This window comes from Dufourea novaeangliae, unplaced genomic scaffold, assembly GCF_001272555.1.
Source record: "Dufourea novaeangliae isolate 0120121106 unplaced genomic scaffold, ASM127255v1 scaffold76, whole genome shotgun sequence".
In the NCBI taxonomy this organism is placed as follows: Eukaryota; Metazoa; Arthropoda; class Insecta; order Hymenoptera; family Halictidae; genus Dufourea; species Dufourea novaeangliae.
Window position 1 is genome coordinate 1,091,781 of NW_015373950.1, and position 136,692 is coordinate 1,228,472.

Genomic DNA, 136,692 nt, shown 5'->3' on the forward strand with positions numbered 1-136,692 from the left:
ATCATAGCCGACAGAAGACGCAACTTAGTCGTGACTCATAGACTTACTTATTACTATACAATACACATGTTTGAATGTGTTAAATGTCAAGATTTTAGTAGGTAGATCGCAACAAATTTTTAAGAAAAATAGTTGATTATATATATAAAAAAGTTGACCACTCCTGATTTATAGGAATTTGTAAAAAAATAATAGAAACTTTGCATTTTTGTAAAAATCGATTAATGTTCACTCGTCAGACACATCTTCATTCCTCAAAACATCGAGGTATGATGAACGAAGTGACCAAGTTATCCTTATGTGAATGTTAGAGACAATAGGGATTACAGATTTTTAAATACATACTACCTTATTTAAACACATGTCATAGGTAAATCAGATTCTAATTAAGGATTCTTAGGGGTTTAGGAACGTAAAGTAACCGAGAATAAAATAATTAAAACAAGTGGTCGAAATTATCGATTTTTCCCGATCAGATGGATTTAATGGTCAAACTTGGCCGTTTTAACACGTTGACTGCCACAGTGAAAAAGGCCGTACGTAACCAGACACACTTTATTTCGTTCCTTGATTTTTCTTACACTGTGCGTACTTTAGCTTTCACTCTTAATTCTTCCAATCAAAATAAAAATGCTTTACAGCTGTCAGTACACACAGCAGCTGATAGATAAGTATCTATTTTAAAAGGTCCTTTTTGAAGCTACTAGCCAAACTATATTATCGAAGCTCCCGTCTGCGTTCTGTGTGAACAAAACATATTTTTAACGAACATTTATTAGTTTATTTCATAATAACTGTTCATTAAAAAGTAGGTTTTGATACAGTTTTTGATTTGCAAATCTACTTCCAATTCCCCGGAAAATTGTAGCCGAACGCTTTTCTGACCAACTGTAGAAGATAAGTCGACGGTTAATCCCAAAATTCGCTGCCAAATCAACGATTTTGCGAATTTTACTAAATGGCATTTTATTCCTGAAAGGATAATACTTCCGAAAAATACAATACAGTAGACTCACGTAAAATAACGGTAGGAACGCCCCAGCTTACACGCATTAACCACGCACGTATGCGCACCCCGCAATCGGTCTCAATCTGTAACCAAAGTTCTGATCCAATTGGTGGCTCGAATCGAACTGCCATGAGATCCAGCGTACCCATTGGCTCGCGTTAAAGTAACATTTCCCGGAAGAACCCGCCTCGGGAGCCCCGCTCCGCTACTTTAACACGAGTCTACTGTAAAAATAAAATCGATTTTTCGACTGTCTAGTCCCCTTAACCCTCGTACAACGATTGCAGGGTCATTTTGACCAATCTGTAGTTGTTGCTCTATTCTTTGTAATTCTGTGTAAATGTAACATGTAAACTTGAAAATATACATAAAAATTTATTTTAATAAGTCCTTTTTGAAATTCACGTATAATGAAAATTCTACTCTGGTTCAAATTGACCCTGCATTCGTCTGCCGCGTCAATCACAGACCATTCGCCTTCCGATGGTTAAACCGTATTCCTTCCGTAGAAAGAAAGGACGACAGGTAGAGGAAGGATCCCCCCCCCCCGGTTGGAATAATTGTTCCCCGGCAAAATATTTCTGCGGTTCCGCGCGTGTAATGCGTGTGTAGCTATTAATATGCATAAGCGTCCATCGGTCTCTTTCTTCCATGGCTCCGCAAATGGTCCAGCAATACCGGGGCCGGGTGTATGTACTCGGCGTGCGCGTTATCCTTTCCTAGGATCGCACACACTTGTCCCGGCCCCGACCGAAGTGAAGTTCCCTTGTATGTATACAGGGTGTCCCAAAATAGCTTTGACTCTCGGAAATGAGGGGTTCCTGGGATGATTTGAAACAACTTTTTCCTTAGCAAAAATATTATCCGAGGCTTTGTTAACGAGATATTAACGAAAAACCCCCGACCAATCAGACCGCGAGTCTGTCAGTCGAGTACCCGCAGTAGCGTTCGATACCAATCGCAGCGCGTAGCGAACGCTACCGCGGAAGCTCGGCCGGCAGACTCGCGCTCTGATTGGTCCGGGTTTTTCGTTAATATCTCGTTAACCAAGACTCGGAGAACATTTTTGCTAAGGAAAAAATTGTTTCAAATCACCCCAGGAATCCTTCATTTCCGGGAGTCGAAGATATTTTGCGACACCCTGTATATGCACCACGGACTGACGGTGGCCGGGCGGATGGGAGAATAGGTAGGTGTACGCAATGCAAAGCAACGAAACGGAACAGCAGATCTTATAGCTCCGTTACAACCGGCTACGCTGACCGTTCCCAACGAATACAAGGCGGCCCCCGACCGGCCTGCCGGCCGCGCACCACACCCGCTCTGGGTATTTCGAACGGAATGATCGAGAGATAAACTCGTTCGCTCGGCGCTTAAACGAATACGCCCCGGCGTAACGAGTCTCGGGTTTCCACGGTGTACAGGTAAACTATCGCGTTAGATCCCCTTGAATTTGAATTTTATTCAACTGGACACACTTTGTATTTTGTCCCCACCGCCCCTCCCCGTATCACCCTACCCGTATCACCCCTTCCTACCAGCAGGACCAGTTCTATTCGAACCCCTCTGTGGAAACCGCGTGCTGCTCCAATTATATTTTCTTTGTTGGCTCGCTGATCGTTCGGACCACGTTTATGACGCATCGAACGAGAAATGCTTTTGTTTCGAATTGGAAAAGGTTTCGGTTAGCGAGTTTGTTTGGTGGGAAAACGAATAAGTAGATATTGCAGATATTATGCATTTATTGGGGGGTGTCCCGTTGTTGGACCCTAGGACGATATTTGTGATTTTTTTGGGAGCGCATGACACTGTCAGGACGATTAAATATACATACAGAATATACATATAATAAATAATATAAAGGAATTAGAAAAAAAAATTTTGTTCTGTTTTAACACGATCTAGTTTAAATTAATATTGTCCACCCAAATTCTAAGAAACTGTTTTAGATGAAAGATCTTCAATGGAGGTCTTGAATTCGGTAGTAAATTATGTAATCCTTTTGTCAAACGTGATCCTAATGAGGAACGAACTGGGAAGTTCGACTATTATCTGAAATTCATGACATCGTGAAGTGAATGATTTTTAATTGATGAACATGTAGTCATTAAATACAATCGAAACACGTACACAAGAATTAATGACTGAATTCGTTCTTAAAACGAGTGAAACGTCACCACAGAAGACTAGTGCTAATTTTGTTCAAGAGATCACAGAAAGAATTTCACCAATGGAGCAAAAAGACGATGACCAAGATATTTTTTTTTCTTTTCTAGTGATGATTTACTTCATAAAATATAGTTTTATATACATGTGCAATCTTTATAAAATAAAAAGCACAAGCACGTCAAAATGATAAGATTCTAACATGTATTTTCATATGGTTTATTGTATTATTTCTGCTGATTTTTTAGGTCTGGAACCAATCTTCTACTTTTCCATAGATACGGTATATTTTTCTACAGGAATTATTTTACACGCATTCTTCCGCAACGCATCTATCGCGTGCAAACAGAATTGGGTGTATTTGAAATGTTATGGAATATTTCGGAAATATTGTTTTTTTCTGTTCTTTTTGAGACGTCTTAACCTCTCATCAGGCCTGATTTATTTTCTTTTAATATATCACCTACTGGCTGGTATTTAATTGGTTTTAATGGATACACCGATCAACATCCAAGGAACTATTATTAAACAGGTAAATCATAATAGCAAATTACATTAATGAAAAATGACAAGAACTCTAATAGAATAACATAACAATTTCTTCGTTAATCTTGATCTAAGGGTAAATTAATAGGTTTCTTATCTACAAGCACTGAAATTTCAAAGTCTACTAATAAGCGATTGGTAAGTAAAATGTTAACACCTTGACTGCAACGTTACCTAAATATGGGTGACACATACATTGTATAGTGAGCTGGATTATTTAATTATTGTTATAATATTTTGCTTGAAATTAATATTGCAGTATAATTTAAAACAAGACTAACAGCATCTGTTATCTAAACGCATATATTTTCGACGACTTATTACTTATAAAACGAAATCAAGTGTGTCTAGTTACGTACGACCTTTTTCACTGTGGCAGTCAACGTGTTGAGGAACAAATTTTTTTCTGGAATTCCTTTATTCGAGATAATAAGGAAGCAGAGAATTATATTGGATTTAATATTGAAGGTTTAAATGAATGAATAAAATTTCTATATTGGAACCATCAGATGAATTAATAAAATGTGTACTATAATGTACAAAAGATCCCGGTGGGAATAAAACGTAAAATAACTTCAGAACAAACATTAAAATTGTTGTACATTACAATGTGCACTGGGTCTGAGAAAATTAAATAAACATCACAGCAGCACGTTCTTTCCATTTGAAGAACAGAAATCAAAGCATAAACGTTATTTTGAACTGTATGCTCACGTTGCTCACCCTTTGACTGCGAACTACGCTTTAGACGTTCTTCATTCGTTGTAACAAGAGGTTTGGAAACGACCATTTACGAATTTCCCGTTGCCTTTTTAATCTTCTGCGGTAACTACAGTTGTTGCGTTTTATAAAATTTATACAAATGACTGGATGTTCTTTAAATTCTTAACAAAGAACATTGTACGAAGCCAACAGGCTAAAAGGATCTTTGTACGATGTGCTTTCTTTATTCGATGGGATCGCCGGCGACCTCACAGTGTCGTTGTAGAGTTAAGGTGGCTCACGCAAATTTTTAAGAATTATAAATTTAGTTGAAAATTTAACAGAACATTCTCAAAAGCTTCGACTTTCCATTGCTACCAAAAAATCGTAAGGTCAACAATAATTCAATAAAATTATTGAAATAGAAAGGTTATAAAAATTTCTTTTTATTGTACTACGACCTTATGGAACTGTAGTTAATACCGATAAGTTAATCACTTCTTATTTAGTTAAAAGAAATTACATTTTCATAAAAAATTAGGTGGTTATAGATTCTTTTTAGAAGATTATGATGGCACGGAAAAAAGCTATGTTAACGCTCAAATAAATCTAAAAAATAAGATCAAAGTATGCAAATTTAGGTTTCAATGCGTTTTGGTAGTACATCTCTTCTACGCATGATTGCTATGAGCTTCAACGTTACTTGTTATCCTTTCCTTTGTTCGACGAACTTTCCAATTGTTTCTTAAAAATTGAAAAAGAATAAAAACTTTTTGTTTTTGTCCACTTATTTGTAAATTTTATTTCCATTTCAGTATTTGGAAGTAGTTTAAAATATTAATCATTCAAATTAAATTGGTAAAATAATATCTGCAATATTACCATAATAATATCTGCAATAAGTGCAATAGCAAATATAGAATTATAGAAATTAATATTACGGAATTTAGTAAAGAACAAGAATTATTTCCGAGCCATGTTATTAGTAAAATTCTACAACGTCTAAAATATGGAGCCCCAGCTTGATACGACACCACACGTGTGAGCTACCTTAAAGAATCAGTATAGTTAAATATTCAGTAAACTTCAATAAGATTTTCATTTTATTTTGTACCTAATAATAGCCTTGGTAGAGCGAACATATTTCTGTAAATTAATCCATAAAAATCTATATTGGTAACAATATTCTCAGTCCACTCCTAAGTAATATGACTTTCACATTACATATGATAGGTGACAATGAAATGGTTTTTTTTGTTGGTAATCAATGAACAATGTATCAATTTTGGGACAAATTCCTCAGAAGATGTGAACCTACTGAAAAACGTCTTTATCCATTTTTCGGGGCTCCGATGCACGGATATTATATTCGAGGGCAGGAAATTTTGTGTATCATCTTTGGCATTGACTTGTATTAATAATTTCTCCGCGCGCCTGAAATATGTTTGTTCACAGTTTGTTTGTAATTGGCTTGTTTCTTTGAGCAACGAAAGTTTAGTGAGCAGCGTACCGTGCGAAATATGTAAGTTACTGCAAAAGTTTCTGATCTTTTCTAATGCATAACTTTGTATTCTGTGTTACGCTGTAATTTTTAACCGAGTTTCATACATTCTGTAGAAACGAATCGATATTTAAGAATGTTCGATTTTTTGGTTTGCCACTGAATGCAGAAGTTTGGACAAAATTTCTCGAAACATAAGATACAAGAAGTAAAGAATATAAAAACAATGTTTAGACAATATCAAATAAATGTGGAAACGGGGTTCAAAATGTAATTTGTAGTTAGAGAAATATTTATGAACGTTAATTTTAAGTTTCTTTGTACCGAAGAATTTTTAGTCTGTAAAATTTGAAATCGAATTTTAAAGAATGTATAACCCGAAGAGCGTTAGATGTACAATTTTGATAATAAGATAATCAGCTTTGGTTGAGATTCAATATTTTCACTCTTGTGTTAGATTAAAATGGCGTACAATGTTGAAGAACAATTAGGAATCAAGAAATTTCGTGTCTTTGATTTTTCTGGGGGAATAAATGTTCAGTTCGGAAAAAAAGGTGAATTACTCATTCATCTAGTACCTATTGAGAAATAAGAAGAGAAAGTAGACTAACAAGCGTAACTATTGTTTATGGGAAGTTATGGGAACTGACGTCGTATATTATCTTCTCCTCAAGTTTCAGCATAGTGTGCAAACTATACAATTTAATTAATGGATAATGTTTTGTAGTAGAACTCTCATTATTACGGTATTCCGTTTCAATGTTTTAATATTCTTAGGGAACATTTATATAAACATTTCTCAAGGACTGTAAAATTAATAATAATATCTGCCATAATTGCAATAGCAAATATAGAATTATAGAAATTAATATTACAGACTTTAGTAAAGAACAAGAATCATTTCCGAGCCATATTATTAGTAAAATTCTACAACGTCTAAAATAAACGTCATATCTTTGTGTTTAATATTAAATCAAATGTACCAACGCGTAACGAATTTTGTAGATAAAAGGTGGCTTCGTACCGCATCGAATACATTCATTGAAATTGCGAGATAACTTTACCCGATGACACAAAAATATTGCGTCGAACGCAATCCTGTTGGTTATTTAAAAAAATATATGTGTGTGTAAGTGAAGGTTTCCGAGCCAGGTGACATTTAATTAAGTAAATGACAACGATGCAACAGAGCATTAGTGAAATCCTATTGAACTTGTCATGCTCAGTGACACAGTGCGCAAAACGTAACGACTGGTGTTGTGCGAATCAAGTTTATCAGTCTATTACCGTGTATACGGTACGCCATAATCGAGGCCACATTATTCGCATAAACTACATACATTATTTTTTACTTAGAACGTTTGCCAGTAGGAATTAAGAAACATATTATAATAGTCAATGAATGAGAGTAATCTTGAACATTTAATGTCTTATGATTCTATATCGAGGTACATTCGACATAAAATCCTATACTTTATTTTGTAAAAATTAATTCTTAATATTGTTTTTTATTATCCTTTTATTTTGATTACATGTGTCTATATGGTTTTACTTGAACTTTAAATTATTGAAATAGAAAGAAACGAACCGGATTATAATATTAGAAATTATTCTATTTTAGACTTAACTATTGTTGGTAATTTCATTTTGTAAAAATGCAATATAAATAAATAATCAAATTTGAACGTCGCCATGTAGGTATATTTTTAGCGAGTGTAATGTGGAATAGAATTTCAATTTATAATATATAAAAGTCAATTTTTCTATAATAGTTAAATGTATCAAATAACACTGCATTTTTATGATGTTCTATGAATTTTTTCAACATCGTATCAGCATCTCCAGTTCATTAATTTTTTAACTTTGAAATTTATTATATTATATTCATTATTTTTAAAAATGATCAAATTTCTCATTATCTTCCCCTTTCGACCGTTTCATCCATTTTAGTAACGTTCTTCGAACACCCGTATTTCATTAATTTTTTAACATTCAAATATCATGGTATATGTATGTTCATTATTTTAAAATTTCTTGTTAATTTCTTTTCGCCGTTAACACGCGCGAGAGCAAAAATGTATCACGAAGAAAGACGAAAGTCGAGCTTATGTGTATAAAAATAGATGCATCTAATAAAATTTTAATATGTGTTAGAAATCGGTGATACATCACATTGCACTCAGGATATTACGCGCATTAAATTATTTTACCGTCCATTTCTTTAGATTTCAAACACGGATCTTCGAATAAGTCTCTTTATTCTACTAAAAATAACGTAAACCATTATTTTAAATAATTCTTATATTTAAGTAAATATTTATTTCCCACGTTTATAATAAATATTACTAAATATAAAATACACGTAAACAGGGGCGAACTGGGGTAAAACCCTAAGAATGAAGTTTCATGAGTTTGACATTAATAAAATAAGAATGAAAATTGAATCTATTAAAAGAATCTCTTCGCCAAAAGATAACTTGAATCTAAATATTTATTTTGTAAAATTTATTTTGTAATTTATTTTGTCTAAATAATTTTAGTTTAAATTTAACAGTATTTTGGGCACGTCGAAAACACAATTAGTGGGACTCCTAATTGACACGAATTCCAACGCCAAACTATCACGAAACTAGCAAGGAAAGTGGAGAAAAAAAAGATCAACGTAATATGTATCTAAATATTCAATAAGTTAACAACTTCGAAGTCGAAATCTCTCATAAATTTAATGTGGATCAAAGGCAACGGTGAGATTAAAATTTAAGGAAGTTGAAATGAAAAATTTCGTTCGTATAAATTTTTACGGATCTATCTTCCGCTGATTATTGTTTCTCCTACAAACGAAATAAGTATTTCTGTATTAAGCGACAATGTAAGAATTTCATTAATTGCGACCATTCAACAATCTCTAATTTTCGACTTTTGACAATCCACCGGGGGAAATATATGTTTTGTAAAATCGTACGTGTTTTAACTGAAAAAGTTTATTCACTGGAAAATACGTGTTTACATTGAACAAAAAGAAATATTTCAGAGTAAAAGAAAACAGGACAATATGGAATTTTCTTTGTCCACCTTTTTTTTATAACAGATGTACATACTCTCGAAGTGTATTCTTTGAACGAAACATGTACCATACAGTATACTATTATATGTACTCGAATTTCAATCTCACGTTGTTATTGAATTCTCAATTTGATCCGGCATTGAAGTTCAAATATTGATTATGCTTTTCACTACAAACAATTGATAAAATAATTTGACATGGATGGTTAATGTACGTACATATGTTATAATGAAATTAACAATATACAAACATATATTTTTCATTCAGTGTCATATTTGCTACACTTCAATTTGAAGGGTAATAAAGTATTAGCTTTTGAACAGTGTGACGTTCAGATTTACGTTCATATACCAATCGGAATGACTTTCCAAACAAACTATGAAAGCTTTTATACGCTCTAAATCATCCTGTATTTAAAGATGTATTCATGTTAAAATTATTATGAAACATTCTTCAACAGATTCTATCAAGTGCCCAGACAATTATGTACGATGGCATGAATAACCAGCGAACTAATTGTGTCTAATTTCGAAACAAATATTTTCAATCGAAATAAGATCTGTGTGAATTGACACACTCTTGCCAACGAGATATAAGCCTCTTGATATGGTTTTATTTATTCATTTATTAAACTGTAGTAGTACACATAAACAGTTTATACATAAACAGATTTACAGACGATTCATTATATTGCGTCTACTATTCCTATAGTATTGCTAATAGTATTAAAAGTAAAAATACTGGACAAGAAATGTATGAAACAAAAAAAACGAGTAGCATCGAAGATTCTGTGTTTAACAATTTTAAGATGGCTGAAAAAAAAAAAAATTAAATTAAATTTTATACTGTTTTCAGTTTTCCATATATCGGTAGGAAGAACTTTTCGAAAAAATAATTTTATGAAGGTAAGCTTCGGATGGAAAGAGAGCGTTCTCCCTTAAAGTCTAGTACCATCCAAATACGGGAAAATTCTTAAGCCGCGTCCTCACTGATGCAACAACGAGGAGCTGTTTGCTGATGGTCCATGTTTCTTGAAAAAGTCGCCACTTGTTGCCCAATGTTTCCCCAGGTTTCTCCGTGTCTCTGTTGCTGGCAACAAATGTAGCCTTAAAACCGAAACAAAACCTAACCGTTCCTCAGATTATGTTTCTTCAGTGTGGACAAAATGTTTCTATAAGTTGGTCTTTCTTGGAAATGTTTTGGAACATGTAGTAATAAAAGACGTCAAAAAGATTCTCGTTGTTGCTTCAGTGTGGATATAGCTTTAAATTGGTGCCGGAAACAATCGAGCAAATTTACAGAAAAATCGACGTGTATCACTTTCCGTACATCCCTTGTAACTGCGCCATTCTGGCTTTTAAACAGTTAATGAGATTTAATAATTATTTTCCAAGGATCTACTCATTCAAGAAGTAATATTATTTTATTATAAAAATTACAATTTCCACGTTAAATTAATTATAAGTACTTTTTTTTTACCCGTTACTCGATATTCAAAACTATTTATCGAGATAATGAATTCATCCATTTCTGTTTATGGCTAAGCTTCATCCCTTGTTAGATATTGTTGCGTGTCATTATCATTCGAATAAAATTCTTCCGAATTCCAACCACAAACAACGAAATCTCTAATCTCCACAGCACAACAGACCACTACAACACAGAGAATGAATTCCCCTGAAATCTATCCTGTACATCCACGAAACTATCAATTTCCATAAATGTCCACGATCAGAAGTTTCTTCCAACCCCCAAACGTGTGTCGCCATAATTTGCTTGTTATTCCAATAAAATTCTTCCCAACTCTAGCCACAAACAACGAAATCTCTGATCTCCACACCACAACAAACCACTACAACAGAGAAAATGAATTCCCCTGAAATCTTTCCTGTACATCCACGAAACTATCAATTTCCATAAACGTCCACGATCAGAAGTTTCTTTCAACCCCCAAAAATGTGTCGCCCTAATTTGTTTGTTATACATCGCCTATCCGTGCAGAGAACAGATTAATAAAGGAGGTCTCGCGACCCAACGAGGAATCGTTGACATCGGCATTCTTCTCATTGTCAGTTTCGGTTTGGGACCCGTACTTATCGATTAGCCAACCCTCCCCTCAGCCCGTCGTCCCTTTCCACGATTGTTCCGCTCTTGTCTCCGGTGTCGCATTGGTGCGCGCCCTAGAAACGTGGGCCACGCTGGTATGCGAGGCACGGTAATTACGAGGAAACGAGAAGGACTCTGTGTAGGCGCATCCAACAAACGAAGTCCGTCCCACCGACACGAAAACGCGGAGGATCCGCAAGGACGCGCGATTCGCTACGAGACAACGATTTTTCGGAGGGGGATTGACAAGGGGTGGGGAGAGGGGGGGGGGAATGAACGGTGGCGGCAGACCCTACACCGTTGTGCTGGATCGCGGCAATTTTTCTCGTGCCACGGGAACGGTGATATGGTATTTATCCGTGTCTCGTTGACGAGAATCCCCCCGCGTCGAAGCGATCCCATTTTTTTTTCTCTCCTCCTTTCTTCTTCTACGGTCAATACATCTCACTTTTCGTCTCTTCTTGCGTAACGTTCACGCGTGCTTTCGCCGCGAATTTCGTAATTTTTCGACTGGTTCCCTGGGCATCCCCTTGGCCCGTGGAAATCGCGGGAAGTTTAAATCCAGTCGCGGGAAATTTACCAGACCTGCGGATGTTAGGTAATTTATAGCCTGTTCGACTCTGAGAAATATAGGGTACAGTAAAAGAAGCGTTACCGTTTTGGTTTTAAATGAAGTTTTAAATTACACTATATAAATATACAGGGTGTAACGAAAATGCTGGAGGACCCGGAAATGGGAGATTCGTGAGGCGATTTGGAACAAGTTTTTCTTTAGCAAGAATATTATCCGTGGCTTTGTTAACGAGATATCAACGAAAAACCCCGACCAATCAGAGCGCGAGTCTACCAGCCGAGTTCCCGCGGGAACGTTGGTTACCAATCGTAGCGCGTAGCCAACGTTACCGCGGGAACTCGGAGGTAGACTTGCGCTCTAATTGGTCGGGGTTTTTCGTTGATATCTCGTTAACAAAGCCTCGGATAATATTTTTGCTAAGGAAAAACTTGTTCCAAATCGCCTCACGAATGTCTCATTTCCGGGTTTTCCAACATTTTTGTTACACCCTGTATATATTTTTTTGTTGATAGTTTGTTCGATTTTTGCGGTTGTGCGTGAAAGGCAATCTCGGCCAAATGGCCATCTCTGGCTGCTGTACAAATGGCCGTTCTTTCGACAATATTTTTCGTGCCATAAGTTATGGTAACCTTGATTCACTCAGGGGTAACTTTGTCCCAGAGTCAGAAAATGGTTATTTCCGATTTTGCAACTCTTTTGCGGGTATTTTTATGTGGAACACCTTTTCACGTAGGAATCAATTGCAAAATCGATCATTTTCTAGCATTGGGACAAAGTTATACTGACCGATTGTGAGTCAATGTTACCACAAGTTATAGTAATATGTTTTTACCACGATAACTCGTTGTCAAATGAAAACTGACAATCTGTAGAACACAAGATAAAACTTTCAACAGATACAACGAGTTTTCGATTCTATTCCTAAACCCAAATAGGATACTTTAGGGAAGAAAGAAATTCTTACTTTGGTTGTTGTTTTTATGAATTACTTTATGAAATATGATTTTGCATGGTAATCCCTAGAGTCTATTAATTACCAAGGAGACAGAATTCAATCTAATCGGTTTTGTGCAAAGATTTCTTCGACAGATGCTCGATATACGTACATGTTTGACGTTTTTCTTGGTTTAGTTAGTGCTATCGATTGGACTAAGCTACTGAATGTACTGCTGATACCTATAATTAAGGGTTACAGGAAAAATTCTTATGTGATGAGTCTGGATACGGATACTTTACCTGCCTACTTAATCTAGATATATAAAAAAAGTCTCTATAAAACGAAAGATATAATATATTTGTTTTTGTTTGGTATAATTGTATGATGCATTGGATTATGCTAGCGAATGTACTGCTGACATGACTAAACGTTACAGGTAATTTCATTTTTGTGTTTAGGAACAAGTTAAGCCGTGAACACTTCATTTGTCTACTTAATCTAGTTATATACCGGTTCTTTTGCAAATTATAGGACACGGCACATTATTCACTCTTTGGTGTTTTCTTGTTTTCACTGGATACAGTTACAAATTTCGCTACTGACATAAGTAAGAGTTGCAAGAAATTTAATTCTCAAGGAAAAAGACAAGCAAAATAGGCACTTCATTTGTCTACTTATTAGACCTACTTACATTAAGATTTATTTACATGAACATACGTCTGATATGTCATATTATTCGTTTTTTCTATGTATTTATTTCAACTGGCATACCTTTTGTGTTCGCAAATTAGAGACTGAATGATGTAATTATAAATTTAATACGCAGATGATCACGAAGACATGTACATCATTGTAGAAAAATTGAAACAGATAAAAACAAATTTATAAGTTAATATTCGAGGAAACAATTTATTAATTGTGGATTTAAAAGAATAATTATTTTATTAGATAAGGAATCAACATTACTGGTGATTGATTTCTAGGATATTTTTGTTCCTGATTGGATAATACATAGTATTGAATGCATTACTTAAATGACAGAGTGAGCGAAATAAAGTTGCAGCAAATTTAATTAAGAAGCAAGCCGTGGATACTTTAGTTTCATTGAATTAACCTACTTTTGTGACAAACCCATTTAAAAATATACATTATTCCATATTATTCGTCTTGTGGTCCATCACACTTTTTGATTGGATAAAATTACTGAATGTGCCACTGAGATGACTAAGAGTTATCTTATTTATTTTCCCAGCATCCAGAGTTATGCGAATCTGGTAAGCCATGTGGCCCCCGTTCTCGAGAGCCATACATTAATGTGGTTTGTTAATCGACGTTTTTTTTCGTTGAAAGCAAAAATTTGTTACTCATTATCACGGCTGTTCGAGTGGTTTCAAACGATGGAAATGACGATATTTATAAATTTTTGACTAACCGAAGAATCTGCTAAAAATAATGGCACGTAATAGTCTGGTTCTATATAAATCGTTTTATAAATGTTTCATCGTTTTATAAATATATTTTATTAAATTTTCTTAACTAAACAATTTTGCTATTAGCATTATTTTGTTAGAAGTTCTCTGGATAGCTCTGAAACTCTCATAAATTTCCACAGTTATTTAGTTATGTTACGATTAATTCAGACTTAAAATTTCTAATTGAACTCTCAAATATTGTTCATGATATTCATGACAAAAATAAATTACAGAAGTTTGGATGCATTTTCGAATGATCTACTTTTCATGAAAACAAAATCATCCGAATTGTCTGATCACATAGTGCAATTTAATCTTAAAGGTCAAGTTAAAATGGTCGTACGACTAATTTTGAGAAATGAGCCCCTTGATTTATCTCCACTTTATCACAGCTTGTCAGGTTCGTAATGAGCCTTAATAGATAACTATACCGAATAAGTACCATTGAAATTGTTTAATCTGTTCAAATTAGCCTTAAATCACAATTTATTTAAAATACAGAATACTCGAGTGTATTACACTAGATATCCATAATACATATTAATCGGGATATACTGTACGATACTGAAAACTTCGAAATCATAGAAAATGACACGTCAAACAAAAGGATCGATCACCTAGAAAAATAGATTTTGTATTTACCTCTGTAAAGTCCATGTTTTTTGGTTATTAATTTGAATTATATTCACGTATTATCACGCATCTGAAAAAATAACAAATTAAACGTCAAACTTTTTTCCACTCTATGTAATCTAGCTCGACTACTCGTAATTTTGGAAACTGTGTTAAAATTAAGTTCAGCCGAATTTATTAGTCCCGCAAATATGTATCTCTTTTAATAATAACTTCACCGGGCACAGCAGGCGGTACAAAAGTTGGTACACGCGGTGAATTCGCTACACCGTGAACACGAGAAATACGCAGAGCACTTCAGTTCTTTCTTCTTCGCGAATGTTTGAAGTTACACGCGACTTGAAAACATTGTTAAAAGTGCCCTCGACGTTTCAAAAACACGAACGCCGGCGAACAAGGTAGTACCGCTTAATTGACCCCGTACCAACATGGTTCCAATTGACATTTCTGAAAGAAAAACAGAACGAACCCATAGAACCGTAAAATTTTTTTTCGCTACAATTTCCTAGTCGTTCGGCTCCGTTTCGTATCTTCCGGTACAGATATGAGTAACCTTGTCATGTCATCGTCATATGGCGTCCCATTACTCCGCCTCCGCGATGCGTCATCGGGTGCTCGACACGACAAACTTTAGGCATTATGGCCGAGATCAATTACAAGAAACGGACAAATTGAACGGTGTGAAGACTCGAACACTGGTTCGACACCGAGCACAAGAACGACTATTCATGGGGACGGTTAGGGGTCTATTTAAAATTTGAACGCACAGAATTAACGACGTTCTTGTTTTAATTACTGATGGGTCCCTATCCCCCGAAATACCTTCAGCATCTGTTCTATCTTGTTATGTTCATTACGGCTCCATTCACAGCCAGCCGAGGCGCCAGTCCGTGGAAACAGTCAGGGGTCACGACAAAACTCCGTGGATAACGATTATAATAACTACGGTAAAGGTCCGCAATTATAAACAGAAAAGAGCGGTTCGAAATCGATAACGAGCCTGAAATGAAAAATGACAAGCCGTGCGCGACGCGTCGGTTCGCCATCCACCGCCCACGCGTTAATACGTGTCCGCATATCTCGATGTTTCTGTCGCGGAAAAAAGAGCGCAACGAGACCGTCCGTTAATAAAGCAGAAAAAACGAGCAATAAGAAGAACTGAGGAGGTGGTGGAGAAAAAAAAAACGAGAACAAGGAAAGAACGAGTACACATTCTGCCGTCTATCGAATCCCAGCTTCGTCGTTCCCTCCAACGGGCGTACATTGTATATATACACACGCGGTGTTCCATCGATCTACGATGGCTGTGTGGCCCCGAAGAATGCGGCGACCGTATCGTTTCTGGTTCTAACGAGCGGATTATTCGTCACACGTTCCATCTTATTATCCCTTCTTCGTGGGGGTAGACTCGCGGGCACCGGACCGCCGGGCCGCGCCGAGCCGTGCCGAGCCGCGCCGCCGCTGCTCGGTGTGTGAGTCATTTCTTTAAACTCGTTAACTCGTTACAAGCCGGCAGCTTCGGCGAGAGAGGTCCCCCTCGCGCGCCTTCTGTCCGTGTGCAAACGGGGCCGGTCGATCATCGTACAGAGAAGAGAGAGAGAGATAGAGTGAGAGTGAGAGAGAGCGAGAGGGGGAAAGAGAGGCTGTGGGGAGAGAGAGCGAGAGAGAGAGAGAAAAAAAGAAAGAAAGAACGAGCGAGCGTGCACAGTGTACGGCGCGGAAAGGTGCAAATAATAATAATGCCAATAACTAAGGGCCAGAGCGTGCCGCAATCGAGAAGTCAAGAGTATAGGCGACGGGGGGATGAGGGGCGGAGGGGGTAGAAGCCGGGATTGGGTCGAAGGGTTTGAGCCTCGCCGCTCCCGAAGGCTCATATAATCGGTCGGGCTCGCCTCCGCGCTCGGCTCTGCCCGTCGTCCCCGCCGATGACGAAGACGGAAGAGCTAGAACGCGGCGGTGGCCGCGCACGTTCGTCGAACAAGGACGAGAGACCATCCACACGGGTGGAACGGGCCAATGGTGAAGGAGCGAACGAGGAAGAAGGACAAGGATACTGAACGGCAGCGGGAGGGAGAAAGAAGAGGAGAGAGACACGCCCTGCTGCAGGTCGATAACGGAACCAACGCATCCTCTCCGTGGCCGCTCTCTCCGGTAGCTCTTCTTGCTCTCCCGCGACCACCTTCCCTCCACTGGTGCTTCTTCCTTCCACCGATGCTGCTGCTAACCCTCAGCTATACTCTTCACTGACTCACCCTCTCTCTCTGCCCCCCTGTTCGCTCCTCTTACCCCTCTGTCCCTTTTCTTTCCAACGATCCTTCTCTCTCCTCTTCTATCACGCATAGTCACGTACCACACCCGCCATTCTATCCGTGCTGCCGACTGAGCGGACTTTTGCCCACCGTACATACCTACCTACTCCATTCGCGAGGAGGGCAACCCTTATGTACATGTAGTACACTTTTACTGGACTCTCCTTTTCTCTCTGTCCCGCGAACGGCATACGTTCTGCTTTAGCCTGAGCCCTCTCCTGGTGTCTCTTCAGCGTATCCCTTTTCCTCTACTCTACATCCTTCTCGGTCGCTCTGGCACTCCGGGGGCAACCTTCTTCGAGGATACGATGTGCCGTGGATCGCATTATCACGCGCGCATCTAACCTCCGAGAAGGCTACGCCTGTCGGCATAGCGTGCCAACCAAGCGAACGGAGTGGACGACCGTTTCCCGAGCAAAGTGAACCCAAATAGTATATATCCCTAGACGTATATATAAACTTGCCCCGACATACCGTGTGTGTTTCTCTTTACCTGTATTATTACATGTACCTACGCGTGCATACTATGTACCATATTGTATGTCCTTACGCACTAATATATGTATGTATATGGGGTCCCATAGAAACCGCTTCTTCGCGCGTATACACACGAGTTCATTCGTGTCCCCCACATGTGTACACCGGTTACACACACGCACACGGACACATGTATACATGTATACGTACGCACGACCCGTCGAAAGATACGTATCATCGGATCGAACGACGGTAGCCAGGGGGAACCGGAGCAGGCAAGTCCCAACGCTTCTCCCTTCTTGTCGCCCAACCCCGTCGTCGTTCCTTTTCTTTCGTTCTTTCTTTCTTCTTTTTCTTTTTTTTTTTGTCGCAACGTCAACCCAACGAGGCAAAAACACCGAGGGATACACCCCGAAGACGACGGTCGGGATTCTTGTTTTCGTCGGCCTCGAACGCTCGCTCCTCTCGGCTGTACACGCCGTTCCTCTTTCTCTGTCCTCTTGGCCGCTTCTCGCCCAGGCCGGATTGCTCCGTTTACTGCACTTCCAGGACGACCATAAGAAAAGCCCTGGTAAGAAACGCAACGGCGGAATCCTCGGCTTTCTCCCTCATTCCCTCTCCCGGGGATCTCTTTGTCCGACTTACCGTAACTCGATCGACCCGACCGCGATTTAGTATTAGGATAGGAGACCACCGAAAGGCGGATCAATCAAAGCCATTCTACCGGCAAGAAGATTTAATTGGCCTTATTGAACGGATGAATAGACGTTTATGGGGGAAGCGTATCACACGTATCACCATATCGGTAGGTTTCAATACCGGAGTCAGGTTCCATTGCGGATTAGGTATACGTATAGGATGGCTCCGAAGTTTGGCGCGCGGTTCTCACCCCCCCCACCCCCTGGATCGGTACAACTAGAAATTGTATGTATTACTTCTTTGTCTTTGTCATGTTTAAATTAACCATTGGAAGACGGATGGTTTTGACGCCGTGGGTCCATTTGGACCTCAGTGTTTTTACAGAATTTTTGCACGTGTTTAAATAGAAAACATAGAGGAAAACCTAATAATTCGAATTTGAACAGTTACTACCCTCCTCGAGATAGAGGGTTGAAAGTTGGTATAAACTGTTTTATCTTGACAAGCTATCGAATGGTTCAACGCTCGTTCAAATCGGTCTAAGAGCACTTGTGACCCCCTTATCCTACAACACCCTTTCTTTGTGAATTGACTTTCTTTTTGTTTGAATTAATAGAAACAATTACCAACTTAAATTAGTTGTCGGAAGCTGTTCAGCTGGAAGTTCTTGAAAACTCCGGTCAAAATCACCCCGATCATCGTCGTCCGAGGATCAAGGACAATTCCCTCAAGTTTCTTTAAATCGAAATGTATCCTCCCATCGGGGTTTAGTGTCCACGAATAAACTCCACTCGAAAGTTCATTGATTCTGTGAAACGGATGTGGGTCCGTTTGGACCTCAATGTTTTTACAGATTATTTACACGTCATTAAATAAGGAAAATAGAGGAAAACCTGATAATCCGAATTTTTACATTTACTACCCTCCTGGTCGAGATAGAAGATTGAAACTTGGTACAAATTGTTTTTTTTTATAAACTATCGAACGATCCGACGCCCGTTCAAATCGTTTTAAACCTCATTTGTACCTCATCTCCTCAACTTAACATGTCCCTCGGTGTTAAATTGACACAATAGTAACAAATCATTATGACGAAGAGATAAATAGTTAAATTTGCAATTTTTTTCAAATAAAAGTCATGTAGCCACAGTTAAATTTACCTACATATGACAGAATAACATCATTCCTTAGAAGAAAAATCTGTCAAATTGACACAAGGAACGGATGAAGGTTAAGAGCACTTTCGACCCTCTTCTCCTGCAATATCCTTTCTTTGTGAATTGGTTTTCTTTTTATTTGAATTAATACAAACAATTACCAACTTAAATTAGTTGTCGGAAGCTGTTCAGCTGGAAGTTCTTGAAAACTCCGGTCAAAATCACCCCGATCATCGTCGTTCGAGGCTCAATGACAATTCCCTCAAGCTTCTTGATATCGAAACGTATCCTCCCCTCGGGGTTTACTGTCCACGAATAAACTCCACTCGAAAGTTCATTGATTCCGTGAAACAGTTATTAGTGTGGCATTGTTCGCAGAACAAATCACATTTCTCCGTGCACGCGTTCGATATTAGAGGATCCGCAAATTGTTAGCGGTCGCTGGGGAACAGGTTTTGAGCCCCTTTTGACGTGTAATCGAATTCAATATATCTCGTTTCGGTCGAAAGAGGAACGTTCGCGTGAACAATAGGGTACACGATTCGAGCAACCGAACGCGTTGCACCGGTTCTCTCTCGGTTCAGCCGTAGCTATTCGTCGGATTCTTCGACGGGAATAAAAGGGAAGTGAAAGAAGGACACGGACGGGGGATTAGTTTCCGAAGTTTTCATTCACAGACATCTACCGGGCCGTGCTTCGGCGGAAAATATGGAATCGTAGCTCTGTTACGATCCATCGAGCGTAATTTCGTTCCACGCAAAGTAAAAGTTCCGTTTTTTTTTGTTTTTTTTTTTTTCGTTTTTTATTTTCGCGCGAAACGCGATCGCAGTAGACACGCCTGTCCCGGCGCGCGGGATGATAAAGCACCGCGTTAGTTTATATTGCAAAAGTGTTCGCTTTCTGTATAGGTTTATACATATATTCGTTGGACGCGTTTAATTAATTTTTCCTCGCACGAAACACCCCGTTTTCACCGAAATATTATTACCCTGATTAACGAAGCATTATACATACGGTGGCCGGTCAAATTATTGGATCCACCTGCATAAATTAACGATTTAACGACTTTAAATATATTGTTTTACAATCGATATACAGTTGGTCGCAAAAATATTTCGTACACCAGTATAATTTTCACTCCTATATTTGTTTTTTTTTATTCATGTATTTATTTTCGACTTCTATAGTTTCTTTTACTCATTTATTTTGACTGCTATATATTAGTTTTATTCATAGAGTAAATTAACCAGTAACTGACGACACATCAGTGAATGACCGTTAGGCAAGAAAGGTAAATTATAAATTTAATAATTATTAAATGTTTACAAATGGAGTTTAGTTGCACTTTTAATATCCCATATTCTTAGTTTAGCGTATTAAGCAAACATTAATAAGTACAATTCTTATTAAATATATTTTAGAAATGTAGCAGTTATTTACTCGGCTTTCACACGTTTTGTATTTTATAAATAATTTTTTGAAAATTACAATAAGAATGAGTAATTATTTTTATAAAAATTTCAAAAGAAATTGTAATTTTAACAGCTGTTTGTTGTTATAAATAAATAAGTCATTCACTGGTTGGTTTGTCCTACATTTATTGTGACATATAATTTTCAATTCTCACTTCTTCATCGGTCGGAATTTTCGGATGGTTTTCTTGAAGCTTAGAATCAATCCTCTTTTCCTCTCGATATCTTTTAACAATGTTTGACACGATACTCATGGCTCGTGGTTACCTTTAAAAGTCTTGCTATTTCCCGTACTGATTTTTTCTTCTCGTAGTGAAGCAGCACTATCCTGGAAAGATGTATTCTTATTTTTGCGACTGATTTGGAATAAGTCATTATTATGTTACAAACTCAACATTATGTTTACTGTCTTTCCCGAGCGTTTGGGAAGTAGGAGTAACAAGAAATTCTTTACGCATAACAAGGGTCCGAATATTTTTATAACCGACTGTATATATAGAATAAATTAAATGTAATTACACATGAGCTAAGTCTGACCCTGCTTTTCTGCTTGCTTAATCTTCACGTTTGTATCCTTTTGCTTGATATTATTTCAAATATTTCAAATAATTTGTTCTTAACAAATGGGAAATACACAAAAAGTAGACGTAAAATTTAAATACATTCGATATTAAAAGCAAATATTTACAAACATGGGATGCCTATTGAAATACAATCTTCATTTCGGGTCGTATAAATCCAAGTCGAACAGCATGGTTAATTCGTTTTATGCATTTTTAGTGGACAATTATCAATTAAATATTACCCACGAGTATAAACCTTAATATCATAATTTTATTTCTACGCGAACCCAAAAAGAAATATACCTTTCGTGCTGTAGCTTTAACAAGTCAGTCACCCCACTGTACATCATCGAGACCTACTTCTTTCAAACCGTCATAATAATACTGTCATATACGATCGCATCGATTGTCACGATACCCGCATGTGGGTGACACGGCCTACGAGCGGACATTAAAAAAAAAGGACTAATTTACAAGATGAAATATTGGATAAAGCAAATTTAATTGCATTCGGTACACACCATGAAAATCTTGTGTACCAAGAGCACATCTGCACCTCGTGAAAATAGAAGCTTAATATAGCCAGAATATAGTAAGTTTTCGTAAGTGCCCCCTTCCCACTTTTAAATTAAAACTACTCGCGAAAGTTCCCGAGAGATTACATGAAAGATTTATATTCTTTCCATCGGGTTCCCGTTTTAGACGACTGAAAGTGAATTTCAGAGAGTACCACTGGCCCGATCTCTCTTTCTCTCTTTGTCCTTGCCTCACGTTCGCATTTTACCGTAATTAAGTCACCGATTTGCCCCGAATTCAGGGCACACACCGGTGTCCTACCATGCCGCGGCCATGTTCTTATACTGAACATATGTGACGCACGTGAAGTTGCACACACATATACACGAACCCAGGCAAGTTGTGTAAACGTTATGTGTACACATGAGACGTTGGAGGCAGTAATAATGATGTAAGTAAATTTTTAATAAATTGACGTTCACATCATAGGAAGATGGCTCAAACTTTATTGTATTATGTGCATAAACTGCTCTATGTCTATTAGTCTCAATAAAATGATTCCTCGATGAATGCGACACGAGCAACGGCATTGTTCCCACCACTGGGGGGTCCCCCTCTGGAATCAATCAAAACAGAGTAAATAGAAGCTAAGCAGAGACTCGGTTTCGGGTAAAAAACAATTATATGAGGGGCTTAAAACCTCTGCTTCTTGACATGAATGCTCTGAAGTTTACTCGAATATGTCGCATTCATCGAGACATTACTGTAATGACTCAACAGGAGGTGTTGTGAAGATCATCTGAGTACGAGTTGATATTGATCTATGTCGATATAATTATAACGATACTCAATTATTCTCTTATGATACAGTTGAAGATCATACTCAGCATTAGGGATGGGTTCCTCGAAACGTCGAAACATCGAAACCCCATCGAAGAATGTTTCGAGTTTCGAAAATTCGAAACTTTGCACTTCTTTCGTGATTCGAAATTTTCAAGACCTAGGTCAGAAAAAATATAAAATCGATGAATAAATCTCGAATATTCGGTGCGAGATGCTTCGTGAATGCTCGATGTTCAGTTTTTGGTTTTCGGGATAGAAAATATAAGTAGGTTGGCGATCGATCGTGATCGTAGAAGTGTAGGTCAAGACTGTCAACAGCATGTGTTTGGTGGGAGCTTGACGCAGTGTTTTCAGAATTTCAATTACGTATTATAATATTATTTAATGGAAGTAAAAAGTAGGAACTGCTAAACTATCGATTCGAAGAAATTCGAGTTTTGAGAATTTTAACATTTCGTTTCAATCCACCCCTACTCATACGAGTATACTAGCCTGTTCCCCAAGGCTTTGTTCGCGTGGATTTCAGGATTTGGCAAAATTATTTCATAAAAAAATTTTAAATTTAATTGTAAAGATGGAAAGTAAAAAATAAAAAACAGATATATATTGTATTATTAAATTTATCCTCGTTTAGTCACCTTTTCACCCACTGGAGATGGAATTTCAACAAATCCGGAAATTACTTACCAGGCATTTGAATAAGTAGCGGTTTAAAGGAAAAAGTACTGGGATATCTCATCGCGACTTAGAGATAGTGAAGATTCCCTGAAAATATATTTCACCCCTTTTCACTCTTTTAGTGGTTGAATTTCGAAAACTCCTTCCTTAATGGATACGTACGTCCTAAGTGAAAGCGATCCCTACAATTTCATGTTCGTAGGTTAAACGGTAGGAGCTGGCTGTTGATGAGTCAGCTAGTCAGTCAGGACTTTTTTTTTTACACAGTCCCTGCCCAAAAAATTAAGGCGACCCATAATTTTAGAAATTTTTCATGGTAATCGTAGAATTGAAAGGCCAGAACGTAATTTAATAATAATTTTTATTAGTTACTAAAGTACGTACATATATGTATATTACATAAATACACATTAATAATTTATACATCAATGTATGTAATGTCTAATTATTTTTTACTTTTGCCAGGCAATCTCCCGACATGAATCTCGTTGAAAACGCCTGGAGTTTATTTAAAACCCTTGTACACGAATCACTTGTTACCACAATGGACGATTTAAAAAAAATTCTGGATATTTCGAAATTATCCCAAAATAATGGACATCATAAAACAATGCATAAGGAGTATGGCGGAAAGGGTGCATGCGCTGATAACAGCAAAGTAAGAAACACATGTTCTTAATATGTATGTGTGCAATATATATGTAGGTACGTACTTAAGTAGTTAATAAAAATGATTATTAAAATACGTTCTGGCCCTTTAATTCTACGATTGCCAGAAAAAACTTGGAAAATTATAGATGGCCCTAATTTTTTGTCCAGGGACTGTATAAAAGAAGAAGTCCTAACTGACTGACTGACTGAGTCATCAACGCTCAGAAATTTAGAAATTTAGAAATTTTAGAGATAGCTTCTCCTTATAATGTAGGTACCCTCGGGAGCAAATTCGGCTTCCACTAAGGGAAAAAGTGGCGTAAGAGTAAAGGCCTCCTACCATTTGGTATCGGGAACTATTGAAATGTATCCCAATTTAACATTCGGTTTAACAATTATTTCAGTACTTGAAATAAATCTACCAAGTTTTTTCCCCTAGTGGAAGCCGAGTTTGCTCGTGGGTGTACGTATCCACTAGGAACGGATTTTTCGAAATTCAACCCCTAAAGGGGTGAAAAGTGGCAAAACGTATTTTCTGGAAATCTTTACTATCTGTTAGTCCCGTTGCGATATCCCAGTGCTTTTTACTTTAAAACGCTAGGTATAGATGAATTCACTAGAGGTTTTGCAAGATATTTTCTAATCCTCTAAGTATTCCAGAAGCATACTTACTGACTAACACAATTACTCCATCCAACGGCTAACATAGTCACGTAGCGTATATGCCAAGGATGCGCGTCCTCCAGATACATAAGTCAAGATTCCGTGCACAATGGAAGAACCTCACTGTTGCCAAACGTGGGGGGGGGGGGGCATTACGTCAACGGTTCCTGGATACGTTTAAAATATTTCGATCGCATGGTTTTATTCGTCGATGCAGAGGAATATATTTTAAGAGCGCCCAGGGAGAGAATGTTTTCCGTGTTTATACCTGGTGCTCGGTTCGTTTAACATCGGGGCGAACGTTCAATAATTGGCGGACGAAAGAATTGCGTGTATAGCTGGCAATTTTTTATCCTTTTTTTTTATTTTTATTCTTTTTTTCGGCGAATGCCACGCCACCATCGAGGTATGGTATTCTTCGCGATTGAAAATGTTCGTCCGGAATCGTTATTGTTCGGCCGCGCGATCCAAGCGATTCCCTTGCATTCGATACACGTGCATACACGGCGGCGGGGCTCGGATGGTTCGGCGGAAAAACAAAAAAAAAAGAAAAATAAAATAAACGTAATATACAATAAACGATGGATGGGCTGATTTTCCACCGTGAATTCATCTATGACTTCAGCGAAACTACCATTGACAATTAGCGAGAGGACTGATCGACGATCAAATTCTGCTACCCCCTTTTTTTCGTCCCTCGTAGAATAGCGAACACCGTGGCGCAACGAACAACGTATCGTGTTCGATCTATAGACGTATAATGTTGTTGCAACACCATGAAAAGTCGCACTGCATTCCAGTGGATCCTTGTGACTTATCTATCTGAAGATAGTTCAGTCGAAAGGGTTCTCAAGAGAGTTTGTTTGAAACCAATTGACAGGAGCGTCTCCGATAGATTCTTTTGGTGAGCAGACGTGTCTTGAATCTATTATATAATTAAGTTGTACAAAGTTCTGTATAACAAATAGTTCCTGTGTTGGGTTATAATTTGGGAATAAATAAATAAAATGTCGTTTGACGGGACACCCCAACGTAGAAATATCTACAGTGGATGATCAAATTATTGTGAATAGATGGAGAAATGACACATTTTGTGTTTTCGTTGTTATTATGAGTTCAAATGTACCCTTTCTTTTTTCTTAACATTAGATACAAAATCTAACTAAATTTGCAACAGTATTTTGTTTAACCAATGTACAGCAAGATGCACACTTGAAACAAGCTACCAATTTGTGCTACCGTTGATAAATCGTAAATATGACTTGTTACTTCCGATTTATATGTTTGTTTTCGTTGATTGTTATTTATTCTAACACTGTTAAATTGCATTGTGTAACAAAAAAATATTAAAATACATATATATACTTTGAAAAATTATAAAAGACGTAAAATTGTTGCCATACGTTACTAAAAATATAACAATATATTTTGTCATAAAGAAAGTATCATTATAAGGGCATTTTCAATTCCATTCTTCATCAAAATTCAAAAGGAGTAGCAATTTCGAAGTGTTCATAATAAATTAATCACCCACGGTATTTAGACCGCGCAATTTCAATGTCTCCTGTAGTCAAACCATGTCAAAGACTGTCTTTTTCTAACGACGCATGGTACGGTGAAGAAATCGTCGTTGCCTGGAAAACAGAAAAGTACAGAGAACAAAAAGGAATGAATGTCAGACGAAGACAGAAAGGTGACCCAGAGTATGCTACCTTTTCCTAATATTTGACGGCCTTTCAGCCAAATGCGCAGTCTACTTATTATACCCCTGTGGTCTTATCCCGTCGTTATTTTCTCTGCTTCGCTGTGTTGCTGGCGCACATTCCAAAAGTGATGAATTCGAAAAAAAAAAAAAAAAAAACAAACAAACAAAGAAGTAACAAGAACGCGGAAGAAAGTACCGTCGATAATTCTTTTCCAAACGCTTTACAACACCGGCTGTACGCTCCCCTCGTCCAGGGTAATTACATGAAAACCGTTTCGAACGTAACACCGTTAATGCGATCAAGCGAAATTGAAAAATAACGTTCACCCGTCTCGATCCGTTTATTTCGCCTTCACAATCAAACGGGTAAACACGCTGGGGCTAACAACTGCCCTGAGTGGAGAGAGACAGAGAGAAAGGGAGCGAGAAGTTTCACCGGGTTCGCCGAAGGCTCATGCAACAGATAATAGCGCGTTGCAAATAAATCTAAGGGAGTGGGCCGGTCGTTGTTGTGCTGTGTCCGATCTTTTCAGTTGTATACGATTCTACACGGATCACTGGTCTCGGAGGTCCCCGAGACGCGTTGTTCCGGAATATATATGGGTGGTCGATAGACACGACAGCGACGGCGGCGGCAGTTGGGTGGCTACCTGGACGGCGACGTTTTGCGGCCAGGTATCTACACCCTATGAGCAGAAAGAAACGGGAGAGGGGAGGGGAAGAATGGGGCAAAAAAAAAAAGTGGTCGTCGCTGCGTGGCAGTTGGTATCTGCTTGTGGCGTCGGGCAGTCTACCCCTAGCATTGTTGCGGCTTGTCATCGAGGGGGTGCGAGCAAGGGGGACGCAAGAACGAGAGGTTTAAGGGGGATGGGGGGGGTGGCAGAGCGACCGGTGAACATTGGAAAGTAAGTAGGGTAGGTGGGCTGAGGCAAAAGGTACCTCAAAAAGGTAGAGGAAGGCGGGAGGGAGGGGCCAACGAGAGAAGGGAAACTCGACGGAGTAAATATGCGACAAGTTAGCATCCGCGTATAAATCTAGCGGCGCTCACGGTGACAGGTCACGCAGCGCCCCCGGTGCCTTCTAGTTTAGATCGGAGCCAGCTCCCGCGGTCCCATTTACCCACCTCATTGAAGGCATACGCGCGTGTTCTCGCGGCGGAGGGGGTGAAATGGCAACGTGCGGGCACGTCCACGAGATCCCGTAGTTTTATGCGGTCCCGCGAATGCCGATCCGGCGGGATAATCGTGAAAACCGTCATTCTACGGGATGGAGGGGAGGCGGGCGACGATGGCTATAGGGCACGAGCCTGGACTGGAGACGGAGGCGACGTTTTCTATGTTCCGGTTGATCCTTTTGTAGTCCGTTTCCAAAGGAGCACACGTCCAACCGACGGCGGGGCAGAAGAAAAAGAAACGTGGTTGCTCGTAAATCTAGCGCACAATTAAGAATTAAAGGAACTGTTACTCGGAGTCGAAGTTAGTTCGGTATGTGGGAGGAGGGGGGGGGGAACACTTGGATAAGGGATGCCCAAATGTCAGGATAGGGATCGCGTGCAGACACGTGGGTATTCGCATTGTTGTTCCCTCGTCCGTGGTTGCTGGTTCTCTGTGTATATGTGTAGTTGGCCACGGGTAGCGTGTAACGGCTGGAAAATGGAGGAGAGAAGAAGAAAAAGGGGGGGGGGGGGGAGGATGGAAAGAGGGCAACGACAGCGACAGGGACGACGGACGGCGTACGCTTAACGAGTGCCAGTACAGAGGGGGGCGGGGTAAAGGGTGAGGGATCCGGCGAGGTAGTGTTGGTTGATACAGTGGGACGTTGCGAGGGGGTCTGGGGGCGGTTAGGTGGCCCCTGGATTGTATATGTATATGCGCGAGGTAGCAGAGGCACAGGTAACGGCGCAGGTGGCGCGACCGGGGCGAGTCCGCGCTAAGTTCTCTCTGCAAACATGGCAGTCGTCACGCAAGTCACAAAACCCCGACAACGATATCGTACACTTTCGAACTCACTCTCCCTCTCTCTCTCTCTCTCTCTTTCTCTTTTGCTCGCTAACAAATACTAGGAAAACCACCGAGCAGTCGAATTGCCATTACACGCAATGGGAAACGGACCTATCGTTCCGTCGCCGCCACCCGATAAAAGCAAACGGAGAGGATCTAACGCTTCTCCAGGGTATACGGCGTGTACATACGGTACACCGTTGGCAACCCACGGTCGCAGATATGTTAAAGTTTTTGCCGGAGAACCCGACGACCACGACGTTGACCGATCGTAAAAAGCGATTTTACTGGCACGACACACACACACACGAAGAGTGAGGGAAAGAAAAACCTACAAAAAAGATTGGAACCAGATCTCGAGGCCTGGCGGTGCAACGATACGAGCAGAGGCGTAGCCCCGTGTGGCACGATCGCCGTGCTCGGCGAATGTGTGGCGCAAAATTGATTCCATTATCGATCGACAGAGCAATATAGCGAACCAGGGAAAGATTACTGGCATTTCGTTATCGTTTCCACGGGAATAGGATATATGTACAAAGGGTAGGGGGGGGGGGAGGAATCGTAGGTATGCCAGTATGTAAATTATCGTGCACGTTGGATACAGGCCAATGTCCTGGACGGTTTCGCGCCATTGGGATCGGGGGCGATCCTCAAGGCCGTCAATTGCTCAGCTTTAGTCCTCAATGGTGTTTCGCAAGAACGACCTATATAACGAACTTGACGCGACGCGTGGCGCCCACCCTTCCCCTCCCCTTCTTTGATCTCTCACGGTGAAAGGTGCTCTCTCGCAGATCTCGAGGACGCTCGACCGTTTTATCGTTAGTTCCCTTTCTCCTGAATTGCCGTCGTGCGGCGGCGGTGTGCAAAACCTTGTGTGTTGGTGATCGACCCGCCTCGGCCGCGGGGCCCTCTCTTGCCCCACGATACGGAACGGAAATTGGCGCGGCCGTGTGATACCGCAAAGATCGGCCGAGCGAACACGCCTCGTAGACCTGAATATTTCTATCTTTCTCTACCTCCCTCTCTATCTGCTCAGCTTGCCCGGGCTAGGATCCGATCACGTGGCCGGGTAAGTATGGTGTGTAAGTAATTACAGCTGTACTTACATTCCGCCAGGTAACCGAGAAAACTGGTTTCCGTGTGGACTGCTGCCCACTCGAGGGAGGCGGGGAGCTAGCTAGATTACCAGCGGCGCACCGCGGAAATCATATTTTAGGAAATATCTATGCGATACAAGATGCTTGGATCTCGATGCGACACCTGGTCCGGAGCTTGTGTAAAACGGGGGTATATACAGGCGGAGATTTCTATCGGCAGTTACGACAACTATGCGCCCCGAAACTTTACGGGGCAAACTTTAACCGGCTGGTTTTATTCTCCACGCTTTGACTGCTACATACATACATACATACATACATACATACATACGTGAAATAAAAGTATGTACGTACAGTCTGTTTCACAAGAGCGTTGGAACGATATCTGGAAAAATAATTGATATTCGTTCTAAAATTCATAAACTGACTTATAGTACATCTAGAACACTACGATTTAATTATCTAATATAATTCGTAATCTCCTTCGTGTTCAAGTATAGCTCCTGTATGCTTTTGCTCAAGTTTCGTGCGTAGGTACCCCTCAAGGAATGTCCTGTATGTTTGTTTAATTTGGCGGTATAGCTGCTTTAAAGTAAGTATGCCTGTCACGAAGCTTGAGCTCGATGATGCTCCAGAAATTTTCAATCGATTTAGCGTGTACTGATTGTGAAGGCTAGTTTAGGATTCTCCGGCTCCGATTTTTTGGATCATTGACTTCTTGTAACACCCAAGATGAATTATCTTGACCAAATCACTCTCTGGTAGACTAATAGACCTTTTTTTTTTTTAAGAAAAATAAAATATTTTTTACAAAATTTTTAAATGGTTTTTGTCCTCTCTATCACTTGTCATACGCGTCTTCCCTCTCTTTTCAAGATTATCAACATACTTTGCAGCCCTATACCGTTTCACTCAATTCCTCACGAACTCGTTCGACTTTTTCCTGTAACGAACCGCTGTCGTTAAGAAGATCAATTTTGGTCCTTTAGGATTTGTGCAAAAAAACACTGCATTCGAACCGTTTAACGTAAGCCGCACTTATTTTGAAATTCGAGTGTTTACAATGACAGACGAAGCCGAACTGACAGATCTTTAAAAGGTCATGCTCAGTCAGGAGACCGAAAAAAGAGTGTTCTTTGGGAATTTTTTTCTCAAAAACTATAAGGCCTTTTTCAAAAACTGTGTTTGTGTTTCAAAAATTGCAGTTTCTAGATTATAAGATAATTTTTTTATTTAAAAATATTTGTTAGTAAATAAATGGTAAGCGATCTCCAAGGATGTCTCTTCACAAAAAGTGGTCTGTCGTGATCACAGTAACTTCGTAACGGTTCATTTGAAATTAAACATTCAGTAAGATTTATGTAATGGAAGAAACAATCTTGTCCTTGAACGTAGGGTTTTTCGAAATATTGATTAGGAACAAAATGGCGGACATTTTCCTGAAAAAGTACGATTTTCACCTAAAAATCACTCTTTGATCAATTAAAAAAAAAAGTATGGAACGAAAAAAAAATCCTTCGTTCAAGGACAAGTTTTCCTGTTTTAAAAAAAAAGCGCAAAAGGTTTCATGTAAATCGACACAGTAGTTTTCGAGAAATATTGATCACCGATTTGAAAAATGTAGTTTCGAGAAAAACGCGTTTAAAAAGTTTCAAGTCAAGCTTACACTTATATAAAATGTTCATTTTTCAACGCCTATAACTCTGTCATTTTTAATTGGATTACCTTGAAATTTACGCAGACTATTCTCTCGATGATGTACTTAAAGAAAATGTAGAAAGTGAAAAATCGATTTTTCGAAAATTTCTGCCATGACCCCTTAATAAAGCGTCATAGTGTTTCAGATGTACTATAAACCTGTTATCGAATGTTTGAAAAGTATCAATTCTTTTTCTAGATATCGTTCCAACGCTCTTGTGAAACAGACTGTATATTAGTTGGATACAGCGTGTATATCTTTCTTCAGCCTGTTATCGTTCTATAAACGGCGGCGTGTTTAAAGTTTCGAGAACGGAAAACTTTCCGGGTAGTTGGTATCGAACGGAAGCAATTTGTGTATTCGCAAGAGAACGAACCTTCGATGTTATGTATACCCACATTGGCGATCCTCCTGCTGTCTTCGTTTTTGTCGACGACCAGATCGACGATTTTCATTCCCCTTCTCCCTCCCCCCCCTTATTCCAGTTTCTCCATCGAAAGAAACAGATTTTCCAAATAGAAACATCGTTCGTCTCTGTGATACGTGCAGGTGGTGGTGGTGTAGGCGCATTAATAATGTAAGTGTGCAGATGGTGTGCAGTGAGTGCGCGGTGGCGCTGACTAGGATCAATGTTCCGTTCGCGATCTATATAGTATATGGAGTACAGTGTATGTAACGACAACCGGCTGTATGAGAAACAACACCGTTACACAGGCTATTTCCACGGAATATATTTGCAAATATTTTGATCACGGAATAGAATGTGTGCACACGTGGAAACCGAGCAAAGTTACCGCAGCTCTGATTCAGATTGCGTATTCAGTGAATTTGTTTTAAGTGTAATTCGCGGAAAATATAGATTGATGGTCGGTAAAAGAAAAATCGTGAAATCGATATTTGTTTGTTTTTTTTTTTTTTAAATCCCGCAAACTAGAAATAAACTAATACCCGTGTTATTGCTAATTGTATCTGTAGACAAAGTGAATCGCATACTTTTCTCTGTTTTTATCGTGACGACATAGTTTTAAAGGTTCTTCGAAGCGATAATATTAATATTGGAAACAATTTCGATTGGTTCACCGAGAAGAAATATGATAACGGTGGACAAGCTTTGTGGCGTACCCTGTAGATTTTGCAATTATTGTTATGTAATTGCGTTAACACTAGCGCTACCGACGATAAACGATATGTATTTCTAACAGGTTAATAAACATGAGAAACTTTTGAAAATATACAAATTTCTAAAGCAATTTCTTGTAACATTTTGAATTGTCATTATAAAACTGTACTAACCGGTCAGTTCGAGTGTTTTGGTCTAGTGGTAAATTTGGAAACAACAATTTTAATCGATTCTCCAAACAGAAATGTAATAACAACGGTGGATAAGCTTTGTGGCGTACCCTGTATAGTTTAAAATTATTATTATTAGATAGCGGATTTATATGCAAAATCACATTTTAGAAAGTTGTTCATAAAGACAAAAACAAAAGTATAAATTTCTTTCTTTAAGTATCTTATTAGGCTCAAAAGAAAATAGAAAACTCGTTGCATCTGACGAAAGTTTCGCCCTTCATTGTATTTCACAGAGACCTATAGGCTATAAATGCATAAAATCTAGAGTCTAATTATTATGTAATTGCATTAAGACTAGTACTACCGACGATAAACGATATGTATTTCAAACAGATTAATAAACATGAGAAACTTTTGAAAATATACGAATTTCAATATCAATTTCTTCACTTTCATATTGCAATGAAAGTTGTAAAAGATCTGGGAAATTGCATTGTTGTAACATTTTGAATCATTATTATAAAAGTGTGCTAACCGGTCAGTTTGAGTGCTTTGGTCTAGTAGTAAATTCGGAAGCAACAATTATGATCGATTCTTCAAGGAGAAATGTAATAACAATGGTGGACAAGCTTTTGTGGTGTAACATGCGTATTTGTCAATCGATTGTTCACATTGTAATTTCTAAGCGAATTCGAGGATATGAGTGTAAATCAGGTACACGATTCGCAAGGTGTATAATAATAACGTATTTTATAAATTTATTCACATGATTTAAATAAATCAAGTATACAGTTAAGTTCGCGACGCATGCGCGGAATCGCGTGTGCGTGGATTGCACACGGTGGTGTCGCGGGCGCATGACTCTCTGTGTTCCGTTCTTTTTTTTCGTTTCTCACTCTTAATTACCAACTTTTTTTTTTTTTCTTGCTCTTCTTTCGTATCATTCCGGTTCTTACGCGACGAATAATTATCTTACATGAGGCGACGTCTCGAGATATACATATTTACATATCGTACAATATTCCGTTGGACATATAAAATTACAAAAAGGTCACTCTACCTAGTCGAGAATTCAAAAATCGAAGCTAAAACTCTCTAAGCAGCGCGAACGGCCGTTCACACGTCCGAATCAACGTGTATTCGCCGTTGCTTTCTGTTTCGTATCATAGATAATATATAATATGTACAATGTGCATACGTACACGTACGCTGACAACGCGTACACAGCTTGCGCAGCCCTATTTACATATTGCGTTTATTCCATTCTTTATTTCTTTTTTTTTTTTTTCGTATAATAAATATGTACACACGCGCGCGTGGGGGAAATAGATCGGCGTTTCGAGACGATTTCCCGGCGATTCCGTGCGAAAAGAGACGGCTTGTTTATACTTAATTGTTCGGTGGAAAAGTCGTCAAGCGAATTGGGAGAGAAAAAAAGAGAGAGAGAGAGAGAGAGAGAGAGAGAGGGGGAATAGAAGAGTCCCAGTCGAACTAGGTACTCGCGAGACACCATTCAGAAATTCACATAGTACAGTTTCTGCGCGCGCAATCTGTTCCCGAAGAGAAACAGATGGAGCGAGAGAGAAGGGTGGAGGTTGAGGTTCTGATATCCAGGAAACAAGAGAAAGATGAAAGACAACGGAAAGAAAGGGAAGAGGGTTAGAATCATAGAGAGAGAACACGAGGGAGAGGGCGGAAAAAAAAGGAAATGGCAGGAGTGGAAAAGTGGACAATCACGCTTTTACCGATGAAACAAAGCGAGAGTGAACGTATTTCCACGGGGAAGAAAAAGGAACGTCACGACAAACAAATATTTCCATAGTGGTTCGTGGGTAGGTGCCTCGCCTAATCGAGGTGTTTCATCGTGGAAATACCGTTCCATCAAACGGAAAAGCTGTATAACATGGCGAAAGCTCGATAATCTCGAAGAGGTATATACCGAACAACTCGAAATCCCCTGTGTCTACCTCGTAACCTTCGATACTCGACACACGAAATATGCAATCGAAAATATATATATCGTTCATTTATCAACTATCCAAGGTTATCGGAGTGATCATGTACAGGAGGAAGAAGCCTGAAAATATTTGCGATCGCGAAGTATACAGTGGGGAAAATTGCCGAATTTGAACCACTATTGTAATTTGTCATGTGCAAGCAATTTGCGCTGTATGATAGACAATGTGTGTTGGTTATATAGTAACAAGCTAGTTAATGAAATCACCACTATTATACACGTATTTTCTGTCATACAGCGCAATTTGCTTATATGTAACAAGTTACAGTAGTGATCCAACCTAGACGATGATACAAATTCATCAACCTTTACCTAAATGTATATAGGATGGACCACGAAACGTGAATTATCTAACATTATTCTACTGTCATAAATAGAACTATTTTTGTAAGGTAACTATTTATAAGATTATTGTACGTCATAAATATCTAAGCAATCGTTTCTTAACCGTTCACATGTGTATTGAAGCTGATGGGCACTACTTTGAACATCGTTTTAAGTAACATTAATGATATTTTCTTAATATTTGGTTTAGAAAAAAAAAAATGATTTCTTATGATGCTTCCCAAATTCATCTTACCTAGATACTGTTAAAAGACGGACGTAAAAAAATGACAGGTTTATCTATAAAAAAAAACTGAAGGTCTTCTTGAAAACCCTGGATAAAAAAGGGTGGACGCAAAATTCGGTACAATCATCTTAAAGCTTTCCTTGAATCATGTTATACTAGCCAAACAATTTTCGATCCAACAGCTAGTAGTAGAACAGACCTGGTCATTTCTGAAATGATATCATTTGAAATCTTATTTCAAACAACATGTTATTTTATTTCATAATTATTTCCTTGCCTGTGATCACGTCTGAAATAACATTATTTGAAATATCACTTCAAATAACATGTTATTTTATTTTTTAATCGTTTGAAATAATTCTTAGAAATAATTGTGAAATTGTTCTTCAAAATTATATCATGTGACTAGGTCGGAGTTTGGTTTATCGATATTTTTCTGAAGAGTAACACCCCTCTTCCAACTTCCACGCCAGTGGAACGATTATTTTCTTTCGCGACAATATTAGACGCACGCTGATTCTGCTTAAATCAAATTGCTGTAAAGATTTCTTAAAATAAAATCGTTTCGTTCCATATTATTCTGCGTATTATTTCTTTCGTCAAATTTGAAATACAAAAATAACAAAATAATACATTATTTGAACTTGCTATTATTTCAAACGAACCGATAATATTTTTATTTTCCTAACAGTATCGAAAGTAAAGTTCCGAACGAAATTACTTCGAATAGGTATTTCTTATTTTCATTTCAAATAAAGCTTGCCCAGGTCTGCAGTAGAATAATCTAAGCCGACCCACGTCTCGTGGTCCACCCAGTACAATACCAATCCGTCCCCCTCGGTTCGCGCGCACGGACCGCGAAAAGCGAGAGAAAAGCTGTTTCTATTTTTCGTTTTGTCGATCGAGAAGTGTATCACAAGCAGAGGAGAAGAAGACAATTCGCGCGGAGCTAGACGAGATACGCCTGGCCGGACGATGGCGGCGGCGGCGGCGGCGGTGGTTGTTGCTGTCTCCAGGCGGTTCGCTCCAATGTCGAATAATCCGAGTCGATGGACGAGTATATGTGCTCGGACAGCGGTCTCCTGTGATCCTCGCTGCTGCCGCTGCACACGGTCGTGTTCGCGGCGATGAGATTGCTACCTGGTACAGTGACCGCATCCCGGTAGGCGTGATTGACGGTCAGCCTGGGCTGCGGGGACGACGGCGGCGGTTGATGTTGCGGCATCGAGACCGTGCCGCAGGAATAGGCGGGCGGCGGCGCGTGTTGTAACATCAACGCGGTCGTTGGCGACGAGTCTTTGAAGAAAGACCTTTGTCTCTCCTGCGCCCGTAGGGTCGACATCGTTGTTTTCTCACTGCCAACGCCGTCCAGCGTGTACGTATTAATGTTCCGTTTGTAAACGAGCGGCGAGGATTTGCTCTCCATCGATATGTCACCCATATTCGCGGGCGGTATCGCGTACCGAAGACGTTCCCAGAACCTCTTCTCCCCCCACGTGAGTATCGCCGCGGCTGTACGTAAATACGGCCGCAGTTCAGGATCCCGTTCCACGATCTCCGGACACGCCTGACCAGCCTGGATGACGATCAATTGGGTAGCACGACCGCGAAGTGCCTCGTGTAACGCCGCGCGGAACTCGAAACGGGACCATTCCGTTTGCAAGAAATTACGGGTCAGAACGATTAACACGCGCCTAGAAGCGTCGACCGCCTCGAGAACGACCGGCGCCGGAGCGGAAGCACGCAGTACACAGGGCAGATCACGATGATGCAGACACAATCTCAGTCCCGCGGCGCCGTGTTCGAGCTCCACCGCCAACGAGTGGAGCACGAAATTCTCGTCGCCGGGGCTGTAACAAACGTAACAATCGTATAGACGTTCGCGATCGCCGTCGCAGCACGCGGTCATCGGCGCCGCCGAGGGGATCGTTGTTGTACCGGTCGATTTTCCTGGTTTCGTGCGCAAGAAACGTAATCCGTACTTCGAGTACGCCCAGGCGCCGACCGGTTCACGGAATATAAACACTAAGACTATGATCACCAACAATACCAGAACCGCGGACAACGTGGCAGCGACTAACGGTAAATAATCGGAAACCATGATGCTCTCTATTACGCCACCTTGCGAAAAGTAATCGGAACAGACGGTCTCGTTGACGTTCAAACGACGCCTATAGGCTGATCTCGCGTCACCCCCGTAATAACACCAAACGTCGCTCGCATCGATGACTTTGTGCGCGTTGTCCGAGACCCACGAAGACAATTCCTGAAGGAATTTACAACGACAGGACCATGGATTGCTACCCAACGAAAGCTCGACGAGACGAGCGTTTAGAGTGACCTGCCACACCGGGAACGTTACCAGTCGGTTGCCGCTCAATCGCAATATCTCCAGGGAACGTAACGGCAAGAACGTTAGGTTACCGATAAATCCTATCACATTATTCTGCAGATAAAGCTCGCGCAGATGCGAAAGTCGCTCGAACTCGAAACCCTTTAACTCTCGTATCCTATTGTCCTCTAGATGAAGAATCTGTAGATTGTTCAAACCGTTGAACGTACGGTTTTGTATAGACTCGATGCCGCTCGCGTTCACGTAAAGCACACGCATATTTTTCCGTCCGATGAACACATGATTTTGCAACTCGCGTAACACGTTACCGTCCAGATAGACCTCGGTCGCGTCCATCGGTATACGCCGTGGTATCTCCTCCACACCCATCCCGGAACAATCCACCGCGTTCGTGTTCCATGTACGATCGTTGTAGCACTTGCAGCCGGCCGGGCAGGTCATCTCGCAGTCGCACGCGTCGAAATCACAGCAATGACATAGGGCGAAACAATGGGCCTCGTAACGGCATAGAAATTGTTCCGATCTGGCCGTTGACGCGGGTATTATGGCAACACCACGTGGACCGGATGTACGACACATCACATTGTCCAGATCCATGATCCGGGGATATTCTCTGGTCGACGTTTGATTGTTGATCGCCGGCAGCCAGTCCATCGAACAGTTGCAGTTGAACGGATTCCCGCCGATGTAAAACTCCGGCAAAGGTCGATCCTCCGGGACTTTGGTCAGTAGCAACGAGGTCAATTCCATGGTCTCGATCAGATTCGCGTACATATCGACCCTGGTCAAGTTCACCTTATCGGCGAAGGTGTTTGGTCGTACGACGCTGATGTAATTGTTGTTTATGAAGAGCAACTCAACGCTGTCCGGGACGGACAACGGCGACAGCTCTGTGATCCGATTGTGACTGGCGTCCAAGGTTTTCACTTTCGAATCACGAATCTCGTAGTAGTTGCCGAGATTCTCAATGAAATTCCCATGTATGTCCAACCATTTCAAGTTACCAGGTATGAAAGCGTAATCGAACCACTCGATATGATTCTCGGACAGATTCAGCAACAGCAGGCTTGCTATGCTGGTGAAGACACCGTTTATGTTCGACAGAAAGTTCCCGTCCAATCGTATCGCTTCGAGCCGTACGTTCCGTTCGAACGCGTGCATCTCGACGTGTTGGACCTTGTTCCTGGCGAGATTCAAGATCTGCAGATTCGGCAGATCCCAGAGCATACCGCGCGACAGATTACCGATATCGTTGCCGATCAATCGCAGGCCGGTTAACTGATGAAGATTACGGAACGAGCCATTGTGAAAATCGTTGATCCGGTTCTCGCCGAGGTCGAGGGTTTTCAAGAAAGTGAGGTCGCGTAACGCGTCGGGCACCGCCGTGAGCTCGTTACCGCTCAGATCCAGTTCCTTCAAATCGGAACAGTTGCGAAACGCGAGCGGGTCGATGCTCGCGATAGTGTTGCCGGACAACGTCAGCCGGTTTAGTACGAACAGACCGTTGAATAGTTGCGCTCCCACGGTGTGAAGCTTGTTCTCGGACAGCTCGAGGGTGTGTAGATTGTAGAGCGGCAAAAAGGCGTTGCTCTCGATCCGATCGATCGAGTTATTCCGTAGATCGAGAATCTGCAGGAAGAATAGATCCTTGAACATACGGGCGTCGATGTGCGTCAACAGATTGTACGATAGGTCTAGTACGATCAGACGTATCAGACCGAGAAACGTGGTCTCGTCCACTTGGTCGCTGCCCAGCCGATTGCCGGCCAGATTCAGCACGAGCAGCTGCTCCAGCCGAGTGAATATACCCTTCGGCAGGTCGCGGAGGCCGTTGTACGCCAGGTGTATTTCTCGAAGGTCCCGCGTGCTGGCGAACAACCCTTCGGGCAACGAGTCCAAGGAATTATAACTCGCGTTGAAGGTACGAAGCACGGTCAGCCCGGTGAGCGCGTCACTGGCAATTTCCTCGATCGCGTTCCGTTGCAGGTGCAGCTCGTGTAACTGTCGCAGTCCAACCAGCGGGCTGTTCTCCGGCAACCGTGTCAGTTCGTTCCGCGACAAGTCCAAAATCCGTATATCGGCCCGACACGATTCACCGTCGTTGTTCTGGTCGTGCGTCGGTAGATCCCGACGATTCAATCCGATATCGTTCGTGTCGTGGAAACGGTTCCCGGTCAGATTCAACGTCTGAAGATTATCTAGCCCGCACAGAAGATTCACTGGAAGCGCTTGCAGGTTGCTCTCGACGATCTCCAAGGTGTGCAGTTCCCGTAAACCGAGAAACGAGCTCGGCGCGAACTCGAGAACACGGCCGGCAGCCCACGCGGAATTGAACGTCTGGATGGTCAGTCGTTTCAACTCCAGTAACGGTTGAAAAGCGCCGTCCGGCACACGCAATACTTTGCAACCGTGCACGTGTAACTCGTGCAAACTGGACAACCGTTGCCAGCTTTGCGCGTTGAAGCTGCTCTCGAAATGATGGACGTCGCTGCACCGTATCCGTAACTTGAGGGCACCGTCGAGGGACGGTACGAGGCTGGTGATCGCGCCGGGATCCAATACTCGGAGGGTGCAGTCCGCGGAACGGGTCTCGTTACCACCCTCGGACAACCACTTGCAAGAGGCTCCGGCCGATTCCGAGAGTATGGTCGATGCGAGGCAGAGAAAAGCCGCGTTCACCAGCGTCATAAAAATATACTTCGCTGTCATCTTGGGATCGTCGCAGGAGGGGGATGGTTACGCGGCTCTTTGGCGCTTCTTCTTTCTTTTTTTTCGGGAGGTGTTAGGCTTCGCAATCTCGTAGCACTTTTGGGATACAGGGATACTATTTCGCACCCTCGCTCACCCCTTCCTCACGGACACACTCGTCGCACAGCGATGCCACACGCACGCACATACACACGCGAACGAGTGCGAGCGCGCGCGCGCTCATGCACCTCCTATCACGTAAGTACGGACCGGCCCATTTCTCTTGCCCTTTATTCGTAGTTGCCTGGTGGCGAGCCACCCTGCTCTACGTTCCTCCACCGTGTCTCACTCGCGATCTTTCCGATTGACTGCCCCCCGCACCGTCCGTAACCGCTTCTCGCCCTTCGGATCCCTTTTTTTCACGTCGCTTCGCACGGTTCTACATATACGTCCCTTACGTGATGCACTCTGTTACACCGTTCCAATCCAGAGAGGGGGGGGTAAGTAACACCCGTCGCGGCAAGTAGTACGAGCACGCTTTAACGAAGCGACAGAACGAAAACAGTCCCGTGCAAACCCCGTATTCGCGAAGCGACCGTGCACCACCGTACACACTCGCCTCGCATCAAGCACTAGCACTGATCCAGCAGACCGCTGAGCGCGCATCATACCGCAGAAGAAGCCGGCCGGAATAAGAGCAGAACGCGGAGCGTTACGTTAAGTCCATATGCCCGGCTGGTATGTGCACCGGTTCTCGCCCGGTGCTCTTTGCCGATTGGTGCACTTTTTCCCTACTTCGACCACATCAATATGCATACCAGACCGTTACAAAGCATTCTGATCGATAGAAATTTTCAGGTGTGAAGCGGCCCCCAGGCGTTGTTCGACTGTAATCAGACGTTATTATGTATTTAAGTTAATCCGATTTTGTGTATATTATAGTACAATATGATTTTTTAGAGATTATTATGACGTTTCGAAATAACCAATTTAATAGAAAAATTGAGGTACATCGGAAATCCCGTGTGTTTATACGTCACTGTGATATTATTTCCTGGAAAGTTATATGACGGTTTATGGTTTCTAGACTTTATATTGTGTTACGAAATAAAGAAATTTGTCGTAATTTACCAATTTTTTTAATAACTATAAGGAATATATTATATGTTTAGTGTATTGCTACACATGAACGTTTAAATAGAACTATATGTTGGAATGCATAGATTTTGGTGTAAATTAAGTCACTGCATCGGTCACCTTTTCGAATCTCAATTTTATCGTAATTAACAAGACATAAAGCAAAAACAAATTTCTGTAAAAGAATTTGGACGCGTCTACGCCGTGTGTGCCATCTGGGGAGTATATTTAAAATGTGAAGTTACGCAGCGTCGCTACTGTCCTTATAGAGTTGCAATTGGTGGAAGCCGAGGCTAGGCGACCAGTTCAATTCCAGCAGAAGCGTACGTTGCGTGCATTTGTAACGCGTTGCTTGCGAGAAATCTGTTCGAGGCCTGTTTTTTTTCGTGGAGCATACGTAAATAATTGTTGCACTTGTTTGTATCGGATTACAAAGATGAAGGTAGTACATGTGACCTGTATTCTTTTGGCTACAATAATCTGCAGCATTGCGAGTAGCGTTGGTAAGTAAATATATTCTCCGTTCGTTGTGTTGCTTTCGTCGTCGAATCTGTTAACGTTTCGTGTCGTAAGGACGTCTGACGTGTATGAAATATTTTCTTGTAAGACTTTTTTGAGGTAGCTTATAAGGCTTTTTCTCACACGTGAAAAATAATGGTATGCGTCATACGATGCGGGAAAGTATACGGAACGATATGATAGTTTTCTTTTGTTATGCAGTGACCACGACCATTTGTATTGCATTACACGAGGCAGTCCTTTTCTGTACCGCTTAACGCCTCTAGAAATACATATGTACATTATTTATTTAGTATTTTTATGAATTTTGATAGTATGTTTCGGCTTTTCCATTAGTTACAACGACCTTCAGTACTTTTGTATACTGTTTTACTATTATTGATTTTCCGTGAGTTTCTTGTTCTACAATTACGTTCACAGTAAGATATCTTATAGTTCAGGCAGAAGTATATATGGATGGCTTTAGTCTGCTATAACTTATAGCATTCGGTGTTTTAAACATATGGGTAAATTTAACAATAAGCAATATTACAGAATGATTCCTACTTAAACATTATTATTACTACATTATTATAACTTTATTGCTTCATACCAAGACATATCATTATATATCATTTTTTCATAAATAATAATTATATGGAACACAGGAACTTCAGTAATCTAAAAATTCTAATTTTGTTGAAACTGCATTTTGTAAGGGATCTCATTAGAAGTATCATGTAATTTTTTTCTTTTGTCAGGTTGAAAACACTTTAAATATTAATGTGTTTTCCTATTTTCCTGTATATCTTAAAAACTATAGTAAATATAAAAAATTGTTAGAGTGAAAATAAATGGCTTGTTATGCCTTATAAAATTATGCAATGAGATTGTTCAAAATATGTTTAAATAAATAAACAAATTTTAAAAAAGTTAAATTTTTTGGAAAATTATGTATTGAAGAAGATATCCATGTTTAGTCATTTTAGTCTTTCACAAAGATCATGCGTGTACTATTTTGAAAATACTAATTACCTCTATTAATGATCAATGAAATATTCAATTGTTTGTACAGCTACTCCAATACAAGGAGAGAATAAATCTACCATCCATCAGACAGTGGATGTAACTACTGTACCTCCTCTTCAATCTACAACTATCATAAATCTTGCTGCATCTTCTAATGCTCCTATACCCACTGTTAATACTACAACAGCAGTTAATGTTACCAAAGTAGATACTCATACAACTGCTCCTATTGATGTTGCTAATAAAACTACTGCCAGTAGTAAGATTGAGACAACTACTATTTCCACAACGGTACCAACAACCATAGTAACAACAGCAACAACACCAAAGAAACCGTCAACAACAACTCTGAAACCTACAACTAACAATGTAACTTCATCCACTACCACAAGCAGCGGAACTACTGTTGCACCACCATCTGTTACAACAACAATTCCAGTATCGACGAAAACTCCATCCTATAAGGGACGACATTTTGATGGCCTCAGTTTCTTAGGTAGGCACTGTACATTGACGTTTATATGTTTATTATTTACATTCATATGCATGTAGTTGTTTGCAAAGATAGATTTCTGTTTGAAAGTTATTTGTATAGAATTCTGTTTAGAAGAAATCCATTTACAATTACATTATGCAATTTTCATTTTTTCATAGGTGGAATCATTTTGACCGTATGCTTGATGGCAATTGGTGTAATTTCATGGAAATTCTTTAGAACAATGAGCGAAGGAAACTACCGTACCCTATGATGCTGAGGAGAAAGTCGTCGCAAAGAGTACCATTTTTTGGCAACTTAAACGCAGTTATTCGAACTGAAAATTAAAAATTTTACTATAATATTGCGTATTTTTATAACGCACTTAAGTGTCGCGTGATTTAAGTGCTCTTAGTAATGTGATGTGCAAAAAAGCGAGTTCCGTTTCTTTGTACCCAATTACAAAGACGAGTTACATGTATAACAGTATTGTCTCTCTACAGATTCGCACGCGCATTGTGATAGCAAATGCGATTGCGAGAACGAAAAAGTAATAAATGTGAAAGACCGGAATAGAATGAGAAAGTAGAGAACCTAAGGGCGCGAGAGAGAAAGGTGAGAAAACCTGAATGTTACCATGCGCAAGCGTAGCTAGCGCACGAAGAGATTGACGACCAATCAAAAACACACATTCCATAAAAAAAAAATCAATTCTAAGACACGATGATCTAAATGTTATTTTCCAATAGATTTCGTACAATATAATTTTTGTTTTATTTCATTTACGAATATATATATATACGTATATGTATGTCGTATATAAAAACCAATGATTACATTCTAGTATAAGAATATCAAAATGTACACAGATATAAAGGTTCCTATGTGTATATTCATAGTAGAGGAAAATATTAAAAAGAAAAACTAAAAAATTAATTGGCGTGTTAAGGGTTCTTGGAAATATATAGGGGTATCGCTGGTTGGAGGGGTTTGAAGTAATTGGAATGTTCTAGTTGTATACTATCGTCGTCGGGGATATGATATTTGGTTTTTATTGTCTGGCGATAACGACGCTGCTCCGTGCCGTTCGTAGGAACATGACGTTCGTGTGTATAAAGTATAGTCGCTCCGGTGAACGACTTTATCTTATAATATCGTTGTTTCGAAATTTTCATACGACTCAACAGTGAGATGAAACTTCTGAATCTCGATCTCTGTACCTGTCGGAACACGTAGCTGTCTAATGATTGATAGCAAATTGGAAACTATGTTTTTAAGCATACGGAAATGCGAATATATTGTTTAAAATATTTATCTAGAATGAATAATCGAATAACGTAATTTCATTTGCACTATTGTTTTTTTTCCTGTTTGTTTCTTGAAATAATCACTTCAGAATCAAATTGATTTTCAATATGTTGTTGGTGATAAATATTTTCCGTTAACAAGAAAGAAAAGAGATTACCAACGCGATTACGGATGCGCCGTGATCGTTGCTGATGAAACTGGCTCCTAAAACACCGTCTGTGGATTCCAACGCATTCATGATACGTTCAATGTCCTTCGGTAAATAGTTCAAACACTTACGCGTGCAATGATAGTTCTCCCACAATAGCTTTCCTACAAAATTTCATAAACCATCACTGGAAAATTCTGTATGGGAGATAAAAGACCAATGGCTTTTAGGGGGTGGATGCGCGCGGAACTTCGGAACAGGAAACCTTGGAAACATATTTAAAACGAGAGACACGATTTAATATTACAAAACAAGAAAAAAAAAAAAAAGATACATATGTACCAGATAAAAATGCCTAAATAATATATCATATTTACGTTGGATGTAATATTTTAAGAAGCTATGTAAATTACATGCTTGTACGAATTATGTAACATTAATACTATGCAATGAACAAAAACGAAAAAAATGACAAAACCAGGTTGTGCAACATTTCCCAACTGTTTTAACATCCTACCAAGCTTCTTCCATCGTCTTGTTTTGATCGTTTCTGTCATCTCGGATATTATCTTATCTCCGTTGTCAATATTCGCGGTCAAGGTCATCGTCTCTTCGGGAAACAGACGTTCCATCATCGAACTGCCTTCCGGATCTGTACGCCATCGCGAGGTCGTGTTTCTGATAATAGTGATCTCTGTCTGTCTTGTCGCGTCTGAACGATACTTCAATGACTTTTCAATCGCGAATGTGGGACGCGTGATAAGAATCATTTCGGTGTCGAACGTTTCCCAGTCGTATTCGTCGACGGTCAGAGATCGTGAGTCGAAGCTGATTATCTTGTCCTCCTCGCCGACGATGGAAATCAACGAATCGACGACACAATGGTTGCGAGATCCTGAGGCCAGTTTCTTCGCCAAGTGACACGCCAGCGTTTTCTCGAGAATGTTCGCCGTCTGCATTTTCGTAATTGCCTCGAGAAACGTGTATAACGCAACGACCAGGGCGGAGCTGCTCCCGAGACCAGATCTTTCCGGCACAGTGGAAACGATCACGATTTCAAATCCCGGAACATGCACTGTCGACAACGCTTATTTATTTCATTTGTTTACCAAAATTATTATTTCGATACACTAAACACCAATGTGAAATGTGTACATGTTGTTTTTGGTGTTATCGTATTGCGTACACGGATGTCCTATTTTAAACATTTTATAGTAACCCATTCTATCAGTCACATCTCGAAAGCACTTTTGAAACATTATTTTGCGTGTTCGTCAACAGTTTGAAAATGTAGTGTTTTTTTTTTATTATCGGGAAATAGGATCTTAAGAAATAAAATCTCGGCCTCAGAGCTTTACGTAAACGGTGCACATATTTTTATTTATTTTCATTGCAGATGGACTATTTACTTGTAGATATTCTTTGTAAAAAAAGGAAAGCCCAAACCAGACCTGGGCAAATTTGATTCGAAATGAAAATAAGAAATAACTATTTGAAATAATTTATTTTGTAATTTTATTTTCAATACTGTTATTTGAAAATAAAAATACTATAGATTCATTTGAAATAATAGTAATTTCAAATAATTAATTATTTTGTTATTTTTGTATTTAAAATTTGACAAAAGAAATAGTACGTAAAATAATATGTAACAAAAAGATTTTATTTTAAGAAACCTTTATATGCAGTGGTTTGCTTTAAACAGAACCCGTTCTTGAAAAAACTCATCCGTGATAGATTTTTGCTTGGATCCATCTAATATTGTTGCGAAAGGAAATAATCGTTTCACTGGTGCGGAAGATAGAAGAGGGGCGTTATTCTGCAGAAGAATGTCAATAAACTAAACTCAAATGTAGTCACCTGATATAATGTCGAAGAACAATTTCACAATTATATCTAAGAATTATTTCAAATGATTAGAAAATAAAATAACATATTATTTAAAATGACATTTCAAATAATGTCATTTCAGACGTGATTGCAGGCATGGAAATAATTATGAAATAAAATAACATGTTACTTGAAATAATATTTTAAATGGTATTATTTCAAAAGTGCCCAGGACTGACCGAAACGTACAAATACAATGACCAAGTGTTGCAGTGTGAGATTATAACATGCACGGTATGCTTTGCATACTTTCTCACACGAATCCCTTGTGGTCTTTTCATACATATTGCTCGAGTATTCTGCGTAATCTATAATTATAATTGTATACGAATTCATCATTCGCCGCGTGCCTCGCTCTGTGTATTGTGGCGTGACGTGAAATGTTTATCGGTTTGTTTTGCTTAACGTGTTATTACGTTTCCGCGTGCTTATACCGATAACTACGTATCATATGAATTACGGCAAAAATAATTTAAACATGGACAATACCAATCGTTAAATATACCTTGTTCTTTTTAGCTCATTGATGTTCTTCTGAAATTCCACATAATTGGTAATTATTAGCAATTATTCGGAACCGTTAATACTAACTGGATGAGTTATATACCTCTCTTCGCCTTGAAACATTGCACCGTTGCCTTCATGTACCGAATGCACCACGAGTCCTCCACGGATATTCGGAGATTTTCATCGTTCGCGTAAAATCTGAACACATCCTTCTTGGTGGATTGATTCGAGGTCGTTTTAACGTGACACCATTTGTTGTTCCGGCTCCGTTTCCCAACTATCAATGTGACAAGTTGTACGGCCTGTTTTATTTCAACAGAAGATAAACGAAGACAAACGTGCGCGCGTCCCTGCATACGTTTTCGTTACTTTTTATGTGCTACGGTCGTGGAAAGTGCGTGTTCAATGATTATGGGGACAGGAGGAGGATTTACGATAAACACTGTACACCAATGGTTTCTATCGTTCTGGCCATTGGCTGACCAAGCACCCAGCTATAGTCATTGGAGTATCGTGATTGCTGGGGAACACATTGGTATAACTACGGTGACTGTATATTATTTAACATTAGAACTACGGACGATCAATACTATCTGTTTCTATTAGAGATACATTAATTAACTACCCAGTCAGGCAAACCTGCAAAGCCAAATTTTGTTCAACGCCTGTTATAAGGTTATGGCTACAAGTTTGATGCAAGATTTGCTATAAACAATTTACGCGCACACTGGCAGCAACATAGGCAACAAATTGGCATCAACATATGCAGCAAATTGGCTTGCGCAAACCTTGTACCGGTTTTGCCCTCAATTTGACATACGTCATGTTGCAAGATTTTTTGCCAACTTGCTTTACCATTTTGTCAGCTCGCATTGTCTGCAAAGCCCAAGTCAAACGCGGAAACAGATGGCTATAGTTTTTTAGACAACTTTTGTCATTTATTGCTGACAATTTGCGCGAAACTTGTACATAACTGATTATCAGGGTAATTAATTATAACAAGTTAAGTCATTTCTTCGATTACTTATTGCACTGAAGAATCAGTCAAAATATTAGAAAATGCAGTGTTATTGCTGACAAGTTTTACAGAAAATTTCTAAGCAGTCATTTCGACTTTTTTTGATAGTTCTAGCGTTAAACCGAAAATTACTAAAATGTCTTCCGATGTCTATTGGAGTCAAGAGAGTGTCAATCAGATATACCCAAAATGGGCAATCTTTTGGTGACAACAAAGTTCATTGGTAAGAACCCTCTATAAGTAATACGAGTCGTTGACGATCCAACTAAATTCCTATTTTTCCGACTTTCCCACGAATTTTTATTTTCCCTGAAAAAAAGTGTTAAACATTTCTGTTCACAAACGGTTGTATAATCTAGCAGAGACTTCGATAAATATACCGGAATCTTTACAGATTTTGTTGAAAGCCTGAAACAGTAAAAAAGAATTAGGTTTGGACATAAACGACTCAATTTGCCTATAGAGTCTGAAAAAATATACTTCCTTACAGAGGATTAATTAAGGATATAGTTGTTGCATCGATTTAAATCCTCGTAATATTTACAGAATTTTTCAAATGATTTTCAGTTGCACGACTTTTACAGTTAGGGTGTATCAGACGAATTTGCACGTACCATGGACAACGATTTACTTTCCACCAGATTGGTACACTTTCCGGCTATAGTGAGACAACCAGGAGCGTATACAGCGCAGGTAGGGAATGCACCGTAATTTTTAATGAATTCCTGCTCGGCGAAAGTCAGTAGATCACCGACACTGGGTACCTTTTGTATCTCGTCCGTTGCCTCATCTTCGAGATACGGTTTCACCAGTTTGTAATAATCCCTCAGGAATCGCGTTTGACGAACCTTCGGGACGGATTTTAAAACGAGACCCACCGTTATAAAGTGGTTGCGTGATCTGTTAAAATTCGTTACAGACGATTCTCGCGAGAATCTTTCCCGGAACAATGCGACGCGTGATTTCTCACGGAGCAACACGCTCGGGCCCGAAGTGGGTGCACCGACGGTGGAAACGGAAGTTTTATTCTGATTTTTCTATCTCGAGAAACAATGGGACCTCTTACTTTATTGTTCGATAAATTGCCCACCGTGGAAGCGGCACACGCTGCACGGATATTACGGGATTTATTGTTCATACTGGAGGAAAAAAAAAACTCATCTGACCGAGGGATCCGTGTGTTCGAGTAAACGGACTGTTTAATTTGACACTTCCGTGACGTTTGGCCGAGACGGAAAAACAAAACGAGCCGAAAAGCTGCTCGCACTCGATCTTTCAGTTTTCCTTTCTTCGTTTGTCCGGCCGATTTAAATATGAAACGAGACGTGATATTGTATCTTGTAATTGATATACAGGGTGGTGAAAAAAAGAGACTTCCAAACTTTAAGAGTAGATTGTATTCGTCAAATGAAAGAAAAAAGTTGTGATGAACGTATGTCGAAAAATTAACCATTTAATTACAGACTCGTTTTAGAAATGAATAATCCGATGATAACTACTTTGTTAACACTTTTAATGACCAACTGAATGGTATTTCTTGTCACCGTTTATGGAAATAGTGTGTCGGTTACTGTGAATTGAAGGTATTCGAACGCTAGAACCTCTAATATTCTCTACTAGGTTGTAATAGTGAGACAAAAAATTCAGACTCGTCTCTGAGGTGAGTGGGCTGTAGTTAAGTTGTTCGCTTTAAGAGGTTACGTACCTTTGTGCTGTACAATAAGAGGGAAAAGTAGAAACTTTTTTGTATGTATGCAGAATTATTGTTTATTAAAATCTTATTATATGTTGTTTCCTTGGTAATTTCTGAAAAATCGATCTATATCAACAGACGAAAATGGCTGCCATTTAATTATAACCAGTTTCATCAAAACACCATCTACGGTATCAGATGTATCTTTGTGGTCTTTTATCTGAAAAAAGTTCTTTAAATTTTATATTAATGTAGATAAAAGAAACTAGTACTTACCGAAGCCGATTTTGAAAATATCAATATTTTACAAAATGGCGGCTGTTTGAAATTTAACTTGTAGTTTCCGACATAAATTTTCAAATTCTCTTGTTACTAAAAAAAAAGAAAAAAAATGCAGGAATGAAAAATTCACTTTGTCAAGTACTAGATTTTAGGCTTAAAAAAATTACTACGAAGTTTGATCTCAATTGGTCTATTAGTCTTTTAAATATTTCTGGTACCGATTTTGAAAACTTCATTTCGAGTAAAATGCTTTTAAATGGCAGGCATTTTTTTGTATTAATAGATATATAGTTCATTTTTTCAGAAATTACTAAGGAAATAACATACATATAATAAGATGTATATGTTGAACTTTTAATAAACAATAAGTCTGCATATACAAAAAAATGTTTTAATTTTTCCTCGTATTTAACAGCTCAAAGGTATGTAACCCCTTCACTGAAATGAAAAATTGTTCATAGCTTTGAAAACAATCATTTATTGACCCATGTTTATCAGGATTTTTTTTCTCTGTTTGGCGAGTACCATCTACTTTTAAAGTTTTAATACTGTTTTCCTTATCACCCTCTATTGTTTGTTATTCGTGTCCGTAAAAATCAAACCAAGTCAGCTTTTTTCCATGTCACGAGTTATCGCGACGAAATGTTATATTTGCGCATCGAATTGTTGTGTAAACGTGCAAGAGATAAGGCAAGGGAAACGTTAACACAGCGAAATAATCGGCATATGAAAGCTGTGCACTTTTTACGAAGGTTGGATCGTATTTATATTTAATAACGTAACTTTCACGCCACTTTGACTGATGTAATTACCATGTTCTTTTGTTGTTATTTATAGGTATACGAAATATTGTAGAGAAGTTTTTTTTATACGCAGATATAAATAAAATGAAGTGTTCAAGTTCATATTGTTTATCGATTACACTCTTACGTTTTATATTTATACTTTGAACGTTATTTATATTATATATGTTTTGTTACTTTTATTGACGTACATGGTATTAGTTTATTAATATATTAATTATGGTATTAGTATATTAATTATATGTATCTGGTTTGGATAAATAATTCCTTAAGCAATAAATATTTCCTGAAGTATTTGTATACAAAACCAGTGTTAAATATTTATCTTTTGACGATAACAATAATAACTGTAAATGTGTCCAGTACAGTTTGAATGCAAAAGAAGACGATTCTATTCTTTATTTCGAATATTAAATCATTCTCGACTAGGGTACGAATAAGTTTGTATTAGGTCGGTGCATAAAGAATGTCATTTTTCCAAAGTTCGAATTTCCGGGGGAGAATTTTCATGTGCATCAACCCTAATACATTAGGATCACTTCTCTCTGTAATAGGGGTGGTCTATTTAAATAAGGCCACCTACATATATCTTCCACTTGTGGTAGTACAAACAAATATTTTATATGCAACTTGTATGGTATCAAAGAATCAATATGTTGCAAGTATATTTTTAGTTCAAGGTCATTTGTTTGAGTTCTCAAGGTCATTAATTCAAGGAGTCAGAATTTTCGAGGTATAATAATTGCATGCAATAAAATTTAAATATTTCCATTGGTTGGAAGTGGACATCAGTTTGAAAAAGGGCAATACACTGCGTGTTTCTAGGGGACGTGAAACGGCGTTTGCTGGTTGGCGGGTGTGTTCATTTTCGAAAATTAACTGCCAGCGTACGGGCGCCAGGACTGGAAACATAAAACTGTTCGAAAACAGCAATATCCTTTTAACCAAGCGATGCTTGTGTTCATGGCGATAGTATAACGGTAATTGCTGGGCTATCGACACGGAACAACCATACGCGGCATGTGGTTATCCGTGCAGTACGATAATAAGTCGTATGTCACGAACGTTTACGTAATTATCACAGCGCGCGGTTTTGAGCTCGCCTGACGATACGAGAATTATGCGAACTGTATCGAAATTAATCTGAGAACAAAAAAAACATTGCTTATATACAAAGAAAACGATGAATTGATATTTCCTTTCTTCTTAATGTAATACCCATATGGTCACTATAGCGAGGCAAGAGATAATGATTGAACAAAAGACTGTTACGAAGACTAGTCTTTTTTCATTATTTTGTAGTGTTATTATTTGAGTTTTCACTGTATTGTTTAACACTATAACCACCAACGATAAACGTATATCTACTTCTATCTGATCATCAAATATTTGAAAATACTCATTTTTATCAATCAACTAATTTCTTTATTTTTACACTGCAATAAAAGTTGTAAAAGATCTCGAAAAATGTATTATTGTGTCAGTTTAATCGTCGTTATAAAAGTGTACTAATCGGTTTTTTTGACTGAATTGGTAGTTCGAGGGTTGATAGTGTACAATGTACGTAATAGTGAGTAACCTACTGTCCTCAATACAGTCTCGTATGTGGACGAGTATATGATCGTGTATCAAGCAAATAAATTACACCTTTAATGGGACTCATGTCATTTATTTTTCAACAAATTTCAATAAAACCAATTTTCGGTGTTTTTTTCTGAAGTTTCTGCAGTATAAAGTATGTCAGAGAGTCTTCATTCAGGGCACTGTCAATTATGTTTCGTCGTTCCTTTTATACCCAATTGCAAACATAAATAGCACTGTATAAGACTTCTAACTTGAGTAACTTAGTTCATTATATGTAAAATACATAATTCATATGTTTTTATAGGTTTCGTGATATTCATTTCTGAACAAATTTCAATAAACTCTAACCTTGGTGCTTTTCTTTTTAATTTACGGGATTATAAACCCAGATAAGACATGAGGCCCAATGACGCCTTGAGGACGGCTTAAAATAGCCGTCAAATGGGCGTCTTCAAGGTGTCATGTGTCATCTGGAAAGTACCTATATCGGTCTGAAAGGCTTCGTTAGATCATTGTTAATTATGTTTCATCGTTTCTTCTACACCCAATTACGAACATAAATAGTATTCTATAAAACTGACTAACACTAGAACTATCGATAATCAACGTGCACCTATCCAAATCAAATCGATAAGAATGATAGTTTCACGGAACTATAAAAATTCAAAAACACTTAATTACCTCATTGACATATTGTAATAAAATTACCGGCAACAATCTGGTGAAATGCACAGGTATAACATTTCAATTATTTTTTTTTACAAAAATTTAGTTTAAACGTCATTTCAACTGTTTTCGTCGTTCCAGTCAGCGCCAGATCGGCGGGGGGAGGGGCAGCAGGGCCTGCTACCCCGGGGTAAGCCTTCAGTTTATGTAAAAAGAATAATTGAATCATATTTTGTATACTATTTCCCTTTTTCAATAATTAGAAATCTTAGTAAATGGAGAAATAAATTGGACCACAGTTATTAAATTATAACGAAGCATTGTTCGTTACAAACAAGCCTCCGTTACTATTTAATATTATTTAGAATAAATGTCAATTTTGGAAGATTTATGTACTTTATTGTATGTTTTATTACACAAATTTTTCGCCGCCCCTCCTCCCCCTGCGCTTTTCAATTTTGGTTTGATATCCCAGGGCCCCAAAAAATCTTAATCCGAGCCTGGTTCCAGTGTAAATGGAGAAATAAATTGGACCACAGTTATTAAATTATAACGAAGCATTGTTCGTTACAAACAAGCCTTTGTTACTATTTAATATTATTTAGAATAAATGTCAGTTTTTGAAGATTTATGTACTTTATTATATGTTTTATTACACAAATTTTTCGCCGCCCCTCCTCCCCCCTCCGCTTTTCAATTTTGGTTTGATATCCCAGGGCCCCAAAGAATCTTAATCCGAGCCTGGTTCCAGTGTTAATCGAGTAACATAATCCGTAATAAATAGTCCACAAATTACATTGCTCGACAAAACATAAGAATATTCTCCCCCCCATTTTTTTTTTCAAAATTTGTCCATCAGACAGTTGGCCGCTGTCATAATCCAGCATCTGAAATCCCGTATTTTCCGCGGCGTAAAAACGTGACGGTGAACTAAACGCACGGGACGATCGACAGCTGGAACGGTAACCAACGGTGTGGCACAGAGCCGTGATATTCGATTCGGTTGAAAATCCCAGGAGCGAATTCCAGGGTACTGTATTTGGCGCGCGTGGTCCGTCACGAGAAGAGCCCGCTGCTGCTCCCGACTGTTGGGTAGTTTAACTCTCGCCCAGGGGCGGGTCCCTGCCCTTCGTCAATAAGAGCCACACGCTCCCTCATATCCATTTATTTCGTCTATCCGTTCCTCAACTTCGACGTCGCCTCTTGCCGGCATCCATTGCTACTACCACGCTTCGTCCTCATTTACGTTCATCTCCCGTACACTCTCCTCAATCTTCCCTATCCTCCCCTGGCCCCTTCCCACCACCATCCATCCCGTATAATCAGTCGTCTCCCTATCCGTTTCTCTCCCTTACACCGTCCTCATTTCCTTCCTCTCCAACTAAATCACATTCTTCCGCCTTCTCTTACTCGTTTCACCCGCGACAACTTATCCTGGCTCTCCTACTGCCCCTCCATCCCCATCCACGCCCCTCGTTCTCTTAAATTTCATCCCTCTACACCCTCCCCGCCCATCGTTTCTCCGTCTCCCACCCGGGATTCGTCGCGCGGAGCTTTTTTCGGGCGGTCTCCAAATAGTATATACCTAGCGTCCCCGAGGAACCACCATCGTCCTATAGTATCTACCTGCCCAACCATACATACTATTCAGAGATCGTAAGCTGTCGACGAATCAAATTACCTGGATCACCTCGAACCACAATGTTCATTATTATCCAAGACGATCCCATCTGTGAGTCATATCCTGACGAATAACACGAAGGAAACACATCGGGGTAGAATGTGACGGAACGATAACCCGAACCGTTGTTCAGTTTCCTAGATACTCGGGGCATCATACGATCTCTGCACAGTAGGTATATACCGTCGCGACGCCTAGCGAACACCCGCCCGAGAGCGGATATATACGGAGCCAGCCGGAGGAGCTAGTTCTCTCGGCAGTGAGCCACGAATATGCGCCCAAGGTGAATCCTGATGAACGTATCATCGATCGGTGGTGGTTGCTTAACCGCCTGCCGCCGCCGCCGTCGCCACTGCCTCCATCCAGCCAGCCAGCTCTCTTCTCGGTCCACGCGTGTGTACTTACGCGCAAAAAGAGACGCGCTCTGGGCATTCCCGCGTGGTGCCTTTGACGCGAGGCTACCCGTCTCTCTTTCTGTGGCTGTATTGCTTCCGACTATCCGTAGCAACATCCTTACGAGTCTTTCGAAGCTGACGCATGGGATATCCCTAGTGACACACGTTGTGGGATAATCGTATAGACGACACCTCCTCCTCTCCTCTCTCTCTGTGTGTGTGTGTGTGTGTGTGTGTGTGTATGTGTTGGGTCCAGAGCTACGCAGATAGCACCTGGGAGGAAACAGGGATTCGGTAGAGGCAAGAGGAGGACGGACCAGGGGGTGCTCGGGTGGATGAGAGGGGGGAGGGATGAGGGGTGGCCAGAGGGAGGTGACTTTTATCGATTGTCCGTGGTGAGAGACACGAGATACCCGGAGGAGACGTGTGCCACCGGGATTCGAGAGCCGCGAGGATCCTCTCTCCGTTAAGCAGCCAGCGACACGCAGAATCAATTTTCGCGTGTCGGTCCCACGCGTTCGCGCGCGCGAGAGAGAGATCATACGGATGACTTTGAAACCGGCGACCCGTGACGACGCGAGTCCCTCACGGCTGGTGGTGGTGTTTTCCAGCGGCGAGACCGAGAAGGGCGGCTCGCCGCGGGGGTGACTAATGAGAGGAGCAAGATCGTCGTGGAGAAAGTGCGTGGTGATCGGTTGACAAGATACGTTCGGTGCACGGCTGATTTTTTTGTGGTGATTCTCAGCGAGACAAGAGAAGATTACACCTGACATTTCATTCCCGTGATCGATGTAAGTATCCTTCGGAGTGTGGCTTTGTTTGGTTGTGCGGCTGTGCTATCTCCGATGATGTGGAAATATGGTTTCACTTGGAAACGTTGAATATTTGCGATAGAGTATTTGTACGCGAGGAAAAAATTGGGGGAATTTTTTAGGGTGTTTAGCAGCGGATACATCGGGAGCATGGTCACTGGAGCTTCTGAGTGCAAATTGGCTTTGTTAAGTGTCTGTGTTGTCTGTGACGATGTGGAAATATGGTTTTACTTGGAAACGTTGAATATTTGCGATAGAGTATTTGGGGTGGAATTGAAGGTAATGTACGCGAGGAAAAAATTGAGGGAATTTTTTAGGGTGTTTAGTAGCAAAGAAATCGAGAGCATGGTTACTGGAGCTTCTGAACGCAAATTGGCTTTGTTAAGTGTCTGTGTTGACTGTGACGATGTGGAAATATGGTTTTACTTGGAAACATTGAATATTTGCGATAGAGTATTTGGGGTGGAATCGAAGGTAATGTACACGAGGAAAAAATTGGGGGAATTTTTAAGGGTGTTTAGTAACGGAGAAATCTGAACACGGTTACTAGAGCTTATGAACACGAACTGTTCCATGGTTAACGTTCTTTACTTGACATTTATCAAACGTGCTACTGCGTTCCAGTCTCTTGAAACTGCGAGGAGATTGGCGGTTTATCGAGCGTCCGTGTTATCGTAGCTGGAATTGAGCAGACAGGAAATGTCGGCTGTAGCGGCGTGTGGTTTTTTTTTCATCAAAAATTCGATATCTGGCTAATGTCAGAACACCGTTTGACCCATTTCACAGCTGGGAAAAGCAATGATTTTTGGGAACGGCGAGAGATATTGAGAAAGCGTGCATAACATTCGCAATGTGTTGTGAAACGACAACTGTTCTTGAATGTAGATCAGAGGTTCTCAAACTTTTTCAATTTTGTACCACATAATCAAAAAATATATGTACCACCATAAAACTATTTCTTGATTAAAAATCAATACATCCCAAATGGAGTGTTTATAATCAAAGAATAAAACATTTGAAATTTATTTTATTTAATTATATTTGTAAATTAAACTTTTACATTATAATAAAATATAGTAAATGGTGGGTAATAATGCATGAGCAAATATTAAGAAGATTATTGGTGAGAATTAATGCGAAAGATAAGCCTGTTTCATTGAACATGTTTAATATTAATTATTTATTATTTTCAAATAAATAAGTAATATTTTTTAACAAAAAGGTTCCAAAGATTGTGTGTAAAAATTGTACCACCAACAATAACATAATGTATCACAGTTTGAGAAACGCTGATGTAGATCATTGTCATTCGTGGTGGGTAAAGAATGGATATAGTAACAAAATAATGGGAATACCGTTCAATATGTTAACATTGGAGAATATAGCAGCTCATTCGTTGCGCCGATTACGTGATCGGGCTATGGCGTAATTTTAAATAACCGTGTCGGGTAATATAATTACCATTATCGATCTTTCACACGCGTCGTTCGTCTAGAAATACACGGAAAATTGGTGGAAAATTTTCCCGAGTATTTGTGCTCCGTGCCGTCAGAAATGTGGATTTTTATTAGTCTAGTTTCAATTAGTTTAACAATTGATAAATTTAATATCAATCAAGGAGTCGATAATGTTTTCCGACCAAAACCGAAATGATAAAATAGCATTTAATCTACAATTTATGAAAATGTATAAAAATATTATTCTCTTTTAGAGTGTAAGTAATTAACTCGGGTAATTAAATCATCAGGTAATTAACATAGATCGCAATTTTAATTAGAGAACGTACAACTGTTGAGTGGGTATCCAATCTACAAGAGTTCATAACCTTTTTAAACGATGAAGTGATTAAAAATATAATATCTTTATTTTATGTAAAACAGTATAAACATTTTACATTCTTGTTCGAGTTAATTGTTTAAGTGAAATTTTTTAACTTCTATCTTCAACAGTGTGTAATTTTCAAAATGTACGCCCGTAATTTATTAGAATTTTTTATTCTTGACCAGTGTGCAAGGTATAAATAAATGTTCTACAATCGTGCATTTCGGGTCAACGTCTGAAGGAATTCGATTAGATATTTCCGCAGAGTTCTAATACTTAATTGGTCGGATGTGTCACGGAATCAGAAGCGAAAACGAGGATCTCTGTGACCGGTCTCGTTCAATTGTTCATTAGAAATAGAATGTTTCTCAGAATGGCGTACTTTCGCGAGACCGTAATCTCTCGATGTGACGTAATGATTGCGTCACGAATGTCACGATTTCACAATACCATTTCGTGCCGATAAACCCAGGTAACGACACCTGACTTCAGATCGGTAATTCCTTCGTTGTATCGTCCAACCTGCACGTGCTAGAGAAGATGAAGACGAAGCTCTCTGCCCATCTTCTTCATCATTAAAACTCGTTAGAAAAATTGAGTAATTAGAAAACACGACTTGAACAGTTTTGAACGCTAGCATGCGAATAATTTCAAATTGTTTATGCATCCACATTTCGTTTCAAATCGGTTTGCATTGTTATAAATGGACCACAGATATATACTCTGGTTATTGTACAAAAATCGAAATGAACAAAAATATTATTTCAACGATTAAGTGGTTAGTTAAGTTAGAATAAAAATATTAATATTATAATTATATATATGTATATCTACGGTCTACTAATAAGTTTTGCTTCACAGACGAATAATTTCGATTCTTTTGATGCATCAATTTATACATATATCTAGATGCCATTTTAGATAGTTGAATTCGTTTAAATTATTTTCCTATTCGTCGTTTATAATTTAAAGTATCGACTGGTTATATGTATAACTGTATGTACATACTCACATTGCACGATGGTATATATCGTCATACATATGTATTTGAAAACAGGAACAGTTACGTTGATAGATACTGAAACCGATATCGATCGATCGATCGACTTAATTGGCAAGTCGTACAGCTGTCTGTCAAGTACTTGCATTCCTGAGGACGGAGCGCTGTCGAGAGGCAACAAGAACCACTAAGAGACATAGAATTCTCGTTAGTTGTCGGTTAAAAACGTCATACTGGAGGTCAAGCAGATACACTTTTGAAACGGAACCTTGATGCATATTTTTATTGGCCTTATGACCGTTGACGTTTCATCGACAGATTATATTAATGCTTTAGAGTCTATAATTTGGATCTAATTAAACCTTAAACAATTACAGTCATTTGATAGTATAAGAGAATTCACAGTAGGTACTTGCACTAATCTTTATCATTATCGTAAACGTGTGAATTATTGGAGCTTATAAATTCTTCAGAAATATTTTTTATTGTCATTTTGATTGCAGTATAATTTTCCTTGAAAATGTAACTCTCGTTAGATATTCGAGTGAAACTTAATCTTGTCTTTACACGTCTTTGTGGATGTAAGTTTATATAACGATTCCTTGTTCTAGCAGAGTTTTATCTTGACTAATTAGATATTTGAATTTATTTTATACAATCATGACGAGACGTTACTGAAACCAAAGAATGTCTCTTGTCGTCTTGTATGAAAGCACAGAAACTGTTGTATACCAACGTTAATCTTGTACATATAATACTAGTATTAGTCATCCCGTTACTTTCCGATACCTATTTCCAACCTAGCGAATCAATCGTCAAACAGTGAACATCCCAGATTCTTTCCTCTATGATCTCATCCTTTCCCTATTACTCATCCTCGAACTTCACCCTAAAGATATCCCCCACTCTCCAAATTACTAAACCTATACAATATACATGTATTTCTGTGTAAAATCAGCATTACTTCTCCAGACACACTCCGTATAACTGTCTAGAACCGACTTTGTATTATATTTATTGTACGTGTAAATGTATGTCACTTTAAATTCCGTACTCGTACTGAGTTCTTATTAAATATAATAAAATAATTAGTCAACGGAATACAACAAAACTATAGAATGTTAGTTTATACTCCGGTGTACGTGTAATAAAAATATTTTTAAAATTGACCATTCGTATTTTGCATATACATAGTATCTTATCAAAAGAAGTAAAAAAATATGTTAGTAAATTGTAGATCTGGGTATATTAACTATTCTTCGATTTATAAGACAAATTTTTCTTTTGGTTTCTGAAGCATCGATGCTTTCTCAGGTCTTTCGCTTTGTCGTCTAAGGTGTTAATTACACGTGAATATCTATATTTTTTAACTGTGTCTGTAAATGGTAGATCAAAGTGATGCACGTAAATCTACAAAAGAGGATTTGTGCTTACTTAAGTACACCGCGGATTTACTATACTATACAGTAAAGGACAGAATTTCCATCGAGTTCAATAAATATTTCATTTCATTTTCAACCTGCTAAAATGGTTAAAAAGTACGAATTTTACTTCTGCCTGTATAAATTCCTTTTCAAAATTCCATCTTGCATAAAGATCCGCAGTCCACTTATAACCTATAATGCAACTAATAAAAACCTCAGTCTATTCATAAGAGTTATTCGGAATATAGGTTCTTCGTATCTATTTGAAAAACCTAAATCGGTATCATAATAGTTTTCAAGCCCTGCCCACAACATCCAATCGCTTTTAAAAAAAATCTAATTTAACATCTGAATAACATCAGTGAGACGCGTGTGTATGTCATGTGTATTTTTTTATCGCTGCAGTCCAGAAACTTTATCGTCGTGGTACGTAAGGATAAATCGGATCGAAACGTAACGCGTCGATTCCACCCCCCGTGACACGCGACCGCGAACGGTTCAGTAATCTCACGCGAACCCCGTCGCCGATACTCGATCCGCGCCGCGAAAGGGCGAAAAAAAGAAAAATAAAAAGAAAACACCGAATCCACGGAAGTTCAGGTGTGCCACGAGGGAAGGGGTCGTCAGGGAGGACGTTCGCAGAACAGGGACAGAGAAACGAGAGTAACGGAGTGCCGTTCAAATTGCGCTGAGTCGCGTCGAGAGAGCACTTAATTCGCGCTTGTCGAGTGATCGCTCTCAATATTCCGGAAAAAAGGGTGGGGGACGTGGCGGGGATGGGAGGAAGAACGATGAGAGGAGAAACACGGAGACGGACACACAGAGAGTCGAGGGAGAGGGCCCCGTAGGGAGAAGGGAGTATGAATAACAGAGGGACAGAAGGAAAAAAAGAAAAGAAAAAAAAAAATAGATAAATGAACGAAGAGTTCCTCGATTGACATTAACGACGACAAAGAGAGAAAGAGACATTATCCAGTTGAGAGGATCAGCGAGATCCTGTGACGCGCGATGTAGCTAGTTAGGCATCGTCGTTTGCGACCGTCGCGTGCCTCTGATGCCCGACGACGCGTCATCGTGTGGTTTCGTTTGATGCAGGTGTAACAACGTGACCCTGGTGAAGGCGATCGGCGAACAGAATAGTTTCGACTGATTCGAAGTCGTGGTTAATGTCACGGGCGTGACGATACTGCTGGGCTGAAGAGGAAGTGGACGAACGAATCGGAGACGTTGGTGTGGGCGCTGCTGACGCGAAAGGAACGGATGAAGACGGGGAAACTATGCTGGCACGTTGCTCAACACCGTTTTCGGTCGAAGGTAAGAGGAAGATCTGTTGGTTTTTTGGTGTTGTTGTTGTTTGGTCCGAGTTATTAGAAAGTCTGGTCGCTTTCGGTGTGATATAACGTTCGATAATGTGGTTTAATGTGATAGGATTGTTACGTACATTAATGGATATAAGGATCGCGTCGTACGGAAAGTTCCGGACGATTTGGAACATAGAATTGCGGTTCAGAATTTGTTGTTTCTACTTTACTTCGTTAAGGCGAGTTTGGACTTTGTCCACACTGAATGGTGTGAAGATGGATTTACACCTTTTCAGTTTGAACGATCATCGCAGATAATTCGTAGGGAAATATTCTTTTCATTTGCATTTCATCCCAATGTGAAGATCCAAAGTGACGAATAAACAAAGTAGAGCGAGTCTCCACTTTTGATGAATTTTGGGGATTCTGGATGAATCATCTGCGATGCACATCCAGAGTGTGGAAGTGTAAATTCACCTTTAACAAATGTAGTTTCTACTTCTTCTTGCAATTTCTGATTTTTTAGGGGTTTTGTTATAACAAAACTCTTATCTTTTTAGCTAGAAATCTTGTTAGGTTTTTCACTCTTCTGTTTTCAGAGGCTTTCTCTAACATGGAATCTATCCAAGAGAGGAAGAAATGATTCTCTTGAAAGTATGATACCTAAAGCGAATAGCATAAAATTTTCCAATCACATTGAGGTAGGGTTTTTCATACTTTTAATGTAACGTGTGACTGAATACTTATTACGTGTATGTCTTACAAAAAGCAGAAATTGAATTCCCACTTATATTCAGTAGAGAATAATGTATATTACGTTAATTACATTAAACGACTTTTTCTTTCGTCGCTGAAAATGGTGTTAAAGACTTTAGTGACTGAAATGGTATGAACTTTTCGGACCTAATATTTAGGACACTTGTCGAATATGCAGTAAATCGTAATAAGGCATTACAAAATTTCTGAAACAGTCTAAAATAAATATTGTCTAAAATAAATATAATTAAATTCCTGAAACAGTCTAAAATAAATATTGTCTAAAATAAATATAATTAAATTTCTGAAACAGTCTAAAATAAATATTGTTTAAAATAAACATAATTAAATTTCTGAAACAGTCTAAAATAAATATTGTTTAGGGGATGTTAAAACTCGATGGACAAGGCTGACGCTATTTAAATGAAATAGCTTACGCTATTTCTGACATAAAGTAATAAAAGTGGTCTAAAGAATATACAATAATAATAATGTGAAATTTCTTCGTACAGACTAGGCGTCCCAACACTTGTGAGCGGTATTTATTTAAGTGTATTTATTGTAATCTAAGCATTCGATTTAAAAATATTTTAATTTGTCCCTCGGTCTCAGATCGACACAGTGGTAAAAAAATTAGTACAACGACGAGGTAAATAGTTAATTTTGCAACTTCTTTAAAATAAAAGTCACGGAGCCTCAATTTATCTACACATAACATCATTTCTTACAAAACGAGGATCCTAACTGTCCAACTTCCATTTTAACTGGGTTTTGTAAGATGATAGTGCACAGATTCCAAATGATATGCATGAAATATTCGATGTAGACAATCAATAATAAAGATATAAATAATTAAAGTTACGCACCTTTAAAATGTACTATGAATATAAGTCAAACTTATCCAAGTATACTTTGCCAACGCAACTTCGATAACTTTCACTTATATTCATAAAGTTTGTAACTACAATTGTTTATATCTTTAACATTATCGAGTGTCTATACTTAATATTTCACATACATATATCATTAGGAACCTGTATACTAGTATCTTAAGGTCGGACAACTAGGGTCCTTCCCTTATTAGAAGAAAAATGTGTCAAATTGATACAAGGGATGGGTGATGGTTAACAAAAATTTATTAGAAGAAATGTTAATTTTTCGATGTAAACGAAATAACGTGCAGTACGCAGGAAAGAAGTTAAAACGAACCTCGGATGTATTTCGTGGGAAATACTACGAGGGACGTTATTATCGGCAGACCGGAAATTATGAAATATCGGCGAATCAGTTATTTAATTTCCGCCAATCACCGCTTCGTTTCATCGTCCAACTCACCCTCCCGTTTCTACAAATAATCTTTTGCGTATCGCGTATAGCTTTGGCTAGTGGTGCCAACGATGAAAATTCACCTTTACAAGCTCAGATGTAACATTTTAATATATTAAGTAGGAACTTCCGGTACATTGAAGTTCCGACATCGCATGAACCGTAGATTTCAATCTCTTCCTCAGTTGGATTTCCGAAACAAATCTGCAATATTTTTTCGATTTATTATTAATTTAATATACTAGAAGTTTTTGAATCATTAATACGTTTTTTTTTAATCTCCTAAATTTTATGAAAATAATTATAAAAGAGTATAATATAACTTATAAAGAGAATAATAATAACAGTATTTATTATTTAACGATCGTACACCGTTCAATAAATTGTTGCATTATCATTTCCTGGCATTAAACTTGGGTTAAGGAAGTATACTTAAATGTCGCTTGATCGTTGTATATGTAAACTGCTGGTATCAAATTGATTTCAAGTTTATAAAGAATATAATTAAAAATTCAAGTCTGTGTTTGAGTGGAATTAACCTGAACGGTGCACGAAGGTTAAATGTAAAAGTGATATCTCTACATTAGTGTTTCAATTATACCTGCAAGGACTGCATAAAAAATGCAAATATTACGAATTGCATTTGAAAATAAAATTACTTTTGTGAATATGTTTCACTTGATTTATAAAAATATACCTTGAAAAAAGTGTATTATTTGAAGAATTATTAAATGTGTTATAGTACTTCTTTATCTATCGTATCAAAATTAAGACATTCCAACTAATTAAAGAAAAACAAACCATTCTACTGTGTTCCCTTGGCCTAAAAAGTTATTCGATCCCTTCACGTTTTAATATGAGCCGTTAATTCGCCAAAGTGCCTAACTCCACAAAAATTAACAAGGAAATTTATTTTAACACTAGAACTACCAGCATTGAATGTATGCTGAGTTAAATTGTGTAACATATTAATACGTGTAATATACAATGCATTATAGCTTAGTATACTATAATATATAAGCAATTCGAGGTTAACATAAATTCCGGTGAAAGTATCTCCAGGATTTCAATAATTGTAAAATAAAAAATCTGGAATTCGGCATTTTTACGGGTTAGGTAGTTCCAGTGTTAAATATTAAGTGTATCAAATATGTAATTCACCATTCTTTTCCAAAAACTGTTAACATAGTTTAAATTTTAAACATTTTTCTAGTCTCTTCATTTTTCAAAATGACCGGCTAACATTGTAGAACGAGGCCAAATATCACACAACCGTCAAAAACTTCTGATTTCCTCGAAAATAAGTGTTGAATTTAACAAAATATAGTGAATAGCTAATTGGTAGGTGCACCTAATACAAAAAGTTAAACACCAACCAAGTGTGCTTTGGGCGTTAAAACTTGCCAAAATTCAAAAACCAGGAATTAATCTCTTAAACCTGTGAACAGTTCCTCTATTAACTCGCAACTTCTACACATAGCTTGCTTTTCCAAACGGGGAAACACCGTGAAAATTGGAAAATTCAGCTTTTCTCTTACAAAGCTACAGGGTATCCTTGTACAAAAATTCACAAAAGCACCAATGGTAATTATAAGCATCACTAGAGAGAGAGAGAGAGAGAGAGAGAGAGAGAGAGAGAGAGAGAGAGAGAAATCATTCCCAAGGAACGACGTTCAAAAAGGTTAGGTCGCGTCTCAATTATCCACGTGCACATTATTTCTAGTAACGAAAACGAAAAAAAAAAATTAAAGAAAAAAAACATTTAATTCGGTACCTGAACGACGTTACCGATCACGCGATCCATTCCAGGAACGATCTAAAACGATCGACGCCCGGCCTAGGCACGGCGAACGTCGCGTGAAATGCTGTGCGTGTGACGACCTTTTTCCTTCCAGGATATATCGAGCGGCTATACGAGGAAACCACGGAGTAATGATCAGAGCTACGCGGTCTGGGCTGTTGACCGCGAATACGAGACAGGCGAGTCGCCCTGGGCACCAGTCCCGGCTCGGCGGTTTCTACCTGACCGGTAATCTACTGCTGCGAGTTCTGCTCAGCCTTTGCTACATCACCGGCACCTGTTCCGGCTGGAGGGACAGAATGCCGCGCGGCACCAAGGAGCTACAGTCAGCGCTCGGCCGACCGTCCCAGCTCGGCTACTGCGATCTGGAGAAGTCCTGCGATTGGCTGTGGAATCAGACGTTGGGATTGAAGCGTGTCACACCGGCGCGTAGTAGATTCGGCCCGAGAACGGACGCCAGCCACTTGGAGTATGGTAAGACAAGGGGATATGCTTAGGGTATACAGTCTGTTCCACGTGAAAAAGTACGGCAGTGTTTCTATCAGACACAATTTACAAGGGAAGGCACGGAAGTGTACCCCTCCGATTTTTATGAAACTTCGTATGTCTGTTAAGCAGTTAATAATAAGGGATACGTATTTTTTTTTATCGGCTGAGACGCGACTTTAAGGGGTGAAACCACCACTCGAAGTTTTGATGTATACATTCTTTTGCGCTGGATTATTTTTTTCCGCACCTTCTATGACTTTAGCTTTTGGTTCTCCTTACCAGCTGTGAGGAGGAGGGGTTTTTGCTAACGATGGACCTAGTTCGACATACTTGTGATACATATATATTTATATATATATATATTTCCTTTGTTTTTAGTGATATGAAGATATGTTCAAAGCACAATTTGAATGGTTCTGAAAGAGGAATACTTATCGTGGAAGAAACAAATTTTTTATGGTCATTTTTTGCGTGTTTTTTTAAGGGCGTCGGTACTTTTTTGAAAGAAAACGTATATATATTTTTCTATTGTGTCTTGTATTAGATGGAAAGATCTATTCGAATATACCTGCGTTATGAACTTAAACACGAAAAAAGTGATCTACTTCAGAAAGATAATACGATAAATTAGACTGCGAATTTTATGCATTTACGTAATATTAAATTGTACAAAATTTAGTACAGTAAATAGCTTCGGAACGTTTATTCAGGTTTCCGTTCTATTTCGAACCTTCTAGAAACCTTTAACAGAGTAAATAAACTTTTTTGTGCGTCCACCTTCGAGAAATTAATCCGTATAATTCTAAATTTGCATAAATATCAGCAGTCTACCGACAAACAATTTAACGTAAATATATCAATTAATAGTCGAAATGTTCGAGTTCCCGGCTGCATTTAAGTAGTAATCGATTACTAAATCGAAAAAGGCGAAACATTCCGCTGAAATAACGTTTAGACTTCATGCATTTATGGAATACAATTTTCGGTATAAATGAGTGTACATTCGTGAGTTAATGTAAAATCACAGAAAATTTGATTTCGCGTATATGCGAACGACAATTAAATTTTCGAAATTCAATTTTATATTTTATGTAGGTCACTTTTTGTGGTACACCGGCGGTGGTAACCTTCAAATGTGGTCCACCACGATTCCACGTACTGGCTCGCGTTGTATGTTGGAATTAGCGTTGTATCAGGTCGAGATGAGGGACGGTCTTATCAATTTGGTCATAATCACAAACAACACAAGCTCAATTGCCGCGGAGAAGCCAGGAAATAATCATGCAAGGTACGTAGTCAATGTTCCAGCACCGATACAAGAAACGAATGATTACCACTAGAAATACCACCATTGAATGTATACTAAATTAAATTGTATAATAATACAGAGAATTAATTGAAATTAATTGGAAATACAGAGTGTAACAAAAATGTTGGAGGACCCGGAAATAAGACATTCGTGAGGCAATTTGGAACAAGATTTTCCTTAGCAAAAATGTTATCCGAGGCTTTGTTAACGAGATATTAACGAAAAACCCCGGCCAATCAGAGCGCGAGTCTGTCAGCCGAGTTTTGTTACTACGCACTGCGATTGGTAGCCAACGTTACCGCGGGAACTCGGCTGGCAGACTCGCGCTCTGATTGGTCGGGGGTTTTTGTTAATATCTCGTTAACAAAGACTCGGATAACATTTTTGCTAAGGAAAAACTTGTTTCAAATTACCTTCCGAGTGTCCCATTTCAGGGATCTGCAACATTTATGTTACACGCTGTATAATACAATCTAGCATAATATAGCATATAATAAAATCTGTACTTCATTAAAAGCTAATATTAACTTCGTCAAAAGCACCATTATAATGTTGGTAATGGTAAAATAGTAAATCTGTAATCCGTCATTTTGACGGGTTTGGTAGTTCTAGCGTTAACCGTTGCAACAACTACTAATAAAATTGCGATGTGTACATTACAGATGGGAAATGACACGGTTCAATTTAGGCGCAATCAGTCAGCCGCATCAACTGTTGCTGGAAATTTCGGTACCTTATCCGAACTCCAGCATTGCTGTTGATAACATTCGTTTGGTCGACTGTTTCCCTGGTAACTGTTATTCTCTTTACAGAGTAAACGCCTGAAAAACATTTTCTATACTCGAATGCATGCATATAGAAAATCATTTTTATTTAATTAACCCTTTAGTTACTGGACAAAATTATGCACCTTTTCGTGGATAGAGTATATCTGTTGTTATTATTAAGTAATATGATAACACTAATGGAATATTTGTTCGCATGTTTCACGACAGTAAACAAAGAAAAAGCTGTTATATTACCGTTACGTCCTGAAAATTCACTTTCTGGAAAGCACGGCAGTAGCTACATAGAAGGTTAAATCTTTCAATATGAAGACCATCAATAATTTTTATTCCTAATAACAAGTAATTTAAGGGATTGGAATACCCATTATTATGTTTCTTTCACGTAGTAAACAGATGAGATCTATTATAATCGCGTGTCGTTCTAAACAATCACTTTTTGGGAAGTCACTATAGTGGCACGTAGTAGCTAGAGGGTTAAATATTTCAATATGAAGACCACCAATAATTTTTGTTCCTAATAACAAGCAATTTAAGGGATTGGAACACCCATTATCACGTTTCTTTCACGTAGTAAACAGTTGAGATCTATTATAATGGCGCGTCGTTCTAAACAATCACTTTTTGGGAAGTCACTATAGTGGCACGTAGTAGCTAGAGGGTTAAATCTTTCAATATGAAGACCATCAATAATTTTTATTCCTAATAACAAGTAATTTAAGGTATTGGAACACCCGTTATCACGTTTCTTTCACGTAGTAAACAGTTGAGATCTATTACAATGGCGCGTCGTTCTAAACAATCACTTTTTAGGAAGTCACTATAGTAGCACCTAGTAGCTAGAGGGTTAAATCTTTAAATATAAATGTTATCCAATAACTTTCATTTCTGATAACAAGCTATTCAAAGAATTTTTCGACATCCCTTCTCTAAAATTATTTACTCGAGTTACGTGATACCTAATTCGAAATAAAAAGTAAGGTTTCTGAACGTCCGAACAAAAAAAAAAAAAAAAGGAAAGAAATGTTCCGAAAACGTAATAACGTGTAACGAACGTTAAACGAGGAGAGGTATGCTTTCTGGTTTGCAGAATTAGCACCGGTAGGGACGAGCTGCACGAAAGACATGTTCCGTTGTAACAATGGTTCGTGTTTAAACAGAACACGGGTCTGCGATCTAACAAAAGACTGCGCCAATGGCGAAGACGAGAGTCTCGACTGCGGTAATTGGCAAATTATTGCTTCCCCTCCCTTCCCCCACCCCGGCCATCGCCGGGTGGTATGACAGACGTATAATCGAAGGGCATTTCAGACAAAATACCGGAGAACGCCAGATGTAATTTCGAACGCGATTGGTGTGGCTGGAGGAACGTACCTGAGAGACCTTTAAATTGGACCCTTCATCGTGGACCGACACCATCCGACAAGACTGGACCTAGTTACGATCATACGTATCGTAATGCGTCCGGTAGGTGTAACAATACACCATGGAGCATAACTTTTACGATCGTTTCAATTTTTTAAATTTCTGGTGCTTTGACACTGGAACTACCAAACAAGTCAAACTAATGTGTCAGTACAGTCTTATAACGATGATTAAAATGTTAGGTAAATATTTACCCCTGATAACCAGTTGTGTATAAGTTTCGAGCAAATCGCCAGTAATGAATAATAAAATTTATTTAACAAACCATAGCCATCTGTTTCCACAGTTGACTTGGGTTTTGCATGGCAACGTCAAGGGCCGGCAATCAGGCAGGTACAATAAGGGAGCCACCTAGTCAGACAAACCTGCAAAGCCAAATTTTGTCCAATGCCTGTTATAAGGTTATGACTACAAGTTCTATGCAAGATTTGCTATAAACACCTTGCGCGCACATTGGCAGCAATATATGCAGCAAACTTGGCTTGTGCAAATCTTGTTCTGGTTTTGCCTTTAATTTGACATAGGTCATGTTGAAAGAATTTCTGCCAATTTGCTTTACCATTTTGTCAGCTGGCGTTGCCTGCAAAACCCAAGTCAAATGAGGAAACAGATGGCTATGATTTTTTAGACAACTTTTGTTTTTTATTGCTGGCAATTTGCTTAAAACTTGTACACAATTGGTTATCAGGTACATCTCCCATTTCGATGATTCTATAATATGTTGTCAAGGTCATCATGCTGCGTAGTATTGTGAAGGTTTTAGTTGGGGGTTGTCGTTTAAAAATAAAAATTGTTATAAAAAAAATGTTAGTATCGTACTTTAGTAGTATTGATAAGTAAAATGACCGATGACCTTGATCTTGACATATGTTTTCAAGGTCACCCTCCTGCGTGACCTTCAGAAAGTTTCAGTTATCAAATGTTGTTTATTAAAAAGTTATTAAGAGAACAATGATACGTTTTTCTTGATCTGTTTCAAACCAATTCTGAATGACTTTTTTTTTCTTCAACTGTCTGTAACCAATTCTGAATTACTTTTTCCCTTTAACTGTTTCTAACCAACTCCGAAGCATTATATTGATCGGAGTTGCTTCGACATAGCTCACGGAAATATGTAACTCCTATCTCTAATCAACTATGAATGACTTTTTTTTTTCAACTGTCTCTAACCAACTCTGAAGCATTATACCTATGCATTTATAGCAATTTTTCACTTGGAATATGCAATAAAATAAAGGTCTTAATAACGTTTAATACTATTACATGTTACTATTAACATAGTAAACTTCCATCAGAGGATTCCAAATTCTGTTCCGTTTTAATTTCAAAATATTAATAACTGAAATTGTGAATTTGCATAAACTTCCGCAGTCTCATTATAGCATTACAATGTTTTTTCAAATATTTTACAATTTTTATTACGATACGAAAAGAAATAAAATTGAATTTATATTCACCTACTCGAAAATTTTTACTGTGTTCTGCATATTTACATTTACGACGAATGCATAACATTCCCAGTCTAATAATTATCATTTTTTTCATGTAATGTTAAGAGTTCAATTGAATTTTTATTTATTTTTAATACCGCAGGGACGTACGCCTACGTGGATGTGTCTAAACAAGTCAAATTGGGCAGTCGTGGTACCATTGAGAGTCCTTTATACAATCCGACGCCTCCTTACAGTAGCGACGCAAACAGTCGTTATTATCGGTCGTGTCAAGTAAGCGATTTCTTTCTCGTTAAAATGAAACAACTGACAGTGTTATTTAAGCTCCTGTACACAATGTTCGGTTCATTTTCACCCAAAGCCAATGTTTTATTCTTAATTATATTTTGTATTATGGTAACTTATAAATTAATTTGGCATGAATAGCTTAGATACAGGGTGTTAATAAAAATGTGGGACACTTTCACAGGGTGAATTCTGCATGCCAAACCAAGACGAAAATAAAAAATGTCATTCCACAATTTCAGGCGTATTTTGCCCACATTTTCAATAATTAATAACTGAGACACATTTTCAGAGTCATCCTTAATTTTCGTCTTGGTTTATATGTAGAATCGACTTTGTGGAAGTGTACCATATTTTTATTAATATCCTATATATTACAATCTAACGATAGGCAAATATATTTCCTTAACTCGATTTCAATCCAAGCCTAATTTAATTCAAAGGATAATAATGTCAGTTTATTGAACGGTGCACGAGGGTTGAAGTAGTTTATTTTATAGTTTATTTCATTGTTCGTGTGAAACTGCAGGTACGATTCTTTTACCATCAATATGGCACGCACAGTGGTTCCCTTGCACTTTATTTGGTCCAAGTGAAACCGCATCAGAACCATTCCGAAACACTTTGGTGGTCCTACGGTGACAGGGGAGATGTTTGGTACAATAACGCCATCGCTTTACCCGAGATAAAATACAGGTATTTATTGGAACCTATATTTTTATTTCATATGAGAAAGTAAGTTAGACTTACGGAATAAATTAGTTTTTTTCGTAGTAAGTTATCGTGAGAAAAACAAAATTCCAGAGAAATAGTTTTAAATGACCTTTTAAGTTAATTACAAAACAATCTCTGGAAAGTCTATCATATCATAACATTTCCTACTATAGTTATGTTTTATATAAAAAAAATGGAGAGAGTTTTGTTAAGTATATGTATATGGACTTGATAGCTTTTGATAATCACTTTTGTAGAAAAAGAAATTTCAACTTATTTTTTCATCTAAAAAATTCATGCTTCGTAGATTATTATATTAAAAAACAAATTATTTTAAGCTTGACTTCTTGTATATAATAGTTCCATTATTTCTCCAGATATTTCCTGCAATTCGAAGTGAGCAGAGGCTTGTCATCAACGGGTGACGTAGCAATCGACGATTTTTCTTTAAGTCCAGAATGTTTTGGCATTGGTACAGCACAGAATACTTAAACTGTAAAATTATACATACCATTAATATATTATGTAACATTGATTTTTCGTATTTTATTTAACCAGGAGTTCCTCCGGAAGTCGTCGGAGATTTCAATTATTACAACCCTGTTATTGACTCGGAAAGAATTCCTGATCAACATGCTGATTTTATAAACGAAACTGGTACTGTATAGTGACAGGCATACATTTATTAAACACAATACTTTTAAGTGATTCCCTCTTTAGATAGTTTTTACATATCACACTTGTAACTCTTTCATTTCAGACAACTTAATAGAATAATTAAAGACGGGGGCCATAACAATTTTTTAACAATATACATTCTGAAACTTTATGAATAAGGATATATTGTGCAATAACTAAGTTTTCGAATGATGTATTATTAATTGAAAATAGTAATATACCTAAATGGAAACTTCAGCAAATCATCGAAAATGTAATCTCATAAAAGTATTCTAATTCGTACAAATTAAGGAATGTACAGATACTTACAAATATTTTTATTCGAAAGCTTAGTTATTGCACTGCACATCCCAATTGATAAATATTTCAGAATATGTATTGTTAAAGAATTGTTAGTCATTCGAATTCAAGAACTGCGAGGGTGGGAATATCTCTGTGACTCACTGTATGTCAATAATTTATTTTCCGACAAATTTATTAATTTTGTAAGATATTTACGAACAGAGTATACTAGTTCTTAATTGTAACAATAAAACTTAACGATTTTTGTATATGTTAACGAAATAGCAATTAAAGATAATTAAAGATAATGTAAAAATAACAATACCAAAATAAAATTATTAATAGATCTTTTGTAACCAGAAACAATAATCACCATTGCAAAGTGCAATTACGAGAAATCATTAAAGTCAACGAGTTAATTAATTAATTATTAACATTAATGTTCAACTAATGGTTAAAAGTCATTCGTAAGAAATTGAATGGTATTTAATACTAAAAATTTTGAAGTATATTATATGGCAACATTTTACTTCACTTATTTAATTAAGTATAAAAATGTATGGTACACACGTTTATTGTTTTATAATTTTATGAACTTTCAGTTATTCGAATCACAACTTGCGGAGCGACAGGCAGAACTGGTCCCACGGTTGAACAATGCGCCGCGGAATATAATAGGACAGACATAGAGTTAATTGTACCACCAGCACCGCTGCAAGATGCTTCCTTCTATTTAAATGGTGTTCAACGATGGACGGCGCCACGAGGCGGATATTACACGTACGAACTTCTTTACATATCGTACACTCTTCTTAATTGCAATTCACAAACGACCATTTCAGCTCTTATGGGGCCTGTAGGCTCGAAGAATCCATAGTCATATTTATGTATTTACAGAAAATACTTATTGCAATCCATTAACCGAGTGTGTTCAGCTTAAAGAATGAACTCAAAATTCATAACTAAACGGCGGATTTTTGTACAAATTCAAAATTTGATGAATTCATTCACTAACCAGGGAACTTTGGTATCCCAAAAATTCTGATTTTTTCAAACTCCACAGGTTTGTAGAGGACCTTAATAGAAGTATCGAGCAAATTTTCGTTTCTGATGATATTCGGTTCTTCAGAGTGAAATAAGCCTTTAAATGTTAATGTGTGTTTTCATATTTTTCTGTATATCTTCAAAACTATGGTAGATAACAAAAAAAAACTGTTGGAATGAAAATTTAATGGTTTCTTATGCTTTACAAAATTGGGTAATGAAATTGTATTCCATAGATATGCAGAAATCTATAAACCATATTGATAACTGAATTTATTTTTATTCGATTAATTCCGAATTCTAGTTTGATCGGAGTGGGCGCAAGTGGAGGAAAAGGATCCAGTGGAATGGGTAGCACACTGGGTGCCCTTGTTCGTGGTGTAATCGAACTTGAAAAGGGCGAACAATTGTATTTCATGGTGGGACAGCCGGGAACAGACGCTTGTCCTAAAGTAAGATTTCACTTAACATTTTACAAGATTAATTTGTTCTTTTCAATACCCACAAGTTTATAAACTGTTACGATAACGTTAAACTTGCGTCATAAATTTTTATTTAAGAAAAGTATATTTGACAAGATTTGTATAAATCAACAACTGTCGTTTCTTTTTTCTTAATTGCAAGTGACAAATGAAATTTCCAGAACTTGGGTCTGAGAACAGATAGGTGTCAAAGTGTTGGTCAAACGACTGGATCAGGCCTTTCGGGAATAACTTCCATAGTGCGTGAAGTGAAGAAGATGAAGATTAGAGATGGCGGAGGGGGTGGTGGTGGAGCAACGTATATCTTCAAGGTAAGTGTATACAGGGTGGGTGATTCTGCTAAGTGTGCCACCTTAATTGCTTGTGAATTTTTTGTTACATGAAAAAATGTTTTTAAAAAAAGTTATATGGTACAAAAAGGGCTATACGATGTAATAATTAGATTAGGTAGTCACATCGTATAGTTCTTTCGATACCATACAACTTTTGTTTGAAAAATTTTTGTCGTACATCAAACAATTCACAAGCAATTTAGGTGGCACACTTAGCAGAATCACCTTCTATACATGTAATTTTAATTTTTATATTTAAATATGTCTAAATATTTCGTTCCTTGCTTTAAATATTTCCTTCCTTATTTTAAATATTCCTAATTCCTTACATCGATATTTAAAATTTGTTCATGGTATCTATATGTTTCGAACATTAAGAATAATTTTAACATATTATAGCTAAAAACCAGTGGAGAACAATACCCGATTCTTATTGCTGGTGGTGGAGGCGGTATCGGGTTGGGACAATTTGTCGATAATGGCCTTCAGCATGGTCGAGGACCTGCGCCCTTTGGCAAACAACCGATTCCCAGTCCAGTTCTCTCACCGGAAGTCGGTAACTACTAATTGCTTTCCATACGCTAATCAAATTCTACCAAACCTATTCCATCCGTATCTTGTATTACCTGTTACAGTCCAACATTGAATTAATGTACTTCTACGCCAATTTATCTGTTTACATTCAATATGTCGCGACGATACGATATCGACTGTTACAAATTTAAAAGTTAATTTTACATCGAAAAAATTGATTTTAACATGCATGCTGATTAGAGATTTCTTACTCCACTCGATAATACTATACTGTCCTATTTATTTAAAATGTCCAATTTAACAAATTATTGGCTATTTATTAATAATAGGGGACACCTCAACGATTTGGTTGACTTTGAAATATGTTTTCAAGGTCAATATTCTAAACTACTTTTCCCTATACATACAGTACCGGGAAAAAGTATTCGTACACCTTTTAAAACTTATTATACATGTATCCACCGCTCGGTCTTAGTTTCTGAGATATTTGCAAAAAACTTTAGTTAAACTTAGGGTACGACTGCAGTTCATTCTAGCATAGGCGGTCGCCTAACGGCACCCAACATCCCACCACACACCATCCAGTTCCAACCATGCATTCAACATCCCACCACACAGCACCCAGTGTTAACCAGGCACCCAACATGCCACCAGACATAAGTTTAGTTATTAATATCTACAAAAAAGAACCGGAAAAAAGTTTCGTCGCCGGGCCTCAGAGCACATCGTCTATGTGTCTTGTGTTTTGTGGGATGTTGAGTACGTGGATAACACTGGGTGGTGTGTGGTGGGATGTTGGGTGCGTGGTATAATAATTAATTAAAAAATAAAAACCTAAATATAATAATTAATGAAAAAATAAAAGCCTGAAAAAAAATCATGTAACCTGTAACATGTTCAGGGAAAAGTTGTTTAGAATAACGACCTTGACAGCATATATTAAGGTCAACAAAATCGGTGAGGAGTCCCCTATTGTGAATAATTACCAATTAATCGTTTTTCAAGATTTTTCGAAACGTTTGAAGCCCCATACGCTTTTCACCTTTTAGTTAAAGCTAGAATGTCCTGCGGAATGTTCTTAAGGCTCTAGAAACAGCTTAATTTATCTGCCCTAACTAGTTTTCAAACAATTCTACTAATTTACACTGTTCTATGTAACATCTACTAACATAGGTACTCTTAAGTTACGACTTATTTTTATGCCTCAATTATTTATGTTCAAGGTACGCGTAAAAAAAAAAATAAAATAAATATGACTTAAACGATTTCCTGTATTAACCCCTTGCCTTACGATTTTCTTGACGTCTACAGTCTTCGGAAATACTTTACTATTACTAGCTTCCTAAACATAAAAGGAATTATGTACTAATTGCAAGTGTGCATTTACTCTGACATGTTATATATTAATACCAGCAGAACAGTATTTCACTTCGACTCACAGAAAATTAATAATATTTATGTTTATGAAACCCATATTGAATATCGTCATCACGAGTCCAACTCGATGTTATAAGCAAGGGGTTGAAATGGCCTACGATGGAAAACAAGGACGGCACAAAAAAAATAATAAAACCTTATTTTTCTCGGATGTCTGAATATATCAGTTAGGACAATTAAGCTAACGAGGGCAGTATAATCCTTTAAAGTCTTAAACCTTTTGTTTAATACCCTGTATGTTACTATATAACGCTGGTAATTTTAGTGTTGATAGTCCGTTTCTGGGCTAGACACGAAAACGGTTTCCTCGAAGCGAACGAACGACGTTTCAATTTTATCTCGGCCGGTTCACGTGCCCGTCGTTTGCGGTAACGCCCGTCAATCCGCGTTTAGTCATAACTGCCTCGAGAAACTGTGTTAATTACGCGAATTTCGCTGGCGCAGGCGGCCCAGGAGCTGGGTGGAATGGATCGTGGAGTGGCGACTGGGTTCAACGTACCTCGGCTGGCACAGCTCTGGCTCGGGGTGGCGTCGGAGGGATTGGTTGCGGTCCTGGGAATCACAGCCACGGCAACGGAGGATTCGGTGGCGGAGGCGGTGGATGTTTAACGGGAGGCGGTGGTGGTGGTTACATAGGTGGGGAAATGAATCGATACCTTTGAATTATAGGGGAAAGGTGTCTAAAACGATCCCTTTAGGGCGTAATTTATATAAAAAATACAAATGCTCATTATTTAAATAAAAGTAAAGTAGTTTTTTTAAGTTAGTCTATCTATCTTATCATTGGTTTAAATAAAATTTAGCTACGTGATCAATTATATTTTTTATTCACATTTCTTTGAAGGCATACTTAAGGATCATTTTGTAATGTATGTGTATAAAATGATCCCCGGGGATCATTTTATACCTACTGATAGTAAATACGACGAACATTGAAAAGCATTTCAGTATTTACATTTTATTTAAATAAAAACAGCTTTGACGCGTTGTTTTTCTTTCATACTGACGAGACATTGTTGTAACTAAAACAAAAAATAATAGTATAGCATATGGATAAAATGATTCCTGGGATCATGTTATTCTACTACTTACATTCAGTGGGTGAATATAACATCAATTTAATACATGCGATAACGAAACATTAATTAACTTATTATTGAATTGTGGTTTAATCCGCGCAAGAAGCAGCTGTCACATTAAATCGTTTATGACAAAAATTACACAATATTGAAAAAGACCTTATCTTAGGTAAATTGCAGTAATTTAAAATTTTTCTTGTGGACAACAGACAGAGCATTGATATTCACGTGGCACTTCGAGCAACGACTACTGACCTGCGGGGAGAACTTTTGTAGAACGACATTGCGATATAGCACTACTAATAACCACAGGGCACCTAAGAATCATTTTACCCCGAGGGATCGTTTTAGACACCTTTCCCTTAATTCTGCTAAAATATTTCGTCCTTTTCTTCCTATTCTATCTAGATAAAGAGTTTCGAATAATGAATGAGGAAGTACTTCGTAATTTTTAATTAATTACACGTAGAAATTCCAATTTTTATAATAATGTAATACCTACTTCTTCTTGAATGAATAGACACTTGACAAACAATTATTTAATTTCATTAACTATTTAAAGGTCCGGATGACGCTCTTAGATACTGTTGCTTTTCACTGTGTATTATTTGAATAAAATTCTGCTCAATTCTGTCGGGTACAACTCCATAAATAATGTTGCCTTTTACCACCTTGTTTACATAAAGAAATGTACGGGATGTAAACAAATGAATGGTCGTGGTTTCAGGAGGTGAATCTACGCATGTATGTATTCGTATTGACAATAAGTAGAAACGGAATGTAATGAGCAGACGCATTTAGCTAAGCCCTGTTCAATTTCGATTCTCTCGAAAACGAAAGATCATACGAGCAAATTTTATTTTACATTTTTCGTTTAGATTTGCATGTAAAATCACATTCTTTCGAGTTGTACCATTACATCGTGAACATCCTGTACATAGCCTACAACTTTAACATTAAATATTTGATAAACTAATGGCCATATCCGGCTGAAAAAAATAGCATTTAGCTCAGAATTCCAAGCTCTATAAAACCTACGTGGAACACATAGACAAACAAAACATATACTCTCTAAATATACAGAAAAATATGATTGTAAAATAATTACCATTTTGAAAAAATATATATAAATCATATTATACTCAGAATCAAAATATCTAAGAAATGCAAAAATATAGACCATAAATCTTTGAAAAAATATGATATGCAGGATGATTCAAATTGAACGAATACAGAAATTTCTGTCTGTTTAACGAAGGTTCGAATGTATTATTATTTTACAATATCGATAAAATCTGTGTCCAACGAGAAACTAGATTTTGTATCCCAGTGAAGTGAAAATACAATTCAGTCCAAACGTGTGACAATTTAGGTGGCGACACGGGCCATAAGGAATCCGGAAATGGCGAAGGTGGTTACTCGTACGCGAGTCGCGAGCTTATGCACGTTCACTTCCGGCCAGCAGTAAACCACGAACCCGGCGAAGTCTACATTATTCCCGCTATCAGCGGCTGCGGCTGTGATTTCCGTTGTGTCGCTCTCGATCAGTATCTCAGCGAGACAAAGTGTCTCTGTCCACCTGGATGGTTACTGAGCAACGACTCGAGATCCTGTGTCAGTAAGTGAAATTTCAACTTACACGTAGCGTTGCTTACAAATTACAGTGAGTAAAACTTTACCTAACACGTTCACTGCTGGACGAACACCTATGAAACTTCCTACAGTAGCAGAGTAACTTTTATTGGGAAATGTTTAGAATAAGGGAGCCACCTCCAATTTCAGATGATTTTTCAATATGTTGTCAAGGTCACCACTCTGGTGTAGTGTTGTGAAAGTTTTAGTTAGGAGACGTTGTTATAAAAAAATGTTTTAGTTATTAACAAAAACACTTATTTATCCATTTAAGTACATTTTCTGTTACTGGGTATATACTTGCCATTATTTTAAAAAAACCATCTAATCTTTCATCAAAATCAAAACAACTATTTCTAAGAAACTCTGAATAACTTTTTTTTAAATATAATGCCTCAGAGTTGGTTAGGCACGGTTCAAGAAGAAACAGTTATTCAGAGGTGGTTAGAGACAGTTAAACAAAAATGTCATTTAGAAATGATGCGAGACAGTTCAAGAGAAAGGTATAATTGTTAATAATTTTTTAATAAACAACTTTCGATAACTGAAACTTTTTAAAGGTCACTCAGGAGGGTGACCTTGTCAACATATGTCGAGGTCCAGGTCATTGGTCATTTTACTTATCAATACTACTAAAGTACGATATTAACCTTTTCTTGATAATTTTTTTACAAACGGCAACCCCCAACCAAAATTTTTACAATACTACACAGGGTGATGACTTTTATTTTTTACTTTTTAATCCCACCATGCTAACCCACAACGCCTTCCCCTGAACTGTGTGAACAAAACTTCGGGGAGGGCGACCGGTCACCGATTTGTCTCCCGGTATATAGGGTGTAACAAAAATATTGCTTGACTGGGACACTTGGGGGGTGAATTGGAACAACTTTTTCCTTAGCAAAAATGTAATCTGAGGCTTTATTAATATCAGGGTAACGAAGCCTCAGATTATATTTTTGCTAAGGAAACAGTTGTTCCAATTCACCCCCCGAGTGTCCCATTTCCGGGTCGAGCAACATTTTTGTTACACCCTGTATAATGACACCTTTCCACCTACGTGTAGGTGAGAAGACGTCCCGCGCGTGTCCCTTTTAGTCGCCTCTTACGACAAGTAGGGAACACTTTTGGTGTATTCTGATCCCGACCAAGAGGAATGACACAGGATGATGACCTTGACAACATATTAAAAAATCATTATTGTAAATATTTACCCTTTTTTTTCTAACAAAACGGAAATTAAACAGTGACTACCAAAAGTTTTCCGGCTAAACTGTAATTTCAACATATCTTTTCAAAAATATATAGTATAAATAAACTTTTGACATACTCATATTGAGGATACATTGCTTATATCGAAATTATGTACACAACAGGAAATGTAATTTCTTTAGGGACCCGACCCGATAATTCTGACCGATAGCACATTCTTCATTAATTAGATTCTTCACTGATTAGATTCTTCATTGATGCAGGGGACGTGTCAGGAAGCTTACAGAATTTATCAGTATTATAAAAACATTGAGAATCAATATATGAAATTTTCTCGTTTGCAGTGGCGGATGATTCGAAGGTTACGCATCAGACGTTCATGATTCTGTTGATAACTGTGAGCATCGTCCTGCTGTTGGCTTTCACCGCCCTCTGTCTGCTGTTTTGTAAGAATATATTAAATAATATTGTACTTTCCATATTTTGTCGAACATACAGGGTGAACCACAAATTGTGATCAGTAGATATCATTAGATGTGTTCCAATGTACAGAACGAAATGTTTACAAACAGTACAACATCGGAACGCGTACAATGGCGTAGCATAGGATACTCTGTGTAATATTACAGTTCGAATATTTCTTTAATCTTTTCTCGACCCAGATGAAAAAAAAAGTAACACATGTTATGTTATAATACTTACCGTATTCGTCTTGAAATTCTCTAATAGATAGGTGTAAAAAAATTATAGGTGTATTTGCAAAAAATTGAAGGTGACCTTGAAAAATCATGAAAAAAAAGAGTTGACAAAAAATTTGCTACAATCACATTAAAGCGCTCTTGAAATCATGCTATACCTGATAAAAACATTTTCGATCGGACTGCTAATAACAGAGTAATCTCTACTGATCACGATTCGTGGTTCACCCTGTATATGTTGTTTAATAATTTCATCGAATACAAGGGATAAACCCTTGGAGTTCAACGCTAACACAGTAATTATATAAAAACTGAAATATCTCGTAAAGTATTGTGTTTTCAATGATCTTACAGAAGAACTCCATGTGGAATCAATTAATGCAAAAAACATCGTGGTTTTCGATTTAAAAAAAAAACGTGCAATTGCAGTTTGCAGGTGCATCGAAAGACATTCGTGAAAAAAATAGTACAGTCAGATGATGAAGCTTGTTAAACAATGCAAAATTTTCCTCTATGATTCTTTCTTAACGTTATTTGGAACAGAGCTATAACCTGTCCCAGTTACTAAAATTACCCTGTATGTATTATACGATCTAATTGTTCGTTGTCTATAGACAATCGTTACCAGAGTCGAAAGGAGCTTCTACGTCGGCGACAAGTTATGTTCGGGAATGGTACCGAGTTGACGTCGCTGCGCGCCGTCACTGACACCATGATGACCGAGTTCAATCCGAATTACGAATTCGCCGGGAATCTCTATAGCTTTAAGGACCTACCGCAGATACCCCGCGAATATATTACCTTAGTAAAGTAAGTACAAATCCATTAACACTAGAATCACCGACGATAAATATATGTACAGTGATCCCTCGATAAATGCGACACGAGCAACGGCGTTCTTCTCATCACTAGGGGAGTCCCTTCGTGGAACCAATCAAAACAGAGTGAATAAAAACTAAGCAGAGGCTCGGCTACGGGTAAAAAATAAATTTATGAGGGGCTGAAAACCTTTCCGACTTCCTATAAATGCTCCGAAGTGGACTTGAGTACGTTGCACTCATCGAGTCATTACTGTAGGAGAAACCAAGGAAAAACGTTCACGGGACCAATGTAACAACTGTTATAAAACAAATGTCAATCGACCAAGAGTCATCCCTTCCAATCTTTATACACAAATTCCATCTGTCCTTCATCACAGTTGTCGCTAACACGTAGCAGTAAGACCAATGTCCCTATTTCTAATCATGTCCCCATTTTTGCTCAGCATATATATTTTTTTATTTTATGTAAAAAGTTAAATAATACATTAGTTATACAAATAATTATTTAAGTCAGTTCAGTATTTCTGTATAAAATGCTACAGTCCGCTGTTCAACAGATGGCAGCATTTTAACAGAAATAAATTTAATTAGTGTGTCCGTCGTAGAGAAACGTGATTTTGAGCGGTTCCGTTCCGATCGTGAGTTACACGTGGACGCTGCGTTTTAATTATAAACAACTTATGGAATCTTTGATATTGTTCGCCAAAGTTTGGTTTTGGCACTTCCATTTTCGCTGAGCAGAAATAGGGACACGCTCGTGAGCATAAATGCGAACATTTTCATTTTCGCTGAGCAGAAATGGGGATATTTTATACTTTATATTAAATTCACTATCATTAAGTTAAAATATTTTTCAAAATACTTTTATTTAAATTTAATTATAAAGGGAGGTTTAAATTTTATATCTAATAAGTTTCTTTTGTCGATTGTTCCATAAATAAATAGTAAAAATCAATTTCCGCGATAACGGTAGTTTTACATAATTAGAAATAGGGAAGACTGACCTTAAGCGGTTTCCCTAAGACGATTACCGTATTGAAATAATATACCAAAAGAAAATTGGCATTATCTCTTTTCAATTGTGTAAATTTTTGTTTCAGTTTCGAAAAATCCTGTGAAAGTCTTTGTGTTATATTAAGTAATTAATGTATTTTCAGGTAGATGTAATATTTTTCATGATAATAAGTCAGGTTTGCATAAGCTGTTACTTTTGTCCCGATTTAAGCTGTCCCCTTTTTTTATGCCCTTTGGTTTTCCGAGTATGCTATTTTAACAATTAAGGGATTAAGCTTACTTCCAGAATACCGAAAGTATTCGTAAAAGGAACATAGACCATGGACTGGCTTCTGCAGAATTATATAAATTAGCTGCAAAAGAGGTTACAAACAAAAAAGTGTCTTCCAGACGCATCTTAAAATCGGTTAAACTATGCTACGTGACATTGGTTCGACCTATTAAAAGGCAGAAAAATATAATTGTAGAGGGTCAAACTGACCTACCTTCTGCTTGTTACACATCGACAAAAAGGGTGTTTTCAAACGAAGAGGCAATAGTTTTGCAACATTATTTCTTGCACTTATCCGCTATCAATTACGGCATAACAACAAAAGAAATAAAAAAAAAAGTGGCTTACGAGTTGGTAATAAAGTATGAAAAATCTATTCCTGACTCATGGCGAAAAATGAATTTTAATACTACATATATGTTTGCATTTAAAAAAATTTTTGAAGTTTATGTTACTTTTATGTTCATGTTTATATTTATCTTTATATTTATGTTTACGTCTATCTATAGACTAAATAAAAATATCATTTAAAAGCATCTTTCCTTTTAGTTGTTTTTTTTTTAATTTAGATGCGATGTTACATTCAACCCTAGGGGTAGGGACAAAAGTAACAAATGAATGATTTTGAAGAATGTCTTATTTCACAAAACTGGTATAATATATTCTAAGTTTGAAAGTTTGATAATGTCCAATAATCAAAGTTTCTCCTCGTGTAAGAATTTTTTCTACTGTATTCAAAAGTTACAGATTCAAAAAGAACAATTGTTACGTTTGTCCCTGGCCTTTCCTACAGCTATCTCTATCGGATCGAGAAACGCGACAAACCTTTGAAAATACGCAAATTCGTATATTAACTGATTTTTTCACTTTCATATTGCAATAAAAGTTTTAATCATCGTTAGAAGAAAGTACTAACGAGTCATTTTAACTGCTTTAGTATTTAGTTTTAGTGTTAAGAGGGTATTCCCACTCGAAGGCGTCATTTTTAAGCGATTTTTAGGACTAAGAATTAATGGACGTAGAAACTTGTATTTTTGTATATACGTTTGTTCACATCTCAAGAAAGGACAGTAAAATTTTTGTACAATTATCCCTTATATCAACAAAATTATTACATGCTCTTTGCAGCGTATTGCTCGGAATGGCTGCCACGATTCACGTTGTTGTATTCATTGGAAAAAAAATAAAAAATAATCTTAATCCACATAGAAGTGGCTATATTGTGAACTACTATGAAGCAGAAAAAAAATTTGTTAATAAAACGGCAGCCATGTAAAGCAAAAATTCGTTAAATTTGCGACTTCTTCAGGCGATAAAAAAAACTATTGCTGATATTGGGGTAATAGTGGTTCACAAGATAAAGAGACGTCCATTTTATATGTACATATATCGAAGCTGAAGTAGTTTGGTGAATTCATTATTGAGATACTATGGCAGCCAATTTGACTCTTAAAATCGTTATAACTTCGTCATTTCAATGAATTGAAGCATATCACTTTGGGAACACATTTTCAAGGTGTTATAGTTTAAGGAAATACATTTAAAAACAATTGATTTTGTTACCCCTCCGAATCGGAATACCCCTTAATACCATAAAAACTACAATGATTTTCCCTTACGGCCCGCAATTTAGAAATATCGAAGAATGCTAGGAAGAATAAGTTGATTGGATTATTCACTGTACCTGTTCCACTGTACAGATTAAGAGAAAGAATAACGAATTATTCATGTGTATCGTAGACCTCTGGGCCAAGGAGCTTTCGGCCAAGTGTTCCAAGGAGTTTACAAATACAGACGGAACGAGGAACACCCTGTCGCTGTAAAGACGATACCATCTTCTTCGAGGCCTCAAACAGAGGCCGATTTCATGATGGAAGCTCTAATTATGAGCAAATTCAATCATCCGAATATCGTTCACTTCATCGGCGTCTCCTTCGATCAGAACCCGAAATATATTATTTTGGAGCTGCTTGCCGGTGGGAACCTGAAAAATTTCCTCCGCGAGGAAAGACCACGCGCGGTAAATACTAAAGCACACTAAAACGCTCCTCCTTTTATATTCCGTTTTTTTTTTTCTTTAAATTAATTTATTAGATTTGTTACTTTTATCAGTATATCAAAATCACAATTTTCGAAACGAATTGAAAAATCTCTGAGAGACTTGTCCCGATGAACCCATGAAAATGATTTTCATATTATAATCATTCAAGGGAATACGAAAATAAATTTCCAGGCAAGTAGAATTTCCTTCGTTTCAACATGAATGAAATCAAATAATAATACTACTAGGTGTACCAAGAAGTAGTCCACTACATATACATATTATTTTTAAACATTGTATTCGTTTCAAATTAATTTGGAATGCCTATCGTAGTTTAAGAGTAATCATTCTTTGTTTCCATCATCCTCCGACATTTCGACCGAAGAGAAGACTGGAAAGATATTCTGAATCTGTTGGAACTATACAGGGTGTCCGAAAATAACTTCGACTCCTGGAAATGATAGATTCCTGGGGTGATTTGAAACAACTTTTTCCTTAACAAAAATGTTTTCCGAGGCTTTATTAACGAGATATTACCGAAAAACCCCGACCAATCAGAGCTCGGCCGGCAGCTCGCACCCTGATTGGTCGGGGTTTTTCGTTAATATCTCATTAACAAAGCCTCGGATAACATTTTTGTTAAGGAAAAAGTTGTTTCAAATCGCCCCAGGAATCCATTATTTCCGGGAATCGAAGTTATTTTCGGACACCCTGTATAGTGAATTATTGGTACGTCTAAAAATTGCAAGGACGTCGTTTCTAAATACCATACAAGATCTGCCTTTTTGATCCACTGAGGACCGCAAGCGTACCATTACGACACATGGTTTATCTGCCATTTGAAATATTCATTTTTTTCTTAGCTGTATAGGTTGCTTACCAAAAGTACTAATTTCATTTCATTAGGTTAAAATTTATCGTTAATAGGTATATTTAGAAATAATCTATGCAACACGGCGATACCTACGCGTTATCATACCTATTTTTTCTACAATCCTCGGATGTCATACCTATTTTTTCGAACGTATATAGTTGTCCCACTGACAAGGAAATCCTGGTGACTGATAAACGCCGATTGTGATGCAACTTTGTAGAACTGTTCATTAGACTTACTATTTTGCTGTAATTCGTTCGTTCCCGTTTTTACTTTAAGGAGGAAATCACCCTTTTATCCGAGCCGGCTCGTCTATGTAAGTGCTTATACATCTTAAACTATAAAAAATATCAAAAACTCGGTTAAATAAAAATTATACCGTTTCTTGTGGCCTACAAACGTCTGTGAAAAAAAGATTCGACCCAAACCAATGTTCAATCAGCTGCTGTTTAAACACTATCTATTAAATTAAGTCGCAAAACCTCCGAGGTAGAATATATTTTCATTATAAAAACTATTATTTAAAGCATTATGAGTAAAAAAATTCTGGAAAAAAATTTCGAAAAAATGTTTCTTGCTTTGAGTCACAGCTAGACTGCTTACTTGCAATACATAGCTAATTAAAGATTCTAATATTTAATATTATCTGTGCATTATTATTAACATATTAAAATCCATAGTATAGAAAGGAAATTTCTGTGTAATTTGGTTTTTTCTACATTAGTATCCAAAATTGTAAATTTGCATTACCATCCGCAGTCTAGTCATAACTGTTTGTCAAATAAAATTTAATAATTCAGCCAACTGATTTCGATTAAGTTTACTTAAAAGTAAAACTTTGGATCACTTCGATCCAGTGGGATAACTGATGGTTAAAATGCATGGTCATCAGTGGAATCAGGAAGAAATATTATTTTTGAAAATTTCTATAGCTTCCAGTTTCCATAATTATCTCAAACATCGTATAGACGGCGGTACCGAAACGCTCCTGTACTAGATTTCTGTGTCACAATCGATTCACTCGACCGCTTAATTTCACCTTTTAAGTTCTATTTTTTACTTTCATTTAACTCTGTGTCGTTCTCGATTATAATTTAAACAGGGACAACTCATAATTTTTGGCGCTGGTCATCAATGGGGTGCATGCGTATGATTCCTGTTTTGGCAGGATCGGTCTACGTCGTTGACGATGCTGGATCTGATAATGTGCGGCTTCGACGTCGCGAACGGTTGCAAATACATGGAGGACGCACGTTTCATTCATCGCGACATCGCCGCGCGTAACTGTTTGCTCACGTGCAAGGGGCCTGGCAGGGTTGTGAAAATCGCGGATTTCGGGATGGCCAAGGATATTTACAGAAGCGATTATTACAGGAAAGGGGGCAAGGCAATGCTGCCTATAAAATGGATGCCGCCGGAAAGTTTCTTGGACGGAATATTCACGACGAAGACCGATGTTTGGTGAGTTCTCGATGGAATGTTTAACGTTGGAACTACCGAAGGCAAACGTGTTTCTATTTACGTCACGTTCGTTAAAAGGACAGTTTGTTGAAAATATAAAAATCGACGAATTAACGAACTTTTTCACTGATTGTATTGTAATATTAGTTACGAAGAATCTCAGAAAATACATTGCTGTGACGTTTTAATCATTTTTGTAAGAGGTTACCGAACATTTGGATTGAGGTTCTTATTTTCTATCGATTCTTGGAAGAATCATAGAATAAGACAAACAAATTTTTATTTGACTCCAATCTTTATACAGGGTGAACCATAATCGTGATCAGTAAATATCATCAGATGTGTTCCAATGTACAGAACGAAATGTTTAATAACAGTAGGCAAGAGCTCAACATCGGAACGCATACAATGGCGTAGCATACGATACACTCTGTAATGTTACAGTTCGAATATTTCTTTAATTTTTCTTCGACTCAGATGAAAAAAGAAAGTAACACATGCTATGTTATGATACTTACCGAATTCGTCTTGAAATCCTCTAACAGATAGGCGTAAAAAAATTATAGCTGTATTTGCAAAAAATTGAATGTGACCTAGAGAAATCATGAATAAAAAAGAGTTGACAAAAAATTTATTGTAATCACGTTAAAGCTCTTTTGAAACCATGCTATACCTGATAAAAACATTTTCGATCGGACTGCTAATAACACAGTAATCTCTACTGATCACGATTCGTGGTTCACCCTGTATAATAATTTCACAAGAATCTGTATTTACATAAATATCCGTAGTTCGACAATAAACGTCGTTTTTCAACACGTCTCATTTTGTAAACCTAAATGATCGTTATACATGAAAGTAAGAAACTTGTAATTCGTTGCTGAGATTCTAACAATTGAAATGGATTTTTCAAAATCTTCTGTTCAAGACAGGTCGTAATCGTTGAAACGCTGCGTTTTAAAACTGACATTTATTAGGCAACAACCTCATACTTGAAATTTTTTTTAATTGGTTTGAATTGTCACGGTTTGTTGAAAATGTTACAAGCACTCCTTGTAATCTGTTAACACGATTACCGTCGTAATACTTACGATTGAGACCATACAATACCGCGATCAAATTTCGTATTCGATTCGATTGTCGTTTGTAGGGCGTTTGGCGTTTTATTGTGGGAAATCATGTCTTTCGGCTACATACCGTACACAGGGTGTACCAATAGAGAAACCATGGCGATGGTAACATCGGGTGGTCGATTGGAAAAGCCAGCTGGATGTCCCGATCCTATTTACGGGATAATGACGCGATGTTGGCATCCACGACCCGACGATAGGCCTAGCTTCGCGACCATTGTCGAGAGAATTGGTTACTGTTTACAGGTGACTATCGATTAACCATGATTCGTCTGATAATTTCGATTGATTAATCCTGAAATATGCATACGTTCATAGGATCCCGACGTGATAAATCATCCAACGCCTAATTTTGATATTTTGCCAATTTGCGATCGCGAGACAACGATCATGAGACCGGACCCGGAAGCAGAGTGTATCAATGTACAATCTGAAGTAGGTATATCCGTTTTTTATCGTTGTTGTCGAGAAATCATTAGGTATACGATGTGAATTAACCCGTTAGGTACAGTCTGTAACTGGTCATATATTTCTGGTGCTAAAATTCAGAATCAAATGAAGTCTAAAGGTGCGTATCCACTTGTTGTATACCTTCGTATTGTATAATTGTTGTGTATCGATGAGGATGGGCAAGCGTTGCATACTGTTGCGTTTAGAAATGTGATCGTATGGTGATACGATTCGGTGATGTGCAACAAATGGATACGCACCTTAACTCGTCGGTCGATTAGAAGCAATATTTGGCTAATTCAAACTTGCACGTTCAAGGATGCTTGGCGATGCAAAAGATGCTAAGTGCCATTGCATTTAACCCTGGGTACTTCGAAACATACCACACTCTTCAGGGAAATCAGTTATCGTTATATCTTAAATGTTTTTTTTTTTTCAATATGTGACATATTTCGATGACCAGAATCGATCTTCAATACTATGCCACTCATTTTATGAAATAAACGAAGTTTTAGATGAAATCTGTTGTTGATTTAATTTCGAACGCGACATGTATTAGGACATGCAGAAAAAAAATTAAATCAAATCTGTGCGGCTAAAATTCTTCGAATTAAATTGGTACCCAAGGGGTTGAATACGAGTAGAATGGGATCAGACCTCTTCGTTATAAATGAGTTTAATAGGAAGCTCTGTAAACCACAGCCAGGTAATGATTCTAAAATAATGAATACAATTTTTTTAATGCAACTGTAAACAAGGGAAATATATCTATCTCTGTAGATTTAGCTTTTGGAAATTGTTTAACGAGAATTTACATTTCTACACACAACTACATTCTAATTATCGGTTTAATGTTGTATCAGTTGGAAAAATGTTCAGTTATTCAGATCTATGATAGACTAAACTTCTGCGATTTTTATAGTTGGACGCATGCGGCTACATGCAGCCTCGAATCATTGATCCTCGATCAGCGAGCCAGCGTATGGCTCAAGCAACCGCTGTTAACGTTTCGTTCAATCTTAGAAATGAACATTCGAACGAAAGAGCATTTATACCACCGACGGATCTTCAAGGACGAGTTCTTTCCAATCCATACGGCTCCAGTACAGGTGTATCTGACCAAACATACGGCAAGAACATGAGTCGTGATAATTTCGATGAGAACGATGATACAGAGGTACATCTAAACAATAAACGAGTGATTAAACTTATACGAATTACGTTTTGTTATATTCTATCGTTTTTAACTAGGCAAGCTCTCTGACAATTGCATTTTTAATTTTAAAAACTGCCATTTTGGTTGACTCGTATTTTATTTTTGGACGATATTTATGTGTGATCGTTAAACAATATATTTTATTGAGTTTAAAAAGTACTGTATCGGCACGTTAGCATTTACAATGTCCCTTTTTCATTATTGTTTGTATACACGGTGGTCCAGAATTTTCTGGGTGAACTTCGTCAGGATATTTTACAAATAGAAAGAAGAATGAATAGGTCGTTTGAAGCTTTATTGAACAGTTGGTGAAGAGTATTGTATAAGAAAAATATGGAATAAAATATCAGAAATAAGTGGAGAATCTATGAAGCCATCTACTCGTAGTACTCGAATTTAAAGTGTACCATTGGTGAGAAAGTGAAATAGTTACTTCACCAATTTTCTCTGATTTATATTCATCAATTTAGCACGCTTATTGATTGTACTTTTGATAAAATTTTTTTATTTCCACAATAGCCTTTTAATAAACCTTCACACGATTTTCACTCCCATTCACACGTATTAGGATTCTTTGCACACGTGAGACAAACCCGTAAAATCATTACACAATTTTTCATAATATTAAAAATGTATTCTTTAAAATGCAGTAAAGCTCAATACGTAATGTCTACATTAACCCTCGCAGTACTGAGGAGATTACTTTATGCCCACTAAATTACTGAATAGCCTGAAGTTCCATTTTGAAACAAGACCTATATTCTCAACAAAAATTATTACTTATAAAACTGTTTATTTGCTATAACTTGTTTTTAATTTTAACGAAATACTTTCTTTAACTTATTTTATCAAAAAGGACATCCTAATATTTCTGAACGGATATGCGGATTTATAATTTGTATAAGGGTACATTTATGTCAGAGTGGTGATAAGGACAAAGAGTAGAAATATAATCTATCTATAAAAATCTATCTACAAAACTCTATCTATAAAAATCTATCTATATAAGCGACGAGAAAGAAATATTACTTTTTCTTCGCTGTTATCGCCGTTGTCCTCATTGGTACACAACCAAATCGACAATGGATATTAAAAAATTAATAAGTGTTCATTAGACCCCCATTATGGGATCAGAGAAATACAGATCACCATAACAGATTTATTTTAGATAAATTATAGGATGAAGTAACCCTTAAATTAAATACAACACGTAAGCATAAATATTTCGTTGTTGCATTAATTATATTTATATGTATCACATGCTTTCAATTCTAGTAGATGTTAATGGCAATTGCACCACACTTTTTTTAAATCATGCCTGATAGTTTTTGATAAGATATAATCAAAGGTCTCTATTTTCATTTGCATATGTTCAAAACAATTTTGAGGATATTTTCGTAGGTCATTATATTATAAATGATGAAACTCTCCATGTTCATATCTTTCAGTAGTAATGGAATGCACAAAATATTTACGTTTAGTGAGTAGACTTTTCTCAATATAGCATTTCGCAGAACTCGAAAATAATATAATGATTCTTCTTCAGAATCACTCATGTTTTAGGTTGTTCACCCAAATTTTTCATAATTATAAATTTAGTTGAAAATTTAAAAGAACATTCTTAAAAGCTTCAACTTTCGATTGCTATTAAAAAATCGCAAGGTCAACGATAAAATTATTGAAAAAGAAGTGTTATAAAAATGTCTGTTTAACACGAGCTTTATGGAACTGTAGTTGATACTCAGAAGTTAATCATTATTTATTTAGTTACGAAAAATGACGTTTTCATAAAAAATCAGGTGGTTACAGATTTTTTTATGGAGACTATGATGGTACGGAAAAAAAGATACGTTAACGATCAAATAAAACTAAAAATTAAGATCAAAGTATGGAAACTTAAGTACTTGCTTTCCTTTGGTTTGTTCGACAAACTTTTTATTTCCGAAAAGTTAAAAAAAAATTGAATTTTTTTACAATAAGGAAAAAAACGTTTGTTTTTTGCCCTTATTTGTACATTTTTTTTTCATTCCAGTATTTCGAATTAGTTTAAAATATTAATTATTCAAATTAAATTGTTAAACTCGATAATAAGTATAATGCGCCATATGGAGCTAGATACGACACCAAACGTGTGAACTGCCTTAAATGTTTCATCCTTGCGAAACCTTAAACGACTGAAATTGCACTATTATCAAAGCTCCACTACAAACAAACCGAAGAAAGAATATGTTTTAGCAGCTTTTATCGTCGTTTCGATCGACGCTATTATAGCTTTTATCACAGCTCCAGCATAAACGTACCCTAAAACAGAAGATCGCTACTGTGGCCGACAAGTCTAACACCTTTCCCCGTACGGTTCTACCCAATCATTTTTTTTTTCGGTAAACAAGAAACATTCCAAGAATTAGTCGCCATGTCGACGAAAGTCCACCCGGAAAATCCCGCGACGACACTATACGGTCGGAACCAAAGTTCGGCAGAATTTTATTCGAATAATACACAGTGAAAAGCAACAGTATCTAAGAGTGTAGTTCTGAGCTTTAAACAGTTAATGAGATTAAATAATTGTTCGACAAATGTCGATTCACTCATAAAGAGGTATTATTTTATTATAAAAATTTCCACGTTTAAACAATTAAAAATGACGAAATACTTTTGTTATCTTTTATTCGTTATTCAGAATTTTGTATCTAGATAATGAGTTTGCGCATCTCTGGTGGGAACGTGGGATCGTTCACGTGATTATGTTTGCAGAGCAAACACAAGGCTGACAGCGGGAATAATCGTGACGAGAAAAGTGTACATCGAACTTCAACGGACATCGAAAATAACGGTAAGTTAGGATACACGGATAATGGCAACGATCGTCCAATGGAGACCGAAAGCCATCAAAGCAGCACGATCGACATCACCGAGGCGGACAGACGAAACGGCAATGAGAGCCAAACCACAACCGACACGAATTCCGATTCGTTGATCGTCGCCTCGTCGGACACGCTGCCCGACACGACGAACACGTCGCCTAACACACGTACCTGTTCCCCGAGCCACGTCGGCCTAAACACAACCCCGACGAACGTGAACGGGATGCTGAAGAAAAACGCCCTGAAGGCTGCCCTCAGTCTTGACCCGAGCACATTGTGTCGCGGCACGATACCGTACGAGAAGATCGCGTTCACACCACCACCGCAACGATCAAGCACACCTGGAAGTATAGAGATCAAAAAGGTAATTTTTGGGGACTTGATGAATGTTGATCGAACTAGAGGTGTGCCAGTTCTTGTAATTTATAAGCTGAGTCGGACCACAGACGAGATATAAGAATAGACCTGACATCTTATGGGATTTGGTGTCCCACGAAAATCACGCAGGAACTACGTTCGATACTGTGATAACGCACAGCACACACACACCCATAAATGTATATAGAAATACGTACATACATTATTGCTTCGGTTTCGCTACCAAGGAATGTAATACTGATATGGTATGGGGGCTTCCGACGCCACCGAAAGATGGGATAAAAAATAACATTGTATGTTAGGTCTATTCTTATATTTCGTCTGTGGCCGAACTCGGTTCGATTGCTCGAGTCGAGTCGATCGTTTGAAATTTCCGAGTTCAACTTGAAATCAACGAACTGTTTGAAAAAAATGCGAGCTAAGGTCAATGTCCCTATTTCTAATTATGTAAGAGTTCTGCTATCGCAGGAAGTTATTTTTATTATTTATTTATGCAACAATCGAGAAAAGAACTTGTTAGATATAAAATTTGAACCTCCTTTTATAATTAAATTTAAATTAAAGTATTTTTCAAAACATTTTAACTTAATAATAGTTGATTTAATATGAAATATGAAATGTCCCTATTTCTGCTCAGCGAAAATCAGCGAAAATGGAAGTGCCAAAACCAAACTTTGGCGAATAATATTAAAGATTCCGTAAGTTTCAGTTAGTAAAAACGCATTGTCCACGTCTAACTCACGATCGCAACGGAACCGCTCAAATCATGTTCTTTACAACGAACAAACTTATTAAATTTATTTCTATTTAACTGCTGCCATCTATTGAACCGCTGCCTATAGCATTTCTACGGAAATACTGAACTAGTTTAAATAATTTTTTGTGTAACTAATTTATTATTTAACTTTTTACATTAAATAAAATATATACGTACTAAGCAGAAATCGGGACATTGATCTTACTTGAGAAACTCACCTGTCTCGAATATTCGAGCGCTCGTAAAAACTTTGATTTACTTGAAAATTAATTTTCAGCTCGAACATTTTCAAATTACTCGAATATATTTGAACGGATCTATAACTTTCGAGTTACTCGTAAATATTCGAATTGCTCGAATTACACGGAACAGATAAAAGAAGAAAATTTTATTCGACACTATGAATAAAACACTTTGAATACAAAAAGTATCTTCTATTCGTCGGATAATTCTCAACGAATAAATTTATTCATTCGACACTCGTCGAAAAATTATACTTATTTTAATCCGAACTTCGAATAACAAACAAAATTAGTCTATTTTTTATTCGTTATTCCAAATTTTTATTTAGATAAAAATTTTGCCTGTACAAAATTATTATCTGATTACGTAGAGGAAGTATGTTTTCTTCTTGATAACATGAAAATAAATCAGAAGCATTAAATTAGACTCTTATATTTTTCTTCCTTACAGTTAGATTAGTATTCGATAGTAAATAGCCAAATATTCGAGTAATTCGAGTAATTCGAGTATTTACGAGTAACTCGGAAGTTAAAAATCTGTTGGAATGTATCGAGTAATTCAACAATTTTCGAGTTGAAAATTCATTATTAAGTAAATCGAAGTCTTACAAGCGCTCGAATATTTGAACCGTTTCAGTTTTTAAAGTACCTCGCACTTTTTTCGAACAGTTCGTCGATTTCAAGTAGCTTGAAGAACTCGAACGCTCGGTTTGGCTCGACCGATCGATCATTATTTGACTCGAAATTCGAGTACTTGCACACCTGTAGATCGAACATGGGAACTGAGGCATTGAGAATTGCTTGTAACGTAAAACGATCTTTGTCGATTTGTGCATTATTCTGTTCTCACTGTCGAGGCTTTCGGGTGTAAGCCGTGTCCTTGTAGAATTGTTATCCCAACGTTTCGCAACCATTGCATCTAGCTTTATCAGGAGGTCGAAGTATCAGTGTGTCTTTCGACCCCCTGATGAAGCTAGATGCAATGCTTGCGAAACGTTGGGAAAACAATTCCACAAGGACACTGCTTACACCCGAAAGCCTCAACAGCAGGGCTTAAAAACTGTTATGATATCAATTTAGGTTCCCGAAACGGTTATGAAGAACCTTTATTCTGAATAACTGTTAGGAAGAACTTAAATTTCAGATTATATCAGTTTCAGTTAAGGTTCTTATATCAGCTCCAATATCAGTTCTATAACTGTTATTATTTAGGTTCTATATAAGTTCCAAAACGGTTATTGAACATATCTACGTAATGATTGTACAGAAGTATATAGTAAACGAAATGACAACACATTACAGCTATAGGTTACCATGTATTAGCACAATTTTTTTTAAATTATTATGAATAAGTAAGTAAATATATATGTACACATTTGTACACATACAATTATTTTGTAACATGAAAAGTGTTCGTTAATATAAATTTTTAAGTGCTTAACAAAATTTTACCACACTGACTTTGCAAAAGATATGCTTATATGTGTACAGTAATCTATGTATGAGTAATATGTTGTGATTTCATTTGCTTTAAAATTCTGTATAATCGCTACGAGAATCGGTTCATAACTGTTTTAGAACTTACCTATACAGGGTGAACCACGAATCGTGATCAGTAGAGATTACTCGGTTATTACCGGTCCGATCGAAATTTTTTTTACCAGGTATAGCATGGTTTCAAGAGAGCTTTAACGTGATTATAGCAAATTTTTTGTCAACTCTGTTTTTTCATGATTTTTCACGGTCACCTTCAATTTTTTGCAAATACACCTATAATTTTTGTACGCCTATCTGTTAGAGGATTTCAAGACGAATTCGGTAAGTATCATAACATAACATGTGTTACTTTTTTTTTCATCTGAGTCGAGGAAAAATTAAAGAAATATTCGAACTGTAATATTGCAGAGAGTATCGTATGCTACGCCATTGTACGCGTTCCGATGTTGAGCTCTTGCCTACTGTTTGTAAACATTTCGTTCTGTACTAGAAAACTGATATGGGAGCTGATATAAGAACTATAACTGAAACTGATATAGTCTGAATTTTCGGTTCTTCATAATAGTTATTGAGAATAAAGATTCTTCATAATTGTTTCAGTCGGAATCTTTATAATAACAGTTTGAAACAGTTATTTTCGGAACCGTTTCAAGCCCTGCTCAACAGTGAGAACTGTATGATGCCAGGTCGTGAAAGCCTCAAATCTCCGATTGTGCATTATTGTTTGCTCATGAGATAATCCTTTGCACTCCTCCTTTCACTTCTCACTTTAACTCTTGTGTAGGCAACCTAACCCATTTCTAAATTTCCTTTTAGAATTTCGTATTATCTTGTCTAAAACAGCACCTGGTATATTATAGGAAGGAAAAGCTAAGAGTTTCGGAAAAGTATCAAAGTAAAATTATCTATGTTTATCTAATCTGTCAGAATAGAAGTATTCCGATTGCTAAATAACCGTAAATATTTTGGTTGTCCACATGAGGGTTAATAGGGTTTTATGTATACAGCATGAGAAAAAGGGGACCTAACTTCTAGAATAGATAGTATTCACCAGATGAAAAGTTAATATTTTCAATATTATAAAAAATTTGTTGTAATGAGAAATCATTACAAATCGTCTCTATTCGAATATAATTCTACCCATCTCTGTTCGTGACATCACCCGAGTAGATCAGAGTGCACAGGATTATCATCTGCACAGAGCACGTGACACTCGATGTCCAAGTTTGTACATTTTCCACTTCACTCTGGCTTACCCATGAATTCGTTTCACCGCAGTTCTATGTATGATGGAACTATCGTCTCTCTGTTCTTCACACGAAGGATCCTCTGGTCCGTCAGCTACCTAGAGAAGAGGAATGCTCCTGCTGAGATTTGTACATGGGGGAGTGACAGGACTCCCCTACCGTGGCCGTGGCGACGCGCGCGTACCTCAGCAACAGATCGCTAAGACGATCCGCTACGATTACGGCAGTATCGGTAGCGACACGTGTCGCGGAATCCTCGTCGCATCACTGGATACGGGACGAGGAATACTCCCGTCGTGTGCATTCCGAGGAGACGCTTTTATAAGTGTTGACACACACATCGTGTAACAGAGAAATAACGAACGATAAATTATAGCGACTCGTTTGTTTGCTTCTTGTTTTTTTTTCTTCTTATTTTTCGTTTCCTATGGAACGGTACTTTCGTCCATACGAGAGGGAAGAGTTTAATTGCGTTTATTCAACGGACGGACACACGATCTGCGTATAAACGCGTACTATAATCGTTAGATCAATCTGTCGTTAGTAGGTATCGCGTCTAGTGAGGGGTCCGTGAACAAATGGTCATCAAACGTCTTTAGACGTTTCCAAATGCAAGGTTTTTTTGAACAGTTTGAACAGTGTTCGGTGGTAGTGTGAAATGTTTGAACTGTTTGCACGGTTTGGACTGTTGGAACTGCTTGAAAAACGTTTGAACTGTTTGAACTGCTTGAGAAACGTTGGAACGGTTTGAAAGTTTGAACTGCTTTAGAAACGTTTGAACTGTTTGAAAAACATTTGAACTATTGAAAGTATTTGCACCGTTTAAACTCTTTTAATTAATTGAACTGTTTGAACTGCATGAACTGTTTAAACTATTTGAAGTGTCGAAAATGCGTAAAATGTTTGAACTGTTTGCACGGTTTGAACTGTTTGAACTGTTGGAAAAACGTTTGAACAGTTTGAACTGCTTGAACTGTTTAAACTCTTTCAAGTGTTGGAAATGCGTGAACTGTTTGAACGTTTCATTATTAGTTCGAGTGCGTTTGACCAGTTCGATTACCCCCTATCACTAGACCACGCCGACGAGTTACGATCCATCACCAGACGGTACAAGACATTGCAATAAACGTCCGTTATTAAATTCAACTAAATCCCTTTTCTCAGCACGCGGGTAAAACACATACAAACACGTATGTACTCGCGAAGTGATAGGTACCTCTGCGTACACGTCAGGTTATTGTTAATGGTGTCCGATATGAGAACACAGTACGAGAAAGGAATAAAACGTTTTACCGACACATGTGTAGCACAAAGTTCGTAATAATGAACTACGAATACATTCCATTGTAATTCCAGATATAAATATATATGTATATATATATATATATATATATATATATATATATATGTATATATATAAGATGATAAATTATCAAGAGAATTATACGTAGATTATATATATAGCTGTTACGAGTTTATCGATGTTCCTCCTGCAGAAGGATAACAGGTGAAACGAAGATGTTCTCCTTGTCCTTAAGTATGCAGGATGAATCGTCAGGGTCGCGAGCCGTAATGTGTGAAACAATTCTTTTTAAAAAAAACAAGGTTCCAAGCGACGTTACTCAATGTATGATATATTTATAAAAGAGATTTAAAGAGTGTGTGTGTGTGTATGTGCGTGTGTGTGTGCGTGTGTGTGTTTGTGAGGTAGAGAAAGAAAGAGCGAGAGACAATACGCTATACACAAGACTTAATTTACACCAAAGGATAAAAGAGAAGAAATGAAAAAATACACGTCCGCGACGTTCTTTCTACACATGCCTGTAAAACCTTTGTATTACCCATTATACATACGTCTATCAGAGTATGTTCTAGGAAAGATGGCTCGGTTCGAATCGCGTTCATCCTCGATCCGTTCATGATTATTATTAACCGGACAACGACCGTAATGAATCTCAGCGATGTATGTAATTAAGAAATGTATTAACGGCGTGACCGATCGATCTACGGATCGTGTCCGATTCCTGTTTGTTGTTCTCGCCTGTGAAAAAAAACCAAAGACTACCTGAACACTTGACGGCGTGAGAGGAGACATTAAATAAGGTATTCTCGCCTACCTCGTTGACTCGTTTAGCAGTCGTGACGGAAATCGATTGGACTGTCCGTAACGATGGGTCCGTGAACTTAACGGTCCAAACGTGTTTGAACGTTTTCGAACTAAAGACGTTCAAACGGTGTTTGAACATTATCCAACGAAAGACGTTCAAACGGTATTTGAACATTCTCAAACGGAAGACGTTCAAACGGTGTTTGGACACTTTCAAACGATAGACGTTCAAACGGTATTTGCACACTATCAAACGAAAGACGTTCAAACGGTGTTTGGACACTTTCAAACGCAACACGTTCAAACGGTGTTTGGACATTCTCAAATGGGGGACGTTCAAACGGTGTTTGGATACTTTCAAACGCAAGACATTCAAACGGTGTTTGGACATTCTCAAATGGGGGACGTTCAAACGGTGTTTGGATACTTTCAAACGCAAGACGTTCAAACGGTGTTTGAACATTCTCAAATGGGGGACGTTCAAACGGTGTTTGGATACTTTCAAACGCAAGAGGTTCAAACGATGTTTGGATATTCTCAAATGGGGGACGTTCAAACGGTGTTTGGATACTTTCAAACAAAAGACGTTCAAACGGTGTTCGAACGTTTCGACGGTTTGAATTGTTTGAAATGCTAAAAATGATCGAAAAATCTTTGAACCATTTGAACATTTCGTCGGGAGCTTGAGCATGTTTGAACGGTTTGATTATCCATCGCTAAACTTGTCCGTGTTTGTAACATCGATCTCATTGTATACGATCTACGTAGCGAGAAACAATGAAAACCGTTGGGCAGACAGACTTTCGACGAGACATAAAAAAGAAAAAAATAACGAAACGAAAAGAGAGAGCACTGGTCCTTTTTTATTTTTCTTACAACGACGACGTACTTTACGTACGCGCAGCGTATGAAAGTCAACCACCATATATGTATCTGTACGTGAAACGTAATAAAGACATGTTTGTGGAAAAATACAACGTACGCATGTGTGTTCGATCATTCTCGATAGATCTGAAGTATCCTTGGAACGGTGGATTTAATACTCGATTTGATCTGACGGAAACATAAATTGACGCGTTCGCGTAGTATCCATTTGTCTTTCGATTTGTTGCTTAATTGTTTAATGAGTAGATCGCGTGGATATGTCCGTTCGAGCGTTATATAACGAAGTATCATACATATTATTGATTTCGTTTGAAGAAGAGCTTTGTAAGCGAAGGCAGCGATGTTTTTCTGGAATCGAATCTGTCTTTGCTGTTTCATGAAATATAATGGTTTTGTTTCCTTTTTTGTCTGGCGACTTAAAGTAGCGATGTAATGACTTAATGTGACAGTGATATTATGTGGATATAATAGTAAAATACTAAATTTCATATGAGAGTTTGATTACATGATTATAAAATTTTCGGCTTAGCTTCGAAGGAGAAGAATAGTAGCTTTTGAACGTGTTGTTTGTTAATGGATTCTTTAATTAATTAGAAAGAAGAGGTGGCATGCTAATATTTTTCATTAATGAAATACTAATAGTATTGTCATCGACAGTTTGTTTGCAGTTTTGCATTCAGAACAGAAGTACATTACATTGAATCGTTCAGTTCAATTTGGGGTTTCTTTGATGTTGCAATTTTCATCCACATCGGTCTGAATGAATTTCTTAATATAATTTGAATTTAAAAGAAAATATTACATGTAAAGAGAAATACAGGTATTCTGTTTTACCACCTTTAGGTACCAATATACTTTCGTATAAAAATTCATATTGTTGTATTTACAATAATTATAATAATCACATAAATGCTATCATATTATGTAATTATTAGATACATAATTTCAAATTTCTCATTATTCAAAATATATAGAAATTATTGTTCAATATTCGTTAATCGAAAGTTACTACTAAACACGATAACAGATAAACAATGATAAAATAAAGAAGTAAAGCATTTCTTATGTCCATTTTTCACCTATATAGTAAGATCTCAGTTCTCTTATTTTTCTTCTTCTTTTGTGATAACAAGTTTCATATAAACAGTATAGTCGAATATTAAGAACATCGACATAATTTATATATCACTTATCGATCATAAGCAAAGACGAGTAAATTCATTGTCAAGAAAAAAAATGTCCAATAACGAATAAAAGATGAAAAACCGTTTCACCATTTTCAATTGATTAAACGTGGCAATTCCAATTCTCATAATAACATAATATTTCTTCTTGAATAAGTAGACATTTAGCAAACAATTTTTCAATCTCATTAACTGTTTAAAGATCGAAATGACAATCTTAGACACTGTTGCATTTCACTACGTATTATTCGACTAAAGTTTCGCTCATCACTGATTATTATAAGTTACACAAGGTTATCCTTATTTAACGGTACGTACTTACAAAATGCCAGTGAGACAATGCTTTGAATCATTTTCGTGGGCCATCCGTTCTAGTGACAGACGTGTTGGCCGCTCGCAAACGCTGCGAACAATACAGCCATCCGAAAACTATAGACAAGCGTGAACGAGGAAACCTTTCCGACAAGGCAGAGAAAACGGTGGCAACGATGGAACGAAGAAGGGGTACGGACGACAATTCGAGTGTAGTTTTCGGCGAACAGTACGTTTGTGCCGCCCTTTCGGGAATCTTGGGGCCTACCGTGTGGTTCCGCACGCTCGTGGCTATATTTACCAAAGTATCTTGATTAGGGAGATGTCGAATTACTCCTACTATTACGTGAAAACCATCGTTGACGGCACCGACACCCCGAAAACATACAAATTCTTGAAAGGGTAAGTTGTTTATCCTTGATCACTATTTGGCATGAAGAATATTGAATCTAGACAATTCTTTTGATAACGCTCCTATTTGACAACTAAAGAACGATTATTAAGCTAACTCGACAGTCACATTCAGTCACAAATCTGATCATGACGTGTGTTTAGTATAAACTACGTTTTATTCATCTTTGTCGTAACATGAAACATCACTTGGTTAACAGATTAATGATTTAGTAACAAAGAAAGTTCAATATGTTTGTATGTATGAAAAATGTTACAAAGTTAATGGAAGTGTTAGACCATCGAATTTTGTCGGTATGTGAGGAATATGTCGACTATGTTGGGTTTATATAAGCTCGAAAATGCTTTAAATTAGCAATGGTAAAATCACTATTACTATGTGCATAAGACTGGGGCAGATTGTATGTGTAATTTAAACTGTTAATTTCAACGAGATTTATTATTTGAAATCATTCAAACTACTCGATATAACTCGAATCGGCCTGGAAGTGCAAGCACATGCGTAAACGAGGCACGTCTAACAACTTGTAACTCAAAACGCCGTAAAGTTTTCACTGCTGCTTTCACATTCAATATTCTGCATTTACAATATACTCTTTAATATTAATCAATTATAAATTTTAATTGTACATTACAATTAATTGACATATCCTCGATAGATTCTTTAATATTCGGTGTTGGAACAAAATTTCATTAAGTCAAAGAGTATTTTAATTTACTTCGAAGCTCACAGAACTTTCGATAGAATATACACAAATAACGATTCAATTCCAAGTACCACATATCAGGCTTCTTATAAACGTATACAACCTATTCTGACAATTTTCTAACAAACCCATTTCTCAATCCAACTTTCCACAACATTTCATCTTTCTACGTATTCATCGAGCACACCAACAGAGCCCGGTCGGTTAACACCGAAACAGCCAAGCCACAACCCCAGCCTTTCCTGTCAGAGAACACGACAGAAGAAAACAATCAGCACAATTTTAAAATAATTTCCACAAGTCATCGTTTCACCAAGGAAAGCCATTTATTCGATAGGAATCCAACCCTGTTCCAACCTCCGGAGGACACGTGGTCCACATATGGCCGGTACAATCTTCTCTCGCGGTTGCTCAGAGGAGGACTATCCGGTTCAGGTGACGTTCATCACCCAGCGAGCGCCGTTTTCAAGGTTCGTGTGGCTACACTATTCCTCTCTTAACAACAATCTTATACGGCGAACATTTTAAAACACATGGAAAACCGTGTCCCCGAACCGATTTTTCAGCGAGATATCCTGGCGTCTCACCAATGAACTTTCGTCTTTCCTCTATTTCGTCTGTCTAGATTTAATGAATTTTTTTCACAGTCCATTTAGTTGGATCGACTCCACCCAGACGATTCAGCGAGATCGAAACGAGAACCGCGCGGCGGCAGATTGAAATCAAGCCGCTTCGCGATGGTCCGGTAATGTCAGCGGGTGGGGAGAATTTTTCCAAGTCCCTGCTTTTGGAACGCCGCCAAATTCAGCTTTTAACGTGAAACGAACCCCGTCGCGCGTCGACCATAACGTATATAACGGATTCATATTTTTAGTCGGGCTACTGCCAAGGTTGTTACCCGGTTTTACTGTCTCTGCCACGATTTCCTTTTTATCGCTACGATCGGCCCCGTGTGTTATCCTTATTCATTGACTTTCCGCAAGAGTGATTTTTACGTGTTTGGTTGTTCTTTGTGAGTAGGGGGAAATTGTTATACCTCGGACAAGGTTGTACCACGGTCCTATATCCAATTTCAACCCCTTGCCCTACGACTTTCTTGACGTCTGCAGTCCCCCGGATCACATTGTTATCGATAGTTTCCCAGAAACTAAAGGAATTACGGGGTACATGTACCTATCATAACTGTATTTTTACTGTAAAAGTTAAATATTAATACCAGCAACGTGGCACTTAACTTCGACTCAAAGAATACCGAATAATATTCTATCTTGTTGAATCGATTTTCAAATCGTCAACACGTGTCTGACTCGATGCTATAGGGCAAGGGGTTAAATGTTCGTGGAATTTTTTTGTTTCCAAAATTGGCAATACTAGTTTATATATAATCTGCGGAAAGCCGTACAAACGTTGGTTTGCAAGCGCTCGCGTCGCAGGTCCAGGCGTTACAACGATTTGAAGATTTTATTCACGTCAAAAGTTATTCTTTTTTCGTCTAAACTTTTGTAAATACCTTTATTCCTGTTCGTAAAGGTACAACTAGTTATTTTAATATAGTTTCGTAACTTATTTAATCATAGATTGCTGTAGAAGGAAGGGCTTAATCTCTAATCTATAAATGACACGAAGTTGTTTTTGTCATTTTTGTAGAGTATTGTACCTTGAACAGGTCTGTATTTTCTTTTCCGATATTTTATCTCGTTTTTTTCTAGACAGGTAAGCAAATTATTAAGGTGCCCCGTAATAAAAACGGAATAAAAAAGTTGGAAAGACTAGAAAACATAGAAATATTAGATATGCCGTAAAGACTGATTAAGAGGGTAGTAAAATAATTATAAGATTAGAGATTTAAATAACCCTAATACCTCGCATATTATAAGCACTATTGTAAAGCAAAAAATATATATTCATACACGATTAACAAAAGCAAATACTATATCCGAAGCACACAGGGGGTTGTACCATGGACATAATTACCGTTCTTTCTTTAATCATTTATAATTCTAATCAAACTGTATATTGGAATCGTTCTACAGAAATTAAGTCATGTGTCTTATTAAGCAGTAAACTATATACGATCTACAAAGTGCGTAAATTATTTAGAATTTTTGAAAAAATAGAAAAAAAGGAAAAATGTACACAAAGTATAACAGGTTCCTCTATTTATGGGGTTTGCGATTATATTGATTTCACTGACAGTGATAACTAGCTGAGATGGGGAAATTTGTTACCTGAGCAAAAAGTTTCGAATAACGAAGAAAAGATAATAAAGTACTTCGCGAGTTTTCATTGGTGAAACGTGGAAATTCTAATTTTTGTAATAAAGTAATACTTCTTCTTGAACGAGTAGACACTCGAGCAATTATTTAATATTATTTAATTGTTTTAAAGGTCAGTATGACGTTTTTAATTTTTACTGCGTGTTATTCGGAGGAAATTGTGTCCACCTCTGATGACTAAATTGCGGATTTTTTTGCATTTACATGTGACACCAATTAGATACTTAAGTGGAAAATTAAACTTTTACGTTTGCTCTTGTCTTTATGAATTATTTACTATTATAAAATATTATTTTGCAGAAAAATCCACAGTCTAGGGATGATGATGAAAAAAGAAAGTGTTTAGAAGTGTAGGTGGTGATAATAGAAGGTATGAGCAGGGATGGGAAAACTTTTTAGTTGCTATTTCGTTGTAAATTTCGAGATTGTTGTAATGGAAGAGCAAGGCAATATCCTAATGTAGGGGAAATAAAATATTATTCTATATACACGACTGTATAATCAAGTAAAGATTATGAATATTCTACATACACTATTCTTGTTCATAAATTCTTTTTTGAATGAAATTTTGTATCCATGTTGGCTTAAAAGAGGGATGAAAAAATTCTTACTTAGGATAGGTTCACAAATTTTGTATGCAATATTTAACTTGCCAGTTTATCAATCTAGACAGGGTTGATAATTAAGCATACTTCTATTTAAATTTGATTCGTACGGAACAGAATATTCGATTAATTAACAATTTTGTTGAATTTAATCGATTGTATAGTTATGTTCTCGGACGCTTAGGAAATATATTTAAGAATTAGCAAGTAGGTACGTCTGATAACATTCCACGATAAAATATGAGAATAGCCGACATATCAAGCTAATGGCGATCATGTCAGTGGGATCGTCTATCTTGAGGTTTGAAAATGCATTTCGAGGCATCAGTTCACGACAGAGGCAGTTACGAAACAGTACATTATTCTCTTCTGGCAAACAGATATTCCCAGAAACGTCTTCTTGCGTGAATTATTAGGCACGATGTAGCAATACGTTACAGTTGAAACAAAATGCAACATGCGTTTTCCTTGATTAGATTATTTTTGTCGTAATATTTCATTGCTTTGACAGTTTATCATCTGAAAACGCATAAATTTTTGTTTGTCGTACAAGGAAAGGATAGCAAATAGAAAAAGTTCAAACGTCCAGTCAACATTATTGGTGTGTCGACGAAACGATTTTTTTTTACGAAAACATTTGACACATATGATTAAGATGGATCTTAGAAATCCATAATTTTTCAATGAGACTGATAAAGAAAATAATTAATAATTATATAAGTATTATAATATAAAAGAATTATTAATTATATAAAGGCAAAGTAAAACTATTAGTAAGAAATTGTGTGCTCTCAAATTCGAGCTCTAGCTAATAAGATTTCCTTGTATATTTTCACTGGTGGTTCAGTGGGTGTTGGAATGAAGTATAGGTATCTACCAGGGGTTAATAATACGATAAATTAATTCTTATCATAAATTCGTACAAAGCCAACAGTGTTTAATAGTAGAATGAATCTATATTCGGGGGATCAAGTTCAAAATAATACAACATAGTGATAAATTAATCAAGAAATGATTAATATCGTATTTTTATGAAGTACATAGTATAATTCTGTTCGGTTTATAATTTATAGTGAACGAACACCAGTCGAGGGTGTTATCCTATGAATACTAAAACTTTATATTTGCAATATCACAAAATACTTTCCGTTAAACATATTTTATTTTAAACATCTTGTATTTATCTTTATACTTTATTTAAAATGATCTTCCTATTACTCTCGATATTATAAATATTTAAGGAGTGATAAGGCAAGACGAAGAACATAACGTTCATCCTGCCAAGAGTCAAGATATCACGAATAGCAATTCCCTTTACAAATTTAAAAATAGTACCGCTACTGCTCTCTGACTTCCAAGTAACATGATGCTGTTGAATTCTAAAATTTTCCTCGAAAAGAAACGACGAAGAAAGAGAATTTCCAAAATTCTTCTATTTCATGATTACTCGGAACGAAAAATTCATATAAAGTTCACATAAGAACATGCAATGCTTAAAATATGAAGATAGTCCATGGACGATAAAGCAGATATTCTTTTTATTTATTTATCGAGAATATTAATAAAGTGATATATAGGGTGTGGCAGAAGTCGTAGTATCTCCGATAAGATATAAATGTACCATTTTTTTAATACATTTTTAAGACTACATTTTCGAGAAAATCAATTTTCAAAGTTCCCCAAAAAAATTGTTAAAAATTGTCTGTTCGGTAAATGGTACTTCTATTTATGTCATTGTTTGTAAACACTGTGACTATTATCACATTATCCGGTTTTTGTAGAAATTCACACGAGCTGACAATTGGAAAATGAAATTGTAAGATTCAGATGAAAGAATCTTTTTATTTACGCCATGATATCTGTCATACTCTCTATTTACAATATCAGAAATAACTTTTAAGTAAGATAGGAAAATCTGCTACTCCACTTTGTTTGATAACGTAAATCGCTATTATTATGAATGAAACAATCATTTACTATCAAGTGAAAGTGTACTCAAGATAAAGCACTCATGTATGGATCGAGTGTTTTGTCGAGATAGTAAAACAAAATAATGTCACAAATTCACTCAAACTGGATTATCTGAAAAAAATATCTAGGTTATAGGTACTTGTCATATCGATCCTACACTTGTGAAACGGATTACAGCATCGAGTATGTAGACATACATTATGAAACACAAGTGGATTGTGTCAATATTTACAATACCAACGGAATAGAAAATTTCTACAACTTGTACTATTCATTAAGAACGCGTTTTAGAAGATTAATGTTAACTAATTACGTCGTCGATATTCTATGACCAGGATTGTTACTAAAAAATTATTGAAAATAGGTAGTGAGATCTCAAAATGTTTTCTTCACTTGAATACTTCAAACAGTTGAAACAGTTAGTTAATCTACGTGATAAAGAAACTTGTTTACTCCTACACTATTTAGTTTTTTTGGAATATATTAAAAAAACTGTACTTGTACTATGAATTTTTAATATATTCCAAACTACTATGAAAATTTCCACATAAATAAATTTGGATTATAAGTTTGCTACAAACTTGGGCTAACAAGTAAAAGACTTTGCTCGATCTCCAGGAATAAAAACTTTATTGCGTTTATTCGAAATGAAATTGAAGTAGGTTTCTCGCTGTAATAATACAACGATCTATACTTTATTCGATTCATACTCCATCTTTCATGATACGAGCCAGCCAAATTCGACACGCTATTTCATCATCGAATACAAACGGGTTAAACTGCAAGCTCTCGTGTCCTATACATATATCAAAGCACAAACAGCTCGAAGAACGAAAACCCCTTTTACGAGGTATCTTCGATGTTTTCGCTTCACGGCACATGTTTCTGTAAATTTCATCTTTGCCTTGGCTCTGTCAAACTCAGGGCTAACCACGTGACCCGTCTGGAACACTGCACGCAACTGTACGTATACAGGGTGTTCAAAAAAAGTTTTGGTTTAGGAGTACATTAATTCAAGGACAATACAAGATACTGGAAGGAATATTCGAAAATGTACGTCGATCTATGATCCGTAGATGTCACTTTTGTATTGAAATGAAAGGAAGCACATATTGAATATCTATAACAAATGTGAAAAATAACTTTTGTATTTTTTTTCGAAAGGATTGACTTTAGAACCTATATCGATTGGACATTATTTAATCCACTCGGTGAGTACTACAAGCACCTAAAATCTTCGACTTATAGGTAGAAATTTTAGCTTTTTAAAAATGTCTTAACAGTGGTATGCATATGTTGAATTATAGTATACTTCATACAACAAATGATGTATGACGAATATCTAGACCCCAGAGCCAGATTAAGTGACACTTTTCAGACTTTAGAGGAGAGCAAAGCAAAAGTGCGAAAACCTTGTAATTTTGGAACCGTTCGGTAAAAATTGAATGAGAAAGAATCGCTACTTTCGAACTATTGAATAGATTTAAGACAAGTCTCTACATACAGAAATGGCGAACATTACATTAATCCTGTAGATTGAACATAAATTACCGCAACGAGTGACACCAGTGCTAGGAACGCCACCATTAGCGTAACTAGGATTTTTGTGTGGGGGGCAGCTCCCCTAACTTCCCATCAGGTACCTGTACACCGACGAGCAGACTCAGCTTCCACTAAGGGAAAAAGTAACGTAGGGAAATGAAATAAATGTTAAATCGAATGTTAATTTGGCATATATTTCAGTAATTCGAAATACCAAGTGGTAGGAGGCCTTTCTCTTACGTCACTTTTTTCCCTAGTGGAAGCCGAGTTTGCTCGCGGGTGTACGTGGGTTGCAGAAAATAAACTTACACGTTTTAAAATAGTTATTTACGTATTTATTTAACACCGAAACTAAGAATAGAAAGATATAAACATAATTCTTATGAATAAAAAAAAATTGAGATTGAATAAAACCAAGAGTATATTGTATGCAGATACTTGTAGTTAAAATCTATCATAATATAAGCTTCAATTTGCTAGTTTTTTCTGCAAAAATATTTTCTGCATCCTCGAGCGCTAGTCCCCTTATTACATCCTGTCCTTCAATTGATGTTACAGGATTATTAGTTACAGAAGAATATTAAAATAAAAGAGCTTAATTCTAATACAACTTTACTTAATACTTTCACATCATGAGGATAGTATTGTATTTTCTGTATTTAGTTGTGTTCCATGTATTTATTTTTTATAACAGAAGATTTTATGTAGTAACTGACGAATGTGTTTGAATAATTTCTGGACGGGGCGGGGCCAAAAACCCTTTTTTCTCTGACCACCCTGTACATGTGCACATGTTCGACGCTATATTGTTAGCACTGAGACGCCGACGCGGTCGTGGTCGCGTCCATTGAGCGGGGATGATGCTTTCGTTCCAGGCATCTAACTTTTAGGAGATTTCGGTCAGTGTATCGCGTGCTTTTCGGCTCTGAAGTCGGTCCTACGCAGCTACAGGACTACCTCGTGACAGCTGCTCGTACGAACCTTCGTTTGGACAGCAAATAATCCTGGATAGGATCTGTCTCGGTTACACAAAGCGACATGTTGTGAACACACAGTGATAAAGCAACGACAATTCGTATTGCGCGCGTTCGAACACCGACCAGTCATGAAATTTGAATAATACATCTGGAGTAGCGTTTCGTTTTCTTTAGACGATTGAAGGAAAGAGGATACACGGGGGGTGAGAAAGAATTCTGTTGTATCATAGTGACCCTGATCATCGCGAGGCTGCCGACGCACCTTAAAGGGGTGTGACTTCTGATCGATACTCATTTCCCTTATCTATGTACCCGCGTACTGTAACATCTGTTATCAGAATTTTGCGACAGAATAATCATCTTCAGGTGTGCAATCGATGTTGATTATTTTGCGTGAACAAATTATCGGGGTTAATTCGAATACACGTCCATTGTGTGTTATTTAAGAAAAGAAAAAGGGGAAATTGAGTACATGGTTGTTGAATATTTTTATTCAGGAAATGAACTCGTTCGTGATATTTTTCATTTAGAAATTAGGGTAGTGGATTTTTACGGTCGTACAGATATCTGCCGCACTGCGCAAGAATATTGAGGAATTGCATTTATTGGTAATTTAATAAAATGAATAGATTTTTTTGGAGTAAACATGTGTAGAGGTTTTGTTCGATTCGTGTGATTGTTGGCGAAATTACTGGCAATACTGAAGAAATGTTTTGATGAATATTGAGACAAAATATGTATATAGGAAATTGGGTATTAACCTAGACTTTAACACTAGAACTACCAGCGTTGAATGTGTGCCAAGTTAAATTGTGTAATATATAGTGCAATATAGCTTAGTATACTATAATATGACGTGTATAAGAAATTAGACATTAACATAAATTCCGATGAAAGTATCTCTAGCGTTTCAGTAATTGTAAAATAAAAAATCGGAAATTCGTAATTTTGACGGGTGGAGTAATTCTAGTGCTAAATAACTTCGACTAACATAGGTCATTGTCTTTATCACACTTTTACCCCTGTGCGATGATTTGCGTTAATTTGTTCTGAAATCGAAGTTTGATTTCTGATCGATGCTTTTTACTACGAGTATTCTTGAATAATTGTTATTGTATGTTACAGTATTATAGCAATAGATGAACATATTTCCTCGGTTTGGTTTTAATTTCGGTTGAATTTAATTCACGTGGGAGTATTACAGTGATAGCTTTTTGAACGAATGCTGAATTACATCTAAAGAAAAAAGTGATGTTAAGCTTCCAATATCTAATATATTTTTAGCTATGGGGCTATTTTTAATAGAAACATTTCCATTTTAATCTAACAATTTAATATTTCTGGTAATTTTTATTATAGCGAGTGATCGAATTAATAGAGCCCACAGTACAAAAAATATCTTTTTTGTGTGTTGCGTAAAAAGGTTTTTACACTGGATAACTTTTTAATTATCAACTGTTCATTAGAAATACATGAAAGAAATTCTTGGCTCGTGTAATTATGCAAAAGTACAGTCAAAATGGTAAATTTATGCAGGTGACTAATAATTTCATCACCCACTGTATATGCACATGGCACATGGGGTAATTAAGACGAAACGTTCTGCATGTACCATGGACATTTGCTAGATTGTTGAAAGATTTACCAAATGATGAAAACATTTTCGCCGGATATTTCGAGCTGAGATATTAAAAGATGTACAAATATGGAGAGATTTAATCATTTCTGAGATCTCTATATAGTTTCATAAACCGGTTATCTGGGTCAACGTCAAGGCAGTGACACAGCGGGCCAAGTTTGAGGGTCGAAAACACTGTGACGCATCGCCAAGGCCCACTTTCGCTTATCCCCTTTAATGGTTCGATGTCTCTACTATCTTTATCATAACGTCATTAAAAATTCTATACAGAATAAGCCGTTCTTCATTACATAACCGGGAAAAGTGTAACTTTTTAAAAAAAAACATTACTTTTCTTGCAGAAATTAGTTATGAACATTAATGGAATATGTGTAATTATTAGACGGCCGGTTTTTTTTATGCAAATTCAGACTTTTGCGGATTAATTTCGTAAGCTGAAGTTATGTTACAGTTTCGTTTTCTTTAATAAATGTTTCGTTAGGTTCAAAGTAAAGTAGAATTGATATACGCCTTTCTGAAATTTTTACTATATCGTGTTCTGCATATTTACATTTACGATAAGTGCATAAAATCCGTAGTCTAATTTTTATACTTTAATTAATATCTAGCAGATTATAGTAGAGGTAATTTGTCCGTGTTATTTTATTCTTTCTGGTAGTCGAATATAAAAAGTTGAATAAACGTTTTATTGTAATGCTAGTTCTTCAAAAATAAGAATTTATTAGCTTGAAAAATCAATATACACAATGATAAGCAAGAAAAGTGGATCACATATTGTCGGTAATATCGTCACTGTGTAAACAAACGATTTTTTGTATAAATGGATAAATGGCCGACAGTTTAAAGTAAATATTAAAGTAGGTGTGGTATAGGATGACTAACCGGTTTATTTTTAATAACCGGTATCTGTTTTTGAATAAACCAATAAGCCTCGAAAAACGATTTGATAAAGATACAAACAGAAATAATAATCCATGAAATGTTTAATAAGCAATTCCATAATGTTTCATCGCTTTGTTATTCCTGCATTTAATAGTAGATATTTGAATTATTCGTTCACTAAATCATATAAAATTACCGTTTATACTAAATAGAAATAACAAATCGATACATATCATTGGTACAAAGTATGACCTATTTCATTGATCACGTCAATTACTTATTCATTAGAAATGTATAAATATCGAGTTATGCCAATATAATGAAAGCACACCGGAATACACGGAACCACACTATAAATATCACTTGAATAAACATAGTAAAATTATGTAATTGTAAATACTCGGTGACGTATTTAATATTTATTCTAAAATATACTATACCTACACCATTCAGGACAAACGAACAATGTAACCTATACTTAACAATCGACCTAGTCTAAATTAGACACTTTTCATCAAACGTATTCAGTATTCATAACACTTTGTACCGTACAAGTCTCACTTTTGTCTCCATTTTACTCGTCACATGTGCCTCTCAAATACTGTCCCACTTTTTTTTTCAATGAAAAAAACCAAGTAAAAACCACGTTTCAGACTTTATTACGATAACAGTAGGAGCGTCCCTGATACAGGATAACGGTTAGACACGACAGCAGTGACTAAAGGAGTTACGAAACCGCAATAAAAACAAGACTATCTATATAACAGGTGAACTATATCGCGGCCATATGTATACGTAACTCCGAGATATTAAGGTAGACGCTGTTGAATCAAGTCAGTCGTTCGTCACCCGCGTCGACATCGTCCGACGAACGTCGCGCCGTACAACAAAGCCGAAAGGTTCAACGATACAAGTTCAATTTGTGACACAGTCTCAAGGTCGCGAAATTTCCTTCGTACCAATCCGTCGTGAATGACTTTGCAACCAATCACGCTGTAGTATTGGGAAACATTTGAAAATTTGTGCAGTGCGTCAGGTGTCTGCGCGATCAAAGGACCGTGTGGAGCCGGTGCTCCGGAACTGACAGATTCTCGCTAATCAGTCGCGATAACGTTACAGGAAGTCGTTCTTCTTCGCACAATGACATTACCGTTGTCGTTTTTTCGACGAAGAGTACGTTTCATTTAAGTAAGGGCTTTTAAACGCAATTAGTGGTACTCCAAACTCTAACGCAAGAGGACATTGCAGAAATTTGGATACGGGTGGTTTCGTAGTTAAATAAAAATGAACCACTTTTCTTCTTACGGATGGAAGCCGGAGGTGGTTGAACCCGAGTTTGTGCGACAGGAGTCGAAGAAGGTGGAAGTGAGTATTTGGGTGTTATTATCAAATTTTACGGTTGTCTAAGCATAGAGGTCGTCTCCGAGGTTTCCTACGTTTCTCGGAACAGAAACGGGAAACATAATCGGCGGTCGGGTGTTATATCGATTGTGTAATAACGTTAATTGGTGTTGGCGATAACAAGGACGTTACTGGAATTTAAAAGACCGCGCTTGAATTGAATTGGCTTCCCGGCTCACAGATGGTGTACGCGTGGCCTTTCATGCCACGTGCACACCGAGAGCACGAAAGTAACTATGTTTGTATTTATGAATCTGAACTGAGTACAAACAGACATAATCAGGCAAAAGTACATTCTTCGGAGGATCACCAAAGAAATAAGAATTACTTTCTTTCGAATATTAATAGCGAAAAAAAAACAATTTGTCTTTTAAAGCCTTAGTTCTATTATCTAGGGACTATGACGCTCTGCGCAGCCTCACTGCGCAGATCAACGAACTTCACTACTCCCGTAACATCGATTACAAAGCGACTCCAAAAACAAGCTAAACTTTCCGTTGTAAATGTTCACGATAGAGAAAAAAATCCTAGATATCTTTTCTGTTCGTTTTATCAAGATTTATAAACTAATGATTTCTCGAGTTCAATTTAAAGTATATACCACGGTAAATCGTGTGTTAAGCAGCGTGCACACCGAACGAACAAGAATTAACACCAGAGACGATGAATATAGCGAACACGAGCTAAGACCGAGCGGAAATACCTGTTTATGCCGGCCGATTCGGGTGTGCACGAGTACGTGTGGTGTTGCGAAATTGAATACTTAACTCTAAGGTGTCACGTAGCGGCGCCGCCGGGATTCCATTCGATTCGTTCATTCTGGTATAGGACGTCTGACATTTGCCATTGAAAAATCGAGGGGAAAGCTCATCGAGCATTGTGGCACGTTTAGCCGCGTGACGAGGGAGACATGGGTGAGGGTAATGGGAGAATGAGCTCAGTTCGTGGCTCCAGACCTGTCACGGTAACGGTTCTATATCCGCAGCACGGTGGAATCGCGTGAAGGATCTGGATCGTGCGTCCTCTCGTATTTCGTTGATGGCTCGTGAGACTGTTACCACTGTTCGGCCCGTTTATTGTCAGAAACACACGTGACACACGAGCGATCCTCGACGTGAAAAACAACGTGTGACCGACGGACAGTCGTTTTGAATCGCGGGTGGATCGTTTCGGAGCGTGTTGGTGTGATCAGTAGTGGTGGATAAAGCTAGTCCAGGGCGTAGTCAACGGGGAAGGATGAGTTACTACGGCGATGGGAACTCAGCTCCGCTCGATGACATCTTCGTCAAAGCAGCTGTCGAAGTGAAACGGTTCCTACCGTCCCTCTTCAATATCAAAGTGGTATACACGCGTCTCTCACTATCGTACGATACGCACACGAGATGATTCTTGCCGCTCGTTGCCGCCCGGCATATGGCGCCAGCGGCACGAATCATTCGAACTGTATCGAAGCATCGATTCTAAAGGGACTAGTATTTCCGCCGGTGGCGCACTATTTCAATTGCTAACGATACTGACCACCTCGTTTCGGTACTTCTTGATTAATATGTATCGAGACACTTCGTTCGGAGGATCGATTCACGATCGTATTTGTTTGTCGTAATATTTCGAGACACATCGTAACATTCCGATGATCTCAGTTTAGAATCAATGGAAAAAGTAAATGACGATAACTATTAATACCGACGTATGTCATCGTACGATTTTGGTTTCGTTGATCTATGGAAAATGAATTTCCACGGAATCTTCAATACGAAATTTATTGATATTCGGGATATATTTAGTTGAAGACTTTCTAAATACGTCTGCCTGCAGAAAAAAAATTGTTTTCGACGATCTGATAAATTGTCTTTTATTGTTAATAAATAAATTCACTGATATTTCATCAAGAAATTATTACTAATATCATGGCGGTTTATTGAAAATAATAGGGAAGCATGAATGTAACGAAATTTACATTAAATGTTTCTTTAACATTGTGTCTAATATGGTACATTACTAATCTTTAACAGCATCCTTCAACTCATTTCTGCGCTTGATGCGTTTAATTTGTCACTACGTATCTCATGATACTAATTTACCAGTTAAAACACAATGTTCCGAGATATAGTAATACGCAAAGATACTGTACATTGTCGTCCACAATGATCTTATGAAATTTTAAAAAACAGACTACAATATTGGCCTCGTTTGAATAACGATATGATATTTTAATGTTAAGCAATTATTATTAGTAATTGTTCAACAACGTATCAAAATTTTTCCACTAATGTGGGTCAATATGATTACAGGATTGAATAACCAACGCGATAAGAAATATTACGATTCTGAGTACATAATTACATAGCCAGTCAGTGTTGATAAGAGACGGCTGATATGAGAATAAGATTGAGGTATGATGAAAGAGAAAGTTTCATTCAAGTCGAAAAACATTCTTTTTTTTCATAGAAAAGGGCAGAAACATAACGAAAAGTATAGTAGGTAAGATTCTGGTATCGTTCTTTTTTGGTACCAATAAACGCGACATAAATGATGTATTAATGTTTCGTTCGACGGAAGGAATCATCGAAAAGTAAAGCTTCCGTTTTTCAACGATAAATAGACATGTTCACTTCTATCAGTGTCTTTATTTAGAATGTCGACAAGGTACTTCTAACAGCGTTTTATCTTAAGTATATGATAATGAACAATATTTGCAAGATCTCTTTTATATATTGTATACACTGCACCTAATGTATGAACCTAATAGTTTATATGAGCAAACTGATAAAATGAAGAACACACTTCGATCAATATGTACACTTCCATGTTGATACTGTAAATATCTGTAAAAAATAAAAGAATGTTTTTTGACCATTCTTTCTTCTTTTCTTTCTCACCATAACGACGACACAATCCTACATTTTGGAAGTGTACCTTCACATTTTACCTAGTGAATTTTATCAATAATTATCACTCACGAATTCCTTGAATACATCAATTTAATCTTAATAAAAAATTACACACGCGCAGCGTTGTATTTCTGCTTGTAATATGTATTTAACTCTTATAAATGCTTTTCAACTAATACATACATAGGTAATCATTATTGTCGTAGACTAACTTATGTGTATTTAATCTTTAGGTGATTGTTAAAAAATAAAATTAACCATTGATTACATATTTGGATTATCATATGCATCCATTACTCACGTACACGACGTAATTTATAAATTTTCACAGTGTAAAAAATTATTTAAATCAAATGTTCCTTTTTCGGATGAAATTGACTCGAACAATGCACGTGGATTACAGAAAAATTAATAAACCAATCATATCGTTAAGCGCTGGTATCCGAAGACTCATAGATAAGCTTCCGGATAGTGTGGTAGAAGCTGTCTTTATCAGAATATGAAGAAAACTGTCCGGAAATGTTCGATGGTCACCGTATTTCATCATCTGTCCCTAACCTATCGTAACTTCATACTCGTCCGGGCACAAAACTGCGTTCCTCAAATTAAAGTTAAATGGATTACGCATGTGGACTCATTTGGGGCTGACCCTGAAAATTAAACCCCAACCGCATAATTTGATTACCAGTCATCCGTTCTTGAATAAAGTCAGTATCTACATGAGAATATCCCCATAATAATTCTCCACGTTGTGCGTTCTAATCTTATTAAAATTTTGGGATACCTATGATATTAAAGAGGAAAGTAATGTATTATAATTTAAGATTGAAATATATTTATCAACATTCATTCGACATGAATATTTAAATCTAAATAGTTATCTGGTACCTTTTTTGTGAGCATTTCGCGAATAAACCTGTATGAAGAGTTTAAATCTGAAGCAATATTAGATAAAGATTTAAAAAAAAACCACGAGAAACATTAAAGACGTTTTGACTAAATTTTGAACAACCGTTGTTACTCAAATTATCGTTGGAGTTTCTTATCCTGGCGGATAAAAGATAAGTTTCTCGCTATGTATTCGTACGAACTTCAATGGAAATTTATGTGCATCGTTATTACCGCCGTGTTTATGGTACAAAAAAAGATGAAATAATAGTACAGTACAGTAATGGTATTCTGAAGGATAGAGAACTCTTTTTTTCTATTCGTCAATACTATACCGATACGAAAGAATCGATTTCAATGTAAAATCGTACAGTTGATTATTGTCAGTGGGCTGTAGATGTTTATGCAAATTTAGTTTTGTTTTTCCGATTATTTTGAATGATTGATTAGTAAATTCTTATAACGATGATTAAAATGTTACAAAAATACATTCTTTCAGATCTTTTACAACTTTTATCGCAATACGAAAGTGAAGAAATAAGTTAATTTATAAATTTGGATATTTTCAAAAATTCATCATGTTTATCGATCTGTTTCATCATGTCTATCGTCGATAGTTCTAGTGTGAAGGTACGATGACGATGGGAACGTTGACGCGGATTCTGGTTGCAACACTTGGATCAATGCGTACGCATTCTCTACACCGGGTCGTGTGTTTGCTGGAATTATGATTAAACGGAATGCTCATGCTATGCGTCATTATACACTACTCATCGCACGTGTACTGAAACACGCGACCGAGATAAGGATGTGTATTTAGTAGATCTATACTTTATTTCTATAGCTATCACACAAATAATCCTGTTTATTCCCAGTTCTGTATATAATTTGTACAGAATTTTGGGAGAGATTGAATTGGCTTCTGAAAAGTGCAATACAGTGCAACACACCTATATCTGGCCCCAAGAGCCAGAGTGTATTAAGTCCACTTTTAAAAAAATGACATTTCACATGTTTCCTGTATCAAATACTTCTCTCCTTTCAATGATAAAAATTATTTCGTTTTAAGTCGTCTGGTTTTTAATATAGGTCCATGATAATCTAAAAATGACATTAAGTCCATATTTTTAAAACAGTGTGAAGTCCATTACATAGGGGAATTAGTGCAAAATGCACCATTTCTACATATTTGTCTTAAATCCATTCAATAGTTCCAAGGTAGGGAATGTTTCTCGGTCAATTCTTACCGAACGTTTTCAACGTTACAAGGTTTTCGCACCTATTGATTTGCTCTCTAAAGTTTGAAAAGTGTGACTTAATACACTCTGGCTCTGGGGTCCAGATATGTATACATTTGATAATTTGGATCTGATACAATGAAATACTTTCAGTAACCCTTAACTGGTGAGATGGACTTCTTATTACTTATTACACAAATCTTATTACTTAGTGCACAACTAATTGTTTTGTACTCTCATGTAAGAAAACATCGAAATAAACAAGTATCTCTTTAAGTGAAATATTGAATAAAAATGGAATATTCTGAAAGTATTCAAGGTGATCCTCAGATCCACTTCACCAGTTAAGGGTTAAATACTAAATGCACAAATCATATGCACAATGTATAAGTCTTTTAATGAGACTTATACCGGAATGATCTTCAAGTACATATACGATTAATAAAATATTTAACTGGTCCCTAAAAATTGCGAAACAGGAATCAAATTGTTTTAATATAGTCCCAAAGATTTCATAATGCATTTGTTAAAAAATCGCATAATTTTTGTCTATATGCATTTGGTAATTCGAGTTTGATTTGATAATACCTTGATTAAACACTGAATCTACAATCTGTATGGCATTTCAAGTTGTTTAATCCTCTGACAACGAATGCAGGGTCATATAAACTCGTCCATTGCGACACTCGACTGTCGAGAAATCGAATCTCATCAGAGTAATTATCTCGTACGTATAATTTTATATTTGAAAGTAACGGAGTTTAGGGCGGTAGGCTCATACGAGGTATGAGATAAACTAATCAGTATGGAATAGCAGTACTACATAGTTGATATCATGTGTAGAATAGCAGTACTACATAGCTAAATCTCGAGAACGAAACTCGTAATATAAGATAAACAATCACTTTATATTCCCTAATATCAATTGAGAAAAGCATTTCGAAAAGTAGAACATTCAGAAATGAATATAAAACCTTAACCTAGAGTAGATATATCGAAACTTTTACTATACATAAATCAAAATGTGCTACTTAATCATTCGCCGTTGAAGGGTTAACGAGGTATAAAATCGTTTCAACTAAACAATCTGTTGTTCATTTTAATCGAACATTGTATATTAAAAAATGTCTTGTTTGTTTTAAATCATTGATGGACATTTAACTACAGTTTTTCCTGGACTCAACATTCTATTCTTTGTTATCATTTATCTGCAACTACGAGAATTCTATTCCTCCTATCATATTACATGTAATTGACGATACCTTGCAATCTAAACTAAATGTGGTTAGTGTTCTTCCGGTCATACTATTGCAGTACCGCAGTAGATAAGTTTAATCACAAGGTTTTAACAACAGTACACTTCCATCTGTGATCGTGAATAGTTTGATTCCCAGAAAATGATACAGTTTTTGCTAGTGTTCGAAGAAACAATCGGAATTTAACGGAAAATTCTAACAAACTACTTGTTTTAGTTTAATTTTTCATTCGCTCATTAATGCTAGAAAAGCACTCCTCTCTCATATCCTTAAACATTAAAATGGAACAACAACGAAAATATAGAAATTATCGTTTGTCAAATTACGCGCAAGATGGTGTCGCGGTATTAAAGCTATCATCGATGACAGAATTTAGTAAAAGTAAAAATCTAGATCTTGCTCGAAGAAACACGATCCATAGTGGTCGTCAAGCTGAATCCGGCCCGTCCTCGAAAACATACTCAATGGATAAACGATATTCGAATCTTCAATCAAAACCCTTAAATAAAAAAATAACGTATACTGATAAGCCTGTAAAAACTACGAGAAATTTTATCGGAAAATCCTATTACAATGTATGCTTCTCGATTATTTCTAAAATTAAATTATTAGGAAATAAATAATTCTGTATCTCGGAACAGAATGAAAATGTCTAAGAATATGTGGTTGTTTTTAGTTAGGAGAAAAAGGATCTGGATTCAGACCACGTGGTGCTGTTCAAGACTTCAACACACTCAGGCGAGAATGTTTGAACACTGGCAGACTTTTCGAAGACCCCGAATTTCCGGCGGAGGACTCATCCCTGTTCTTTTCGAAGAGACCTGACAGATATGTAGAATGGAAGAGGCCAATGGTAAGAAACTTTGTAATTTTTTAAATATCATATTTTTTAAATGATTGTATTTTTCGAACCCTTGTATCCTTGTATCCTACGTATCCTTGTATCCTTCGAATCCTTGTATCCTTCGAATCCTTGTATCCTTCGTATCCTTCGTATCCTTGTATCCTTCGAATCCTTGTATCCTTTGAATCCTTGTATCCTTCGAATCCTCGTATCCTTCGAATCCTCGTATCCTTCGAATCCTTGTATCCTTCGTATCCTTCGTATCCTTCGTATCCTTCGTATCCTTCGTATCCTTCGTATCCTTCGCATCCTTCGTATCCTTCGTATCCTTCGTATCCTTCGTATCCTTCGTATCCTTCGTATCCTTCGTATCCTTGTATCCTTCGAATCCTTGTGTCCTTCGTATCCTTGTATCCTTCGAATCCTTGTATCCTTCGAATCCTTGTATCCTTCGAATCCTTGTATCCTTCGAATCCTTGTATCCTTCGAATCCTTGTATCCTTCGAATCCTCGTATCCTTCGAACTTGTATTTTTCAAAATCTTGTTTTTTTCAAATCCTTGTATCTTTCAAAACCTTGTAGTCTTCAAATCCTTGTATCTTTCAAAACCTTGTAGTCTTCAAATCCTGGTATTTTTCGACAAACGTATTTATTAATATTTTATATATTACTCATAGATTTTCTGTCGTAGGAAATCGCGGATAATCCCCAACTATTTGTGGAGGGTTTCTCCAGGTTCGATGTCCAGCAAGGTGAATTAGGAGATTGCTGGCTGCTCGCCGCTGTTGCGAATCTTACCATGGACCAGACTTTATTTTTCCAAGTAGTGCCAGAAGACCAGAGCTTCGAGGAAAATTACGCCGGTATTTTCCACTTCAGGTACAGTGGTAATTCTTTGAACCTAGCATCTTGAAAAGATATTGCGAATACTAGTTTCGGTTGAATTTTATAAATCGAAGCGCTTCGTAATAGTAAAAACAGATACAGTTTCGAAATACCAATTATTCGAACAATTTGAAAATATTCTTGTCAATCGGTTCTCTGAGAAGTCTCAAACAAAAAAAATAAAAAAACAAAATAGCGTAGGTAGTATTTGAAAACTCAATATGAACACAAATTGAACAATATAGTGCTAATAAAAATGCAGGACACTTTCACATAGTGGATTGTACTCATTAAATAAAAATCAAGAATGACAAAATTGCGTTTGAAGGTTCGTTTCCGAGTTACAGACCCCTTTCGATTATCGTCTGGCTTGTTCTACACGATTATTGTCCAGGTGTTATCCCCACCATTGGGGGGGGGGGATACCGTGAAACCTGTCAAGTGCATACTTTGTTACGCCTCCAGATAGCACATGACGCCTTGAAAACGCCCATTTTACGGCTATTTTAGGTCTGAGGCGCCTTTAATCCATCTTCAAGGCGTTGGGTGCTATCTGGGTATACTCTGATCTCATCAAGAAATAATGGATTACCTAAACGCGTACACCTAAACACCAACGGCACTGTAAACACGATCGTTTTATGTGAAACAGGTTCTGGCAATACGGTAGATGGGTGGACGTAGTGATCGATGATAGGTTACCGACATACCATGGTGAATTAATGTACCTGCGTTCGGCGGAGAGCAACGAGTTCTGGAGCGCCCTTCTGGAGAAAGCTTACGCGAAGCTCCATGGCTCGTACGAGGCGTTAAAGGGCGGCACCACCTGCGAGGCGATGGAAGACTTCACGGGTGGCGTCACGGAAATGTACCAAATGGACCAAACACCACCGAATCTGTTCAGTATTTTGATAAAGGCTTTCGAGAGGAACTCGTTACTGGGTTGCTCGATAGAGGTAAAATCTGGGGGCTGACGCCGTATGTCTAATCGCCTGTAGTTTCTACGGATTCGCTGGGGTAAATAATACGGAGTTACTATTTTAGCCCGACCCAAACGTGTTGGAAGCGGAGACACCTCAAGGACTGATCAGGGGCCATGCATACAGTATTACGCGAGTGAAGTACGTGGAAATTCAGACGCCGAATCAGTATGGAAAGATACCGTTGCTTAGGCTTAGGAATCCTTGGGGCAACGAGGCGGAATGGAACGGTCCTTGGAGCGACCAGTAAGTAAATTGATATGCACTATGCATTGGGTCGGTGAGAAAGTAATTTCGTATCTCACATATACTGGGTGGTTCACCAGTTAATAATAATTGAGTTAATATTAATGAAGAAATATGGTTCAAATAATGTCACGTTTGATCTTATTTTAAGATTCCCACAAACCAACGCGAAATATTCGCAGCGATAGCGACAGTTTAAAATACATGGCGTCTTATGAGACTGTTCATACCAATGCGAAACATTTCCGCAAAGAATTATATAATAAAAAATTATCGCCGCGAAATATTCGCAGCGGTAGCGAATATTTCGCGTTGGTTTGTGGGAGCCTTTTAATGGAAAGAATCTTACCAACGTGTTAAAAAAATTGACTGATATCGCAGAAACTGTTCACGTTAGACCCTAGAGAGAATTAATACCTTTTTATGCAGTATTTGATATTTTATCGAAATTCAGGGAGAAATATTGGGTATTTCATGAAAAAAATTTAAGGTGACTATTATACCTTGATAAGAATGTAACATAGTAAAAAAATATTGCATTATGTGTCCTCCTTGATGCCATATAATTTTTGTTTAAACTATCCTTTCATACATCCTATAGTGTACGAATAATTGAGGTGGAGATGTTAGGTAAACCACCCTCTACAGAATCGGCGGTTTTTTTACTAATTCCTTTGACTGAATTTTCAATCGAAGAAATTATATTGTTGACTAATTATAATGGAGGAAAATGGATAATTGATAAAACAATTTGTTACTATGTACAAATTGTAGCTTACTTTTTAATGTCGCATAGTGAACAAATTTTTCCACGAACCCAAGAAACATATATGGGGTATCTACTTTGAAGTAGGGAAAACTTAGTTTTAACTATCGTTGAATACGAGGCAACATTGCGTATTGATAATTCTAGTGACTTTCAACAATCACAATTCACCTACTGTACTATTAAAATTTCATAAATGTCTAAAAATGAAATAAATTATATATAAAAACATATGAGAGATATATTGTCTCTATAGCTAATGTTACTTCGGCATAGAACTTCGAGAAATATTCAAGCAGAATGGTGAGAATAATCATTTCCATGTTATATTATTGTATTATAGTGTTACAAATTGTTTTCGAAAATATTGTATAGAATATGATATCAAGTGTGTGGTTGTTTTGATAGATCACCGGAATGGAGATTCATCCCAGACCACGAGAAGGAAGAATTAGGTTTGACCTTCGACATGGACGGTGAATTCTGGATGTCGTTTCAAGACTTTTCGCGATTCTTCACTCAATTAGAGATATGTAACTTGAATCCCGACTCGTTGACCGAGGACGATTTAAACGCTGGCAAGAAGAAGTGGGAAATGAGCGTGTTCGAAGGTGAATGGGTGCGGGGCGTCACGGCTGGCGGTTGTAGAAACTTTTTAGGTGAATATTCGTCTGACTTATCAATTATTTCAGTCTAATTGTATTTCAAGAGGATGGGAATTAATTTAGTTTTTTTAATACATTGCAGAAACTTTCTGGCATAACCCACAATATCGAATCACGTTGGAATATCCCGATGAAGATGACGATAAATGTACGGTGATCGTTGCGTTAATGCAAAAGAATAGACGAGCACAGAGACGAATGGGCGCCGAGTGTCTCACTATTGGTTTCGCGATATACCATGTGCGTATTATTACAAATCGTTTATTGGTGAAATAACTTTAAATCTTCGTTATTAATGCGAACCACCCTGGTTCTGAAATTGAACTGCGAATAGTATTAAAAATTCACATTTTCTTAGACTTATTCTTACAGAGATTAAGGAAGGATTTAGTTCTTCTATCTAGTGTTGGATCAGGTACACAGTAAAAAAAGGATTAAAGTTAATTAATGGTTCCAATTCTTTGTCTTGCACGTTCTTGAATGCTGCGAGTGCAAAAACTTCTCTAATATAATCAGTATGAATAGACATTTCTGATATTTATGCATAAAGTATAATAAAACTAAGGCTCTTGCGTGGTTAAATACTGTCTCTGTTGTGTTTCTATCGAAATAAGATACTTGATAGAAGAAATACATTTTCGTTTAATACTGATTTTGGAAATAAATGTCTGCAGTCTATCTATAACGATTAAACTGCGGATTTTATGCATTTGTCACAACTTAGAATGCACACAATGCAATACAGTAAAAATTTCCGTTAAGAGTAGCATAAATTTTACTTTACCATGGAATTATCAAAACCGATAACAAAGAAAACAAATCTCTGATATAACTGCAGTTCAACAAATTAATCCATAAAAATTTGAATTTGCATAAAGATTTGCAAATCTTTAATGATATACGCAAGAAAATAACTTCTTCGTGCATGTAAATCGATTTAATTATACAGCTGGAGTATCCTGAACGTCTGCCCAAACCGTTGGACATGAACTTCTTCAAGTACAACGCATCGGTGGCGCGGTCACCGGCATTTATAAACTTACGAGAAGTTACATGTCGCTTTAAATTGCCGCCTGGTGCTTATTGTATAGTCCCGAGCACATTCGATCCTAACGAGGAAGGTGAATTCTTGCTACGAATCTTTTCCGAGAATAAAAACAACATGGAGTAAGTATAACTTCGGTTCGGACCATTTTATGCAAATCGAATCACCTTTGTACTTGATGTCTCTGATTTTACTCAAACTGAAATATGTTATAGGTCATATGAAAATGTGGAGGGTTTAAGTCATCATTTCGCTGGTTTCGAAATTATTTAAAAAATACAGACTCTCAAATTTTTGCAGTTTTCACCAGTATAAAAAGACGAATATTTTTAATAGTTTTGCATTGCACACATGACTTTGCGTATGAAACAAAAAATTATTTAAAAGGAACGATCATTTACGATTAAAATGGAGAAATAATATAGTTTGTGTCTTTAATAATTGTGGAGATAAATATTCTTTTATGAATGTAGGTACTTTCCGTAACAATCGATGAAAATTGCCAACTTTGCGGGTCTGTATTTTTTAAACAATTTCGAAACTGGGGAAATGATAACTTAAATACCCCATATTTTCTCATGGGCTATAACATGTTTCAATTTTAGTAAAATCCTATACATCGTGTACAAAAGTGATCCGCTTGACGTGGAATAACCCGTTTAATTGAATCGACTTTGCGAGACATCGAGAATTTACCTGAATATTGTATCTTTTAGAGAGAACGATGAAGAAGTCGGTATTGGAGAAATTGACGACAGGGTAAGAAATACTATCTTACTGGTGTTTAAGTAATTAATACTAAACTTCTGATATAATACGTATTTCACTTGATATATTAATATATCTTGAGTGTGCACTGTTCGCGCTGTAATTAAAGTTTGCTAATCCACAACAATTAACATGCACTAATGCAATGTGCAACACTAAAAATATCTGTACGCACTGTACAGTTACGTTGGTTGTTCCAAAAATTTTTAAAATTCAAGAGAAAAAAAAGAAATTCATTAGATCATTTATTTCACTCATTCTTAGTAATGATTTCGGTATTGTATTTTCTTTATAGTTTATTATATCAAAGTTTAAGAAATCTTATTATAAGGAATATACAAATAATTCATAAATTCATAATTAGCATTAGTAGAATCATTAGATAAAGTAAAACTGGCTTTTAGAATTATTCTACTGACTAAAATGTCAGCAGAATTAAAATCAATTGGGGATTCATTCTGATCAACCCAATGGAACGTACAATTTGTTTTCAATACTTTTTAAAATAATTTTTTAAATAAAATGCACTGTCTCGACTCACTGTTTTAAACATACGTAGTTCGAAAAATTTTTGGTACAATCTTTCTGCACGTAGACGACGTGCATTCACTGTGCCAAGCTTCCGTAGTGCTTTGAAAGTGTGTGTTTCAGTAGATTGATTTTGTGTATAATCGTAAATATTAAGTGATCGTCTTGCAATGAACGCGTATTTTAAAGTGGATAACCATGGATTCTTATTAATAAGTCGTAACAATTCGCATGTTCACACTGCTTGGCTTCTAGGTGATTAATCCTAAAGGTGATAAGGAAAACGAAGATGGAGATAAGGTAAGTGAAGCGCACGACATAGTGATCGATTATCATTTTGTCTGACTTTGATAAACATAATTTTCTCAAGTAACGTTAAATTATTACATATGTACATTAGTAGGTATATTAGGGGAGTGCAAAAGTTTTGACGGTTTTTCTCCAAAAGAGTAGACTAATAATAATAATTTTAATAATAACTTGATAATAATTTAGTGCAATACATAATGATTCTTTTGTAATATCTATACATCTATGTTTTTTTTCAATAAAAATTTCTATTTGGTAAACAAAATTTTGGAATATTATTACTGAATCTGTATAACTAAATTATATTAATATAAAAATCCACCACAAAGTGGGATTGACATAACAGCTTCTCCAAGAAAATCAGAAATATTTTTTACGGTGTTCGTAACTAATGTTTAATTCCATTCATTTTCAATTTCTTTTTTCAAAAGGTCAATTTCAATTTTACTTCTAAATAATAAAACACCTTTTCTTGTTCTTAACATCAATTCACTGTGTTACATAAACATCAACACATAATATATTAACATAATTGTTTATTGTTTCCACAAATTCATAGTGATTATACCATCTGCTGAAAATCCATCAAAACTTTTACTCCAAGCACAATACATTTTTTTTTACTGCAGAATGTATTTTTCTTATATTTCTCGAATTGTAATATTTCGAATTGTTTTCAAGGTTCGAGAAGAACCAGAACCGGACCGAAACTCGGATAAAGTTCGAGAATTCTTCAAGAAGCTCGCTGGCGAGGACATGGAGGTGGACTGGATGGAACTGAAAGAAATCTTAGATTTCGCTATGCGAAGAGGTATGCCTGATTTTTCTCCATGGTGTCTATATTAACCGCATTTAACTATTCTTGTCTTTCCTAAACTTGAACGACCAACGATAAGTCAAAATTTCGAATACTTCAAATAAATTGATATATATTTCTGGTTATTACGGTTAATGTATTACAATTAAAGTAGTTCTTTGTGTTACGGAACCCGCGAAATTTCTTTAAACAAATATAGTTTTATTTATTTTTATTATTTTGTAAGTTGCACTCCAATGTATACGTAATGCAAATTTGTTTTCGTTTCTGTTGTTTGCTTATTTATTAAGAACAAAAAGCTTTCGTAATTTTCACGCTTCTTAACGTAGTATTGTTGATGGTTATTGATATAGGCATTAATGTCCGTAATTACGCTTCTTTGTCATTAATCGCTCGCATAGAATAATATTACGAGTCGCACCAATAAATTACTCTGTGCATTCTTGTCTCAGAACGTTCGTTAATGCACCAGCTCACTTTAATTTGTTTCAATCGTGAATAGAGTATTGTTGCGAATGCCACTTGCACTGCAATCAGCACCTTCGTTATTGTGCATCGTCTCGTCTTTCTTTCTTTATATTCATACATACATATACAACATAAATGCATTTGGGTCGCCACGTGGATCCGTTCATTTTCCGGATAAAATATTTTCTAATTGTATCCGTTTCGAAAGTGACAAAATCAGTTATTAACACGGCTACATCCGAGGCCACTCGACGTTAATTGGTCACAACTAACGAACGGTCACGTAACAAAAATTTGATTAAATTAACAATCGCTACAGTTAAGTGATGCCTGAAATCGAAAACATGTCGAAAGGTGTCACTAACTTTTCAAAATTTAATTGCAGTGGCCTCTAAATATATTGCCACGCGAGGCACTTCCCCTTCACACGTACTTTTGAGCATGTAAATTCGTTTGCGCAGGCGCTCAGGCCGAAGCTATGGTGATGGAGGGGGCTCTGAACTCATTGCCATGTTACTCCCTTACAGCCCCGCCCATGGCAATATAGTTAGAGTTCACTGTATAGGTAGAAATTTTAACGTTAATAAAAGACTCACTCAATTAATAATAAAAAAGTCTCAACAGTGGTATGCATATATTTAATAATAGTATACCTCATACGACAAATGATATGTAATGAATATACATACAAACAAAATTTCTTTACGCAAATTGCCAAAACAGATAACAGATTTATTTCCTCTTTGTAAATGTGTTGTTTTAATTTTGAAATATAATAATATTATGCGGAAAGCAAACTGTGGACTCTAATATTCACGTGCGATTGCTGAACATTGTTAATAATGTTTCATTCATAAAAATGTGACTAAACGTGCCAATATCGGGTATGACCGATATTTTGTATAGACCGACTCAATATAATCCGAATTACAAGAACAAATGTTCGCTGAGAAACGGTACTTGTCAGCTTAAATCGTTGAAAAAATAAAAAGGCTTGAACGTTAGTTTCATTAACCAGTGTTTTATAATGACCGATGTGACCCGAATGTACGTATGTAAAATTTAATGTTAACATGTAGCTGTATGTTACGGGTAGAACTACCACAGTCGGCGGCGCGTCATGCCCCAGAAACCGTAGAAGGAAATGGTTCGTTTTTCGACACGATCATCTCACTGCTGTGCGGCCTTTTTTGTAATAATGAACAATACAATAAGTCCGTAGGTAAGACATCACCTAGTATATATTTCATACTACCAGGTCATCCCATCGTATGTAAATAAATTCCTGGCTAAATTGACGAGTAATCTCATTCGCAGACAAAAGGGATACGCAGTGTGTAAAGCTAAACATAATTTTCGAGTAAAGTATTTGTTGAACTTACATTTAATATGAAAGTTCTTATGTGTTAAGTAGCTATGAATTTTTAGTATTCAAAATCTAATTGGATGCGATCATTCGAAAGTTAACAAAATGGTGAAGGTGTTTAATTACCTAATACAAAATGTTTAAGAATAATATGTATTTAACAAGCTAAGCATCTAACCTTTTAATTTTGATATACCTACGCTAGAGTAATAAATATTGCATATTCCTAAAAGATGGTTAAGCCAGATCTAAATAAATTTTTTTTTATTTGTACTACAGATCATTTTGAATCTAACCGGTGAACATTTTCGTCGTCTCTGCATTTCCTACGAACAGTTAGAAAAGTGTCTAACTTTCGCACCTCTCGATTGTTTAACTTTTTCCCACCGATGTCTTTATAAAAAAATAATAATACTGACGTAGGTCAAGATGATTATTTAACTTTGTACATAGTCTTACATATGCTGAGCTTTAAAATTAATAAAGTTATGGATAAAGGAAGGAAATTGTGCACCTAAACAGGTGCAATTACTCGCGAAAAAATTAATAACAAATAGCATATTTTCATTTCCAAATAAATCTAATCTGAAAATTCGTTCCTATGTTTGCACTCTTCATTAACTTTCAACCGGAATGCTACTTTCCAACGTTATCATGAGCGTAAATGTTATTAAACGCGTGTGTTTCGAGAGCTTGTAATAGCAATACAGCGTATATTCAAATTCGATTTTCAAAAATAATTTAAAAATTCGAAGATTAAGCATTGATCTGTATCAATAATATAGAATATAGATAGTCACTAACATTGTCCATATCAGTGGCAAATACGATTTAAATCAAGTAAGTTACCGATTAAGAAAGGAAGTAGTGTTATATTATCTATTTAGTTGCATATATGCAAGTTAGACGCCTGAAGGCTGAATAAGCAATATAATAACCCTTTGTGATTGAACTGTTTATGCATGCCCCTTGCCAGAACAAAGATAGAAAACCTATTAACGATTTTGCTTGACAATAATCCATTAAATTTCGATCGTAACATGCAATAAATCTGTTTACGGAGTCGACTGTTAATCGCGTTAGTACAAGCTATTGCCATTTATTTGTAGTGTGTTCACATCTGTGGTGTTGTCAGTTGCGGTTCTTGATAAAAATCCCTTAATACCTTTGTGCTTCTTAATATTCCAGAATTTCACGCGATTAGTCATTTCTTTATTACAAAGCGGACACGAGTGAAATCGACGGAATAATTACAGTTAGGAGTGATTTTCTCTAATTACAGAAACGCACGATAAAGGGTTCAGCAAGGATGTATGCCGCAGCATGGTCGCCATGTTGGATGTGGATCACTCTGGAAAACTTGGATTCGAGGAATTCAAAACTTTATGGAATGATATAAGACAGTGGAGGGTAAGTTGGTTTCGTTGAACGAAAATCATGTATCAAAATTTCAATTCACACAGTCGTGGGTATTATGCACTGAATTTAGCACGAGGATCTTGATGGATCTATATAGAAGTATGAAATGTATTTTCAAGAAGAGGTTTTATGTTGGTCCTGGAATCGTAATGTGTCAATTAGATTTTTTTCCCAGCACAGTACTGCCACAAGAACTAAAAGTTACTTTCTATTGAAAATGTCAAATTTCATATCGCCTGGCTGTACTTGAAACATCGAAGTACGAAATTTGATTTTTATTTTTAGGCGGTATATAAACTGTACGACAAAGACGAATCTGGATATTTGAGCGCATTTGAATTGCGACAAGCGTTGAATAGCGCGGGCTATCGACTCAATAATCATATTTTAAACATTTTGGTACACCGCTATGGCACCAAAGATGGAACGATCACCTTCGACGACTACATAATGTGCGCGGTACGGCTGAAAACAATGATAGGTAAGCGATTTGTAATCGATGCACTGCGAGTCATTGTGCAAATTTAAATTTTTATAGATAATCTCAATTGAGAATTAAACTGACATTTAATGAGTTCTGTTAAAGGTTTCATCGGGTCAATAGTAAAATTGCAACCTTCCTAATAAAATTTAGTTTCTCTGGTAAACGTTTTAACGAGTCAAGAGTAAAATTGCACCTTTGTCAATGTTTCTTAAAGTATTTCTACGAATGTTTATGAATGTTTAATAATGGTAAAATCAAATCAGACTATACCCTAGTAGCAATTACTGTTGGCATTTTGATGGGCCTTTGATGCGCTATTGGTTAGCCAACAGTTAGAATTGTCACCCTTTTTTGCAACTGGGCCAACAATCATACCCAACATAGGGCCCACGTCACTATAATACGAAGGGCCAACTGGAGGTTTTTGTAGGGCTAATTGTTACAATAAACCAACAATAGGAAGACAGTTGGCTATACTACAAATATTTGTGGGAGTATAACACTGGAAATAATATTTACAATAATTACTTCTTATAATAATTATATACATGTATAAATTGTACATGTATATTAAACAGTAAACAAGTGTTTTACCAGCAATGTTACCTTTACAATTTATTATGTACAATTTGTGCATGTAGCTAATTATTATAAATAATTATTATAAGTTATTTCCAATATTCTGTCCCCTGACTCTATTTTCACAAAATATCAAATGCCAAACGTGTTGCGCGACAGTAACACATTGCGAGTATATTCATAAATAAGAAAACAAAAAAATCAATTTGAAATATAATAAGTTTTTGGTTGTAGCAACGTGTCTGACGTCTTTAAGACGATATTTAAATGTTAGCAAATTTTGAGTGGGCCAATGTTGTATTATCATTGTAAATTTCTTGTTAATTAACCAACTATAATAATTGTAAGCCCAACATTGGATATTCGTTGGCAAATTGTCATAACTTTTTCGTCGTAGGTCATATTTTAGGAATTTGTATGCAAAAACACTAACTATATCCCAACTAACTCCCAACTGTTGAATACCGTTGGCCAACCATAAATGTTACTAGGGTATATAACTCAACGAAACTTTTCTTTGAAGATATTTTCAGAGAACGAGATCCCGACACAACTAACACGGCTACGTTCACAATGGAAGAGTGGATAGAGAAGACATTATATTCGTAATTTAATTCGCGCGAAGTATATTTATAGAGAAAGGAATACGTCCGTATCTTCTTCGCAGTTTTATCAAATTCGAAATTTTTAACGCGTTCGTTACCGCCACTTTGTTTCGAAAGCGTCCGTCTGTGACGGATAGTCACTGACAACGCTACATATCCAACGTACACTGCCGTGCAAACTCGGCTTCTGCTAGGGGAAAAAGTGTAGTGGCGGAAGGGCCTTTTACCAGTTGACAAATTTATTTCGAGCACTGAAATAAATGTTAAACCAAATGTTAAACGAAATCTTAAATTAAATGTTAATTCGGCATAAGTTTCAGTAACTTCGGGACCAAGTGGTAGGAGGTCTTTCCCTTACTTCATTTTTTCTCCTAGTGGAAGCAGAGTTTGCTCGTAAGGGTACCATTTGATGAGTACTATTCAGTATAATTCAGTATAATTCAGTATAATTCAGTATAGTATTTACGTTCCCAACTGGGCATCAACAAATATAAAGATTATAATTAATACGAATAGTGTTATAAGATATAAAAAAATGTAAGTGAATATTCCGAAATGCATTCTGTTTTAATTAATACAGTTTGCAAACATCTATTGTTTTCTTTAATGTAAATTGCAAAACTGGAGAAATTGGAAATGTAACAAATATTTAACGCTCTTAGCGAAATAAGCGAACGTGTTAACAAATTTAATCGTCTCTCTTTATCAAACAGTTTCTGTTCGCATGCCATCTCGTAATCGGTTACTTTGAAATAAATAAATAACTCCAGAGTGTCCTAAAATAGGTGATACAATTCGATGGTCATTCTTGTCAAAGAGGAAATTTAAAATTAAACAGTTTCTCTTTACAATTTTTGTTTTTAAATTAATATATACGACATACATGTAATTTTAGTTGTCCAATAATTATCTACTTTTAAATAATGCTATTTTGTCTTTAAAGTAATTCTTGATAGCGGTTTATTTATTATTTATTATTTTCCCTGAAGTTTATCCAAGTATTCATGAGTTCTTGGTTGCACCAGTGCCTTGCTTAATATATAAAGAAAAATGAAATTATAAACTTTTGTTAATTACGTAACTGTTCTTTCAGATTTTATTATCTCTGTCAAATCACAAATTATAGGATGCTCTGTGTAGAAAAACAGGAACTCTTTATAAAAATAAGTATGTTAAATTTGTTTAAGATCCGTTATCCTATCTGTTTGCATCTTTAAGTGAGGACAAAGAAAAAAAAAAATGTATCTAAATTATTGTGAGAAAGTATATAGAATCTAAATATTTATAATAATGTGTCTGTTGCATTTTCATTCGTCTAACTGTGTATGTAGACGAAACGTGGTATTATGTGCCTTGAATTATCTTTGTATATCTAAATTCTAATTTTGCTAAAATAATAATAAATCATGAAAACGGATATTAAGGTATTCCACGTAATTTTATACACAACCTTATAATATGATTGAAAGAATATAAATTACTTAACAAATTACTAATTATTCTAGTACTTATGTAAAACCCCAGGTGCCGTATACATACGTATTGATCTATTGTCCATTAAATATATTTTCGTAGCCCCATTTTCTGGTATCCTACAAACTCATAACCATAATATAACTGATTTCTTCCACTTTACTGAAGTATTTCTTTTCACATACTCCTACAATTTGCAAAGATTTTCTACCTTAGATTTAGCCTTAAAGTATTCTAAGTTTCATGTAAGATAGAACAGAAATTCATCGAAAATGTTCGATTTCCGTTCATTCATAATCTAAGTTTGTTGTCATTAGCTCGGTATTATTTACGGTTTACAATACTTTACAGAGTATAGTACCGATTTCCCGGGTCTCACCACGAAGACGTTACTGCTTGTCATTATTAATATATAACTATTAGAGCTGTTTAATTTTCATTTGTCATACATATATTTTCTATGTCAAAGTTATTTTTATTTTATGCATCTAGATTAAGCAAAAAGAGTGCAAGTGTAATAAATTAACGAAGGTTACAATTAGTTGTTTCTAAGAATCTGGGACTAATTAGCAAGATATTTATATTTTGAAAACTAGATATCGAGGTCTGTCGAGTGTCGGTTAAACATCTGTGCAGAAGTTAGCCACGTTCTTTAAAACGTGCTCTGCAAAATATAGATCTTCGAACATGGTTTTTTTAATCAGTTATACCTCGTCTGTGGCAATACGAACAGATTATATGCAGAACAAAAGATTCTTGCCGCTTACAGCTATCCAGTAAAGAAGCTAGCAACAAGAATCAGTTTATCAAAGTGAACAGCCTCGCAGCCAATTAGCTCATATTATTTGCTATATAATTCGTCAACTTGTAGGTGATTGTGATTGTTAATTATACACCAAATAATAATAATTTCCCCGGTCTCACCACGTGGAGGTTGCTGCGAATGGAGACCCACCCCCTATCGCGCCTACACTGCCCCACCCTTTGTACTTTTTCCACCATTTTCTCCGACGAATCTAGTTGTTACTTTAATCGAAGCAGCCCCCATGAAGATCTTCATATGAAGAGAACTCTTCACGTGAACTTCACATTGCCGTACAATAAATTTGAAGTTCAATTTAGCGCGAAATTTTAATTTAGAAAGCGCGGGAAACCTTGCAAATTCGGGGATTTTCTAAAGTAACGGTAACCATCTGGTGACAGAAATTGGAACTAAATACAGACTTCTTGGTTTAGTTCCGTAGGCCGCCGCCAGATGACGCAACTTTGCCGATTTTGCAGCTGCCTGGGTTTTTTAAGTACCGGATAATAGTTGGCGCCGAATGTTAACGTATTTTAACGATTTATATCTCAAAAAATTGCTCCCAATTTGCTCGTTCCGAATCTGACATTGCTCCCACAGCACCGTTTATGGTTTATGAGATATTCGCAAAAGAAAAAGCAAAAACTTGTTCACAAAATAGGTAGTAAATGGCCTTTTTACACAAATATTGTGGCACCAAAAGATTGCTCCTGATTTGTTTTATAATAATCAATAGTCAGATATCTCAATAACAACTTATTAACGAGGAACAAACGAAATATTGTTGTTGCATAGAGGTTAGTTAAATATGACAGTCATGGAACATGAAACGGAAAAGTATATATTTTTTCACTTAACTACAAGATAATTTATTCTAAATGCAT

General features: G+C 37.0%; 5 protein-coding genes across 5 annotated transcripts; 3 read left to right on the top strand and 2 right to left on the bottom strand.

Annotated features, from left to right (window-relative positions):
- Positions 1–35,871: 35,871 nt before the first annotated feature.
- On the bottom strand, positions 35,872–40,122 carry LOC107186158 (slit homolog 3 protein). Its single transcript, XM_015573971.1, has one exon. It carries the CDS (start codon positions 40,120–40,122, stop codon positions 36,010–36,012), a length of 4,113 nt encoding a protein of 1,370 aa, XP_015429457.1. The 3' UTR covers positions 35,872–36,009.
- Positions 40,123–41,531: 1,409 nt separating this feature from the next.
- LOC107186160 (cell wall integrity and stress response component 4-like) lies at positions 41,532–43,994 on the top strand. Its single transcript, XM_015573973.1, has 3 exons — positions 41,532–41,741; positions 42,812–43,261; positions 43,420–43,994. The coding sequence occupies exons 1-3, from the start codon at positions 41,675–41,677 to the stop codon at positions 43,512–43,514; spliced, it is 612 nt and encodes a 203-aa protein (XP_015429459.1). The 5' UTR covers positions 41,532–41,674; the 3' UTR covers positions 43,515–43,994.
- A 1,094-nt stretch (positions 43,995–45,088) lies between these two features.
- On the bottom strand, positions 45,089–47,449 carry LOC107186151 (galactokinase-like). Its single transcript, XM_015573963.1, has 2 exons — positions 47,194–47,449; positions 45,089–45,771 (listed from the first exon to the last, which is right to left on the bottom strand). Exons 1-2 carry the CDS (start codon positions 47,447–47,449, stop codon positions 45,089–45,091), a joined length of 939 nt encoding a protein of 312 aa, XP_015429449.1.
- A 17,972-nt stretch (positions 47,450–65,421) lies between these two features.
- LOC107186159 (ALK tyrosine kinase receptor) lies at positions 65,422–97,711 on the top strand. The gene is made up of 24 exons (XM_015573972.1): positions 65,422–65,930; positions 67,041–67,233; positions 67,917–68,044; positions 69,130–69,261; positions 69,351–69,506; positions 71,058–71,188; positions 71,730–71,896; positions 72,292–72,386; positions 72,473–72,571; positions 73,477–73,654; positions 74,223–74,370; positions 74,562–74,711; positions 75,132–75,288; positions 77,148–77,339; positions 79,155–79,400; positions 80,971–81,072; positions 81,939–82,134; positions 85,171–85,450; positions 87,514–87,806; positions 88,957–89,182; positions 89,255–89,371; positions 90,309–90,563; positions 93,357–93,830; positions 97,664–97,711. The coding sequence occupies exons 1-24, from the start codon at positions 65,588–65,590 to the stop codon at positions 97,709–97,711; spliced, it is 4,506 nt and encodes a 1,501-aa protein (XP_015429458.1). The 5' UTR covers positions 65,422–65,587.
- Positions 97,712–115,722: 18,011 nt separating this feature from the next.
- On the top strand, positions 115,723–126,316 carry LOC107186157 (calpain-A-like). The gene is made up of 8 exons (XM_015573970.1): positions 115,723–115,827; positions 121,436–121,612; positions 122,295–122,482; positions 123,141–123,444; positions 123,533–123,714; positions 124,889–125,139; positions 125,228–125,385; positions 126,095–126,316. The coding sequence occupies exons 1-8, from the start codon at positions 115,723–115,725 to the stop codon at positions 126,314–126,316; spliced, it is 1,587 nt and encodes a 528-aa protein (XP_015429456.1).
- The last annotated feature ends 10,376 nt before the right edge of the window (positions 126,317–136,692 follow it).

Excerpts from the sequence above, each read along its gene's own strand:
- LOC107186158 (XM_015573971.1), bottom strand. The coding sequence starts at position 40,122 with ATGACAGCGAAGTATATTTTTATGACGCTGGTGAACGCGGCTTTTCTC.
- LOC107186160 (XM_015573973.1), top strand. The coding sequence starts at position 41,675 with ATGAAGGTAGTACATGTGACCTGTATTCTTTTGGCTACAATAATCTGC. Across the intron at positions 41,742-42,811 it reads CAGCATTGCGAGTAGCGTTG|CTACTCCAATACAAGGAGAG; the intron begins GTAAGTAAATAT and ends TTGTTTGTACAG. Across the intron at positions 43,262-43,419 it reads TGATGGCCTCAGTTTCTTAG|GTGGAATCATTTTGACCGTA; the intron begins GTAGGCACTGTA and ends ATTTTTTCATAG.
- LOC107186151 (XM_015573963.1), bottom strand. The coding sequence starts at position 47,449 with ATGCAGGGACGCGCGCACGTTTGTCTTCGTTTATCTTCTGTTGAAATA. Across the intron at positions 45,772-47,193 it reads ATGTTTCAAGGCGAAGAGAG|TGCATGTTCCGGGATTTGAA; the intron begins GTATATAACTCA and ends CGTTGTCGACAG.
- LOC107186159 (XM_015573972.1), top strand. The coding sequence starts at position 65,588 with ATGATCAGAGCTACGCGGTCTGGGCTGTTGACCGCGAATACGAGACAG. Across the intron at positions 67,234-67,916 it reads CCAGGAAATAATCATGCAAG|ATGGGAAATGACACGGTTCA; the intron begins GTACGTAGTCAA and ends TGTACATTACAG. Across the intron at positions 74,371-74,561 it reads GAACAGACGCTTGTCCTAAA|AACTTGGGTCTGAGAACAGA; the intron begins GTAAGATTTCAC and ends TGAAATTTCCAG.
- LOC107186157 (XM_015573970.1), top strand. The coding sequence starts at position 115,723 with ATGAGTTACTACGGCGATGGGAACTCAGCTCCGCTCGATGACATCTTC. Across the intron at positions 115,828-121,435 it reads CCCTCTTCAATATCAAAGTG|TTAGGAGAAAAAGGATCTGG; the intron begins GTATACACGCGT and ends GGTTGTTTTTAG. Across the intron at positions 121,613-122,294 it reads TAGAATGGAAGAGGCCAATG|GAAATCGCGGATAATCCCCA; the intron begins GTAAGAAACTTT and ends TTTCTGTCGTAG.